Source organism: Eubalaena glacialis, chromosome 10, assembly GCF_028564815.1.
Source record: "Eubalaena glacialis isolate mEubGla1 chromosome 10, mEubGla1.1.hap2.+ XY, whole genome shotgun sequence".
Lineage (NCBI taxonomy): Eukaryota > Metazoa > Chordata > Mammalia > Artiodactyla > Balaenidae > Eubalaena > Eubalaena glacialis.
The window spans coordinates 47,693,660-47,837,838 of NC_083725.1; positions in this window are offsets into that span (position 1 = coordinate 47,693,660).

A 144,179-nucleotide genomic window follows, 5' to 3' on the forward strand; every position below is an offset into this window, starting at 1 on the left:
ACAGTCCTGTTTTTATCTTTTAAAATTTAATTGCATATTAGGGGAAGAAATTTAATAGCAATCTATAATAGAAAAGGAAGAAGAGAGAAAAAGAAGGAAGAAAATTAACAGTTTTAGTTGACCACTGGAATACTATGTGCTAACAATAAGGCACGCTTATGGCTGGTGTACACAAACATATATACACACACTGCACTCATAAATATTAATTATTAATTAATTCAAAAGATATTTTTGAGTACATAATATATGTGATCTACTCTGTTAGATACTGAAGACAAAGATACATGGGAAAATATATGGCTTTGTCCTCAGTTATCACTAAAAATAGAAATAAATGAAAACAAATCATAAGACAATTCAATAAGTATTATATCACAGATAAGCACAAAGTGGTAAGGGAACACTCCAACAGAATGATTAATTCTGCTTGAAAGGAAAAGCTTGGTGAGTAAGTAGATTTTAACAGGCACACAAGAGTTTAAAGAGGATTCCAGGGACTAGAAATAACTTTGTATGTATTATTTACTATGTGTTTGGTGTTGGAGTAAAAAATAATAAAACAGGAATTTCTTGGCTTTGACGATCACATTCTAGTGAGACACCCCTCACCAGCAGAAAGAACTCCCTAATTTCCTCCAAGTGAAAATTTGCTGAAGGATCTTAGTCAGTTATTAACTTGGCAAAAGCACCTCTGTGGATGACTTCTCCCAGTTTCACAGTGGTGAAAAGGAAAACTTCAATTCATGCTATGACAAGTTCTATGGAAATATACTTGGGCATTATTCAGTGAATTAGAGATGAACAAAAAAGATTAGAGTCATATGCATCTACTCATAAAACTCTAATATGAAGTCAGAACAGTCATCAGACTTTTAATTAAAGCTTGGAAAGTAGTTCTACCTCTATAATGTTCTGGATTCCTCTGAACTTCTTATTACACAAGCATTTTTTCATTGAATTGCTATAGCAACTCTGTGCATTGAACAAGATTTATAATATACAGATTGGATGACAGATAATGGTGAAAGCTAAAGATAATAAATAATTATTGGTACCACCTGGACTCTTTGAAAAATGTCCTTTTAAGGAGTGCATTTCAGAATCCTACAAAAATAGAATTCATGCAAAAAAATAAAAATGTTAAATTTAAATTAGATGGGACCAAAGATATTAATTTTAATTCACAAGGGGGATATAGATCTTATTTAGTATCAATTGACACAAAATTATAAAACAGGATGGTTTTTCAGATAAGCATCTACATTGATGAAATAGAATAAGTTCTCTATTAATCTCTTCATGTCAAAGATAGTAAATGCCACCAAATCTGAGTTATGAGGTCACTCTAATAGATTTTCCACTTTTCAACTGAGAAGTCTGATTACTATTGACACTGGAACACATTATACTAAATGTGAAAAAACACAGTGATTGTACATGCATATGGTCTATTTATTCTATTCAGGTCTTTCTGCATTAATGGAAAGTGAGTTAATAATATAAAAATGTTAGTGGATGATTTTGTAAAGACATTAGGTTTGATGATCATTCTAAACCTGTAACAGCATGTTTTTTCTTGATGCCTGGCTCTTCCCTGAGGAGGGAGGGAAGATAGCCCAGAATATTTATACACACTTTTATCAGGGTTTCTCATAGAAGCAACTTATAGGAACAGGACGGAATTCCAAGAAAAAGAGTTTTAAGGGGGGTAGTTGTAGCAAATGCACTTAGATATTTGCCAAGTGCCTACAAAATACAACACACGTTTTACACATAGCACTTTACATGCACCCTATTTTCATTCACAACAAATGTTCTAAAAGATTCACTCCATTTTCCAGATAAGAAAACTGAGTTAAATGTCTTGCCCAAACTGCAATCTCTCTGTACTATTTCCATACTATCACTCAATTGACGGAAACTTAGGGAAAAAGTTAAATTGAGCCACGAAAAAGAGAGGATCTAGAGCAGATTGAAAGCTAGAGAGGTGCAAATAATATCAACATGGACCAGGACATGTTATACTGTGTGGGTAAAGATAAGTATATGTATGTGTGTCTCCAGCCCAAATTATCACCAGAAGTTTAGACAACTGCTTACTGAGTGTTATCTCTATTTATCTAATCTTTATCAATCTCTACCTAATATATCTAAACTATCTATTTCTGTCTAATATTCTCTAAGAAGGACAATCTTCATGTGCTAAAAACTGAATTAATTTTTCCCCATTCTTCCTATCCTATGCCACTCAAACCCTCTACCCACTTAGTGACTGACACTAGGAAGAGTACAAGTGTAAAATTCATCCTTGCCTACACCTCTCCCTGTCTCTAAACTCTGCAACCCTAAACCCCATTCAATTTATGACAGTCCTTTATTCTAATACAAAAATATCTCTTCAGTCTATGTACTTCTCTCTGCCTCCATTACTGCCCCAGCTTGGCCATCACCATCTTTTGGTGGACTTTTGAACAACTTCCTAACAGTTCTTCCCACTCAAGTGACCTTTTTAAATGTTAATATAATTAGATTCTTCTCATGCTTAACTTCCTATAGCTTTCTGATATTGTTAACATAAAATATGTTTGAGTATTATACCTCATTCCTTCACAGATAGCTCACAGATATTCCAGACTTTGGAGCACTTTTCAGTTACTTGACCCAAGTTCTTTCTGGCTCCTAGGCTGTCACCTATTTGGCCATTTTGCTTAATAATCCCATCCCACAATTTTCTGGGCTAACTGCCCCTTTCTGTCTCAACCTACATATCACTTTCCCTAACCTACATACTCTTCTCACCATCATCAGATTTTCTTACATATCCCTAAAAAATCAGCTAGCTCTTCCTTTATCTTAGCAATTATCCAATAACATATTATGATTCTTTGATTGTCTGTCTCTTCCACAGACAATAAACTCCAGAAGGGGAAGGACAATGACTGGATTAATCACTGTTCAATGCCCTGTTTCTAACATAGTATCTAGCACTCAATTAATGTCTAATATTTACTGAATAATTCGATAAATAGGTATTACTTGCAAAGCAAGGCCTAAAGGAATCTGATCACATCAGACCCTTTTTGACATTTGGCTCCCCCTCTAAGTTTAAACTCCTTAGCATTGTAACCAAGCAGGACCCTATGGAGTCTTCCCAGAACGGACTCCCCCTCATGTCCTCCATCTGCCTTCAGATGTGTAGAAAAACTTTAGCCTCCTAGGCCTTCCCCGAGGTCCAAAGAGTACATTTAATCAGAGAAGTGAGCAAATGCAGAAAGAAAGGAAAACAGTCACACAAGACAAAATAATAATGGTCTAGCCATTAAACAAAATCAAGGACCTTTAGTTCCTCCTCAAAGGCTATAGATAATATTCTGAGCCATATCCTTTGAGCTGTTTTCCAGATACTAAGACCCCCACCAGGTAGAAGAAGTTAACTGTATGCTGCCCACAAGCATGTAGACCCCAGACTGGTTAGAACCAGAAGGTAGATGATGTTGACTCCTGATTAGCTCACCACCAATGAATCAGAAGAATGCCCATGAGCTGATCACACACCCCCACAACCCTCTTCACTTACTCTGCCTTTAAAAACCTTTCCTTGAAAGCCTTCAGGAAGTTTGGGCCTTTTGAGCACTAGCTGCCTGGACTCCTTGCTTGGTGCCCTGCAATAAATGCTGCACTTTCCTTCACCACCACCTGGTGTCAGTAGATTGGCTTTATTGTGTATGGGCAAGCAGACCCAAGTTCGGTAGCAGCATGACCTGCAAAACTCTTTCAATTTGATTCAAACTTTTCAGTGTCATCCCCTGTAATTTGCTCCAGTTTTGTAACCACAGTGCTCTGTTTACAGTTCCCTGAACAATATTTCCTCTTGGTTTTATACGTTTGCTCCTGTCATCCTTAGTACTGAGATATCTCTTCTTACCCTCTAAGTTTCTAAATCTACTCAGTTTTCAATGTGCACTTCCACGGTCATTGATTCTCTGGAGATTTTTCTAAATTCCTTAGAGAAAGTTATAATCTTGTCTCTACTCTCAAAATACCTTATACAAACCTCTGAAAAAGCGTATCTAATTCTCTCTTGGGATTATCTATTTGCTTATGCACCTTATTTAGCAGACTCCTGGAGAAGGAATACAATCCTCTCTGAAGTGTCTCTGCCTCCACAGCCCCTAAGAACATGGTGGATACTCAGTTAATTTTGTTAATGAATAAACTCCCCACGTACAATCATTCTCTCTTCTTTTTAAACTTGCCCTGAATCTTCAATTCCAAAAGACAATATTCTTATTATATTTATTCTCCAGAATTGAGGTTATCTAAAGGGTATATTAGGTTTTCATATGTACATTAAGTAATCTTCAGCTCAACACTTGAAGCCTGGTAGAACAATACTCTAAACACCATTAAAATATTCCTTACTCATATCCTGCATACATATAATCTTACACTTAGATTTAGTATTTTTATTACCAGTCTATTGCCTAATACTAGATTTAATAATAGAATCTACTGTTAACTACCTACCTTTCAAAATGCATGGAACTTATCTTTGGCTTTGCTCTTTTATATATTAGCAAGATAGATGTATTTTTTCTTACTGGATTAAAACACCAAGATTCAAAGAAAATTATGTTTTTTATTGTTTTTGCATTAGTACCAATTATTATGATATATGTTGCCAAAAAGTGGTAATTGACGTGGGAAACACACCTTTGAAATGTGTCTGTTCAGCAAACATACCTGCAATTTCCTTCACACTTTTTTTTGTGTGTCTTTACCTGTACATATGTCAGCAAAAATGTTACATAATTTCCTTAACACACACCTTCCCCATGTTAATGAGTTGTTCAAAACTATCTTCTAAACTTCCAATTCCACCATAAGAGAGTAATGGGTACTGCACTTACCTCATGCTTCAAACAGCTCTAAAACAGGACAAAATATATAAGGCAACAGCTTTCAGACATTGGACTGTAGGCAGCTCAAAACTGTGATATTTGAAAGAAGGGAAATGTACATGTATGTCCCTGCCACAGCCACAAACACCATCACTGGGATCCTTTTGCTTGCTGTCACTTGTAGGACTGCTCTGCAAAGCACTGCAGCCTCACTAAGCTGAAGAGGCCAAGCAAGATAAGTGTTTGACTGTTGAAATTATTGTAATTTGTGTCACAGGGCTCTAAAGAGGACCGAGCTTGGAGGAGTGGCAGAATTTCGTGTGAGGCTTCACCACTTGATCCAGAACAAAACTGAACTGTACATAAATGTAACAAGACTCGGTAAGGCCTAATAGAGAAGGACTACTGCAAAAGTGGCAGCTGAATAGAAATTCCAGAAGCCCCACAGCATGTGGATATGTTAGAATTCTAACCAAAGTGAAAAGAGCTCTCTGAGTACCCCAGGCATTGAGTTGCCTCGAGAAAGGCCTTACCTTAGGACTAAGGATCATTGTTTTCAAAGTGTGGTTCACAGACTATTATGGATCACAAGACACTCACAGGGAGTCCGCAAAGTCAAAATTATTTTCATGAAAATACTAAGACGTTATTGCCTTTTTCTCTGTGTTGACATTTGCACTGATGGAGGAGAATAAAAGATGGGTAAAACTTCTCACAACTTAACATCAACCACAGCACCAAAGTCTACTAATAGCATTCATTTTATTCTTCACTGCCACACAGTCATAGTATAAAATTATTATTATTATTATTACTATTATTATTACTGCTACTATTGTATATGTATTTTTTAGTTCTGTGTATGTCATTGATGAAGCATTATAAATTTTAAATTTTATTAAATTTTGATGCTGCATTTTATTAATAGTCCTTGTATGTACATAAAGTGCTTTTGTTGCATACCAGAAAAACAAGAGTTGTTCTAAGAAAAAGCATTCATCCAAATAATTTGCATTGCAAATTGACCTAATTTCTTTTTCATGGAACATCAGTTTTACTTGAAAGAATAATTAACCAAAAAACATGGTCATTTAGATTTGGATATTTTGCAGACATTTTCTCAAAACTTAATAAGATTAGCCTGTCTCTTCAAGAAAACAACAAACAATATAGATGGCTAATGAGAAACTTTCAGCTTTCAAGTAAAAATTATAATTTTGGAAAACTTGTGTTTGCCTTCATGACCATGACAATTTCCAAATATGTAATGACTTAATGACTTTTCTGATAATATTGGTGACTGTGAGCTTCTGATATTTTATAATAAAATGTATCAACATTTAGAAGATCTTCGTAACTCATGAACCAATATTTTCCCAATTATCAATGCATGATATTACAAAATCTTCTATGAAGAAAATAGTCATTCATACTGCAAGACACATCAGTGGATTTTAATGTATCAAAAAATACAAAAGGTCATGGATATGGTTTCAGATTCCACATTACAACTAACTTCTAAGAAGCAAACATTTGTCAAAGAGAAATATCCACAATTATCTGAAAATGCTATTAGAATTCTCATCACTTTTCAAACTACATATCTGTGTGAGGCTAGATTTTCTTTACACACTATAACCAAAACAACAAATTGAATGCAAAATCAGATATGATAATCCAGTTGTTTCTACTAAGCCATATATTAAAGAAGTTTCGAGAAATACCACTCTTCTCACTGACTTTTTCAATAAACAAATATAGTTATTTTCATAAAAATATATTCTTTATGTTAAAATTTAATGCATTTATTACCATATGTTTAACAGATCTGTAAATAAGTACTGCAAAATTTCTCAGTTCTAATTTCTAATAACATACATATTGACAAAGATAACCCACATAAACAAAAGTGTTTTCAGTACTCAATAAATTTTAAAATGATAAAGGAGGTCCCAAGGCTAGAATGTTTGAAGACTGCTGCCCTAAGGTAAGGACCATGTCTTGGAACTAATGATAAAACTGAAATATAGGGACTTCCTTGGTGGTCTAATGGGTAAGATTCTGCACGCCATATGCAGGGGGCCCAGGTTCAATCCCTGGTCAGGGAACTAGATCCCACATGCATGCCACAACTAAGAAGTATGCATGCCACAACTATGAAGCCTGTACACTGCAACTAAAATATCCCGCATGCCGCAACTAAAGATCCTGCATACTGCAACGAAGATCCCACGTGCCACAACAAAGATCCCATGTGCCGCAACTAAGACCCAGTGCAACCAAAATAAATAAATTAATTATTTAATTTTTTTTAAAAACTGAAATATATATTGCTTAATGAATATAAAACCAATATTTTTGGAACTAAGAGTATTTACCAATAATTGTAACTGCCTTCCAGAACAAAACTTATTAACTTTTAAAGGAAGACAACATAATATAGACACACTTACATCTTTTCATCTACAATGTCCAGCATATGATCAAAAATAATAAATATTCTAAGAAGCAGAAAAAAATGACAAATAATTGTTTAAATGGCAGCAATAGAAACAAAACCCAAGATGATTCAGGTGTTAGAATCAGAAGACACGTACCTTAAAAGAGCTGTCTAAACATATTTAAGGATTAAGACAAAATAGACCTAATAGGTGAACACAAGGAAAATATCAGCAGAGTAATGGAAATTATAAAACAAAACAGGTGAAACTCTATAGTGGAAACTGTAATAACTTAAAATGAATAGACTTAATAGTGGAGTGAAAATGACAAAAGAGAGGGTCAATAAACAGGAAGGCAGATGAGTTGAAACCATCCTACCAGAAGAACAGAAAAGTGGCCAGGCTGGTGGGGAGTGGTGTGGAAGGGAGAGGATAGAAACATAAAAGGAATAGAGCTTCAGTGAATTGTAGACAACAGAAAGTAGTTTACTTACCTGCAGTTGGAAGTTCAAAAGAAAAGGAGAGCTAGAATGGAACAGGAAAAATATGTTAATGTTATAATGGCCAAATTTTCCCAAATTTGGTGAAAATTCAACTATCTGTAACTCCTACTAGCAGAAAACTAAATCTATTCAGGTCATACTCAAACTGTTAAAACCAAAGATAAGGAACAGAACAAATCATAAAAGCAACTGAAAAGGGAAAAATGTATGTTACAATGCAATCAGGAAAGCAATGACAGGAATAACATGTAATTTCCCATTGAGGGGGAAAAAAGGAAGCCAGAATAAAATGAATGGATATTTAAATTGTCAGAAGAAAACTAGAAGGAGGAAGAGAAGAAAGTCAGTTTGAACCATAAATTCCTTTTCCAAAAAAAATTCTTAAAAATGAAGAAGCAAAATATAAATAAATAAAAATAAAAGCTTAGAAAATTTTTCATCAGCAGATTTTCTAAAAGAAAGTCTGAGACATCAAATGGAAACTCAGATCCCCAGAAAAGAATAGAGCACGAAAAATTATATAGATGTGGATATTTGAAAAGAAGAATTTTTCTTTTCAAGAAATTTTGTCATTTAAAGTAAAAATAATAACATTGCACTGCAGGGTTCATTTGTATGTAGAAATAAAATACATTACAAAAATATTATATAAAGAATGGAGTTGGGGAGATGGATACTGTTCAATGTTCTTGCATTTTAGATGAAGAGGTACAAAGTAGATTGTGGTAAGAAATGGGTTATATGTTATAATATTTTGAGTACTCACTAAAAATGTAATGCTAAAAAGTGTAGATTATAGATTAAAGTACAATAGAGGAATGGAAATAGAATATTAAAAAGTATTCAGTTAAAATAAAATAAGTCAGGCAAAGCAGAAGAAAAAACAGAAAGTGACATGAATAGAAAACAACTAGAATGGTGACAAATAAAACCGTATTGATAATTACACTAAATGTAACTAAATTAATACATAAATTAAGACATAAATAGGAGGACTGAATAAAATAATCAAGACCAAAAAGAGGAATCAAGATGGTGGTGCAGTAGGAAGATGTGGAGTTCATCTCTCCCCAAAAATGCATCAAGAATACATCTACAGGGACTTCCCTGGTGGCTCAGTGGTTAAGAATCTGCCTGCCAATGCAGGGGACACGGGTTCAATCCCTGGTCCAGGAAGATCCCACATGCTGTGGAGCAACTAAGCCTGTGCACCACAACTACTGAGCCTGCGCTCTAGAGTTCACATGCCACAACTACTGAAGCCCTCACACTTAGAGCCTGTGCTCCACAACAAGAGAAGCCACCACAATGAGAAGCCCACACACTGCAAGGAAGAGTAGCCCCTGCTCACTACAACTAGAGAAAGCCCATGCACAACAATGAAGACCCAATGCAGTCAAAAATTAATTAATTAATTAATTAAAAAAGAATACATCTACAAATGGAACAATTCTCACAGAGCACCTGCTGAACGCTAGCAGAGGTCCTTGGACACCTAAAAGGAAAAGAAAGATCCCCACATAACCAGGTAGGATGAGAGAAAGAAGAGGAAAATGGAAGAAGAAAGGAAGCGGGACAGGACCTGTGACCCTGGAGGGGAACTGAAGAGGAGGGGAGGTTCCCACATCCAGGGAAGCCCCCTCACTGGCGGGGAGATCAGTTGGGACAGAAGGAGAGCTTCAGGGGCTATCAGAAGAGAGCACAGCAACCGGTCTGTGGCAGGCAGGACAGAGTGAGACCTACACAGATGGTCCTTACCACAGCCCTGCTCACCTGATCCTGAGAGGTATGTCTGCTAATGCAGACGGGGGCTGGGTGCTGGAATGTGGGGTTTGGAGAGCAGACCAGGAGAGAGGACTGATGTCAGCTGTGAAGAGATAGCCTGAAAGGATGGGAGTGAGAAAACCCACAACTGGGAATGCTTGTGGAGGAAACCCGGACCACCACAGAAGTGAAGCGCCATTGTTGAATGACACACAAAGGGCAGGGCCATCATTGCATCTTTCCCCACGTACTAGCTGCTGCCTCCCTGGGCACTAGGAAGGGCTCCCATCGGGGTGGATGCTCTTGCGACCCTGGCACTGCTGCTTCGTCCTCTACACCCCATCACAGCTGAGGTGGACATTTTTGCGACCCTGGCAGCAGCCACCTCTTATTCTGCATCCCATCCCCCCTCATTGGGGGCTCTCATGACCCCAGCAGTGGTTGTTACTTCCTCCATGATCCATCCCCGCCATGGCAAATGTTCTCATAACCCTGGTGGCAGCTGCCTCTTTCTCTGTCCCCACTGGGGCTGGCTCTCTTGTGTCCCCAGTGCAGCATCCTCCATGCCCCCTCCTCGCAGGGGCGGACGTGTGTGCTCCGGGGCAGCCTCGGGAGCAGAGCCCTGTGGGTGGCCCATGACCAGAGGTGGGGCTGAAACCACAGCTGAGCTCCAGCGGCCATGCAATGAAGGAAGAAAAGCTGAAATCTCTCCTCGCAGCTGTGCAAAGTGCGACTGACACACCCATGACTGGCTTCATAAACTCAGTGCCTGCTGAACATCTGAAAGGACAATGACTGCTCCCGCAGCCAAGATGGGTGTAGCTTTAACAGCTATAGACTCTGTAGGCACATACATGCAGGGGTAGGCCAGAGTCCGAGCTGCCCTCATAACAGTGGGTCCAGAGCCATGATTACTACAATCCCAGGACCTGACTTCAGTGGATCTATGCTGGTGGCCAGGTGAAAATAATGCCTGAGAGACAGCAGTGCCAATTGCTGGCATACCCATGGCTAAGTTGGGGCCAAGAGCAGTGCCAACAACAGTGTAATCAGAGAGCTCACACAACAGGTGAAAGGTGACACAACAGAGCACACCCACAGGTGAACAGCTGCAGAGGAAGAATACTCGGTGCTTTCCCTCTCAGTAGGAGTGCTCCAGTCCCACCTACCTTGCACTGCAGATCAGAAACATAGCTAAGAAACAGACCTGGGGGTCTCTACTCTGACAGGTAGAGAGCAGATCCCACCCCTGACAGAGCAGTGACACCCATAGAGCAAAGGGGAGGCCCTGCTCAATATCCAGTGCAGGCTCTGGTCACCACAACACCAGTCGCACCCCCCTATCAAGGAGATAATGGCCAGCATACACTGAGGAAAGAGGTGGCAGACATCTATACTAAAAACTGCCCTTGCAACGAAAAATGTTAACCCCACTCAGGCTACACAGGGATGTTCCCATGTAAAAATAGCCCTCCGAGACAGTCTGAGGGTCTGGCATCAGAAGGAAGAATCCCCCAGAGCATTTAGCCTTGAAGACCAGTGGGGCTTGAGTGCAGGAGCTCCACAGGGCTAGGAGAAACAGACTCCACTCTTGGAGGGTGCACACAAGGTCTCATGTGCACTGGGGCCCAGCACAAAGCAGTACCTGCATAGAAACCTGGGTACACCTACCTAGGGGTCTTGGAGGTTCTCCTGGGTAGGCGAAGGTCAACTGTAGCTCACTGTCAGGGCAAGGACACTGGTAGCAGAGGCCCCAGGGAATATTGATTAAAATGAGCTCTCCCAGAGGTCCCCATTTCAACACTAAGACCCAGCACCACCCAACAACTTGCAGGCTCCAGAACTGGAAATACTCTGCCCAAACAACAAACAGGACAGAAACACAACCTCACCCATCAGAAGACAGGCTGCTTAAAGTTGTACTGAGCTCACAGCCACTTCAAAACACACCTCCTGACACAGCCCTGTCCACCAGAGGGCAGGCACTAGTCCCTCCCAATAGGAAACTTATACAAGGCCCAGGACCAACCTCACCCACGAGGGAGCAGACACCAGAAGTAAGAGCAACTATAATCCTGCAGCCTGCAGAAAGGAGACATCAAACACAGAAAGTTAGACAAAATGAGACAACAGAGAAATATGTTGCTGACTAAGAACAAGATAAAAACCTATGAGAACAGCTAAATGATGAGGATGTAGGCAATCTACCTGTAAAAGAATTCAGAGTAATGATAGTAAAGATGATCCAAAATCTCAGAAATAGAATGGAGGCACAGATCAAGAAGATACAAGAAATGATTAACAAGGAGCTAGAAGATTTAGCAAACATAGATGAACAAAACAATAACTGAAATGAAAAATACACTAGAAGGAATCAAGAGCAGAATAACTGAGGTAGAAGAACAAATAAGTGAGCTGGAAGACAGAGTGGTGGAAATCACTGTCACAGAACAGAATAAAGAAAAAAGAATGAAAAGAAGTGAGGACAGTCTCAGAGACCTCTGGGACAACATTAAACACACCAACATTCACATTATAAGGGTCCAAGAAGAAATAGAAAAAGAGAAAGGGCCTGAGAAAATATTGGAAGAGATTATAGCAGAAAACTTCCCTAACATGGGAAAAGAAACAGTCACACAAGTCCAGGAAGCACAGAGAGTCCCATACAAGATAAACCCAAGGAGAAACACACCAAGACACATATTAAGCAAATTGATGAAAATTAAATACAAAGAAAATAATAAAAGCAACAAGGGAAAAGCAACCAATAACATACAAGGGAATCACTGTAAGATTATCAGCTGATTTTGCAGCAGAAACTCTGCAGGCCACAAGGGAGTGGCATGATATATTTAAAGTGATGAAAGAGGAAAACGTACAACCAAGAATATTCCACCCAGCAAGGCTGTCATTCAGATTCAATGGAGAAATCTAAAGCTTAACAGACAAGCAAAAGCTAAGAGAATTCAGCACCACTAGATGAGCTTTACAACAAATGCTAACGGAACTTCTCTAGCCAGGGTAAAACAAAGAGGTCACACTAAAAATAAGAAAATCACAAATAGGAAAGCTCACTGGTAAAGGCAAACATACAGTAAAAGCAGGAAACCATCCATACACAAATATGATATCAAAACCAGCAACCATTGCAGCTCTATTTACAATAGCCAGGACATGGAAGCAACCGAAGTGTCCATCGACAGATGAATAGATAAAGAAGATGTGGCACATATATACAGTGGAATATTGCTCTGCCATAAAAAGAAACGAAATTGAGTTATCTGTAGTGAGGTGGATGGAACTAGAGTCTGTCATACAGAGTGAAGTAAGTCAGAAAGAGAAAAACAAATACCGTATGCTAACACATATATATGGAATCTAAAAAAAAAATGGTTATGAAGAACTTAGGGGAGGACAGGGATAAAGACACAGATGTAGAGAATGTACATGAGGAATGGGAAGGGGGAAGGGTAAGCTGGGACGAAGTGAGAAAGTGGCATGGATTTATATATATTACCAAATGTGAAATAGATAGCTAGTGGGAAGTAGCTGCATAGCACAGGGAGATCAGCTTTGTGTCCACCTAGAGGGGTCCACCTAGAGGGGTGGGAGGGAGAGACAAGAGGGAGGAGATATGGGGATATATGTATATGTATGGCTGATTCACTTTGTTTTAAAGCAGAAATTAACACACCATTGTAGAGCAATTATACTCCAATAAAGATGGTAAAAAAAAATTTTTGTGGCCAAAGGATGTGGTTTAAAAAAAAAAAAAAAAACTACAACGAATTATCACCACACCAGTCACAATGGCCATCATCAAAAAATCTACAAACAATAAATGCTGGAGAGGGTGTGGAGAAAAGGAAACCCTCCTACACTGTTGGTGGGGATGTAAATTGGTACAGACACTATGGAGAACAGCAGTATGGAGGTTCCTTTAAAAACTAAAAATAGAGCTACCATATAATCCAGGAACCCCACTCCTGGGCATATATCCAGAGTAAACCATAATTCAAAAAGATACTTGCACCCCAATATTAGTTGCAGCACTATTTACAATAGCCAGGACATGGAAGCAACCTAAATGTCTATTGACAGAGGAATGGATAAAGAAGATGTGTCACATGTGTACAATGGAATATTACTTAGCAATAAAAAAGAACAAAATAATGCCATTTGCAGCAACATGGATGCACCTAGAAGTTGTCATACTGAGTGAAGTAAGTCAGACAGAGAAAGACAAATATCATGATATCACTTATATGTGGAATCTAAAAAATGGTACATATGAACCTACTTACAAAACAGAAATAGAGTCACAGATGTAAAAAACAAACTTATGGTTACTGGGGGCATTAGGGGGGAGAAGGGTTAAATTGGGAGATTGGAATTGACATATACACACTACTATAGATAAAATAGGTAACTAATAAGGACCTACTGTATAGCAAAAAGATCTCTACTCAATACTCTGTAATGACCTATATGGGAAAAGAAGCTAAAAAAGATTTCATATATGTATATGTATAACTGATTCACTTTGCCATATGGCAGAAACTAACACAACATTTTAAATCAACTCTACTCCAATAAAAATTTACAGAAAAAGACCAAAGTATGTGCTGTCTAAAATATTGCACCTTAAATATAGAGATGTAGAAAGTAAAATGAAGAAAAAAAGATATGCTACACCATCTTTAGAAAGCTCATGAGCATATATTAACATCAAAAAAAGATAAACTTCAGGCAAGGAGATTTTCAGTGATTAAAAAATAAAGGGAACATACAATGATAAAAGAGTCAATTCATCATGAAAACATAATCTTAACTCCATCTGCAAAAACAACAGCTTCAAAATACATAAAACAAATATGAGTTAATGAGATAAATTGTCAAACCCACAGGGCTTATGATTGTAGCTCTTCTTGATCAGTAATTCATAGCAAGTAGAAAGAACAATCAAGATTATGTAGAAGATTCATACATTACCAACCAAACTGATGTAATTGGCATTTATAGAACACTAAAACAACTCCAGAATATGCATTTTTCTTGAGCAAACATGGCACATTCCCAAAGATTATATTCTGACCCATAAAACAAGTAACAATAAATTTTAAAGTATTAAAAATATATAGAAGTTATGTTCTGACCTTAAAGAATTCAATTAGAAATAATAATAAGATATCCATGGGCTTCCCTGGTGGTGCAGTGGTTAAGAATCCGCCTGCTAATGCAGGGGAAATGGGTTTGAGCCCTAGTCCAGGAAGATCCCACATGCCAAGGAGCAACTAAGCACGTGCACCACAACTACTGAGCCTGGGCTCTAGAGCCCGCGAGCCACAACTACTGAGCCCGCATGCTGCACGTACTGAAGTACGCGTGCCTAGAGCCTGTGCTCCACAACAACAGAAGGCACCACAATGAGAAGCCTGCACACTGCAATGAAGGGTAACCCCAGCCCGCCACAACTATCGAAAGCCCACATGCAGCAATGAAGACCCAACACAGACAAAAATAAATAAATAAATAAATAAATAAATAAATGTATTTTAAAACAAAGATATCCAGAAAACTTCAAATATTTGGATATTAAAAAGCACAATACTAAATATTTAACTGGTTGTAGAACAAATAAAGAAAATCGGAAATATATATCTGTAGATCTGGAACATGCAACATATCATAATTCATAACATACACCTAGGGAAGTGCTTAGAGGAAAAAAATTTTTTTTTAATTTTTGAATTTTATTTTATTTTTTATACAGCAGGATCTTATTAGTCATCAATTTTATACTCATCGGTGTATACATGTCAATCCCAGTCACCAATTCATCACACCACCACCACTACCCCACCACAGCTTTCCCCCCTTGGTGTCCATAGGTTTGTTCTCTCCATCTGTGTCTCAACTTCTGCCCTGCAAACCGGTTCATCTGTACCATTTTTCTAGGTTCCACATACATGCGTTAATATACGATATTTATTTTTCTCTTTCTGACTTACTTCACTCTGTATGACAGTCTCTAGATCCATCCACGTCTCAACAAATGACTCAATTTCGTTCCTTTTTATGCCTGAGTAATATTCCATTGTATATATGTACCACATCTTCTTTATCCATTCGTCTGTCGATGGGCATTTAGGTTGCTTCCATGACCTGGCTATTGTATATAGTGCTGCAATGAACATTGTGGTACATGTCTCTTTTAGAATTAAGGTCTTCCCAGGGTATATGCCCAGTAGTGGGATTGCTGGGTCATATGGTAATTCTATTTGTAGTTTTTTAAGGAACCTCCATACTGTTCTCCATACTGGCTGTATGAATTTACATTACCAACAAAAATGCAAGAGGGTTCCCTTTACTCTACACCCCCTGCAGCATTTGTTGTTTGTAGATTTTCAGATGATGCCCATTCTAACTGGTGTGAGGTGATACCTCATTGTAGTTTTGATTTGCATTTCTCTAATAATAAGTGATGTTGAGCAGCTTTTCATGTGCTTCCTGGCCATCTGTATGTCTTCTTTGGAGAAATGTCTATTTAGGTTTTCTGCCCATTTTTGGATTGGGTTATTTGTTTTTTTTAATATTGACCTACATGAGCTGTTTATATATTTTGGAGACTAATCCTTTGTCAATTGATTCATTTGCAAATATTTTCTCCCATCCTGAGGGTTGTCTTTTCGTCTTGTTTATGGTTTCCTTTGCTGTGGAAAAGCTTTGAAGTTTCATTAGGTCCCATTTGTTTATTTTTGTTTTTATTTCCATTACTCTAGGAGGTGGATCAAAAAATATCTTGCTGTGAATTATGTCAAAGAGGGTTCTTCCTATATTTTCCTCTAAGAGTTTAATTGTGCCCTGTCTTGCATTTAGGTCTCTAATCCATTTGGAGTTTATTTTTCTGTATGGTGTTATGGTGTGTTCTAATTCCATTCTTTTACATGTATCTATCCAGTTTTCCCAGAACCACTTATTCAGGAGACTGTCGTTTCTCCATTGTATATCCTTGCCTCCTTTGTCATAGATTAGTTGACATAGGTGCGTGGGTTTATCTCTGGGATTTCTATCTTGTTCCACTGATCTATATTTCTGTTTTTGTGCCAGTACCATATTGTCTTCATTACTGTAGCTTTGTAATATAGTCTGAAGTCAGGGAGTCTGATTCCTCCCACTCCATTTTTTTCCCTCAAGACTGCTTTGGCTATTCAGGGTCTTTTGTGTCTCCATACAAATTTTAAGCTTTTTGGTTCTAGTTCTGTAACAAATGCCACTGGTAATTTGATAGGGATTGCATTGAATCTGTAGGTTGCTTTGGGTAGTATAGTCATTTTCACAATATTGATTCTTCCAATCAAAGAACATGGTATATCTCTCCATCTGTTGGTATCATCTTTAATTTCTTTCATCAGTGTCTTATAGTTTTGTGCATACAGGTCTTTTGTCTCCCTAGGTAGGTTTATTCCTAGGTATTTTATTCTTTTTGCTGCAATGGTAAATGGGAGTGTCTCCTTAATTTCTCTTTCAGATTTTTCATCATTAGTGTATAGGAATACAAGAGATTTCTGTGCATTAATTTTGTATCCTGCAACTTTACCAAATTCATTGATTAGCTCTAGTAGTTTTCTGGTGGCAACTTTAAGATTCTCTATGTATAGTATCATGTCATCTGCAAACAGTGACAGTTTTACTTCTTCTTTTCCAATTTGTATTCCTTTTATTTGATTTTTTTTCTCTGATTGTCGTGGCTAGGATTTCCAAAGCTATGTTGAATAATAGTGGTGAGAGTGGACATCCTTGTCTTGTTCCTGATCTTAGAGGAAATGCTTTCAATTTTTCCCCATTGAGAATGATGTTTGCTGTGGGTTTGTCATATATGGCCTTTATTATGTTGAGATAGGTTCCCTCTATCCCCACTTTCTGGAGACTTTTTATCATAAATAGGTGTTGAATTTTGTCAAAAGCTTTTTCTGCAGCTATTGAGAAGATCATATGCTTTTTCTTGTTCAATTTGTTAACATGGTGTATCACACTGATTGATTTGCATATATTGAAGAATCCTTGCATCCCTGGGAAAAATCCCACTTGATCATGATGTATGATCCTTTTAATGTGTTGTTGGATTCTGTTTGCTAGTATTTTGTTGAGGATTTTTGCTTCTATATTCATCAGTGATATTGGTCTGTAATTTTCTTTTTTTGTAGTATCTTTGTCTGGTTTTGGTATCAGGGTGATGGTGACCTCATGGAAACAGTTTGGGAGTGTTCCTTCCTCTGCAATTTTTTGGAAGAGTTTGAGAAGGATGGGTGTTAGCTCTTCTCTAAATGTTTGATAGAATTCACCTGTGAAGCCATCTGGTCCTGGACTTTTGTGTGTTGGAAGATTTTTAATCACAGTTTCAATTTCATTTCTTGTGATTGGTGTGTTCATATTTTCTATTTCTTCCTGCTTCAGTCTTGGAAGGTTGTGCATTTCTAAGAATTTGTCCATTTCTTCTAGGTTGTCCATTTTATTGGCATAGATTTGCTTGTAGTAGTATCTTAAGATGCTTTGTATTTCTGCAGTGTCTGTTGTAACTTCTCCTTTTTCATTTCTAATTTTATTGATTTGAGTCCTCTCCCTCTTTTTCTTGATGAGTCTGGCTAACGGTTTACCAAATTTATTTATCTTCCCTAGGAACCAGCTTTTAGTTTTATTGATCTTTGCTATTGTTTTCTTTGTTTCTATTTCATTTATTTCTGCTCTGATCTTTATGATTTCTTTCCTTCTGCTAAATTTGGGTTTTGTTTGTTCTTCCTTCTCTAGTTTCTTTAGGTGTAAGGTTAGATTGTTTATTTGAGATTTTTCTTGTTTCTTGAGGTAGGCTTCTATAGCTGTAAACTTCCCTCTTAGAACTGTTTTTGCTGCATCCCATAGGTTTTGGATCATCGTGTTTTCATTGTCATTTGTCTCTAGGTATTTTTTTATTTCCTCTTTGATTTCTTCAGTGATCTCTTGGTTATTTAGTAACATATTGTTTAGCCTCCATGTGTTTGTGTTTTTTACGTTTTTTTCCCTGTAATTCATTTCTAATCTCATAGCGTTGTGATCAGAAAAGATGCTTGATATGATTTCAATTTGCTTAAATTTACTGAGGCTTTATTTGTGACCCAAGATGTGATCTATCCTGGAGAATCTTCCATGCACATTTGAGAAGAAAGTGTAATCTGCTGTTTTTGGATGGAATGTCCTATAAATATCAGTTAAATCTATCTGGTCTATTGTGTCATTTAAAGCTTCTGTTTCCTTATTTATTTTCATTTTGGATGATCTGTCCATTGGTGTAAGTGAGGTGTTAAAGTCCCCCACTATTACTGTGTTGCTGTCGATTTCCTCTTTTAGAGCTATTAGCAGTTGCCTTATGTATTGAGATGCTCCTATGTTGGGTGCATATATATTTATAATTGTTACATCTTCTTCTTGGATTGATCCCTTGATCATTATGTAGTGTCCTTCCTTGTCTCTTGTAATATTCTTTATTTTAAAGTCTATTTTATCTGCTATGAGTATTACTACTCCAGCTTTCTTTTGATTCCCATTTGCATGGAATATCTTTTTCCATCCCCTCCCTTTAGTCTGTATGTGTCCTTATATCTGAAGTGGGTCTCTTGTATACAGTGTATATATGGGTCTTGTTTTTGTATCCATTCAGCAAGCCTGTGCCTTTTGATTGGAGCATTTAATCCATTGACGTTTAAGGTAATTATCGATATGTATGTCCTATTACCATTTTCTTAATCGTTTTGGGTTTGTTTTTGTAGGTCCTTTTCTTCTCTTGTGTTTCCCACTTAGAGAAGTTCCTTTAGCATTTGTTGTGTAGCTGGTTTGGTGGTGCTGAATTCTCTTAGCTTTTGCTTGTCTGTAAAGCTTTTGATTTCTCCATCAAATGTGAATGAGATCCTTGCCGGGTAGAGTAATCTTGGTTGTAGTTTCTTCCCTTTCTTCACTTTAAGTATATTATGCCACTCCCTTCTGGCTTTGAAACTTGTAGAGTTTCTGCTGAGAAATCAGCTGTTAACCTTATGGGAGTTCCCTTGTATGTTATTTGTCATTTTTCCCTTGCTGCTTTCAATAATTTTTCTTTGTCTTTAATTTTTGCCAGTCTGATTACTATGTGTCTCGGAGTGTTTCTCCTTGGGTTTATCCTGTATGGGACTCCCTGTGCTTCCTGGACTTTGGTGGCTATTTCTTTTCCCATGATAGCGAAGTTTTCAACTATACTCTCTTGAAATATTTTCTCAGGTCGTTTCTCTCTCTCTTCTCCTTCTGGGACCCCTATAACACGAATGTTGTGGTGTTTAATGTTGCCCCAGAGGTCTCTTAGGCTGTCTTCATTTCTTTTCATTCTTTTTTCTTTATTCTGTTCCACAGCAGTGAATTCCACCATTCTGTCTTCCAGGTCACTTATCCGTTCTTCTCTCTCAGTTATTCTGCTATTCATTCCTTCTAGTGTATTTTTCATTTGAGTTATTGTATTGTTCATCTCTGTTTGTTTGTTCTTTAATTCTTCTAGATCTTTTTTAAACATTTCTTTCATCTTCTCGATCTGTGCCTCCATTCTTTTTCCGAGGTCCTGGATCATCTTCTCTATCATTATTCTGAATTCTTTTTCTGGAAGGTTGCCTATCTCCGTTTCATTTAGTTATTTTTCTGGGGTTATATTTTGTTCCTTCATCTGGTACATAGCCCTCTGCCTTCTCATCTTGTCTATCTTTCTGTGAATGTGGTTTTCATTCCACAGGCTGCAGGACTGTAGTTTTACTTGCTTCTGCTGTCTGCCCTCTGGTCTGTATGCATTTTAACTCAGTTGTTAAATTATATGGTCACAGGATATGCACTTGCTTAATTTTGGTAGATAATGCTAAACAATTTTCCAAAGTGATGGTAGAAATTTACACTCTCATCAAAGAATGAGAATTTCAGCTGCTTTACATCCTTTCCCCATTGGCTGGTTGGAGGACCACTGGGAATACCAGGAGGGCAGTGGGAAGCCTTTCCACGCACAGGCTTGCCTGCAGGCAGGGTGGAGAGAGGTCTGCTCCAGTGGCTGACTGATTTCTCACAGACCACCTCAGCATGCATCCCAGTCTTATTCCAGCAAATGCTCAGGCCTTGGCTCAGTCCATGTCACAGCACCCGGCACTCTCCCCACTGGTAACCCCTAGTTTGTTCTCTATATCTGTGAGTCTGTTTCTGTTTCGCTGTAAACATTTTTTTTTCTTTTAGAGTCCACAGAAATGTGATATCACACAGTATTTATCTTTCTCTGTCTGACTTACTTCACTAAGTATAATATCCTCTAGGTACATCCACATTGCTGCTAATGGCAATTTGTTCTTTTTTATGACTGAGTAGTATTCAATTGTGTGTATATGTATGTGTGTATATATATGTGTATATATATATATATATACTTATATGTATATATTCCACATGTTCTTTATCCATTCATCTGTTGATGAGCACTTGGGTTGCTTCCATATCTTGGCTATTGTAAATAGCACTGTATATACACTGGGGGGCATGTGTCTTTTTGAGTTAGTGTTTTCATTTTTTCCAGATATATACACATGAGTGGAACTGTTGGATCATATGGTAGTTCTCTTTTCAGTTCTTTGAGGAACCTCCATGTTGTTTTCTATAGTGGCTGTACCAATTTACATTCACACCAACAGTGTACAAGGGATCTCTTTTCTCCACATCCTTGCCAATATTTGTTATTTATAGACTTTTTGATGACAGCCGTTCTGACAGGTATGAGATGATATCTCATTGCCTTGATTTGTAAGTCTATTTTTTTGTAGATAATCACTTTTTTTTCTGTTAAAATGTGACAGATTTTCTATAGAGGTGTATATCACCAAGTAAGCCTAATAACATTTGTAAAACAGCTAAATATCACATACTGATAATAAAATCATCTATATGTGAAATATTCCATACTTCATTAAGAAAATAATATGACTAATACATAATATGTCTTCTTACAGCTATATCCTCCTCAGAAAATGGTGTAACAATAGGATCATTTCTCCAACCTTTATGCCCTACCACAGATAATGTTCTATCAGATTTTATCTTTCTCATTATCATATGTAAATGGAAGGAACCAGGTGATCAGTGTACCTTTGTGCATTTCAGTAACCAGAGTAATTCATAGTGGCCCTAAATGACAATAATAATGTCTTAATATGTTCTTTTTTTTACAAATTTTATTTAAAGCTATATCATGGAAATTAGGCCTATAATAGTCCATGAAAAAAATAATTACTCTCTCTAGGACTCTGAGTCAATTTCCCATTTAATATGGATTTTTATTAATGTTCATTATAATTTCACATAAGCATGAAGAAACTAACATTTTATTGCAATTTTAAAGGGAGAAAAAGTAAGAGCAAGTATCTTACTCAAAACAACCTAAGTGGTACTATGAGGAAGAAGTCATTTTCTGAAACTATGCACTTATTCACCATATTTCAAATTCATGCCCTGAGAAGCACAGGTAATCAATAAATGCTGACTAATTATGATGATGATGCTACATGTCAGAGAAAAGGCATTGAATTAAAGATACACACATAAATGTGTGTTTGGTTGATTGTGTGTGTGTGTGACTTGTGCAAGAATATTTTTCAGATGCATGGTCCAAATAGCCAGGTGAGATCTTATCTAAGAGAAAATGTTTATTTGAGTTATTCATAAACACAGTTCCTTTGAAAAAGTCTCTATCAAAATAAGCTAGCATGATTGAAAATATTTGTAGGAAGAATACAATTTCAGATAAAACCCCCCAAGATTGCAATGGAAACAAACATTTTTCACTACTAGGTTGAAACCAAGTCATGTTTATTTTCTGAAGAAAAATGGCTTATTTAACAAATGCTTGCCAGCAGGGGCCAAATCAGCTGATGAGAGATGGAGTTGGAAATAAAAATTAATTTTTTGAAACTTAGTTCAAAATCAAATGCATTAAATCATACAGCTTTTCCAAAAAGCCTGACTTCTTGGAAAGAGAATGAAATCAGTTTACTTAAATGAAGAAAAAAGCAATTTTTATTTGTTTATAGTTGAATCCATCTTTCCCAGTCCACTCCCAATTTCAGGGGGAAAAAGTCAATGCCAGTTTCAGGTACTTTTATATTTACAGTCATAATAAAAGAAGACACTACTTGTGACTGCCTACTATGTTCCTGGCACTTTATCTCACATTAAAGCCTAGAGCAGAATGACTAATACATTGCTGCTGACAGGGACAATGTCAGCTGTCATATTCTCTTAACTCTTGCTCCACTACCAAGGGGTTGAGTCCTAGTTTACTTGATATCTGACAATGCCACCACGATTACCTCCACACCTAGCCCTGATACTGAGCAGGACCCTGTGGGGCTCCTGGGCACAAAAGCTTTTCTGTGTCCCCCATTTCTTAATTATAGGAAATAGGCTTCATTCAGCCTCCATGACCTCCCCTGAGTTCCAAGGAGCAGGTTCAAACAGTTGCTAATTAAGGAAGGGAGGGGATGTGGAGACAAGGCAGGAACAGTCAAAAGAAACAATAGTGTAGATTTGGGGCAGGGTCCTGGCTCCCCTTCAAGGGATACACATAACAATATCTTTGAGCTGTTTAGCAGACACTGAAACCGCCACCAGGTGGGCGAAGTTATCGGTATGCTGCCCACAAGCACATGGACCCCAGACTTGTTGGAACCAGCAGGTTGATGATGTTGACCCCACTTACCTCACCACCAACCAATCAGAAGAATGTCCACAAGCTGATCACGTGCTCTTTGAACCATATAAACTATAAAACTCCTCAACTACCCCCTCTAGGTTGGGACACACAGTTTTGAGGGCAGTAGCCCGTTGAGGTCCCCTTTGCCTCGCAAAACAATAAGGCTATTCGATTCTACTTCACCCAAAACTCTGTCTCAGAGAATTAATTCAGTGTCAGGGTACAGAGGCCAGATTCAGCTTCAGCCCCATGACCTACCCTGTGGCTTCTCTTAAAAATTCACAGAAAGCAAACTGTGTGATCTCAACCACCTGTCCATGATCATCTAAACAAGAGTATTTTAATTTCACCAAAAGGATACTTGTTATGATAATAATGTTATTCCTATTGGTTAAAGATAAGATGTAGGATGCAAACAATAGGCAGATTTAAATGTGGACACCAATATTTAATTGTCATACAATTTTCATGGGTCACAAAATATTATTTTTTCTTTGAAATTTTTCTCCAACCATAAAAAATGTAGGAGTTAATCTTACTCTCAGAACATACAAAACAGGTAACATGCTGACATTGGCCACTAGGCTTCAGTTTGCCAAGCCCTGTTCCAGATAACAGATTGAAGGTAGCAAGTGATAAATCAGGGAATCCATCTAAAAGACTATTACAGAAATCTATGCAATAGATGATGGTAACTTGAACGAATGTTTTGGTGTAATGATGGAAACAAGTAAATGAAAGTTAGATATATTTCAGACAAAACAGATAAGACCTAGTGATGTATTAACTTTAAAGAGTCCATATTCTATGCTGTTTTGTTCCAGTGAAGATGCTTCACATTTAGAAAGAAGATAAAGTCTCTTAGGATATTAGAGAATTTCATGTGAGTTTCTTGTTTGTTTTGTTTTGTTTGCAAATTACCCATGATACTGCTGATCTTGAAACTAGGGCCATGTTTCTTGTTACAAACCACACAGGACATAACCCTTTAGGGATAAAGGGAGTAGTTGGGATTAGGGAAGATCTCACAGCAGACATAGTATTTGATCTTGCAATTAGAGGAAACAGCCTAAGCAAATATGTAGAGTTATAAAAATATGCTGTATTGGGGAATTTTCAAATAGCCCTGCAAGAGAAAGAGCTATAAAAGAGTGAGATATGAAAGATAATATTGAACTTGAGTATAGAGTAATTTTTTAGACAATGCTAAGGAGTTTGTGTAGTTTTGTTAGTTTAAATCAATTTTAAAATATGGAAAATGCACTAAATATGAATAAGAAAAGAAAAAGTCTTCCTTCCCTAAACATCTGCTCTGGTGAGCTAAAAATTCATAAATCTCATAACCTGCCTGCAGGCAATAATAAAATAGAACAAAAATACCAGTAAGACCTCATTATAGCCACTCTAACAGTTAGAACCTTATTTCATGGAACAAAAATGCAGCATTAAATCCTCACCAGGACAATTTAAAATGCTGCTCTTTTTAATTTTGTGTAATGCTTTTCTGACTATTGCAAAAATTGAACTAGCTGATCAATTCATGATACTGATTGTCATAATTTATAATATCAACACATTGGTTCTGCATAAAACAGCCCGCCACCCAAATCCTCATAAATAAATATTCTATGATTAAAATATATTATATCTTCTAAAACATAAGGAATTCTGTTTTCTTGTTCTGTATACTTTGCCAGGTATCTTCATTTGCTCCAAATATTATAACAGCAACCTAAATCAATGTGTTCAAGATGAATCTTAACATACTTCTGTGCAAATGTGCTCTTTTTTTTCCCCTGGCGCCAACAACAAATTATAAAAGATAGTCCAGGGGCTTCCCTGGTGGCGCAGTGGTTAAGAATCCACCTGCCAATGCAGGGAACACATGTTCAAGCCCTGGTCTGGGAAGATCCCACATGCCGTGGAGCAAATAAGTCCATGTGCTGCAACTACTGAGCCTGCACTCTAGACCCCATGAGCCACAACTACTGAGCCCGCATGCCACGACTACTGAAGCCCATGTGCCTAGAGCCTGTGCTCCGCAACAAGAGAAGCCTCCGCAATGAGAAGCCTGCACACAGCAACAAAGAGTAGCCCCTGCTTGCTGCAACTAGATAGAGCCCAAGAGCAGCAACAAAGACCCAAAGCAGCCTAAAATAAATAAATAAAATAAATAAATTTTTTAAAGTAATAATAAAAAAATAAAATAAAAGACAGTACACTTAGCAGTTATCTTGAGCTTTTTCTCACATATAATGTGTTATTAAGTTCTACTGACTTTATTGCTAAATATGTATGCCTCAAATTTTTCTCTTATGCCTATCCCATTGTCTCTGGTCATTTTCAGATCCTTTTCCAATGAAAAAATGCAAAAGCCTCTCAACTATTTATTTCCCCCTTCATTCCTGCTTCCCTCAAATAACTTCTACAAAAATAATCCTTCTGAAAAACAAATCATAGCATATCATTCCTTTGCTTAAAATCCTTCAATAATTTTGGTTCACTTAAAGAATAAAATTATAAGACAGGACTGAAATAGATGGCTTTAATGAAATTGACTTATCCTCATTCTCAAGAATTGTATACCTTAATAGATGGAAACAGAGGAAAACAAGTAAACAGATAAGAAAATATCCACGGCAATGAATAGTAAGGTGAAAATAAAACTGGGTGATTTTAAGAGAATTACAGGGTGCGGTTGGTGTGGTTCTTTTAGATTGTGTGATAAAAGATTGCTTCCCTGAGGAGGTGACATTTAAAGTCAAGTCTGAATGATAATAAGGAATCAGCCATGCACAATGTGGGAGATGGGAACTCCAAGGAAAACAACAGTGAGTTCAAATTTCCTATGGCAGTAATGGACTTAGCATGCTTAAATAAAAGAGAGAGGGCCCATGTGGCTGGAGCACAAGAAGCAACGTGGAGAGAGTTATAACATGATGGGAGAAGTAGGCAGGTGCCATATCATGTAAAATCTTTCAGAACAGAGAAAGGAATTTGGCTTTTATTCCTACACAATGTGAAGTTGAGGAGTAATATGATATGGCTTATAAATTTTAGAAATTACTTTGGCTAGTAATTGGGGAAGGGATGCATAAGGCAAAAAAAAAGGAATTGTAACTAAGTAGCAAAGAATCATGGTGGCTTAGATAGACATAGTGAAGTGCAGATGAAAAGATATAGATACAGATGTGGGATGTTTTGGAGGTAGTCAGTTGGAATAGTGAGAGAATAGGAGTGGAATAGTGAGAGAATGGGAGTGGAGCATGAGAAAAAGGAAAAGATCAAGAACAAATTCCAGATTTTTGCTTATCTCATGGACAAATTATGACATCATTTACTCAGGAAAAAGACGTTTTTTGATAAGTAGGGAAACAAAAATTTTTTTGAAGTATAGTTTGATTTACAATGTTGGGTTAGTTTCAGGTGTACAGCAAAGTGATTCCTTTATGCATACATATATAGGTATCTATTTTTTTTTCAGATTCTTTTCCCTTATAAGTTATTACAAAATATTGGGTATAGTTCCCTGTGTTATACAGTAGGTCCTTATTGGTTAGCTATTTTGTATATAGTAGTATGTATACATTAATCCCAAACTCCTAATTTATCCCTCTCCCCTTTCCCCTTTGGTAACCATAAGTTTGTTTCAAACATGTTAATTGTAAAATATCTATTAGATTACCAAATACATATTTCAAGTAGGCAGTTGTATACACAGGTTTGGGATTCTACAGAGACATTTAGATGGTGATAAAATATGGGAATAATAAATGTAAAGAAATGTAAATCCATATAGGATAGATACAATTTCCACGACAAGAGGAAAGATCCCAGGATTGAGCACTGGAACATTCCAGTATTTAGAAATTAAGTAAAGGAAAATATAATCTTATCCCCTCTTTGTCCCCAGTACCTACCACAATACCATGTGCCCAGTGATTACTGAGTTCAATTGTTCCTTCTCCATATCACAGTAAGAACAAATTGTAGAATGACCTTGGCTACTATACAAAATTTCTTTAAAAGCTCTCATTCCTGGGAGAAAGACCAAGGTGGTGGAGTAGGCGGACACTGGGCTCACCTCCCCTCAGGAACACATCAAAACCTCAACAATACATGGAGTAACTCTCACTGAAGTCACCCTGGGGACTAACAGGACAGCTCTTCCACAACCAAGTCTGTAGAGAAAGATCCACACAGGGTCTGGTAGGAAGGGAGGAGAAAAACACAAGGTAATACAACCAATATTTTATAATAACTTTAAATGGAGTATAATCTATAAAAATATTGAATCACTATGTTGCACACCTGAAACTAATGTATAACATGGTAAATTAACTCTACTTCAATTAAAAAATAATAATAAAAATTTTTTTTAAACATAATTCCTATTACATTTCTTAATAGATGTATCATTTTAACATATTCTGATCTGGGAGATAAATTATGTTGTTTTGATACATTACATTTTTTCTATACCATCAATGAATCTGGTATACAGAAAGAATAGCAAACTATAATTCAAAAATAATCCATCCCTATTTGTGCCAAATAACAAAACTCCAGCAGAACACAGAGATCATAATAACATGGCATGATTTTTGCTCAAACACAAATGAATACATACAATGCAAACTTGTACAAGAAAGTCACAAGTTTCACCTCAGTTTCTGTTTTGTATGCTTTAATACTGTAGGTAACAATGAATTCTTTGGAAATCAAATAAATGTATAGTTACCTCAGCTACATATTCAAACCTGCCATTTACCCTGAAATTATAGACTGAGGCCTTTTTCAAAATAAATCTTGTAGATACTCTTCAGACCTACAGCTGGCATAGAACAGTCCCTCTATAAGATCAAAGTTTTTCCTTCATTTATTAACTTATTGGAATTCATTCTCTTCACTCTCTCTTCTCTCTTTCCCTCTCTCTCTCTCACACTTTAACCAGACTAATTATATACAGTGTATGCATGTGTGTGCACCCCTCACATATAATTCATAAATATATAAATGTAGATATGACTAGATAATTCTTCCCTTTCTCAGGGGAAAGTATATATGTAAACATATATATAAATGTCTCTAATAATTCCTCAAACTGTTTAATATGAAGTTACCTAGTGATAGAAATTGTACAGTTCTAGTTGGCTCTAAAAATGGAAATTAAACTCAATATAATGTTGGCTCAATAATAATAAAAAAATATGAAATAAAGACCACCTGGCTTACAGAATCTTTGGAAGTTTTAAGGTTTTATTGACTTTGTGATGCACAGTTGTTTCCCAAAAAATGAGCAAAGTGATTTCACAATCTCAATTTCTCTATTTAGATAAGTAAACGTTTAGAATTGCTTAAGTAGCCCAGTTCCTCTCAAATCTGCAACATATTTCCAACATGACCCAGTTCAACACACACACACCTGGACATGCACGCGCACACACACACACACGTATTCACTCCAATACCATCTCAACCAATAGGCTATAATAAGCAACTGTGACATTCCTAACAGTTCACTGGTTCCTCTTGCTCATGAATATTCACACAAATTGCACAGCAAGATTCACACTCAGGAGACATGGAAAATATGAAAGGTGTGAACCAATGCCTTGTATGTAGCTGTGCATGGATTTTACTCACAATGCCTAGATATTGACCAAAAATATCTCATCAGGAATCCTACTATTGTTTTGGCAGTTTCTGTCCAGAATGTTTGAATGTACAGGTTCTGTGCTGCTGCACTTGTACCCCAGAGAGTATACTCATAGCTACACATGCTTTTCCTAAGAGAATAGCATCTAACTATCAAAGACACAGAGATAACTTTGAACTTACAGACTCTTGTGTTGTGGATAAAGAATTCTAACCATGCCATAATTGCTCAAAAAGCTTGTAAATTATTTTCAAAATAATAAAACATTCAATCATGTAGATAAAGGACAACATGGGCCATAAAATTAATCCTAGCAATGAATAAAATCAGCATGATCTAGGAGAGTATCATGTGCCCAAAGTACAGAGATAAATTTAGAACAGTTTATATAATGTTGACCTTTTGAATCAATTTCTAGACAATAAGTTTCATGTCGTCCACTTTAGCTTTCTATGTTTTGTTCTAACTGAGATTAACTGGAAATTTTTTTAACCTAGCAATACCTCTCCTCCACTGAAAAAAATTTGATATTTAGTTGTCTTTTCTTGGGACTAAGAAATTACGAATAGACTTTTATTAGCAAGAAACACAAAAAGTTAGTATGTGTTCAAATCACAAAGAAGTGTTACCAATATTATTGATACTGAAGGGCAACCAAAAAGACCAATTGGAAAATAATCATAGATGATGCAAAAACGATGGGGTAATATGTGGAAGAGAGAAAAAGAGGATGAACACGGCTCTATCACAAGAAATATATAGAGAGGGGAAATTCTAACAATTTGGTTTTTAGAAACAGAAGTGTTTGGGCTGTTAAAAAAAATGACAGGAAATTGTGGATCTGAAGATAAAAAAAAATTTCTAAGATTTGCCTGAGTCATACTTTCACAATATGGTCTCTCAAAATTCTAAGTACAAAAGTCAATCAATATACACGAATTTGTAGTACCCAGTATTACCCTCTGTTATGTATTATTTACCCCACTAATACATATTTCAAGATTCTATGAGAAACTCTCCCAACCTTTTTGAAAGTGTTTTGTCTTTCAAGAGAGCATAGTTGTTGTAAAACAGAGGTTGTTTCACTGAGTAGCAAATAAATTGAGTATCAAATAAATATGCACATATGCCAAAATATGCTCCACAAAACTATAAATTGGGTCTTAATACACTATACGGATTACATATAGGACTTCATAATCCATATTAGAGCTGTGATTCTAACTGATGGAACAGGTGAGGGAGAGGAGTAACATTCTTCAACAAAGAAGCTTTTCCAAACCCCATGTGAACGAGCATACACACACCGAAACACACACTTGCGTGTGAGTGAACACACACATACACACACTCACACATATTAGATTTGGCAACATCCCCTCATTAATAGTCCTTTCAAGTTTCTGACAGGCTGTTGACTGAACACCTACAGGGCAAGGAACTCACTGTGTCTTCAGGTAAATCTTTCTTTTAAAAAAGCCCTAAGAGTTACTAAAGTATATATACATTAAGCTCTTTACAGTGGTCACAAATGTACTATTTCTATACTATGAGTCTCCTTGGAAAAAGATCATTCTTTCTTCCACATGACCTCACTAGAAATTAGGCTTCAGCAACTAAATAGACCTATCAAATTTGCTTTTATAAAGCATCAAAGTTGGAAAAAGAATATCTATGTATGTATAACTCAATTACTTTGCTGTACACCAGAAACTAATACAACATTATAAACTGATGATTCTTCAATTAAAGAAATAAATAAAACAAAACACATTAAAGAATATCAAAAGGGGACCTTCAAGGTGGCGGAGGAGTAAGACGTGGAGATCACCTTCCTCCCCACAAATACATCATAAATACACCTAAATGTGGCACAACACCTACAGAATACCTACTGAACACTGGCAAAAGACCTCAGACTTCCCAAAAGATTTGCTTTTACCATTTGTCCTAGGGTTCTCTCTGTCGGTTTTTGTTTTTGTTTTTTTAGTATAGTTTTTAGTGCTTGTTATAGGTGGTGGATTTGTTTTTTGGTTTGGTTGTTCTCTTCCTTCTTTCTTTCATTTTTATTACATTTTTATTTATGATAATTATTTTTATTTTAATTATTTCATTTCATTTTATTTATTTATTTATTGTTTTTTTCTCCCTTTCCTTCTGAGACGTGTGACTCATGGGGTCTTGGTGCTCCAGATTGGTGTCAGGCCTGAGCCTCTGATGTGCGAGAGCCAAGTTCAACACACTGGCCGACCTGAGACCTCCCTGTCCCACATAATATCAAATGATGAAAACACTCCCAAAGATATCCATCTCAACGCTAAGACGCAGCTCCACTCAATGACCAGCAAGCTACAGTGCTGGACACCCTATGACAAACAACTAGCAAGATAGGAACACAACCCCACCCATTAGGAGAGACTCTGCCAGAATCATAATAAGGCCACAGACACCCCAAAACACACCACCAGATGTGGTCCTGCCCACACAAGATCCAACCTCATCCACCAGAACACAGGCACCAGTTCCCCTCCACCAGGAAGCCTACAAAACCCACTGAACCAACCTTACCCACTGGGGGCCGACACCAAAAACAATGGGAACTATGAACCTGCAACCTGAAAAACGGAGAATCCAAACACAGTAAGTTAAGCAAAATGAGAAGACAGAGAAATACACAGCAGATGAAGGCACAAGGTAAAAACCCACCAGACCAAACAAATAAAGAGGAAATAGTCAGACTACCTAAAAAAGAATTCAGAGTAATGATAGTAAAGATGATACAAAATCTTGGAAATAGAATGGAGAAAATACAAGAAACATTTAACAAGGACCTAGAAGACCTAAAGAAGAAACAAACAATGATGAACAACACAATAAATGAAATTAAAAATTCTCTAGAAGGAATAAATAGCAGAATAACTTAGGCAGAAGAATGGATAAGTGACCTGGAAGATAAAATAGTGGAAATAACTACCTCAGGGCAGAATAAAGAAAAAAGAATGAAAAAAAATGAGGACAGTCTCAGACACCTCTGGGACAACATTAAACACACCAACATTTGAATTATAGGGGTCCCAGAAGAAGAGGAGGAAAAAAAACAAAAGTGACTGAGAAAATATTTGAAGAGATTATACTTGAAAACTTCCCAAATCTGGGAAAGGAAATATTCAGTCAAGTCCAGGAAGCACAGAGAGTCCCATACAGGATAAATCCAAGGAGAAACACACCACGACACATATTAATCAAACTAACAAAGCATAAAAACAAAGAAAAAAATATTAAAAGCAGTGAGGGAAAAGCAACAAACAACACACAAGGGAAGGCCCCTAAGGTAAACAGCTGATCTTTCAGCAGAAACTCTGCAAGCCAGAAGGGAGTGGCAGGACATATTTAAAGTGATGAAAGAGAGAAACCTACAAAGATTACTCTAACCAGCAAGGTTCTCTTTCAGAATTGATGGAGAAATTAAAAACTTTACAGACAAGCAAAAGCTGAGAGAGTTCAGCACCACCAAACCAGCTTTACAACAAATGCTAAAGGAACTTCTCTAGGCAAGAAACACAAGAGAAGCAAAAGACCTAAATAACAAACCCAAAACAATTAAGAAAATGGTAATAGGAACATACATATCGATAATTACCTTAAATGTAAATGGATTAAATGCTCCAACCAAAAGACATAAACTAGCTGAATGGATACAAAAACAAGACCCGTATATATGCTGTATACAAGAGACCCATTTCAGACCTAGGGACACATACAGACTGAAAGTGAGGGGATGGAAAAAGATATTCCATGCAAATGGAAATCAAAAGAAAGCTGGAGTAGCAATTCTCATATCAGACAAAATATACTTTAAAATAAAGACTATTATAAGAGACAAAGAGGGATACTACATAATGGTCAAGGGAACAATGCAAGAAGAAGATATAACAATTGTAAATATTAATGCACCCAACGTAGGAGCACCTCAATACATAAGGCAAATGCTAACAGCCATATAAGGGGAAATCGACAGTAACACAATAATAGTAGGGGATTTTGACACCCCACTTTCACCAATGGACAGATCATCCAAAATGAAAATAAATAAGGAAACACTAGCTTTAAATGATACATTAAACAAGACAGACTTAATAGATATTATAGGACATTCCATCCAAAAACAACAGAATACATACACTTTCTTCTCAACTGCTCATGGAACATTCTCCAGGATAGATCATATCTTGGGTCACAAATCAAGCCTTGGTAAATTTAAGAAAATTGAAATCATATGAAGTATCTTTTCTAACCACAGTGCTATGAGATTAGATATCAATTATAGGGGAAAAATCTTTAAAAAATACAATCACATGGAGGCTAAAACATACACTACTAAATAACCAAGAATCACTGAAGAAATCAAAGAGGAAATCAAAAAATACCTGTAAACAAATGACTGTGAATACATGATGACCCAAAACCTTTGGGATGCAGCAAAAGCAGTTCTAAGAGGGAAGTTTATAGCAATACAATCCTACCTCAAGAAACAAGAAACATCTCAAATAAAAATCCTAAATTTACACCTAGAGCAATTAGAGAAAGAAGAACAAAAAACCCCCAATGTCAGCAAAAGGAAAGATCAGATCAGAAATGAATGAAAAAGAAATGAAGGAAACGACAGCAAAGATCAGTAAAACTAAAAGCTGGTTCTGTGAGAAGATAAACAAAATTGATAAACCATTAGCCAGACTCATCAAGAAAAAAAGGGAGAAGACTCAAATCAACAAAACTAGAAATGAAAAAGGAGAAGTAACAACTGACACTGCAGAAATACAAAGAATCATGAGAGATTACTACAAGCAACTATATGCCAGTAAAATGGACAACCTGGAAGAAATGGACAAATTCTTAGAAAAGCACAACGTTCCGAGACTGAACCAGGAAGAAATAGAAAATATAAATAGACCAATCACAAGCACTGAAATTGAAACTGTGATTAAAAATCTTCCAACAAACAAAAGCCCAGGACCAGAAGGCTTCACAGAAGAGCTAACACCTATCTTTCTCAAACTCTTCCAAAATATAGCAGAGGGAGGAACACTCCCAAACTCATTCTATGGACCACCATCACCCTAAAATCAAAACCAGAAAAAGATGTCACCAAAAAAGAAAACTATGGCCAATATCACTGATGAACATAGATGCAAAAATCCTCAACAAAATACTAGTAAAGAGAATCCAATGGCATATTAAAAGGATCATACACCATGAACAAGTGGGGTTTATCCCAGGAATGCAAGGATTTTTCAATATATGCAAATCAATCAATGTGATACACCATATTATCAAATTGAAGGAGAAAAATTATATGATCATCTCATTAGATGCAGAAAAAGCTTTTGACAAAATTCAACACTGATTTATGATTTTAAAACAACTCTCCAGAAAGTAGGCATTGAGGGAACTTACTTCAATATAATAAGGCCATATATGACAAACCCACAGCCAACATTGTTCTCAATGGTGAAAAACAGAAACAATTTCCACTAAGATCAGGAACAAGACAAGGTTGCCCACTCTGACCACTATTATTGAACATAGTTTTGGAAGTTTTGCCCACAGCTATCAGAGAAGAAAAAGAAATAAAAGGAATCCAAACCAGAAAAGAAGAGGTAAAATTGTCACTGTTTGCAGATGACATGATACTATACATAGAGAATTCTAAAGATGCTACCAGAAAACTACTAGAGCTAATCAATGAATCTGGTAAAGTAGCAGGATACAAAATTAATGCACAGAAATCTGTTGCATTCCTATACACTAATGATGAAAAATCTGAAAGAGAATTTAAGGAAACATTCCCTTTTACTATTGCAACAAAAAGAGTAAAATACCTAGGAATAAACCTACCTAAGGAGACAAAAGACATGTATACAGAAAACTATAAGACAATGATGAAAGTAATTAAAGATGATACAAACAGATAGAGAGAGAGACCATGTTCTTGGATTGGAAGAATCAACATTCTGAAAATGATTATACTACCCAAAGCAAGCTACAGATTCAATGCAATCCCTGTCAAACTACTAATGGCATTTTTCCCAGAACTAGAACAAAAAATTTCACAATTTGTATGGAAACACAAAAGACCCTGAATAGCCAAAGCAATCTTGAGAAAGAAAAAAAAACGGAGCTGGAAGAATCAGGCTCCCTGACTTCAGACTATACTACAAAGCTACAGTAATCAAGACAGTATGGTACTGGCACTAAAACAGAAATATAGATCAATGGAACAGGATAGAGAACCCAGAGATAAACCCACGCACTTATGATCACCTTATCTTTGATAAAGGAGGCAGAATATACAGTGGAGAAAAGACAGCCTCTTCAATAAGTGGTGCTGGGAAAACTGGATAGCTACATGTAAAAGAATGAAATTAGAACAATAACACCATACACAAGAATAAACTCAAAATGGATTAAAGACCTAATGGTAAGGCCAGACACTGTAAAACTCTTAGAGGAAAACATAGGCAGAACACTCTATGACATAAATCACAGCAAGATCCTTTTGACCCACCTCCTAGAGAAATGGAAATAAAAACAAAAGTAAATAAATGGGACCTAATGAAATTTAAAAGCTATGGCACAACAAAGGAACCATAAACAAGACAAAAAGACAACCCTCAGAATGGGAGAAAATATGCAAATGAAGCAATTGACAAAGGATTAATCTCCAAAATATACAAGTAGCTCATGCAGCTCTATATCAAAAAAACAAACAACCCAATCCAAAAATAGGCAGAAGACCTAAATAGAGATTTCTCCAAAGAAGATATACAGATTGCCAACAAACACATGAAAGGATGCTCAACATCACTAATCATTAGAGAAATTCAAATCAAAACTACAGTGAGGTATCCCCTCACTCTAGTCAGAATGGCCACCATCAAAAAATCTACAAATAATAAATGCTGGAGAGGGTGTGAAGAAAGGGGAACCCTTTTGCACTGTTGTTGGGAATGTAAATTGATACAGCCACTATGGAGAACAGTATGGAGCTTCCTTAAAAAACTAAAAATAGAACTACCATATGACCCAGCAATCCCACTACTGGGCATATACCCTGAGAAAACCATAATTCAAAAAGAGTCATGTACCACAATGTTCACTGCAACTCTACTTACAATAGTCAGGACATGGAAGCACCCTAAATGTCCATCGACAGATGAATGGATAAAGAAGATGTGGCACATATATACAATGGAATATTATTCATCCATAAAAAGAAACAAAATTGAGTTATTTGTAGTGAGGTGGATGGACCTAGTGTCTGTCATACAGAGTGAAGTAAGTCAGAAAGAGAAAAACAAATACCGTATGCTAACACATATATATGGAATCTAAAAAAAAAAAAAAACGTTCTGAAAGACCTAGGGGCAGGACAGGAGTAAAGACGCAGATGTAGAGAATGGACTTGAGGACACGGGGAAGGAGAAGGGGAAGCTGGGACGAAGTGAGAGAGTGGCATGGACATGTGTACACCACCAAATGTGAAATAGATAGCTAGTGAGAAGCAGCCACATAGCACAGGGAGATCAGCTCGGTGCTTTGTGTCCACCTAGAGGGGTGTGATAGGGAGGGTGGGAGGGAGACTTAAGATGAAGGCAATATGAGGATATATGTATATGTATAGTTGATTCACTTTGTTATATGGCAGAAACTAACACACCATTGTAAAGCAGTTATACTCCAATAAAGATGTTAAAAAATAAAATAAAACAGATAACCAACAAGGACCTACTGTATAGTACTTGGAATGCTGTTCAATATTCTGTAATAATCTAAAAGGAAAAGAATTTGGAAAAGAATATATACATGTTTATGTATAACCGAATCATTTTGCTGTACACCTGAAACCAACACAACATTGTTAATCAACTATGCTCCAATATAAAATAAAAATTTAAAAAATAGATTATAAGGATCTACTCTATAGCACAGGGAAATGTACTCAATATTCTGTATTAACCTATATGGGAAAAGAATCTGAAAAATAATGGATATATGTATATGTATAACTGATTCACTTTGCTGTAAACCTGAAACTAACACAACACTGTAAATCAACTATATTCCAATAAAAATTTTTAAAAAAAGGATGTCAAATCATTTCTCAAAGAAGTATAGATAATAAATCTGGGGATCTTATCAGTCAGAGTTTAGTCAAAGAAGCAGCAGAACAACACACACACATACACGTACACGTACACACACATATTTATTAGCAGGATTTGACTTTATACAATTATATAATCAGTCTCTGTGCTTCTGAGACAGGTTGGGACCTGGGACCTAGGATGCTTTACTGCAATGCTTGCACCTGGTCAAACATCTCCTCCAGCAACAGATACAAAGAAACTATAAGGGACAAAAAAACTGTGTGCATATGCAGTGAGGCAAATTATGAACAACATGGTACAAAAAGACCAAAAACCCAGCTTCCACTTCTGAGGTATGGCGAGAAAAAGCAGTGTACTGCACATGATTCGTGCACACAGCACCACCAGAGGGTAGGCCCTCCCATGGATCTGCCCCTACCCTCACCCCCTTAAAGGGACCAGCTCATCCCTCCTCAGGGAGCAAGCAAGGGAACTTGTTACTTGTTTTCGCTCCCCCCTGCTGCAGCACAAGTCCCAATAAGGCCTTGCCTGAATTTCTCATCTGGCCTCTTTTCTATTGATTAAAGAATCCAAGAAGCTGGGTCCCTATCAATGCTATTGCGATTGTGTCTAGTGGTGAAGCCTGAGGTTCACAGATAAGGTAGTAGGGAAGAAAAGATGTGAGGTAAGGGAAGCAAGAACAAACTGAACCTGTGGGGATATCCTAAAATCCATAAAGGTGAACTGGAATGACCATAGCTTGAAAGCTCCAATATGGAAGTTGAGTTGATCTTCAGGAGAAGATGGCACTCTGCTTCATGTTGCTAACCATACATCTGGCCCAGGAGTCAGAGGAGCTGTGGTCCAGCTGCTGCCCATGCCAACAGGATGAGCCATCAGATAAACATCAATGTGGCTTACAGATGGTGATTCCCTTCTACCTATCAAACTTCTCTCAAAATGTCTCTAGTGGCCCATGCTAGCTGGCAACTGTGCAGAGGTGGGAGTTATAGGAAATAAAGTTCCAGCTGAGCTAGGGTTATAAAATACAAATCTACTGTAGTATTTATTCATTTGTATTATTAAATAAAAATATATAGTCCTTATAAAAATATATATATCCTTGCCAATTTTTCACACAAGAAATAAAAATTATTTCATGGATCTTGAATGCTATATATTCCAAAAATGGTCCCTGTGTGAAGTATGAGTACCCCCATGTCATAGAACAGCAAGAGGGAGTGGTAGACATGGAGGAGGCCATGTGGATCACATGTTCAATTTTACTATCTCTGTTTTATAGTTAAGGAAACAGACCCAATGAGGTTAGATGTGTTGAATAGAGATGCACAGCTTTCTCAGTCAAGAGTCAGAATTAGAAGCCATATCTCCTTTCTAATAGTCCAGTATTTTCAAATGTATCTCATATATTTTTTGTAATTTATAAACCATATATATAAAAGCAACCTTACTACTACTACTATTATTATTATTATTATTCACACTGCCAGTTTTCTTTCCCCCTCACTTGGGGAAAAGCAGAGTTAAATTTTAAGATTGCCTCTACACAGTCTTTCCAAATCTAAAATGGTTTCTTAACTTCCTCTATAATAATTTATTCCTCAAGTTTCATAACTTTTTGTCTTATGTGTGTTTAACTCCTGCAGCATTTGAATTTATCAATTAAATTGACACCTGTTTCTGTTTTGAAATCCATGTTAAGGTTGAATTAGTGTCAACAAAAACAGAGTGCTTTCTTGTTTGTTTATAGAGTACTTATCTTCTGATTTGGATAGAAGTTCTGCTTTGTATTGCTTTAGGCATAAAATTACATTGGAAAGGGAAGCACACCTTAATTAAATCTGATCTAAAGCCATTCCCCTGTACAAACTCTTTCAGCACTGACCGTGTTTTCTGCTGTATAAACCATCACCATCCTTATTCAATGTAGTCTTGACTTAAGTACTACCTAAACATGGCAGTTAGTGCAGAGAGACATAAATGTGTGAGCAAAAATGATCATATCCAGGAGAGAAAATAAATCCTACTTGCAAAACAAAATATAACCAATATGCTCTTATTATAATAACATAAGAAAATTCTTGTAAATTTTTCCTGTTTTACATTCAAATCCATTCTTATTCTTGTCTACCAATATTTTTAAATTAGTTGATGTGCTGTGACTGCAAAGGTGAAATGAAAAGATTAGGAGTTGCACATCTGTTTACGGTTTTGGTTTATAGCTCTGGGACATTACATTCTGGAGACATTCTGTTCCAGTTCATTTTAACAGTAATTAGAAGTATCCCCATAATGAGGAGCTTGCTGTTGGAAGCAACTTCATTAGTTTGGGTGATTTTATCGGTTTCCTTTAGGGTGAGGAACTAGCACTAATAGTTGTAATTTAATAGGAAAATTACTGAAGCAAGAACGATTCCACTGAATCTTCAATGAGGCATTAGACAGAAGTTTCCTTTCCAAATAATGAAATATAAGAGAACTGTGTTTACCTAAAAAATTCTTATATGAATTCATATGAATTAGCATGGAAGGGCTATTTTTTGGTTAAATGTTTAAATATTGCTTTAATAAAACATAAGTACCCACACTGAAAAACACAGGTAAAATTGACATAAATGTGTCCACTTAAGGCATTTTCCTTCACAGTTTATTTAAATTGACGTAAAGTCAACACAGTTGGCCTTTGGAAAATCAGTCTTCCTTCAGGTAAAGTGGTTAATTCACTTTTCTAAGCCTGTTCTTTTCTCTTGTTTCTATTCTATTATTTCCTTCTCTTTTTTCCCTCACACATCAACTTCCTAAGTAGCAACATTTTCTCTATCACTCAATATTATCCCTTCTGGTACATACATGATTCTGTATCTGCAAAATACTTTATAATCATTTAGGAATCTTTCCTCCCACTTCCAATGCAATACAGCTCAACATTACTTTTAGTATTTTAGAGATGAGAAAATAGATCCAGAAAAGGACTTACCAAGATTTCAAGGCAAAATAGAGGCAAATTAGTAATCTGAGATGCAACCTTCTATCCTTTTTCTTAGACTACTTCATGCCACCACCATCATTTGGAAATGATGCTCTTTTATTATAATAGAGAGAATGTTTTAAAATTTCCAAATGTGTGGAGTTAATAATGTCTGGCCTCTAAAAGACAGAAGCAAAAATAGGAGTAAGTTTATATTTTGGCTTCAAGCTGGTCCTCCTGGTACAAAATGATAACCTTCTATTAAAGGTGTGCTTCAGGAACTATGAGCTGTAAACTCCAGGACTATGTCTGTGATGCTGATTTCTATGATCTAACTATGTAACACAGTGCCTAACTATGGCTAGTTTTCCATAAATATTGGTTGAATAAATATTGGGACAAATAAAACAAAGTGTGATCAACCCTACTGACTTTCAGTAGCTAGAGTTTCTCTCACTTTGTTGAAAAGTTTGGTGTCTGAACATTCTTCCCACTTCATTTCTACATTTTACATTCCAAATCACTCCTCCCTACTCCAGTCCAATTTCCATCTTCTCCAACTTCCCCTTCTCTATCCTGCAGGGCTGAAGAATAGCAGATTCTCTCCCAACCACCTTTTTAAATCTCTATTTGATGATTTCTCACTTTGGAATTTCTCAGGTCTTGGATTAATAGGCATCACTGACATTGAGTGGAAATCCAAAATCGCCACTGTAAATTGAATGATTTAAATGTTAAAAGAAAAGTGTAGGAAAAGTGTAGGTATTTGGAGACACTAAACCCCTCCCTGTGGGCAAGAGTACTGTTTCTTTAGGAAGTGGATGGAGATTTGAAGTCACGTTAAAAACTAAAAAGAGGGAAGAGAAAGAAGGAATTGTTGGGACCACTCAGGAGAAGATACTAACTCCTTAGATCATGTTTTCTATATCTTTAACTGTTTTGATGTCATGTTGTAATTCCCTTTTGAAATTATCACACATCTTCAGTAAAGATTTCAAATACTTTTAAACAGCCTATTACAATAGTCCCAGTATGCTTGAAGAGGGAGGACAGTAAATAGGAAAGGGAAAATTTTCCCTCCCCCATCTTCGTACGACCCCAGTGGAGAGAAAACATTATTCTCAAAGTTGGTCTAAGAAACAAGTGTTAACTAGTGCACTGGAAATGGTAGTTCTCAATATAACTGGAAGAATATCTCTAGTGTGTACAGCTCAAAAGAACTAATATGGCAGAAAGTACTAGTTATCCCTTTTAAAAAGTGTAGTGTTCCTAGACCTATGAAAATGGTAACGCTGTGTAGACCACATGAAAAAAGAAAATTCTAAGGCTGAAGGCAGATGAACAAGGAGAATTCATTTGTAGCTGAGTGTCCATCCTGAATGTTAGCAAAATGGAAGATTATATATGCAATGATAACAGTAATAACAAACTCATCTTAACATGTAATTTAAGGTGGTCTAGAATAAACACAAGAAAATAAGCAATTGTGTATAAGGAGTGGCTCATAGTAAGTTCATGTGGCTATTAAGTAACAAATATAATTCTACTCTTAAAGGTTGAAACTTTAGAGCTAAGGTGGTAAATGTAGTTCATTATTATAACAGAAATTCCAGAGCATGAACTTAAAATAAGTTCCATGAAAATTCAGACACTGTTACATCATATGTCAAGGGGTGATATGGTAGGTCCATGTATTTATTTGCATATGAATCTAAGAAGTTTAATAAGAAGAAAAAAATTATTAAAACTTTTATTCTCTCAACCATTCCCAGATTAGTCCATAACTCCAAATATCCCTCCCAATTCTATAGATTGTATAGAACAGTCAATTATTGTGACAATAATGCTGCATAATGAATTATCTTAAAACATAGTGACATGAAACAACTAAGTATTTATTTTTCACTCATGAGTCTGCAGGTCAGCTGAGGTTTGGCTATTCGAAACTGGTCTTAGAAGGTTTGGCTCCAGTCTGTGGGTTGGATCCAGGTCTGCTTCATATGTCTGGTATTTTCTTTTGACCAGTGGTTACCTGAGCCATATTTTCAAGGTGAAGGTCGGGAGCTCAAGACGGCAAGCCCAACCATGCAAATCCTTTCAAGCCTCCATGCAAGTTGCATCTTTAACATACTTTAACCAAAGCAAGTCACACGACCAAGCCCAATGAAAATTTCACGAAGTGAATATTTCTTGATCAATAATTTAATTTAATTTAATTTAATAATTTAATTTAATGTCACAGTGAGGAAAGAATTCGCCAGTGGAAATATCTATGTTACAATCTCAATAACTGAGGACAGTAGAAACTGCAGGTAAAGAAGAATCTTTGAAAATGTTAAAGAGCAATTTTCCTCAAAATAGGCATATCTATCTCTAGAAAAGTCCAAGGGTATTTAGAGTAAAGGTTATAGTAAACAGTAAATTAAATAAAAGTTGTATTAGTACAATACATATGTAATGAGCAGCCTAGCTTTTGTCAAGCACTTCACCAAACACTTGAGGAAAGAAAATTCAAAAGCACAGGAGCTTCTCTGTGAAGTTGAGAGCACAAGGGAGCAGTGAATTGTGACCTCAGATTTGGGCCTGAAATGTCAAATAAACATGTCGTAAAATATGGATGAGAGCAAGTGGAAACATCGACATCCGTTCTACAAGGGTTCTCGTGGCAAGATCAGTAGTCAAGAATGCATGCCTTTGCAATATGATAGGTGTGAGTCTGTGGAGGGACATGGAAGATGGCATTTGTTACCTCAAAGAATTCCCACACAGAGGTCTTTGAGAATGCTGAAGTTCCAGGAGACGGTTGCTGTATGAGACCCTATTTCAATTCCAGCTTGAAAATAATGAAAATACCTATGTTTATTTTAATTTATATCTAGAAAATATATTATTTCAAATCACTGACTTTAAGGGAAAATGCTGGGGCAGATTTCAGGGCAGCTTTTTTAGGATAAACCTAGAAGAGTATAATTTTGTTCTATCCATAGATAAATGGACAAGGGGAAACATTAACATTAAGCTATTTTCCTGGACATAGCTTGAGTTTCCTGTGAATTAACCCAAGGGCTCTTTTCCTGGATCCTATGTAATAATAGCTTTGTCATTGTCATCTTCATCATCATCATTATGACTGACATTTTTCAGAGTACCAGATACTGTATTAAGTGACTGACATGTATTAACTCATTAAACTCCAAAATAACGATATGAAATATGTATTATTTATTTCCTTTTATGAAGGAGCTGTGTCTCAAAATAACTTGTCTAAGATCATACAGTGAGTAAATGAGAAACTCAAACTTTAATCTCAGGCATAGTCTGATGTTAAAGCATCAGCATTAAAATGACTTATTACACATTTTGCAGACATATATGATACAAGCTCTGCTTGGATTTGAGTTATAACCAGGATATACCATGAGCAAGTAATCAAATCAAGCTTTGACTAAATCTGTGCCACACTTCAGTGAGAGGAGGTGAGAGTTAATGTACCTTCTTAATTTAACATCTGATACTACAGAGATTTTTCAGACTGTTAAATGGAAAATGAAGCTCATGGAATGACAGTTGTCTTTCATTTATCAAATTATTTGTTGTGATGATTTACACAGGTATCATTTTAGTGCACAATAAAAGCCAAATTGATATTATATTGAACAGCTCACCCTAATGGCTGGCTCAATAATATGAATTTCTCAGCCCATTCATTGGTAAGAGATGCTGGAATAAATTGAAAGGGAACAAAACTTTAATATAATACGAAGAAAATTGAGAATTTATGCCCAAGTAGTATGTAATAGGGATTCTACAAGGCAGGATTTTGTTTTCTGAATATCTGCATAGTAAAGCAATAAAGAAAAATGTTTTCAGAAAATGATCTTTGATCCTTGCTCAAAAATAAAGGAAATGAAAAAAATCTGCATGTCTTCACATCTTGTAAGTATACAAATTCAATAATTCATGTCCAATATAAGAAAGAGCTGGTTCCAGTAGTATAACATTAATAATTTTACTACAACAGCAAGTACTTAACATATTTACTCCAAAAATGGAATGAGTAGGTTAAAAGTCAAAATAAGTGCACATATTAAATCAAATTTTCAAAAGTTATAAAAAGATTTCAGGAATAAAATATTTTGATAATTCTGTTGTTGACCATTTGTCTTCTTTTTCTTTAATCTTTATTAGCCAATCTCTTGTTACCATTGGTATAACTGTTACTTGAACTTCCAAGCCAGTTTTTCCTCATTTACATTCAAATCAACATATCTTCTAGTAGCCCTCACGTGCTCTTCCTGGTGTTTCTCTCAAATAAGATTATTCCTTTTAGGACCACTCATCTACAACTTTAATATTCCTATGTCTCTTTACTCCCTGTTTCATCCACAGATTTTCTCAGTGCCATTTTTTCTTGGCAATCTGGATCAATTCCACTATCATTTATATCAGGTATCAAATAAATTTTTCTATATCATTTTTCCAGTTGTCTATGAGTTTTCTTAACCACTTGCAGGTGAATTTTTTTCTTATCACTACAAATCTTCCCACATGCAAGTTATTATAAACAACAAATAATAACAACAGCAAAATGGCTCTGACAATTCCTACACCCTCAGCATTTTGGGTTTATCATTTATAACCTTCTGTAGTAATCAAAAGTTATTCACTGGCAAGTGAAGGATGCTCAACTCAAATTATCTTAATAGAAATGTACTTTAGTATTTAGAGACATCCAAGGGTAGAACTAGCCTCAGGCAAGTTTGGAGATAGAGATTAAAGGATGTCAGAAGGCATCTCTCTCTCTTTTTCCCCTCTACTTCCCTCTGTATGTTGGATTTATTTGTTCTCACTACAGACAGACTTCATTTATGAAGCTAATGAGGGTGGTCACTGGCAATTTCTCATTTTCATTATCCAGCTTCCAACCTCAACAAAAAATACAAAAGAGGGTATTTTTGTTGTTGTAATTATTATTGGTCCAACAACTATATATCAATGACAATACCAAGGAAAGTCTCTGATTAGTCAGCTTAGGTCAGTGCCACATATTGGACTATTCATTATTGCCAAAGTCACAGGATATTATGATTGTCCAATCCTAGGATCCATGACTGGTGAAGAAGAAGCACATACTACCTTAATTGATAATCCTATTATACTTATGGAATGGAGTTATCAGATATCAAAGAGAGGAGATAGAAATGCTGAGGTTACAGAACCAACATTTGCAAACTACATTCCACCTTATGGTTGTCAAGTATCTATGTATATTCTGTCTCATGAATATAATTACAGAATATTTTTGTCTATTAAAATAAACTATTACCATTCTTTAAAAGGCAACCAGAATCAGAAGGTCAAGCAAGATGATGACATAGGAGGCTTCTCAGCTCCCTTCCCCAATGGATGCACCAAATGTACAACTACACATGAGCAATTCCCTCTGAAAGAGATCCAGAAGCTAGCTGATCAACTCCTACACATCAGGCAATAAGGAAAATAACCACATCGAAATGAGTAAGAAACACATCCTTGCCATAAACTTCACCTCAGCACACCTCCACAGGAGGGAATCCCCAACTCCCAGCTTCTCCCTGGGGAGAAAAGGTTTTGGATCCCACATCTAGCATCCCAACTTTTAAGACTCCCACCTGAGGGGCAAGACCCCAAAACACTTAGTTCTGAAAACCAGTAGGGCTTGTGTCCATGAGACTCACAAGACTATAGCAAAGAAGTAGCTTTTGGTGGGCATGTGAGACTCGCCATAGCTGTGCCCCAGTGCCTAGCATAGAGGGGGCAGGCAGAAGCACCCACCTCCCAATCTTCCACTGAAAGAGGTGTTGACTGAAAAAGAATGCACAGTGTGAGAGATGTGAGTTCAGTTTTATTTGGTGGTTTACTGAGGATTATAGCCCAAGAGAGAGCCTCTCAGATAACTCTGAGGAACTGCTCTGAAAAAATAGAAGGGTAGGTCAGTAGATATATGATTTTGGTGAAGGGGGTATATGCAATCAAGCACACATCTCAGTAGAAGATTGTTGCTAGTCATAAGGAGATGTCTGCATTAATTATTTTAGTGGATTGTCTACATGTGAGAAGATACAAGAAATTGGATTCATACAATTTTCTCATGAAAATGTGTATCTGAAGGCCTGTTCTGCAAGTTTTCCCAGATATTCCATGCAAATGGAAATCAAAAGAAAGCTGGAGTAGCAATACTCATAGCATATAAAATAGACTTTAAAATAAAGAATGTTACAAGAGACAAGGAAGGACACTACATAATGATCAAGGGATCAATCCAAGAAGAAGATATAACAATTATAAATATATATGCACCCAGCATAGGAGCACCTCAATACATAAGGCAACTGCTAACAGCTATAAAAGAGGAAATCGACAGTAACACAATAATAGTGGGGGACTTTAACACCTCACTTACACCAATGGACAGATCACCCAAAATGAAAATAAATAAGGAAACAGAAGCTTTAAATGTCACAATAAACCAGAGAGATTTCATTGATATTTATAGGACATTCCATCCAAAAACAGCAGATTACACTTTCTTCTCAAGTGCGCACAGAACATTCTCCAGGATAGATCACATCTTGGATCACTAATCAAGCCTCAGTAAATTTAAGAAAATTGAAACCATATCAAGAATCTTTTCTGACCACAACGTTATGAGATTAGAAATGAATTACAGGTAAAAAAAAAAAACACATGGAGGCTAAACAATACGTTACTAAATAACCAAGAGATCACTGAAGAAATCAAAGAGGAATTCAAAAAATACCTAGAGACAAATGACAATGAAAACACGACAATCCAAAACCTATGGGATGCAGCAAAAACAGTTCTAAGAGGGAAGTTTACAGCTATACACGCCTACTTCAAGAAACAAGAAAAATCAGAAATAAATAATCTAACCTTACACCTAAAGGAACTAGAGAAGGAAGAACAAAAAAAACCCAAATTTAGAAGAAGGAAAGAAATCATAAATATCAGAGCAGAAATAAATGAAATAGAAACAAAGAAAACAATAGCAAAGATCAATAAAACTAAAAGCTGGTTCTTTGAAAAGATAAACAAAATTGATAAACTATTAGCCAGACTCATCAAGAAAAAGAGGGAGAGGACTCAAATCAATAAAATTAGAAATGAAAAAGGAGAAGTTACAACAGACACCACAGAAATACAAGGAATCCTAAAAGACTACTACAAGCAACTCTATGCCAATAAAATGGACAACCCGGAAGAAATGGACAAATTCTTAGAAAGGTATAACCTTCCAAGACTGGAGCAGGAAGAAATAGAAAATATGAACACACCAATCACAAGTAATGAAATTGAAACTGTGATTAAAAATCTTCCAAGAAACAAAAGTCCAGGACCAGATGGCTTCACAGGTGAATTCTATCAAACATTTAGAGAAGAGCTAACACGCATCCTTCTCAAACTCTTCCAAAAAATTACAGAAGAAGGAACACTCCCAAACTCATTCTATGAAAGCCACCATCACCCTGATACCAAAACCAGACAAAGATACTACAAAAACAGAAAATTACAGACCAATATCACTGATGAATATAGATGCAAAAATCCTCAACAAAATACTAGCAAAGAGAATCCAACCACACATTAAAAGGATCATACATCATGACCAAGTGGGATTTATCCCAGGGAGGCAAGGATTCTTCAATATATGCAAATCAATGTGATACACCATATTAACAAATTGAAGAATAAAAACCATATGATCATATCAATAGATGCAGAAAAATCTTTTGACAAAATTCAGCACCTATTTATGATAAAAACTCTCCAGAATGTGGGCATAGAAGGAACCTACCTCAACATAATGAAGGCCATATATGACAAACCCACAGCAAACATCATTCTCAATGGTGAAAAACTGAAAGCATTTCCTGTAAGATAAGGAACAAGACAAGGATGTCCAGTCTCACCATTATTATTCAACATAGTTTTGGAAGTCCTAGCCATGGCAATCAGAGAAGAAAAACAAATAAAAGGAATACAAATTGGAAAAGAAGAAGTAAAACTGTCACTGTTTGCTGATGACATGATACTTTACATAGTGAATCCTAAAAATGCCACCAAAAAACTACTAAAGCTAATCAATGAATTTGGTAAATTTGCAGGATACAAAATCAATGCACAGAAATCTCTTGCATTCCTATACACTAATGATGAAAAATCTGAAAGAGAAATTAAGGAAATTAAGAAATTAAAACACTCCCATTTACCACTGCAACAAAAAGAACAAAATACCAGGAATAAACCTACCTAGGGAGACAAAAGACCTGTATGCAGAAAACTATAAGACACTGATGAAAGAAATTAAAGATGATACCAACAGATAGAGAGATATACCATTTTCTTGGATTGGAAGAATCAATATTGTGAACATGACTATACTACACAAAGTAATCTACAGATTGAATGCAATCCCTATCAAATTACCAATGGCATTTTTTACAGAACTAGAACAAAAAATCTTAAAATTTGTATGGAGACACAAAAGACCCCGAAGAGCCAAAGCAGTCTTGAGGGAAAAAAACGGAGTGGGAGGAATCAGACTCCCTGACTTCAGACTATACTATAAAGCTACAGTAACCAAGACAATATGGCACTGGCACAAAAAAAAAACATAAATCAATGGAACAGGATAGAAAGCCCAGAGATAAACCCACACAGCTATGGTCAACTAATCTATGACAAAGGAGGCAAGGATATACAATGGAGAAAAGACAGTCTCTTCAATAAGTGGTGCTGGGAAAACTGGACAGCTACATGTAAAAGAATGAAATTAGAACACTCCCTAACACCATACACAAAAATAAACTCAGAATGGATTAGAGACCTAAATGTAAGACTGGACACTATAAACTCTTAGAGGAAAACATAGGAAGAACACTCTTTGACATAAATCACAGACAGTTCTTTTTTGATCCACCTCCTAGAGTAATAAAAATAAAAACAAAAATAAACAAATGGGACCTATTGAAACTTAAAATCTTTTGCACAGCAAAGGAAACCATAAACACGACGAAAAGACAACCCTCAGAATGGGAGAAAATAGTTGCAAACGAGGCAAAGGACAAAGGATTAATCTCCAAAATATATAAACAGCTCATGCAGCTCAATATTAAAGAAACAAACAACCCAATCTAAAAATGGGCAGATGACCTAAATAGACATTTCTTCAAAGAAGACATACAGATGGCCAGGAAGCACATGAAAAGCTGCTCAACATCACTAATTATTAGAGAAATGCAAATCAAAACTACAATGAGGTATCACCTTGCACCAGTTAGGATGGGCATCATCAGAATATCTACAGACAACAAATGATGGAGAGGGTGTGGAGAAAAGGTAACCCTCTTGCACTTTTGGTGGGAATGTAAATTGATACAGCCACTATGGAGAACAGTATGGAGGTTCCTTTAAAAACTAAAAACAGAATTACCATATGATCCAGCAATCCCACTACTGGGCATATACCGAGAGAAAACCATAATTCAAAAAGACACATGCACCCCAATGTTCATTGCAGCACTATTTACAATAGCCAGGTCATGGAAGCAACCTAAATGCCCATGGACAGACGAATGGATAAAGATGATATGGTACATATATACAATGGAATATTACTCAGCCATAAAAAGGAATGAAATTGGGTCATTTGTTGAGACATGGATGGATCTACAGACTGTCATACAGAGTGAAGTAAGTCAGAAAGAGAAAAACAAATATTGTATATTAACGCGTGTATGTGGAACCTAGAAAAATGGTACAGATGAACTGGTTTGCAGGGCAGAAGTTGAGACACAGATGTAGAGAACAAACATATGGACACCAAGGAGGGGAAAGCCATGGGGGGGTGGGGATGGTGGTGTGATTAACTGGGCGATTGGGATTGACATATATACACTGATGTGTATAAAATTGATGACTAATAAGAACCTGTTGTATAAAAAAATAAATAAAATAAAATTCAAAAAAAAAAAGACCAAACTATATGCTGCCAAGAGATTTAATTCAGCTTTAAGGACACACATAGATTTAAAGTAAAGAGATAAAAATAGATATTCCATGCAAATCAAAACCAAAATAGGGCAGGATTATTTATTTTTATTTCAGACAAAATAGACTTTAAGCCAAAGATTATAACAATACACAAAGAAGGTCATTATATAATGATAAAGAACTCAATTAATCAACAGAATATAACATTTGTAAGTATCTATGCATCCAACATAGGAGCACCTAAATATATAAAGCAAATATTAATATATCTGAAGGGAGAAACAGACAGCAATACAATAATAAAGGGAGAGACTTAGATACCCCACTTTCAACAATGGATAGATCATCCAGACAGAGAATCAATAAGGAAACATTGAACTTAAATGATATATTAGAGAAGACGGACTTAACAGATATATGTAGAACATTTGATCCAACAGCTGCAGAATGCAAATCAAAACCACAGTGAGATATCACCTCACAGCTGTTAGTTGTCTATTATCAAAAAGATAAGAGATAAGTGCTGGCAAGGATCTGAAGAAAAGGGAACCTTTGTACACTGTTGGTGGGAATGTAAACTGGCACAGCCATTATGGTCAATGGCATAGAGTTCTTCAAAAAATTAAAAATAGAAATACTCTATGATTCAGCCATCCTACTCTGGATATATAGCCAAAGGAACAAAAATAATTATCTCAAAGAGGTTCGCTACCCCCATGTTCATTATAGTATTATTCACAATAGCCAAGGTATGGAAAAAACTAGCTGCCTATTTAGTGGAAGAATGGATTAAGAAAATATATACACTGGAATATCGTTCAGCCTTTACAAAGAAGGGAATCCTGTCATTTGCAACAACATGGATGAAACTGGAGGGCACTATGCAAAGTGAAATAAGCCAAACAGAGGAAGACAAAAACTGCATGGTACATGGTGTCACTTACATGTGCACTCTAAAAAAAAACAAATCAACCTTACAAAAATAAGTAGCTGGGGGTGCGGGAAATTGGGAAAAAAGTACAAACTTTCAGTTATAAGATGAATAAGGTCTGAGACCATAATGTATAACATGGTGACTATAGTTGATAACACTGTATTGTATAACTGAAATTTGCTAAGAGAATAGAACTTATATGTTCTCACACACACAAAAAGGTAAGGATCAGAGGTGATGGATGTGTTAATTAACTCAATGTGGGGAGAATCCTTTCCCAATGTATATGTATATCAAGTCATACATTGTACAGTTTAAATATCTTACCATTTTATTTGTCAATTATACCTCAAAAAGCTCAAAAAAAGAATAATTTGAAAAAAGAAGAAAAACTAAGGGATGACAACACACACTCTCATCCAATAAGTGCATCCAACATAAGTTCCATAATAACTTATACATATACATTTTTTTCTCCTCCTGAGTTTGTCTATTGAGAAATAGACACAGGAGTCATGCAGAGATCAAAAATAAATATTATTATTGATTTAAAAGTAATCATATAATGTGGTTTTAGCTCTGAGTCAAAGACTTGCTCTTACTTTCCCCTGAATTAATCAGAATTGCCCACGGAGGCCTAGGGAGAGCCAAGCAACAGCAGACCTTCCCTAGCAGGCATAAGACCTATATTTCTCAGCTTACCACATGGTCAAGAACAAACCAAAACAGATGTCCTTCAAGATCAAGAAGATCCTATAGAGAGAAGGAAAGAAGATGAGCTATGCATGCCCAGTGTATTCAGCCAATCTCATTTTAATTAGTTGGTTCTTCTGTCCCTGGAGGAGGAATGATTAAGGGGACAATGAGAATCCAGGAGTGTTTTCACCTTATGATAGTTTCTCCACATGGGTATGTGGAAGTGGGAAATAATTTTGCCACTCCCGATAGTGGGTGTTGTTCCTCCAAGAATATCAACCTATGATTAAATGACATCTGGAAAGCAATTGTAAAGTGAAAATATAAAAAAGAAGGTATCATTAAAGGTAGGGTAGTTTATTCTAGGGAACAAATAACCTGATAAATCTCAATGGTTAAAGCGGCCTTCATTTTATTTCTTGATCCCCCTGCATTTCCATCATTGGTCAGCTGGAAGGTTGGCTCTGATTCCTGCCATTGCCATAGCTAGGGGACCCTAGGAATTAGCTTAGGTGTTGAATATCCATAGGCATTTGTTTCCCCAATTTATGATTTCTCTATATAATTGCCATATTAAAAGTATGGCAGTCCATCAGCTTATTCAATTTTTGGCAACAACAAATAACTAAAGCCATAAAACGTAGAAGATCCTGATTTTAGCAAGAAGCCATGAGCTTCTTCCCATAATACTGGACTTCAGGCTAACTACTTCAATCTCGGCCTCCCACAAAAAGTTGTTGTGTTGAGGCATAACCAATCTGCTCCTTTATTCCAAATTGCATCTTAATGGAAGGTGCTTTACCATGAGAGAAATTATAAACTTTTGTCATGCAAAAAGTACACATCAAAAGATACTAGCAAAAGCCTGCACCATCATTTCTTCAACTTCTTTGGCTCTTTGGGGGTCCCATTCTTATTTCCTACTATGATTTTTATTTTCCTCTATTTAATTGCACAAGATTCAGAGTAAGAAAGAGAATTTGAATTTTTCAAATATTAGGTTTGTGATAATCTGGCCCTCAGTTGTCTGAGGTCACTGGCCACAGGTAGAAATACTTTCTCTTTACAAAGTTAAATGCATCTTCTATCTGCTTTCAAATGTTCAATTATACCAATGTTTGTCTATTTCTTACTGGAACTTATCAAAGCCCTCAAGAATTTGCCAACACATGCTAGCAACCTAAGGTTTTTCTAATATGTACTTCAGAACCCCAGGTTCTATAAGCCTAATTTCCAAAGTATGAGAGGTGATTCATTAATATACCGCTTACTTTGTTAGTACAAAAGAAGCTTCCAACCAGCAATAGCATGACCTTCACTGTTCACAACCCTAACTCAATTCAGCCAGCTCTGTATTTCAGTTTCTGTTGCTTGTAACACTTCTAGGTAGCAATTTATAATGTGTTTATAAGAAATAAAAATAACTCCAATGAGATAAATAATGAAGGGTTTTTTGTTTATTTCTTATCCTTAGAAATCCAAGATATGGTTACTTTTAGGCAAGATTGGGTCTAAGTGCTTAAAAACATTGTCAGGATCTATCTGTATCTCTCTCTCTTTTTGTCACTTTTCTTGGTATCGGTTTCATTCTCTATCATTGCAGATGAACTTCCTCTATGAACCTTGAGGAAAGATCCACCAACTGCTCCAAGCTTACAGTGGCCATCTCTGTAAACCCAGCAAGAGGAGCTTCTTAAGGCCAGCAAACATATATCAACTCCTGGGAATGATGTTTGTTACCCTGCTGGGGTAGGCAGAATATCAACCCCCAAACATCCCTAATCCCTAGAATTTGTAAATATGTTCCCTTACATGACAAAAGGGATTTTGCAGATGTGATTAAGGTTAAAGAGTCTATATATGTGGAGATTATCCTGAATTATCCCAGTGGGCCCAATACAAATCACATGAAGTCTTAAAAAGTAAGAGGAAGGTGGGTAAGTAGGTCAGAGAGATTGTAGATGGTAGATGTAAGATTTGATGCCCTTTGTCTGGTTCTGAGATGTAGGGAGCTATGTGCAAAGACTAAGAAGAGGCCTCCAGAGCTACAGGGAGCCCTAAACTGACAACTAGCAAGGGAACTGAGAGTTCAGCCCTACAATTGGATGGAACTGAATTCTGCTAACAACTGAATGAGCATGGATGTGGATTCTCTCCAAGCCTATAGAAGGGAATCCCTTAATTTTAGCTCAGTGAGACCTATACTGGATTTCTAATCTATAAAATCATATAATAATTTCACATTGTTTTAAATTTGCATAATTTGTTACAGCAGCAGTAGATGATGAATACATCCGCTTAGGTCATGAGACCACCTCTTGGACAATTACTCTTTGCCATAGAGACTGGTCAAGCCCAGATTACCTACATATCTCTGTAGCCAGAGAAATGTATAATATTATTATTGACCACTTGATTCAAAGTACAAGAGATACAGGAAGTGGGGAAGAACTGAAGCCCAGGCAAAACAAGGAAATATCCTCCCACTTTACTACACTATGCTGTCATTTAATCTATTACCATATTTTGCTACTACCTTCACAGTGTTTTTTTGAAGCGTGGCTTTTTCCTCTTCATCTTTACAAACAAATGGCTGGTCTGCACTGATTAGCAGTATTTTTAACATGAGCATAGAAGGAATGATCAAAAGAGAGAGAATTGTTACACATTCTCTAATTTTGACCCTATTTTAATATTCAAAACAATCTTCCTTTTGTAAATATTTCATCTATTTTCAGATATTATAAAATTAACTAAAGCAAATCCTCAAATTTAGAATAATCAATCTAAGAGTCTCAGGTCTCTCATATTTACGAGGAAAGCTCAGTCTTCCAATACTAAAGCTCTTGTTATAAATCCACTTTAGCAGTGGTCAAATAAAATACATCCCCTCATACAACATGTGAACCACTCATTTGCTGTGTCTCATCCCTGGTGTACAGTTTCCACAGCAAGGCCGAATACAGTACTACCAATAGAGCAGGAGCTCAGCATATGCAGCAGATAAAGATAATGATGGTAATAATGACAAGAATCAAATAGTCATGTCTGCCATATTGTTCCTTAGCTACAGCTGCATTAGAAATTCTAAACAACATTAAGTCTTGCCTCACTAGAAAAATATACAGCCATGGATTTCCAACCAGAGAACTTCAAAAGAATTATCATCACTACGGCAGAATTTTTTTATGTAGTCATAAAGCTAAGAGAAGTCAATTAGGTCTAGTACTTCAGTAATGGTTCCACAAATCACATTTACAGCCAACCCCACAACGAGTGTGATACGAAGAAATACCATTTAGAAAGACAAGTTTTGACACACTAATATCATGGCATTGCAGAAACTGTGGGGGTAATTAATTTTTACTTGTACGTGATGAATCCAAGCAAAACTCTAAAAACCATTTGGCCAATTACTAACTCTTTAGGGCAATGAAGCCTTTGCAGAAAGCTTGAGTTTATATTACTGGTATGATCAAAGCTTTAATGAAATTGCTGCATGGCAGAAACTACTGGACTATTAAGAGAAAACTACAAAAATAAATGAGTGCCTAGCTCTGAATCTACAAAAAGTAGGAGCCTTCTGGTTTTCTTTGATTGTCTATTAATTTCTCATGAGAGAGCCCCATGTGGCATTGCTCTGACAAATTTCACTGAAGCATGTTTTCTCTTCTGCAAATTAGTAATGCAAAGTCCTGCATGTGATCTTACTAATGGGATTTTGTATCCCACTGTTCTTTATTATTATTTTAAGAGGAGTAGGTGTTTTTCTCATTCTCAAGAGTAATGATTGGACTAGTTGGAGTTCTTTTATGGATATCGCAGTATATAACCCAATAGGTGTCAGGAAGAATTCATGCTGTGTTGCAGCTCCACAAGTATCCATCCACCACTAATACTTGTGTTGTGATGTTGTAGAACTCGCAGTGAAATCTAAATGGTACAGTAAACTAAGAATTTAGTGAGAGACTTAACTTTCTATTCTTCCTGAATAAAACCATTACAGCCTTAGGTATCATATAATTCTTTAAAACAAGCATTCTTAACAGTTCATTCATAGGCCCAGCTCAATCAGTCATTTCCTTTCTTATACTTTTTTTGAGAAATTCAATGGAAGTACTGATTAAAGATGCAAAACATAGTGAAAATAAAATATGAACACATAAACTTAAATTTGATCATGAAAGTTCTAGGTTCCTGTTAGCTCTACTTTCAAAATAGACACAGAATTTCGCCACTTTTCCCTACCTGCCCAGATAGATCCCAAGTGCAAGTCACCATCATCAATTACTTGGATTATTTCAAGAGCTTCTTAACTGATCACATGCTTCTGTCCTTCCCACCTCAAACAATCGATTCTCAATAGAGCAACCAGAGTGATGCTATTAAAACTCAAATCAAATCATGTCTCCCCTTTGTCCAAAAACATATGATGTTTCAGTATTTCACTGGGATAAAAATCTAGAGTCCTTATTATGATTTTCAAGGCTCTATATAATCTGGTCCTCCTTACCCCTCTACTGTTGATTATCATTCTCCTCTTCAGTCCACCCAAGCCAGTCAAACAGGGCCTCTTTGCTATTTCTCAAACAAGCAGACATGTTTCTGCCTTATGGCTCAGCATTTCTTTTTCTCTGTACCTAGGAGTTTTACACATGGCAAATTCTCTCACTTATTCTAGATCTTTTCTCCGATATCATCTTTCTAATAATGAAAGCACTCCTGTGCTCCCCTTTATGAATTTCAACTGCCACTTTTTGCATTTGCTCTCTCTCTCTCTTCTCTCCCTTAGTTTTCTCCATGACACTTATCATCATCAGTCATAATATATATTTTACTTATTTATTTCCTTTATTATCTCTATCTCAGCCACTACCCACTAGAATGTAGATTCCACAAAAGAAGAAATTTTTAAATTTATCTGTTTTATTTACTGTTGTATCCACAGTAAATGAATATAATCAGCGATAAGAAATCTACAGCTATAGCTATGTTTCTTCACTGTGGATATGTCTACATACAAGATAAAAGCAACTCAAATGAAAATTCAACACTCAACCAGTTATCAATGCCAACAACGCACCCAGCAATCTGGGGTTGCAACGATGAGAAGAGTGACCTGTTAGCTGTTTTCATGGAAACATATTCAATGGATTTATACAGTGGTAGGAAAATATATTGAATTATTAATTTTCACTTCTTGTTATTGAGAAAGATAAAAAAAGTAAAAGATATTTTACCCTTCCTATATGCGAAAAAGTCAAGGTTTTCTTTTTTAGAGAGTGTGATTGGCTTTTGTATTGTGCAGCTAGAAACAGACGTTGCCAGTCACCCAGAAAAAGAAGTTTTCTCTATTGTTTGAGAACTAAAGTCCTATTCAGAGGAAGAAGAAAGGACCTGATTCTGAGAGCTGAAAGGAAAAAGGGTGATTTGTAGACATGTGCACATTGCCATGAATAGTGCAGACTTATGTCCTCCTTGCATTTGGTTACCAACATTCGGTAACAGATGATGGGCATGGCTGGCAATTAAGCACCAAAGTCATGAGAATGAATGAAGTTGTACACAGCCCAATTATCAGGCAATGAAGAGGACTACTTTAAGGAGTGTCTTTAAACACACTCAGGCTCTCAGTGTCCAGATGATGACAAAGGACAAGCCCAACAGTGGCATCAAGCAACAGATGAAGCAAAGTAATAACAAACACCACCAAGGAATAAAAAGACGTTTCTAATTTGCTTTTTAAACACTCTGCTAGCTGCCTCCCAATGCCAGATTGTTATGAAAACTAGGTAGTGAGAAAGAAACTCTAAAACTAAAATTGAGATTTAATTTTTCACCATGTTAACAATTGGGGCCTCAGGGCCAAATTTAAATTAATTTAGAGTAAATAAACTAATATTTCCTTCTCTTGCCCTCAAAGGTTATAGAGAATTTTATACTTGCTGCTCATTGAGAACATACTCAACATTACTAAAAATATTCCTACAGATCATAGCTGCACTATGAACTAATCATAACTCCTACAATTTGAGCTTAATGGTTTTTAAACCATAGCAAAGACCATGTTGAAAAAATAATTCAGACAGATGAGAAATGATAATAACCACTTTTAACTTTGAGATTAACAATAATAAGAAGAAACAACAAGTATAAGTGGACCATGATGAGATTCAGTTTAAAGAGAGATTTTTATGAATGTTTACCAACACCCTTAGGTAGATATAAATTGAGAGCAGAATATTCAAAAGGGAGAGGGAGCAAACATATCACTGAAGATGATTTTTTAAGGTGCTATTCTCAGCTTCTGAATTTCTAAGAGAGAACATTTTCCTGAAGAAGGAATTGGCAGATGCCATGGATATGGGAACACTGTAATGTCTCAAGCATGAATGTAAACTCAGTTAAAACCTAATTTTTAAAACAATGTGTTGCAAAAATACCTTCAGCCTCCAATATAAACAATGAATTTCTAGAAATGATGGTATTTTCTGGGGATGGAAAGCCAGTTCCAAAAGAAGAGATATTTGAGTCTTGGAGAGGGCCCATTACTCAGGTGCTATAGCAGCAACTCTTAAACAAGGTCATGTGGCTGCTACCTTCAGAAGCAGATTGCTATAGGGACACAGCTTCTAAGCATTCTATTACAGCTCTAGGTGTGCCTGGCTGAATTCTCTGAGCACTTTAGATCCAGCTTTGGTCATATTGAAAACAAGAGAGCAGTACAGATCAGCTTCCTGAATTACCATCCAAATGAAAATGAAAATGTATCTGCATTTAACTGATACTAAAAACTGATTCAGAGACCACTGGCCACAAAATGCTCAGAATCATTTAGCCAGAGAAAGAAGGGATGTTCAGGAATAACAGCCCTGATTTTGCCAGCTACAGCAGACGGCAACTGAGCAAGGCAGTGAAAAGTCATGGCTGCTCTGAATGTCCTTCTGTAGGTCCCCTAAGAGCTCACTTCACAAGGAAGGCAAATCTGGTACCTTGACAAATAAGATCTGCTATCGATACTGTGCCTGGGAAACACACACACATACAGACACACACACACACACACACACACACACACACACGGCTCTGTGAATCAGAAGAGAAAACCTAAACACAAAGTGAAGGTAAAAAAGAACACTGCTCAGGTGCAAAGGTAAAACATTTCAAAGATAATTACTACCACTACATGTTTAAGAAGCTAAAGTACCTCTTTGGCTTTGTGGACTCATAAAGAGACCACTAAACAAGTATTGTAAAGCTAAAATATACTTAGTGGATATTGATAAACCACAGAGGGATGAGGGGAAAGATTCAAACTGGTCCTGCAAGAGATTAGACTTTCTGGCACATCTTCACTTCTACATATGACTCAGGAACTAGAAAAGGAAGAGGCCGAAAGACCCACCGAATTTTTTAAAATGCCAATTTGAGACAAAGGCTGGTAGTGGCAAAACTTTCCCTTTCCAACCATTAAAGGATTCATGGCAAGACAGCCCATGTCAGATTTCAGGAGGATAAGAAATAAGATCCCCAAATATAAACAGGGGCTGAAGAGCTTGGACAAGGAAGATAAAGAGGGCATAGCTGTAAACTGCATCTAAATTAGTTTTCTGATAGTTTTTAAGTCTAAGACATCTAATACTATAAAGAAGGTCTCTCCAAATGCAATTCAGCTTATCTAACTTTATTCTTGAAGGTAATTTCACATACTCAAATTTTAGAATACTCAGAGAGAATATAAAACATATCTGAGACATTGCTTTACTTATGAGAATAACTGCTTATGGAAAGCAGATGCACAAGTATCTGAGCCATGCTCATAAAAGAGACAACTCAGTGGGGAAACTATTTTTAAAGCACAAAAATTTACTTGGGGAACATTCAGAGGATGATTTATTTAGACAAAAATTGTGTTTTATCCTCCCTGCTATAAAAAGTCAAAAATAAGAGGTATCAGACCTTCCCCATTCTAAATCAGTGACCAGACCATGTGCCCAGAATCTAGCCTCCCTAACCCAAGGACCTTGACAAACATTATGTGAGAGAACCAAATACATGGAGGAAAATATCCCCAGTTCCTGCCATCAGATCTTGTTTGAGAGTTGGTAGCTCATCAGAAGGTACTGGTATAAAAAGTAGTTCAAAGATATGGGGAAAAAAAGGACTCAAATTTGTAGGAAAAGGTTGAGATTCTCTAGCACAATGAGGAAAGAAGGTACCAGATTTCCAGGGAAAAATGAAGAACCATACCCTATCTGCAGAGATGAGAGATCAATGTGGGTTACTGGTGAGGGTTTGCCCCTAAACACAAGGCCTGGACAGTATCCATGGTGTTCTCTGATAGAAATTTATAATCACCAGGGAAGACCATTTGGAAGGAAACCTTTAAGTCCACTCTGAGGAAGGTGGAGGGCCAGGCTGAACAGTGGTATTGTGTAAGATCTATTAAGAGGTACAAACTACTATGTTAAAAATTAATAAGAGGGAGTGGAGTCAAATGGCAGACTAGGAGGACATGGAGTTCACATCTCCGCACAACTAAGGCACCTACCAGGCACTGGTGGTGGATCACGGAGAGCTAAGGGGATGGGAGGAACCCCCGAGTGACTGAGTAGGACATGTGGGGGAGGGAGGGAGAGGAGAAGTGGAGGCAGGATGGGACTGGTGCCCCTGAGGGGCAGCTGGCAGAAAGGAGGGGTTCCCATGCCCAGAGGGGCCCACCCACGGTTACGGGATCAGTGACAAGGGAGACCCTTGGGAGAGTAGAGGATTGGAAGGGAGCATGGCCAGGGTTCCCCCTGCCCACTTGGGCCCTGGGGAGCCCATTGAGGTCCCAGGCCTAATCCTCCACCCTCTGAGGCTCCCTCCAGCTGCACTGAGCCTAAGCACTGCACCCACACACCCAACCAGGGCCTTACTTCTACACGTCGTACTCTGACACCCCATCTGACCACACTGGGCCTAAAGCCCACCCATACATCCCCACCCAGAGCCTTACCTCTGAACTCTGAACTCTGCACTCTGAGGCCCCCCTCCAGCTGTGCCGCTTTTCCCTGCCGTGGGGGTCCTGAGCTTAGGCCCCGCCCCCAAGGCCTTTTCTGGCCACGTGGGTCCTGAGGCTAGGCCTGGCCCCCACCCAAGCTCCACCCCCCACCAAAGCTCCGCCTTCCACAGCCAAGGCCTTTTCCAGCCTTTTTTTTTTCAGTTGCTCTGTTTTACCTTATTGTTTTTGATTCATTAATATTTTTATTTTTTCTAATAGAATTTTTATTTTTCTAATTTTATTTTATTCTTATATTTTGTTATTCTTCTACTCCTTTTGGCTTGTTTCCCTTTTTTTTCTTTTTTCTTTTTTCCATTGTGGTTCTGTTTTATCTTGTTGTAGTTGTTTCACTTATATTTTTACTTTTCCTAATATACTTTTTATTTTTCTAAGTTATTTTATTTTTTACTTTGTTATTATACTGATCCTTTTTTATTTTCTTCTCTTTTCTCATGCCACATGGCATGTGGGATCTTAGTTCCCAGCTCGGGGTCTGGGACTGAGCTCCTGTGGTGGGAGTGCTGAGTCCAAACCACTGGACTAACAGAGAAACTCAGACCCCAGGGAATATTAATTGGAGTGAGGTTTCCTAAAGGTCCTCATGTCAGCACCAAGACCTGGCTGTAACCAACTGCATGCAAACTCCAGTTCAGGATACCTCAGGCCAAACAACCAGTAGACAGGAATAAAGCCTCACCCATCAAAAAAATGAGATGACAAAAAATATGTTGCTGATGAAGGAGCAAGGTAAAAAAACTACAAGACCAAATAAATGAAGAGGAAATAGGCAACTTACCTGAAAAAAATTCAGAGTAATGATAGTAAAGATGATACAAAATCTCGGAAATAGAATGGAAGCATGGATTGAGAAAATACAAGAAATGTTTAACAAAGACCTAGAAGAACTAAAGAACAAACAAACAGTGATAAACAACACAATAACTGAAACGAAAAATACACTAGAAGGAATCAATAGCAGAATAACTGAGGCAGAAGAGCGAATAAGTGAGCTGCAAGATAGAAAGGTGGAAATAACTGCCAAGGAGCAGGATAAAAAAACAAAAGAATAAAAAGAATCAAGGACAGTCTCAAAGACGTCTGGACAACATTAAATGCACCAACATTCGAATAATAGGGGTCCCAGAAGAAGAAGAGAAAGGGAAAGGGTCCAAGAAAATATTTGAAGAGACTATAGTCGAACACTTCCTTAACATAGAAAAGGAAATAGCCACCCAAGACCAGGAAGAACAGAGAGTCTCACACAGGATAAACCCTAGGAGAAACACACCAACACACATATTTATCAAACTACCAAGAATTAAATGCAAAGAAAAAATATTTATAGCAGCAAGGGTAAAGCAACAAGTAACATACAAGGGATTCCCTGTAAGGTTATCAGTTGATTTTTCAGCAGAAACTCTGCAGACAAGAGGGGAGTGGCAGGATATATTTAAAGTGATGAAAGGGAAAAACCTACAACAAAGATCACTTTACCCAATAAGGATCTCCTTCAGACTCAAAGGAGAAATCAAAAGTTACAGACAAGCAAAACCTAAGAGAATTCAGCACCACCAAACCAGCTTTACAACAAATGCTAAAGGAACTTCTCTAGGCAGGAAACACAAAAGAAGAAAAAGACCCACAAAAACAAGCCCAAGTCAATTAAGAAAATGGTAATACGAACATACATATCAATAATAACCTTAAATGTAAATGGATTAAATGCTCCCACCAAAAGACACAGACTGGCTGAATGTATACAAAAACAAGACCCGTATATATGTTGTCTACAAGAGACCCACTTCAGACTAGGGACACATACAAACTAAAAGTGAAGGTATGGAAAAAGATATTCCATGCAAATGGAAATCACAAGAAAGCTGGAGTAGCAATACTCATAACAGAAAAAATAGACTTTAAAATAAAGACTGTTACAAGAGATAAGGAAGGACACTACATAATGATCAAGGGATCAGTCCAAGAAGAAAACATAACAATTGTAAATATTTATGCACCCAACATAGGAGCACCTCAATACATAAGGCAAATGCTAACAGCCATAAAAGGGAAAAGTGCCAGTAACACAACAATAGCGGGGGACTTTAAAACCTCACTTACACCAATGGACAGATCATCCAGACAGAAAATAAATAAGGAAACTCAAGATTTAAATTACACAATAGACTAGAGAGACATAATTCATAGTTATAGGACATTCCCCTTGAAAATGGAAGAATACACTTTCTTCTCAAGTGCATATGGAACATTGTCCAGGATAGATCACATCTTGGGTCACACATCAAGACTTGGAAAATTTAAGGAAATTGAAATCATATCAAGCATCTTATCCCACCACAACACTATGAAATTAGTAATCAATTACAGGAAAAAAAACTGTAAAAAACACAAACACATGGAGGCTAAAGAGTGTGCTGCTAAATAACCAAGAGAACAATGAAGAAATCATAGAAAAAAAATTTTTAAATACCTAGAAAAAACTGACAACAAAAACAGGATGATCCAAAACCTATGGGACACAGCAATTCAAGCTCACTTCAAGAAACAAGAAAAATCTCAAATAAACAATCTAACCTTACACCTAAAGCAACTAGAAAAAGAAGAACAAAGTTAGAAGAAGGAAAGAAATCATAAAGATCAGAGCAGAAGTAAATGAAATAGAAACGAAGCAAACAATAGCAAAGATCAGTAAAATTAAAAGTTGGCTCTTTGAGAAGATAAACAAAATGGATAAACCTTTAACCAGACTCATCAAGAAAAAAAGGGAGAGGACTCAAAGCAATAAAATTAGAAATGAAAAAGGAGAAACTACAACTGGCACCACAGAAATACAAAGGATCATAAGACACTACTACAAGCAACTATATGCCAATAAAATGGACAACCTGGAGGAAATGGACAAATTCTTGGAAAGCTACAACTTTCCACGACTGAGCTAGGGAGAATTAGAAAATATAAACAGACCAATCACAAGTAATGAAATTGCAACTGTAATTAAAAATCTTCCAACAAACAAAAGTCCAGGACCAAATGGCCTCACAGGCGAACTCTATCAAACATTTAGAGAAGAGCTAACACCTATCCTTCTCAAACGCTTCCAAAATATAGCAGAGGGAGGAACACTCCCAAACTCATTCTACGAGGCCACCATCACCCTGATACCACAACCAGAAAAAGATAGCACAAAAAAAGAAAATTACAGACCAGTAACACTGATGAATATAGATGCAAAAATCCTCACCAAACAGAATCCAACAACACATTAAAAGGATCATACACCATGATCAAGTGGGATTTATCCCAGGGATGCAAGGATTCTTCAATATATGCAAATCAATCAATGTGATACACCATATTAACAAATTAAAGAAAAAACCATATGATCATCTCAATAGATGCAGAAAAAGCTTTTGACAAAATTCAACACCGATTTATGATAAAAATTTCCCAGAAAGTGGGCATAGAGGGAACCTATCTCAACATAATAAAGGCCACATACAACAAACCCACAGCAAACATCATTCTCAATGGTGAAAAACTGAAAGCATTTCCGGTAAGATCAGGAACAAGACAAGGATATCCACTCTTGCCATTCTTATTCAACATAGTATTGGAAGTCCTAGCCATGCAATCAGAGAAGAAAATGAAATAAAAGGAATACAAATTGGAAAAGGAAAAGTAAAACTGTCATCATTTGCAGATGACATCATACTGTACATAGAAAATCCTAAAGATACAACCAGAAAGATACTAGAACTAATCAATGAATTTGGCAAGGTTGCAGGATACAAAATTAATGCACAGAAATTCCTTGCATTCCTATACGCTAAAAATGAAAGATCAGAAAGAGGAATTAAGGGAACAATCTGGCTTACCATCACATCAAAAAGCATAAAATACCTAGGAATAAACCAACCTAAAGAAGAAAAAGACCTGTACTCAGACTATAAAACACTGATGAAAGAAATCAAAGATGACACAAACAGATGGAAAGATATACCATGCTCCTGAATTGGAAGAGTCAACATTGTGAAAATGACTATATTACCCAAAGCAATCTACAGATTCAATGTGATCCCTATCAAATTAACAATAGCATTTCTCACAGAATTAGAACAAAAATTTTACAATTTGTATGGAAACACAAAAGACACTGAATAGTCAAAGCAATCTTGAGAAGAAAAACAGATCTCAAGGAATCAGGTTCCCTGACTTCAGACTATACTACAAAGATACAGTCATCAAAACATTTTGGTACTGGCACAAAAACAGAAATATAGATCAATGAAACAGGATAGAAAGCCCAGATATAAACCCATGCACCTATGGTCACCTAATCTATGACAAAGGAGGCAAGAATACACAATGGAAAAACGACATTCTCTTCAATAAATGATGCTGGGAAAACTGGACAGCTACATCTAAAAGAATGAAATTAGAACACTCCCTAACATTATACACAAAAATAAACTTAAGATGGATTAAAGATCTAAATGTAAGGCCGAATACTACAAAACTCTTAGAGGAAAACATAGGCAGAACACTCTATGACATAAATCACAGCAAGATCCTTTTTGACCCACCTCATAGGGAAATGGAAATAAAAACAAAAATAAACACATGGGACCTAGTGAAACTTAAAAGCTTTTGCACAGCAAAGGAAACCATAAACAAAATGGAAAGAAAACACACAGAATGGGAGAAAATATTTGCAAGCAAAGCAACCAACAAGGGATTAGTCTCCAAAATTCACAAACAACACATGCAGCTCAATATCAAAAAACAAACAACCCAATCAAAAAATTGGTGGATGACCTAAATAGACATTTTACCAGAGAAGACATACAGATGGCCAAGAGGCACATGAAAAGATGCTCAACATCACTAATTATTAGAAAAATGCAAATCAAAACTACAATGAGGTGTCACCTCACACTGGTCAGAATGGCCATCATCAAAAAATCTACAAACAATAAATGCTGGAGAGGGTGTGGAGAAAAGGGAACCCTCTTGCACTGATGGTGAGAATGCAAATTGGTACAGCCACTATTTAGAACAGTGTAGAGGTTCTTTAAACACTAAAAATAGAACTACCATATGACCCAGCAATCCCACGACTGGGCATACACCCTGAAAAAACCATAATTCAAAAGGAGTCATGTACCACAATGTTCATTGCAGCACTATTTACAATAGCCAGGACATGGAAATGACCTAAATGTCCATTGATAGATGAATGGATAAAGAAGATGTGGTACATATATACAATGGAATATTACTCAGCCATAAAAAGAAATGTAATTGTGTCATTTGTAGAGATGTGGATGGCCTTAGAGTCTGTCATGTAGAATGAAGTAAGTCAGAAAGAGAAAATCAAATATTGTTTATTAACACATATATGTGAAATCTAGAAAAATGGTACAGATGAACTTATTTGCAGGGCAAGAATAGAATCGCAGATGTAGAGAACAGATGTGTGGACACAGAGGGGAAGGGGAGGGTGCGATGAATTGGGAGATTAGGTTTGACATAAATACACTACCGTGTGTAAAATAGCTAGCTAGTGGGAACCTGCTGTATAGCACAGGGAGCTCAGCTTGGTGCTCTGTGATGACCTAAGTGAGTCGGATGAGATGGGGAGGGAGGTCCAAGAGGGAAGGGATACATGTGTACCTATAGCTGATTCACTTCACTGTACAGCAGAAACTAACACAGCATTGTAAAGCAATTACACTCCAATAAAAAAATAATAAAATTTAAAAATGTATAAATAAATAAATAAGATACAAGGATGTAATGTACAGCACAGGGATATAGCCAATATTTTATAATACCTTTAAACAGAATATGATCTATAAAAATATTGAATCACCATGTTGTATACCTGAAACTAATATAGTACTGTAAATCAACTATACTTTAATTTTTTTAATGAAAAAAAATTATGGTACCTATGTGACCATTGAAGACTAAGATCCAGAGATTTCCCCCACTTTCCAGACAGCTGCATTCTAGCACAGCATCAGAAAAAAGGAGGGAGAATCTTAAGATGAGTGAGATGGAATTTCCTGCTACCCTGGTGTGAGGACTTTAAAACAGATTTAATTTGTTTAAGATCAAAGAAAGTAAGATGACATTTTATCCCTAAATTTTAAGGAACGAATTCCATCCATGACAATATTTATTGGTACTCACTTTTTAAGTAATTGTCAAACTTATTTTATATTTTTGCTTTCCAAATATACAAAAGAGAAATTATTCTACTCATGATTATAGTTATCTGATGGGGCAATAATCTTACTGATCTCATTTTTTTAAAATTTTGTTCAGCAAATGTTTTTGAGGAGGTCCTAAGTGCCAGACACTGTGTTCTGTACCAGAAATAGAAATGTGAACAAAACATTCCTGACATCTGTCCTCATGGCATTTTCAGTCTTAGTAATTTCTCATCACATGCAACTTCTTGGTCCAAATTTCTCAGACCTTTTCATTCATTTATTTCTTCACTTCCATTCCCTAAATTAGGTCAGTTAGTTGGATATTTCCATAGGGAATTTCAGTCCCTAAACTCTCATGATGAATACAAAAGTAATAGCAACTCTTCTTGGCTCCTTCTACATTCGACAAACATTTACAAAGAACTTACTGTGTGCCAAGCACTGATTAGAAACAGGAGATCAATCAGCGAACAATGCAAATCTCCTTTTCTTCATGGAGCTAGTGTTTTAGTGGGAGAGAACAGATAATTTAAAAGTAAATAAGTAAAATAAAATAATGTTAGATGATGGTAACTACTAAAGAGAAGAACAAAGTAGGTGATTGCTATTTTAAAGGGCAGGAAGTGAAGAGGTGGCTCAGGGAAAGCCTCTTCGGAGGTGACATTTGAGCAATGATCTGCTATTGTTAAAAATGTTCTACCCACAATGGTAAATGCTATGCATACTATTAATATATCTCATTTTCTTGTTACCCCACCTCACTATTTTTTAATAAAAATATTCATTTATGAATTTATTTACCAAATAAAGTGTAAGGCAGTGCCTTACACTGCTCTAAGCACCAGGATATACCAGCAAGGAAAAAACAATTTTTGCCTGCCTGGAGCTGACAATCTAGGAAGTTGAAAAAGTTTAAGTACCTTAACCAAAGTTGCACAATAAATAGCAGAGATATATTCAAACATTTCTCACACTATGACTACTCTTTCCTCTGTAGTATTATGCTTCTCTTATTCTTGATGATATGGACCAATAATATGAAAAGTTGAAATGTGGCAAACTCTTGCAAACATCACAATAAAATTTCTCATTTCCTAAAAACAATTTTACTGGTTGAGTAATTAGATGCTTGTTAAGTAGCATATTGAGTTGGTGTTATGGAAAAAAGAAAGCATAAAAAGAGTGATGCCATGATTAAGTAGATTTTCCATTTGAACAAAAATGGCATTGACTATGTCTCTATATCCTGTAAGTCACTACAGAGTCACAGATGGAGGTGTGCTTCATATTTCTTAAAGAATTATGTATCCTAAAGGAATTTGTAGGGACAGATGAGTTTTACTTAAGAGTTCACAGATGTTTTTGCTTCCTCTACATCACTTTGTATGTGATTTTTTTTTTTGTTTTCTATTAAAGGCTTAATTTTAGTCATAGTCTTGACAGATGATATAAAATCATCTAGATAAATATTATTATATTTAATATACTATATAAGTTATTTTGCTGGCTGAGTCAAGGAAGAGACAGTAATGGTAGAACTCTAGTTTTCAAATAAGTATAGAAAACCAAAAATGGAAATTGAATCATATGTTTCAGTTCTGACAATAAATTCAAATTTTGTACAAATCAATCATTCATTCATTCATTCATTCATTTACCAAATGTTAATTGAGTACCTACCACGTGGCAAGAAATTTACTAAGTGCTGGAGATTAAGTCATTAGCCAAATAATACATCTATTTGATTTTTGGAAATTGAACCACTTGGTATCAAGTTATGAGCAAAGTGGACAGGATCTTGTTACCTAGCCAATCTTATCAGTCCTTATCAAATCGCTAAGTCAACCCCTTTATTAAAATATTTAAATTGCTCTTTCTCTTCTTCAATGCCCTGTCATCAATCTCAATAGTCCAATAGTAATAGAAAACAACTTTTTCCTTGTGATGAGAACTCTCAGCATTTACTCTCTTAACCACTTTCACGTACAACATACAGCAGTGTTCATTATATTTATCATGTTAGACATTATATACCTAGTACTTTTTTCTTTTTTTTTTTAACATCTTTATTGGAGTATAATTCCTTTACAATGGTGTGTTAGTTTCTGCTGTATAATAAAGTGAATCAGTTATATGTAATCATATATCCCCATATCCTCTCCTTCTTGTGCCTACCTCCCACCTTCCCTATCCCACCCTTCTAGGTGGAGGTGGTCACAAGGCACCGACCTGATCTCCCTGTGCTATGCGGCTGCTTCCCTCTAGTTATCTATTTTATATTTGGTATGTATATATGTAAATGCTACTCTTTCACTTCGTCCTGCTTACCCTTCCCCCTCCCCGTCCTCAAGTCCACTCTCTACCTCTGCGTCTTTATTCCTGTTCTGTCCCTAGGTTCATCAAAACGATTTTTTTTTTAGATTCCATATATATGTGTTACTCTACAGTATTTGTTTTGCTCTTTGACTTACTTCACTGTATACAACAGACTCTAGGTCCATCCACCTCACTACAAGTAACTCAATTTCATTTCTTTTTATGGCTGAGTAATATTCCATTGTACGTATGTGCCACATCTTCTTTATCCAATCATCTGTCGATGGACACTTAGGTTGCTTCCATGTCCTGGCTATTGTAAATAGTGCTGCAGTGAACATTGTGGTACGTGTCTCTTTTTGAATTATGGTTTTCTCAAGGTATATGCCCAGTTGTGGGATTGCTGAGTCATATAGTAGTTCTATTTTTAGTTTTTTAAGGAACCTCCATACTGTTCTCCATAATGGCTGTATCAATTTACATTCTCACCAAGAGTGCAAGAGGGTTCCCTTTTCTCCACACCCTCTCCAGCATTTACTGTTTGTAGAATTTTTGATGATGGCCATTCTGATCAGTGTGAGGTGATACCTCATTGTGGTATTGATTTGCATTTCCCTAACAATTAGTGACGCTGAGCATCCTTTCATGTGTTTGCTGGCACTCTGTTTATCTTTGGAGAAATGTCGATTTAGGTCTTCTGCCCATTTTGGGATTGGTTTGTGTGCTTTTTGGATATTAAGCTGCATGAGCTGCTTGTATATTTTGGAGATTAATCCTTTGTCAGTTGCTTCATTTGCAAATATTTTCTCCCATTCTGAGGGTTGTCTTTTGGTCTTGTTTATGGTTTCCTTTGCTGTGCAAAAGCTTTTAAGTTTCATTAGGTCCCATTTGTTTATTTGTGTTTTTATTTCCATTTCTCTAGGAGCTGGGTCAAAAATGATCTTGCTGTGATTTATGTCATAGAGTGTTCTGCCTATGTTTTCCTCTAAGAGTTTTATAGTGTCTGGCCTTACATTAAGATCTTTAATCCATTTTGAGATTATTTTTGTGTATGGTGTTAGAGAGTGTTCTAGTTTCATTCTTTTACATGTAGCTATCCAGTTTTCCCAGCACCACTTATTGAAGAGGATGTCTTTTCTCCATTGTATACTCTTGCCTCCTTTATCAAAGATAAGGTGACCATATATGCGTGGGTGTATCTCTGAGCTTTCTATCCTGTTCCATTGATCTATATTTCTGTTTTTGTGCCAGTACCATATTGTCTTGATTACTGCAGCTTTGTAGTATAGTCTTAAGTCTGGGAGCCTGATTCTTCCAGCTCCGTTTTTCCTTCTCAAGATTGCTTTGGCTATTTGGGGTCTTCTGTGTTTCCATAGAAATTGTAAAAATTTCTGTTCCAGTTCTGTGAAAAATGCCACTGGTAGCTTGATAGGGATTGCATTGAATCTGTAGACTGCTTTGGGCAGTATAGTCATTTTCACAATGTTGATTCTTCCAATCCAAGAACATGGTATATCTCTCCATCTGTTTGTATGGTCTTTAATTTCTTTCATCAGTGTCTTATAGCTTTCTTCATACAGGTCTTTTTGTCTCCTTAGGAAGGTTTATTCCTAGGTATTTTATTCTCTTTCTTGCAATGGTACATGGGAATGTTTCCCTAATTTCTCTTTCAGATTTTTCATCATTAGTGTATAAGAATGCAAGAGATTTCTGTGCATTAATTTTGTATCCTGCTACTTTACCAAATTCATTGATTAGCTCTAGTAGTTTTCTGGTGGCAGTTTTAGGATTCTCTATGTATAGTATCTTGTCATCTGCAAACAGTGACAGCTTACTCCTTTTCTGGTTTGATTCCTTTTATTTCTTTTTCTTCTCTGATTGCTGTGGCTAGGACTTCCAAAACTATGTTGAATAAGAGTGGTGAGAGGGACATCCTTTTCTTGTTCCTGATCTTAGTGGAAATCCTTTCAGTTTTTCACCATTGAGTAAGATGCTAGCTGTGGGTTTGTCCTATATGGCCTTTATTATATTGAGGTAGGTTCCCTCTATGCCCATTTTCTGGTGAGTTTTTATCATAAATAGGTGTTGAATTTTTTCAAAAGTTTTTTCTGCATCTATTGAGAAGATCATATGGTTTTTATTCTTCAATTTGTTAATGTGGTGTATCACATTGATTGAGTTGCATATACTGAAGAATCCTTTCATCCCTGGGATAAATCCCATTTGATCATGGTGTATGATCCTTTTAATGTACTGTTGGATTCTGTTTGCTAGTGTTTTGTTCAGGATTTTTGCATCTATGTTCATCAGTGATATTGGTCTATAATTTTCTTTTTTTGTGAAATCTTTTTCTGGTTTTGGTATCAGGGTGATGGTGGCTTCATAGAATGAATTCGGGAGTGTTTCTCCCTCTGCAAATTTTTGGAAGAATTTGAGAAGGACTGGTGTTAGCTCTTCTCTAAATGTTTGTTGGAATTCGCCTGTGAAGCCATCTGGGCCTGGGCTTTTGTTTGTTGGAAATTTTTAAATTACAGTTTCAATTTCATTACTTGTGATAGGTCTGTTAATATTTTCTAATTCTTCCTGATTCATCCTTGGAAAATTGTACCTTTCCAAGAATTTGTCCATTTCTTTGTGGTTGTCCATTTTATTGGCATATAGTTGTTTGTAATAATCTTATAATCCTTTGTGTTTCTGCAGTGTCAGTTGTGATTTCTCCTTTTTCATTTCCAATTTTATAGATTTGCCTCCTCTCCTTTTTTTTATTGATGGGTCTGGCTAAGGGTTTTTCAATTTTGTTTATCTTCTCAAAGAACCAGCTTTTAGATTGATTGATTTTTGCTCTTGTTTTCTTCATTTCTATTTCATTTATTTCTGCTCTGATATTTATGATTTCTTTCCTTCTACTGACTTTGGTTTTTCTTTGTTCTTCTTTCTCTAGTGGTTTTAAGTGTAGGGTTAGATTGTTTATTTGAGATTTTTCTTGTTTCTTGAGGTGAGGTTGAATTGCTATAAACTTCCCTCTTAGAACTGCTTTTGCTGCATCCCATAGGTTTTGGATCATTGTGTTTTCATTGTCATTTGTTTCTATGTATTTTATTCCTTCTTTGATTTCTTCATTGATCTCTTGGTTATTTAGTAGCACACTGTTTAGCTTCCATGTGTTTGTATTTTTTACAGTTTTTTTTCCTGTAATTGATTTCCAATCTCATAGCATTGTGGTCAGAAAAGATTCTTGGTATGATTTCAATTTTCTTAAATATTCCAAAGCTTGATATGTGACCCAAGATGTGATCTATCATGGAGAATGTTCCATGTGCACTTGAGAAGAAAGTATATTTTGCCACTTTCCGGTGGAATGTTCTGTAAATATCAGTTAAATATATCTGGTCTATTGTGTCATTTAAAGCTTGTGTTTCATTATTTTTTTTCTCTCTGGATAGTCTGTCCATTGGTGTAAGTGGCAATTTTTAGTCCCCTACTATTATTTTGTTACTGTTGATTTCTCCTTTCATGGTTGTTAGCATTTGCCTTATGTATTGAGGTGCTCCTATGTTGGGTGCATAAACATTTATAACTGTTATACCTTCTTCTTGCATTGGTCCTTTGGACATTATGTAGTGTCCCTCCTTATCTCTTGTAAGAGTCTTTATTTTAAAGTCTATTTTATCTGTTATGAGTATTGCTACTCCAGCTTTCTTGTGATTTCCATTTGCATGGAATATCTTTTTCCATCCCTTCACTTTCAGTCTGTATGTGTCCGTAGGTCTGAAGTGGGTCTCTTGTAGACAGCATATATATGCGTCTTTTTTTGTATCTGTTCAGCCAGTCTGTGTCTTTTGGTTAAGGCATTTAATCCATTTACATTCTAGGTGATTATTGATATGTATGTTCCTATTACCATTTTCTAAATTGACTTGGGTTTGTTTTTGTGGGTCTTTTTCTTCTCTTGTGTTTGCCACCTAGAGAAGTTTCTTTAGCATTTGTTGTAAAGCTGGTTTGGTGGTGCTGAATTCTCTTAGCTTTTGCTTGTCTGAAAAGCTTTTGACTTCTCCATCGAATCTGAATGAGATCCTTGCTGGGTAGAGTAATCTTAGTTGTAGGTTTTTCTCTTTCATCACTTTAAGTATATCCTGCCATTCCTTTCTGGTCTGCAGAGTTTCCACTGAAAAATCCGCTGATAACCTTATAGGGATTCATTTGCATGTTATTTTTTGTTTTTCCCTTGCTGCTTTTAATATTTTTCTTTGAATTTAATTTTTGTTAGTTTGATTAATATGTGTCTTGGTGTGTTTTTCCTAGGGTTTATCCTGTATGGGACTCTCTGTGCTTCCTGGACTTGGGTGACTATTTCCTTTCCCATGTTAGGGTAGTTTTCAACTATAATCTCTTCAAATGTTTTCTCAGAAACTTTCTTTTTCTCTTCTTCTGGGACCCCTATAATTTGAATGTTGGTGCATTTAGTGTTGTCCCAGAGGTCTCTGAGATTGTCTTCAATTCTTTTCACTCTTTTTTCTTTATTCTGCTTCTAGGCAGTTATTTCCACCTTTTTGTCTTCCAGCTCACTTATTCGTTCTTCTGCCTCAGTTATTCTTTTATTGATTCCTTCTAGTGTATTTTTCATTTCAGTTATTATGTTGTTCATCTCTGTTTGTTTGTTCTTTAGTTCTCCAGTTCTTTGTTAAACATTTCTTGTATTTTCTCAATCCATGCTTCCATTCTGTTTCCGAGATTCTGGATCATCTTCACTATCATTACTCTGAATTCTTTTTCAGGTAGATTGCCTATTTCCTCGTCATTTATTTGATCTTGTAGGTTTTTACCTTGCTCCTTCATCTGTGACATATTCTTTTGCCATCTCATTTTTTTTTTTTATGAGTGGTATTCTGTTCCTGTCTTACTGGTTGTTTGACCTGAGGCTTCCAACACTGGGGTTTGTAGGCTATTGGGTAGAGCTGGGTCTTGGTGCTGAGATGAGGAATTCAGTGAGACCTCACTCAGATAAATATTCCCTGGGGTCTGAGGTTCTCAGTGCAGTGGTTCGACTCAGAGCTCCCAACCCAGGGGCTTCGGCCCAACCCTTGGCTCATGAACCAAGATCCTGCAAGCTGCCTGGGGCAGCAAAAAAAAAAAATACAAAAACAAAAAACAACAATAAAAAGTAAAAAATAAAATTAGACTAGAAAACTAACAGATATGTTAGGAAGAATATAAAAATTAAAATATAGATGATTCAACAACCAAAAGGTTCAACAGTACCACAATAGGAAAAAGAGGAAGAGGGAAAAAAAGGTGGGGGGGGGGGAGGCCTTGACTGTTGAGAGTGTGGCCTAAGCAAGGGTGAGGTTTTGGTGGTCAGCATGGCCAATGCTCAGGACCCACAGGGCTGGAAAAGGCCCTGTGGGCTGTGGTGGGTGGGGCTTAAGCTCAAGGAACAGAAGGGGCCCAGGTGTGTCCCCCACCCCTGGTCTCAGTGACAGGGGACCTCACCTGGGAGCCCAGCAGACTTCGTGGGCTCGAGCAGGTGGGACAAATGCCCTCCTCTCCTCTCCTGCTCATCGAGTCTGGGAGGGCCCCTCCCACCTGCCTCTCCTGATCTCCCCCCACCTCCCTCCTATGCCCCCAGGACCCATGCGGCCTCAATGCAGCTTTGGAGGGGTGGTACCGGTCTGGGAGCTCAGCAGGCTCCCTGGCCTGAGCAGGCCAGTTGATCGCCCTCTGCTCCTCTCCCACTCTTCCCACAGAGTCCCTCCTGCCTGCATCTGCTGATCTCCCTGGCCTCAGGGGCTCCAATCCTGTCTGGCCTCCACTTCTCTTCCACCCCTCAGTCCCCCTACATCCTACTGGTTCACTTTGGGGCTCCTCCCATCTCCTTGGGTGTCAGAGTCCCCCACCAGCAGTTGGCAGGTGCCCTAGTTGGGAGATGCTCAGAAGTTTGTAACTTTTGACTGTCTTCATCCAATTCCACCTGCTCCCTCCCCTGCTTGTTAACCACAAATCTGACCTCTTTTTCTATGAGTTTGTTTGTTTGTTTGTTTTTGAAGTATAATTGACCTACAACACTATGTCAGTTCCTGCTACACATGATTTCATTCTTTTTCATGGCTGAGTAATATTCCATTGTATAAATACACCACATCTTCTTTTTCCACTTATCTATTGATGGACATTTAGGTTGCTTCCATATCTTGGCTGTTGTAAATAACTATGAACATAGAAGTGCATGTATCTTTTCTAATTAGTGCTTTTGTTTTCTTTGGATAAATACCCAGGAGTGGAATTGCTGGGCCGTATGGTAGTTCTATTATTAATTTTTGAGGACTTTCCATACTGTTTTTCATAGTGGCTGTACCAGTTTATCAAAACATTCCAAACAACAGTGCATAAGAGTTCCCTTTTATCCCCATTATCACCAAGACTTGTTACTTGTCTTTTTGATAGTAGCCATTATGACAGATGTAAGGTGATATCTCGTGTTTTTGATTTGCATTTCCCTGATGATTAGTGATGTTGAGCACCTTTTCATATTCCTGTTAGCCATTTCTATGTCTTCTTTGGAAAAATGGCTATTCAGATCCTGTGCCCATTTTTTTTAATTGGGTTGTTTGGTTTTATTATGTTGACTTGTATGAGTTCTTTGTATATTTTGGATATTAATTTCATATTGGATATATAATTTGCAAATATCTTCTCCCATTCAGTAAGTGGCCTTGTCGTTTTGTTGATAGTTTCCTTCACTATGAAAAAGTTTTTTAGTTTGATGTAGTCCCATTTGTTTATTTTTGCTTTTGTTTCCCTTGCCTGAGGAGACATATCCAAAAAAAATTTCTAAGACTGATGTCAAAGAGCCAAGTGTTTATATTTTCTTCTGAAGTTTTATGGTTTCAGGTCTTACATTTCAGTCTTTAATCCATTTTGAATTTATTTGTGTGCATGGTGTAAGAGAGTAGTCCAGTTTGATTCTTTTGCAAGTAGCTGTCCTGTGTTCCCATCACCATTTATTGAAGAGCCTGTCTTTTCCCCCATTCTTACTTCCTTTGTCATAGATTAATTGCCTATATAAGTATAGGTTTATTTCTGGGCTCTTTATACTGTTCCATTTATCTGGTTGTCTGTTTTAGTGCCAGTGCCATACTGTTTTGATTACTGTACATTTGTACTATAGTTTGAAATCAGGGAATGTGATACTTCCAGCTTTGTTCTTCTTTCTCAAGATTGTTTTGGCTATTTGGGGTCTTTTGTGTTTCCATACAAATTGTAGACTTATTTGTTCTAGTTCTGTGAAGAATGCCATTGGTATTTTGATAGAGATTGCATTGAATCTATAGATTGCCTTGGGTAGTATGGTCATTTTAACATTATTAATTCTTCCAATCCATGAACATGGTATATCTTTCCATCTGTTTGTTTCATATTCAATTTCTTTAAACAGTGTCTTACAGTTTTCTGAGTACAGTTTTATCTCCTTAGTTAGATTTATTCCTAGGTATAAATATTTTCATTTCTATGTATTTGGTATGTTGGTTATGTATCCCAACCTTGGAGAAGAGGCGTTTTGTAGGAGACATTCTATGAGTCCCAGCAGTGCACTTCCTTCTGGTCACCAGAGTTTTATGCTCTAGGGGAGCCCCTATGTGGGCCACATGGGACCTTCTGTTGTGATGGGCTAACTACTGTGGGTCGCCTAGTAGGTGTGGGTGGCCCCCAATCTGGTTGGTTGCCAGGCCCTGCCTTGTCCAGATGCTGCCAGCCACTGGTGGACAGGACCAGGTCATGAGGTGGCTGACTGCAGAGCCCAGGGGGATCCCAGGGCTAGTGCTGGTTCACTGTTTGGCAGTCTTTTTCTGAGTTGGGTGGTTGTGGGGACAGAGGTCCCAGATCTAGTGTTGACCTTCTGGTAGGCTGGGCCCCTTCCTGACATGGCTAGATACAGTGTCTAGGGTGTCCCAAAGTTTATGTTTGCCAGCTGGTGGGTGGGGCCAGATTTTTGGATGGCTGGCTGAGGGGTCTAAGGTGTCCCATTGCTCGTGCTGGCCTGTTGGTGGATGGGTTGTGTCCTGACATGACAGGCTGCAGGGCTGTGGTGGTCTTGGGTTTGGTGTCTGCCTGTTTGTGGGTAAGCCCAGAGCTAAGGGAATCCTGGGGCTGGTGCCTGCCCACTGGTGGGTGACGCCAGGTCCTGAGGCTGACACTGGCCCACTCATGGGTAGGGCTAGGTCCCGGTGTCTCTGGCTGCACGTCCCGGGGTGTTCCAAAGCTGGTGTCAGCTTGCTGATGAGCAGGGCCAAGGTCTAGGGGGTGCTAGGGCTAGTGCAGGACCTGGTGGGTGGAGCCAGGTCCCAAGAACTCTGGTTGTAGGGTCCTGGGGTCCTGAGTTGGTGTGTTAGCCCACTGGTGGGTAGGGTTGGGGCCCAGATGGTCCTTGGGCTGGTGCCTGCCAACTGGTGTGTGTGACTGGTTTGGGGGCCAGTATTGGCCCACTGATGGGCAGAGCCAGGTCCCAGAGGGCCCTGAGGAGGTTCCAGGGCTAGTGCCAGAGCACTGGTGGGTCCTGGTTCTGGGCCCTCTGGTGGGCAAGGCTATGTCCCAGGTTGTCTGTGGGCTCAGGAGTTCTTAAGACAGTGGCATCATGGTGGTTGGGGATGTGTCCTCACTTGGCTAGTTGCTTAGCTTAGCCTGAGGTGTCCAAGTACTGGTGCCAAAAGGCTGGTGGGTGGGGCCAGGTCCAGGTGTTAATAAGCTTTTGCCTCTTGCCTCTCCAAGATCAGCAGGTGGGTCTGACCCAGGATCATTTCAAATTACTGCTTCTACCCTGTGTCCTGGAACATGTGAGGTTTTGTGTGGGCCCTTTAAGAGTGGAATCTTTGTTTTCTACAATCCTTTGGCTCTTCCAAAAATAAGTCCTGCTGGTCTTCAAAGGCAAATGTTCTAGGGGCTCATTCTAGTTCAGGATCCCTGGGCTGGGGAGCCCAATGTGGGGGTCAGACTCCTCGCTCCTTGGGAAGTACCTCTGCAACTGTATTTATCTTCCCATTTGTGGGTCACCCACCCAGTATTGGTCTTAATTGTACTGCATCTCCACCCCTCCTACCCACCTTATTGTGGTTCCTTCTTTATATCTTTAGTTGTAGAAGATCTTTTCTACTAGAATCCCAGTCTTTCTCATCAATATTTGCTCTGTAAATAGTTGTACTTTTGATGTGCCCATAGGAGGAGATGAGCTCAGGGTCTTCCTACTCAACCATATTGGCCACATATACTCACTCCCCATACTCTTCGTTTTACTCTGGATTTGAGCACACCCTTGAAAAGGAAGCTAATTGCTTGGGAGAACCTGACTGCTGCATGCAATCATTTTATTTGGACTGACATTGTACCTGGAGCAGCTGGAGTACATACTGCAGTATGAGCCACTCCAGAAGTGAAATTAAATTCGTGTCTTCCATGGCCCATTACAGGGAATAATCATTACAGTGGACAATGTCACAAAATAAATTGACCTTCTTACTCAATAACTTCAAGAGACTCAATGTACAGGACTCCACAACCAACAAGCACTTCAAATGATCTTGGCCACCAGAGGGAGGCTGTGTCCTCTGGTCAGAAGCAATTGCTGTACATTTGTTCCAAAAATTTCTCTGACCTCTACATCACACACAAGAACATTTGAGATCCTAACCAAGAAATTTGTTGCGTTGCCACCACAGTCCTTATATTATCATGGAAGGCCCTTTCCACATCGATTACCTAGGAGCCATTAAAATATTTGCCAACTTGCTGCATGTCTTGATTTCGTTCCTCCCTATAACATCTAATGATCATTTTTCTGCTTCTTTTAATAGGTATCCCCCTAACTAAATACTTTGTCTCCAGAATTTTTTTTTGAATTACAGACAACCGTCGGAGCACAACAGATGGTTCAGCTACTTCTCCAAGAACAGAGCCAGTAAGAAACTGCTGACTATTATGGATTATATCACCAAACATTGACCCAAAATTCAGCAGAAATTACTCTAATCCCTAAGATTATTCTAAGACAAACAGTGTTTGTCCTGAGCAAGAGTTGGGACTGACAAGGATAAACACAGTCTTTTCCTCTTTTGCTTGAACCTGCTGACAAGGCCTGACTCAGACCTTCCAACTACGCATAATTTGTCTTACAATTGATTAGCTGAGATTAGAGCTTGCTAACCACAGAGAAAAAAATTTTCCTTTTCACATAACTAACTAAGGCTCCCCCATCTTGCAAAACAACCCCAAATACAAATCACCCCACCTGCAAATTGTTTATCCCTCCCTATAAAAACCTAAAGCAAAACCACCTGCTGAGATACTCTGATCTTTGGAACTGGAGTATTATCCTTATTGAAGTAACCTAACCTGAACAAATCAATCACCTTAGTTGTCCAGTTTTTATTTTGATAGTAATCATTTAGAAAATCTTATTAATATAATCAATGTGAGTAAACATACCTAATAATAACCACTTTCTTACCTCAACCCAAGTATAGCCACGCAAGACATTCGCTCAGAGAAAGAGCAAACTCACATTATTCCCTAATAAACTCCATGATAATAGGATACAATAAAAGCGAGCTATTAAGGTGGTACTATGTACAGGACCCAGGAATATTGAAATTCTGCCTTGACCATCCCATTCCTCTTTCTCCAAAATCTCCAATGGAGAAATACTCATACAGTAAGCCAAGCAAAGCAGAAAAACATGTTATTATCAGAAGAATGTATGGCCCATACATTACTGTAAAACTCCAGTGGTTTGGCTGACTGTATAGAAAAATTGTTTTCCCTAAGTAAAGTAGCATCAAGCCAGCAGACCCTAAAGTTGCTCTGTTTTGACCTCCAAAGCCTAAACTCTGAAATCTCCATTCCAATGGGACACTCAAGAATAAATCAGTGGAAGAAAGAGAATGATTATTTCACAAGAGCTTATGTATAACTCTAAGAAAAATCTTTTTAAAATTTTGGCATAACAAGTGCCCTAGAAATGAACTAAATCCAGATCAACACTCCTCTTTACAGGTCATGAAGAAAAGGGAAGGAAGGCAAATAGGATCCTCACTTTCTTCATGCCAAAACCAGCAGTGGGCAGGGAATGACTCTTAAAGATTAAATATAAACAACTTCTACCACTGAGCTCTTATTGTCTCTGTCTGCTAAGTGGCTAGAGTTAGCAGGAGACTCAAAAGACCTCAGAAATTAAAGATTCTTATAATGTATTGGAAGATTTCATAGTCTCATTATAAACTGTATTATTTTTGCTTAGAAATTATTATAATTTATCTTACCTTAATTGATTTTGATTAAATGTATGTGTTCCTTATAATACAATCATTAATATGAAAAAAGTTACATTTATGGAATTCGTTTGTTGAACTTCAAAGTAACAGTTATCTTTTTTGTCCTGGAAATCCCAAAGAATCAAATGTTAATATTCCTCCAGTCTTGGAACAGAATTGGAAGAGAAAGAGGAAGATGCTTTAGCCTTTCCTACCCCACTAGGAGCAACATGAAAGTCTGAGCTCACAAAACGTTTGCAGCAACAGGCTCTTAAAGGCTATTTCTAATCCAAACAGCAATAAAACAAGCTTAAAGTCCAGTGCATGATTTTAAGTATGACGTGATGACAGAGAATACAAAAGGATTTAAGCAGAAAAGAAAAAGGCAACTGAGCTCCTGAAGCAGTAAGAATTTTTTCTTCGCAGATGAAAGAAGATGCCTTACAAATAAATCTATCACGTTTCAAGTGGTAGTCATAAAGCAAAGCAAAAATACCCAAAAGGAAAAACAAGAAAATGACCTCCGTGCAGATGGAAAAATGTTTTCTAAAAAGTCTTTATCCCCATTCAATACAAGGTGGAGAAACAGTATTCTCTAACCATCTAGAGTAGACTATTTAGGCTCATACCTTCACTTAAATGAATCAGATACAAAGAAAAAAGCAGCCTGTAACCCTTAAGTGGAAATCTACTATTATATCTCAAAAGTATACTGTAACAGAATATTTTAGGTTCTATCGTTCTATTATGATATCTTGATAGTTTTCAGGTGCTTCTGCCTATACATATCTTTTCCATCTCTTCCATGAGGAAGAGAGACATCATTTATACAGGCAAGTGACTCACTTACCCTCCTTCATTTTCTTAGGAACACTTTAAGCCTGCCTTTTTCCAGCTGACTGCATATAGATAACTCATTTAAAGATTATATATATATCTATATAATATTACAATATTTACACTATAATATTAAAGATTATATAGGTATGATATATAATATCTATGTAATCTTTATAATATCTATAGATACTATATATCTATAATATCTGTATCTATATAGTATATATCTGGATCCCAAGTTCTTGTCAGAAAATATAACCCTGGGTTATCTGTTATTTTACCCTTGTTAAAAGCTCGATTGCCAGACATACTATTTATGGGTGATGTTCTGAAGGATAAGCAGTCTACCTACTCCCTCATCTCTTCTAAATTAGCATTGAACATCAAGACCTGAGAATGTGTACCACATTGTGATGCAGCAGCCTCTTAATAAACTACTGTAACAAGTTGAGCTTTTTCCTTACATCTTTGGACAATTTAAATAAACAGCTCACTCAGAGTTAATCCTGCATATGTCAGAGACAAGAAGAGTGATGCTTTTCTAATAAATTGATTGGCTTTAATTTATGGATATTCTAAATCTTGTAAATGATTTTATTTCCATCTTTGTTTCACCTGGTAAATCTTAGGGCCAAATTTGCATCTCACTTCTAGCAAATGCACAGAAAAATATATTGATCTGTGCTAATCTAACCCAAGGGTTCATTGGCGTTCCTCTTGATTTTTTTCCCTTTGACCCTATCCCTCAATTACGTTTCATTGTAAGATACAACAAAATCTTTAAAAGTAGAGTTGCTATTACTGGTCTATCTTCAATTGAATGACACATGGAATAGTAATTTAAGAAGCTTCCCAAAATATAATTAAGGTTTATGGAAATATTCAAAAATACAATTGATAAATTATCATTACTCATGTCTATTTTCAGCTTTATCCTTTCATTAGGAGAGCACGAGGTTCATTCTGATAATATTACATTGTTTTAATGTCAATGTTCCTGTGCAATTTATATTTCAACACATTGAGAATAAAGGTTTCATCTTGAACAGTGCTAAAAATATTCTTTTCCTGGTGACATAACTAATGAGCCACCAAAAAAAATGTCTGTAACCAGGAAGGATATTAAATAACAACTGAATCATATGATAAATTGCTATATTTTGACATCTAAAGGATTATTTTCAATTATTTTTCTTGGACAATTAAGCTTATTCAAATTCCATAATGGGTTGTGTCAGTCATCATCATACATAAAACACTGTACACTTTAATGGTGTACAGTAAGCTTTTTGCTCTTTGTATAAATATCTTAGGACCTATAATTACACCTCATTAAACCCTGGCACCATAATTTGGAAATCCCATTCATAATCTTTAGTCTAAAATTATACTAAGTAAATAAAGTGTATTATCTCTAAAGCATTCATGAACTTGTCTACAGGGTAATATTTTAAATTACATAAACTAAGTACAAGCATAATACAAGAGGTTGATAAAATAAAATGACAAGAACTTTTGTTTTTTTCTACCATAGAGTAAGTGTACTGGATCAATACACTCTTAATACATTTTTATACACATTTATTCTCAAAGCAAACCTAAAAGATATATTTGTTACCTTACCTATAATGCTTTATCAAAGTTAGTTAACTCAACCAGTGTTTTACTCAGTATAATCATTGAATAGATGAAATTTGGGAAAGTATAAAATGCTACAAACTTGAAATTGCCTGAGATTTTACTTTACTTGCAAACTAACAAGAAGCATTCCACAAGTTCACTGATGCTGGCCTCCTTGGTCAGAAACAATGACTTTATTACTGATAGTATGAGCAGTAGTCAGAGTATCAGCATTTTCTAAATTGCCTGAACCCCAATTTCCATAGGTTGACCTAAAGAGAGATAGGTGTACCTGTAGACACATTAGGTTGCATGACAGGAGAGGAAGCCAAGCTCAGGGAACCTGAACCTTTTATAATGGATGGTAAACCTGCTTGATCTTTACCCCAAAGGGAGACATCTTTACACTGGACAGTAAATAAACCTACCCTTTGCTCCAGTGAGAAATACTATCTCTAGTTTCAAAAGCTGTTCACCATACAAACATCCTTGAGAAGATAGTTCAGAACAAGGACAACCAATGCCTCAGCTCGCAAGACATGCAGAAATGTGAGAGACCAATGTTGAGTTGTCTCCCAATATATGGCATATGAAAAGTCCCAGTAACAGCCTTTGATAGATTGTGTCTCCAAAGTTCATAATAGAATGAGTGTAATTTTTAAAGTTAGAAGCTTTCACCATAACTTTTTTATTTCTCTTCAAAAGGAATATCAAATTTTCCTGTTGGCTTGTTTTAGCTACCATACAAGCTGGATATTTTCCTATTCTAATAAAATTACATTTATGCTCAGTAATTCTCTGAATGCTGACAGCTGGTAAGCTCTTAAAAGTACAGATTCCTGAGCCCTATCCTTGGAGATTCTGGTGCAGCAGGTCTGTAATGAAACATGAGAATCTGTATTTTGAAGTGTTTTCAAGGTCAACACACACATGAAAAGGTGTTCAACTTCATTAATTATCAGAGAACACTAATTAAAACCAAAATGCAATACTACTGTATACCCACCAGATTGTTTGTTTTAAAAAGATAAAAACCAGAACTCACAAGTGCAAACTGGAACAACCACTTCAGAAAACTGGCAGGATCTTCTACTGAACGTGGCAGTTCCCATGACATGGTGACTTTACATTACTACATAAATGTAAACCAATGTTTACTAGAAGGCATATACAAGAATATCAATAGCAAGACTTTATGTAATAGCCAAAAACTAGAAACAACTGAAAGGTCTATCAACAGTAGAACAGAAAGATAAATTTTGGTATCATCATTCAATAAAAATATATATGGCAATGAGAATGACTAAACTACCACTAAGCACGAGAACATAAATGAATCTCACAAACATGATGTTGAGTGAAGTAAGCCAGTCATTAAAAGGCTACCTACTGTATAACTCCATTCACATCATATTCAACAACATTTGCCAAATATTATGACTGAAAGGAGATTACTACTTATAATGCACAAAGATTCCTTACTAATCATTAAGAAAAAAAACTTCAAATACCTTAATATAAATGTGTGGTTATGCAACATACAAAACAAGATATACAAATGGATAATATGCCCATGAAAAGATATTCAACTTCCATAAAAGAAATGTAAATAAACATCTAAGAGATCACGTTTCACTCACCAAACTTGGAAGAATTAAGATATTTAACAAACACTAGAATTGTTTTATGTAAACAGATTCTTTCCTGTAAAGTTGGTAGATACTTACATTAGTATGTTTCTAGAGGGAAATTTAAAAGTGTATGTTACATCATCAAATATGCATACCTATTAATCCACTAAAAGCAGAGATTTTTGTCTAATTGGATTATTGTTAGACTGCAACATCTCAGTGACTGACATGGCTGAGGCTAATAAATGAATGTTGAATGAATGAATGAATAAACTCAACTAAAGATAGGGCAAGATGAAAAATTGTATTTGAGCAAAAATGTTTTCTATAGAATTGTTCATACTAGAAAAGAAATGGAAATAACCTATATGTCTATAATTAAACACATAGAAAACTAATGAGATATTAGAAACAAGAGGCTCCCCTATTTATTGACATAGGAAATAATCAATAATAATGTATAGAGTCAAAAGCAAGTTAAAGCATCAAATGCAACAGAGTATTTCATTTAAAAATATATGTATAAACTTATATGTATATGTGTAAAGAGAGATGTGTTTGGAAGGATAGTTACAAAAATGTTAATAATGGTGTTTTCTGAATTATGTAGTTTAGGGACATTTTTACTTCCTCTTTTATATAATTTGAATTGTTTTATTATGGGCATGTATCACTTTTTAAAGTAGTTATTTTTACAAATTAAAACCAAATTATATTAAAATCATACTTACAAACACCTTCCAAAACATCTCTCATTTCCATTGAGTCTTAACATCGACAAAGATTTACTGGGTGTAGAAATTCTAACAGCCCTAATAAAAGCAATGCCTGGCATTAACATCTATCTATTTTATTTTAGAGCTTAATTTACCATCAGTTACATTCAAACTCTGCATCTCTTTACAATTCATTGTATGTTGTGGTAACTAGAAATCTAAGTATGTATCCAAAATACACCATAAATAAAATGTCCAAATATAAGACATTTACTCAAACTGAATGCAAGCATCCACAGACATCTCCTCAGATTAGAGTCTATTTTTAACTTTAATCTGGAAATATGAAAATTAAGAACGCTCTACTTTAAAATGGGCAAGAAACCATTTTGAATTGCTGAGGAAACACTTTGCACCCAGCCCATGTAAAATGCTCCTAAATATTGCTTCTGTGATATTAAGATGGAGTGATAAAAGAAGTAGATTTTATTGTACACAGAGAAGGTATCAGGTGTAGTTATCAATGATTTCTCCAACAAATATAGGGTACCAAATGTGTCCTAAGCTATGCATTAGATGTTATGAAGGACAAAAAAATCATAAGATAAAATCTTTGTTCTTGAGAAGCTCTCAGTTAAATTGGAGAGATAAAACTCTTGGATACATAAAGAATGGGAACAATTCCAGACAACTGATAATCAGGTGGTAGACAAAGGATGTGTGTGTGTGTCTGTGTATATCTGTGTATGTATGTCTGAGAAAAGTAGATTAATGTTCCCTGGGATTTCAGATATAGAGATGCAATAGCAAAATTAAGAAGATGTAAACAAAGACTAACTAATGGAGTTGACACAGAGTAAAGCAAGTACAACTTAATTGATGAAGTCCCATACCTCAAGCACTGTTAAGTCTGTATTAAACATAAGGTAAGAACACTATCCTTCACCCAGTACTCACAATGTGGATATCCAAGATTTCACTATTAATACACTACAAAAATATACAACCTTTTTAAAAGCTGCGTTAGTTAGAGTTCTCCAGAGAGACAATATTAATAAAGTTAATAACATTAATATATATATATTGAGAAATATATATATTTTTTAAGAAAGTTATTATAAGGAATTGGCTCATGTTATAGAGCCATCTACCATCTGCAACCTGGAAACTCAAGAAAACTGGTGGTATAATTCAGTCCAAGTCTGAAGGCCTGAGAACCAGGGGAGCTGATAGTGTAGATTCTAGGTTGGGTCTAAGGGCCTCTGAACTAGGAGTACTGAGGGAAGATTGATGTCCTAGCTGAAGCAATCAGCCATTTTGTTCTTTTCAGGTCCTCGGTGGATTAGATGATGCTCATTCACATTAGGGAGGGCAAACTGTTTTACTGTGTCCACTTATTGAACCTCGAGGTCAATATGCTAAGAGAAATAAGTCAGACAGAGAAAGACCAATACTGTGTGATATCACTTATATGTGGAATCTAAAAAAGCCAAACTCATAAAAACAGAGAGTAGAAAGGTGGTTACCAAGAGCTGGGAGTTGTGGGAAATGGAGAGATGTTTGTCAAAATATACAGACTTCCAGTTAGAAAATGAATAAGTTCTAGGGATCTAATGTATAGCAAGGTGATTATAGTTAATAATGCAGTATTTCATACTTGAAAGTTAAGAGAGTAGAATTTAAATGTTCTTACCACAAAAAAGAAATGCTAATTATGTGATGGTAGTGTTAGCTAAAGCTATCGTGGTCATCATAAGTCAAATGCTAACTTCATCCAGAAATACCCTCACAGACACACTCAGAAATAATGTTTAGCCAATATCTTGGCACTCTATTATCCAGTCCAACTGACACACAAAATTAGCCATCAGAAGTTCACCCTTGTCAACTTAGCACTATATGCATCTCCTTAAACCATACTTAATCACCAAATAAAAACAACCAAAGTCAGAATTCCACCTAACATGATACAACTCCCCTGTTTACAACTGAAAATATCCTCACCCCCTCCCCAGACAGGGAGGTAAATAGGAGAGCGATGTTTACTTTCCTCCTTGTTGTCTCATATCTTAAATATAGTGATATAAAGTCAATACATTTTCTGAGACATGAGAGGAAATAAGAGAGGAAAGAAAAATTATATAAACACTGTACACACATACAAATGTATTCATAACAAAATATGAAAGAAATATTCATGATAATTACCTTATTTCTGTACTTGGCCATCTGGTTGTAGCTGGTATTTATAATTACCTTTTTCCACTACCCACACTAGATTCACTTTATCTTCAGCAAGCACCTTAGCTGGTCATAGTTCTTTACCTGATAGGGTGACCAAAACCTTTATTCCTGAAGGGTCTGGGCCATTAGTCATCCTGCGTGGGTTGGGTTGTTATAGTTTTCTATTGACCTTAATCTCAGGACATGGTAAAGATTAGAGATTCCCTAAGGTATCTCCTGTATTCCAGGCATACTCTTTTTTAATTTCAGTGTGGAGTAGTAGTCCAATTTCCCCTGGTAGTCAGTATCAATCATCATAGCCAGCACAGTAATTCCCTTCTTTGTCTATTGATTCAGATGCATGAGGAAACCAAAGTGGCCAGGTGGCAGTCAACTTTCAGACCAATGAAATCATTGTTGTGTCTCCTGGTGGATGTGTCCCTCCCTTTGGAACTTAGACCTCAAGGCAAGCAGAGCATAAAATCATGGGAAGAGGAAGCAAAAATTTTGCAAGTGGTATCACTGGGATAAGAAATATAAGGATAGTCAGTACCAGTTTCAGTGGGAGTGAAAAGGAGGGCTACTTACTCCCAACCAGAAGAAACAGGATGAAATAGAAATGAATGTTTGAGTAAGTTGAGTTTTGAAGAATGAATCATAGCTGGCTGGCTATATGAGGAAATTGACAGCCAGAAAGCATAAGCGTCTGGGCTAGTTATTTGCCTGTTGTCTCTCAGCAATATATCAATTCTATATTATACTATGCTCTGAAGTATTAGAGCTTAGAGTCTGCAAATTGCATACGCTAAACACCTTTTCCAGCTGGCTTCCAGTTGGCTTCTGCCAATTGGGATGCACTGGAGGGATATAAGGAAAGAGAGAAGAGGGAAACACCATAAATCCCAATTTTGCCACATGGCAGCACCTCTGTCATGGTCCCAGCTCCTGAAGCTGTGGCCTCTACAACCATGGTTCCAGTTACTGCAGTAACAGCCCTTCCTCTGATAAGCCCACCTCTTCCCTCCCTTTCATTTCTCTAGGTCTAGAGAATTTACTAGTTTCACTTATTAGTTTTATCTTCTCCTTTTTGCTTTTCTAGCCTGCCAATTCCTGTGTAATAAATTCCCTGTATTAAATCCTCTCTTCTGAAACAGGTAGTGTGGTTTCTCTTTCCCTCACTAGTCTCTGATTAACATGTACTTAGTAACAAGCTGAGATTCTTGGATTAGATTGCTTACTTTTTGAGCTTGAATGCAGTGATAGCCTCCTCATCAAAGTGAATTTGGACACTAGTAACCAGTAACATGCAATGACATCATGTTTTTGCTTAGAATGAAGTATCTTCTGAAAGCAAAACTTTGGAAGCCCAGGTGGCTACTGCACTTAATAGGAATGATGGCCACAAGAACTGGAAGGCTGCCTGATTATTTCCAACAGTTCTGGAGAGCTTAGAAAAAATAAATGATAAGTTCAGGAATTTAAAAAATCTCAAACTATGAAAAAAGGCTCATTTATTATAACTACAAGACAAACATGGCTGAACATCAAACCCAATAAAGTTAAGAAATTTGAATATTAAAATTTCTCTGATATTTTAATATTTAATTTAAAATGATATTTACTGTATCCTTGCCAGTATAAGCAGGTCTTCTTCTGTATGAAAAAACTAGTTTTCCAATTCTTGAAGACACTGCAATGACCCCACATGAGATTAATTCGCTTACCAAGAAATTCCTCAAGGACCCACCCATAAACTTTCATTCATTGCTTCCAATCCTATAACTGTAATCAGATATCAACATACCCCAGGAAGATAAATGCAGAGTCTGACCTGAAAAAATACAGCTTATACTCCTAAACTTTGAAAGGCTTTAAAAATATGCCACAACAAATTAGTCTTTTCAACAGGTAGTGCTGGAATGACAATATATTTAGCACTCTGCTCCAATGTCATATTCCATCCCCCTTGGTTTAACAGCCTTAGAATACAATTATACACATGTATTTATAAAATATTTTGTTGAGGCAATTTTTATGCACATATATATGTATATACCCCATATGTATATATTCTCTTTTCCAGGGATTCTGGACTTAACGTACTACTACAAGTAGTTGAGGAGTATCTCTAATAGTTTACTTAATTATTTGATGGAAATATAGACTCAGCAGTGAGCTACTTTCAATGAATTTGAGTCACTGCTCCCTGAGTTAATATAAAAGAAGAAATAAAATGTTTAGGAAGATCACAATGTTGGAGTAGTATTAGTATGCACAACCTGAAAATGCACCTCTCACTATGTCTCCCACAGAAGCACCATAGGACACTCTCTTAACTAGGCATTGGGAAATGCCTTAGTAAAGAAAGTACTGTGTCAGTTAGAAAGCTCTGTGACACCTGTCCTCTGAAAGCTAGAATGATGGTGGGAGGTACTACCATTGTAACCAGATTCCTGATGGGAATGGAAATAGTGGAATGTCAGAATGCAGGAAGCCAATTGTCAGTACTTTACTCCAGTGCTAAGATAGGCAAATTAGCATAATACGAAATAGAACAAGAGCAGCAATCAGAAGGTTTGACCTGTGGTCCTTAGATGTTTGGTAATGGTTAACTGATCACCTCATCTCTGGAAAGAAAACTGGTGAGAATCTTACTAAAGTATTACTTGATCTAGATAACTTAAAAGTCTAGTTCTAGTTGGCACTATAATATAGCCTCACAGCTTCTTGCTCAGTTACCCAACTTAACGGGATCCCCTTAAGGAAGAATCCTACAATGCTGCCCAAGAGTATACCGTAAATATTACTCCAAGCTTGCCTAGGAGTAAAGGGACCTAAAGCTATTATTCAGGGTGACTCCACAGGAAAAGAAATCTTTTTGGGATTAATAAATACTGGCCCGAGTTGATACTAATTTATGAGTACCTAAAACATTAGCAGTCCACCAGCAAAGGGAAGGATTATTGTGGCCAGGTGATAAAAAAGTTTTGGCCCAAGTCTAACAATGAACAAAGTAATTCTACAAAACCATTGTGCATCATTTCTCCAGTTGCTGAATGTATGAATTCAATAGGCATGTTTGGCAACTTGCCAAATGGAATGGCGTAAGAGCTGTTACGGTAGAAAAAGCCAAGTGAAATACCCTGGAACATTCCCTCCATCCAGGAAGCCAGCACTCCCAGAACAAACCACATGGCATATCTTCAATGGTCCTTTAAACATCCCAGCAGCAGCTGCCTGACACCCATTAAGATATCAGATACATCCTCATGGACCCGGTCTCTGAAACTATGGTCTCTCATCCACTGTCTTAGCTCCTGAGATAGTGGCAGCTCCTGAAGTGATGGTATTTCCTTAGGCAGTTGGAGTTTTTGAGGAAGGGACCCCTCCTTGCTTCTAAGTTGTGATTAACAACATCTCCTCCCTGTTGTTTTTTCAGACTTAGATACCGGCAGCTTCCTGCAGTTACTAATCTTTCTCTCTCTCTTTTTTTTAGCTCTTCCAGGTTTTCAACACCTGCATAACCAGTTTCCTGAATTACACCCTCACTTCTTGAAAGACTTTGCATAGTTTCTTTTTTCCTGAGCAGAATTTGACTAAAACAGGGGTGTTTTCCATGGGATGAGATTCAGTGATTTATGCAGTAATCATATATTTCAGTATCTGATGTGTGCTTCTAGGAGTGTGCCTACATCAGTAGAGAATAGCATTGTTAAGGAATTATTACCATGTAATACAATTAAAAGTGCAGCCATGTGCATCAACAGCACGTGCAGTGACAAAACGAAGAACAGGAAGAAGAGATGAGGCATCTCTAAGAGCCTAGAAGTGATGACCTCAATAGCAGAAATAGAGTAGGAGAGACCTCTCAGAGGGAAAACGAAGGAGTCTTAAAAATTCTTATATAGAATAAGAAGGAAGTATTGTGATATTTATTCCATTACCTGACAGAAGTTTAAAGTCAACTTGCTCAGCGAAATATTTCCCTCTCCTTTCTTCATCTGGAGGGCATTTTCCAACTCTATCATCATACATTCCTTTTGTATTTTATTGTCTCCTTTTTAACACCAGCGTATAGATAGTCAAAGCTCAGATTCTTAAGAAGTTTGTAATCCTAGTATTTCCTGGAGGCTGTTTAAGGTATAATGTAGACATAAGCACAGACATAGACAAGGACATAGACATAGATAAAGATATGTTTAATACTCAGAAATGATTGACAGTCCCATCTGACACATGAGAGGCCTAGTGATGGACTACAAATGTATCCAAAATGTATTAGTCAGTTTTTTGAACAATTGATAAACAATTATATAGAAACTTTCACTTTTTTTACATACAAAAAAAATGGTTTACTTGTAGTCCACTAAGCAAGATATTAAAATTTGATACTTTTAAATTAAAGCATTGTGTAGTAGGTTTTACCAAAGAACTGGAGTTAGTATTCTACTAAGAAGCCTGGTTGCAGACTTCCTTTCAGAACATACACAGAGAGGTAATTGGAAAAACTTGTGATTTGGGGAAATACTTTATTAACAGTATATTATCTGTGTTGTCTTAAGCTAGCCGTAGTTTTCTATATTCTTGCTTTTTGTTTTTAATTGCTTTACTTTACCTTCATTAATGCCAATTTTATTTTCAGAGTTAACCAACAAAGCCAGCAAGTAAGGTAACTATGGATCCCGCAAATGGATGATTTTATGTAACTATTATACATAGACCCAACAGATTTATGATTCGGATTAAAGGACAATGAAAAGCAAAGAGAGTGACTGTGTGAAGAGGCAGTTACTTTATCTTGGACGAATTTAAGACGGCTTCATGGATTGAGGAAGGTAAGGAGCCATAACCATGAAAGGACAGCAGTAATCCTACAGAGAGTCATCAGAGTTCCAGGGTTTCAGGTTACTCTCTGTAGCTGTTCAAGCATCTGTTTCTTTTACCATTTAAGGCTAATCTATATATATGTCTATTTATAGACTGCCTATTTGGTAGGTCAATCAGCCAACAAGAAATTATTGAGAGAGGCTAGTGTGCTCTAAAGTGGGTCTGAGTATGTTGTGAGCAGTGTGTTAGGTGATAGAAAACCAAATTCCTGATTTAGAGGCCATGGGCCAGACTGTCACTGTATCTCACACACATAGCACAGGACACCTTCTCAAAGAAGTAGAATAAATTAGCCAAAGTGTATTTCATCATTTGAAAAGTATCAAATGAATGCATTAATAAGTAAAAAATTTCAAGAAATATTCTCTCTTTAATTCATGAATCGTATTAACTATTAATATCAAAAGGATAGAGGAACGATACAGATTCCAACTGCAATGCATTCTGCCAGAATTCACAGTGATGTAGATTCATCCCAGAGCCTATTCCAATTGTACGGCTCCCACCTCCTGGCACTGCAAACCAGTCAGCCATGAGCTATCTCCCTCTCTCTGGCCAGATATAATTGCTGAAAGAGAAAAGACTTTCACTGCCCTAGCAACGCTATCCTCTCCTGCTTCCTTGGCAGCAACAGGGAGGCCAAAAGAAATTATCCAGAGAGCAAGAGCCCAAGCCTTGAGAGTCATAACTTAGGCTTCTAGAGTGGTTAGAATGTAAGGTTTCCTGGTGGACTTGAGTGAGGGGTGACTAAGGAGAAAATAAATGGTAGTACATACACCTTGTCAAGTTCATGGAGAGGATTATATGTCCTTTGAATTACAAAGGAGAGATTTCTGCAAAGAGCTGGAAATTTAGTCCTGCAGTCAGCTGATTTGTTTAATTATAGGAAATCTAAGGTATCCCATTAGTTCGAGCTTTATTGTATTATTAAGGGGAGGTTTTTAGGGATAGAAATGTCTCTGAAATATGAGAAACCTTTCTTGCTGCCGTAGGTGAACTTATCTCCCGGTCATCATCTTCCCAGCTCAGCTTTAACGTCTGGAGTACTGTTACCCCAGACACAACAGTTATTTAATCTCATTTCATTTTTCAATGTCAGGGCACATTAATATTTTATAAATAGAAACAAAGTCCATAAGCTAAATTTTTCTCATAAGAATGTGCAGATGTATTTTTTAAAGTGATGTGATTGATTTTATCATTATAATTTTATGATCTTTTAAAGCATCTAACGGTGGAAATCTGAGAGTCTTCCCCTCATTGCGTCAGATTCTCCAATAACATTTGGCATATGAAAACAACTATCTTCTCAATTAATTAGACAACAGAAAATACCAAATGCAGTGCTGCAAGGATATTTAACTTGAAAGAAACTAAGAAAAAGAATATTTCTATAAATAAAAACAAATTTTAAGAACTATAACAAAATTATTCAGAGTAAATGCATACTGTCACAATGTTTTACTTACTTCTTTATAATTTACCTAAAATGCAGATATTTAAATGGATTTTTGGTAGTCAAACATTAATAAAATAATTTTTAAAGGTGACATCAAATAATAATCACAAAGGACTTAACTTATGTGACCCCACGCCAAATATTTTTCACTTCACGTGGTACACAACTTAGTGTGTTTCAACTAAAAAAACTCTCATGGGGACAAATATATCTCTATTGTTTATTACTTTATAGGCCCCATATCTGAGGGAGTAGAGACTGTATGGATCAATGGCACACACAGCCCAGATTAGATACGGCATGGTTTCGTTTCATTGGACACTCATAATTCAGGGAGTTTTCCCCCACCTGTTATTGGAAATTTTCTATCAGTCAGACTCCTTCATCACTGATTTCTTCCCCAAAGCACACTCACTAACAAGCACTACTACCCACTAACAAACATAACACCCCTCTCTCTAGGTGCTTTTAAACATCTGGTACTGCATCTTCTCATATGTTAGTAAAAAAAAATTTTTTTCTTAGCAATGATCTAAGACAGGTGACTCCAAATTGGTTCTCTAATCCCTAGGTCTCCATGGCAGGCCCTCAGTGTCCCCTGAAATGGGTGAGAACATGTTCCTTGAGTCTGGAATGCTGGGACACTCGACCCTCTACTTTCTCTCTGCTTCAACTAGATTCACTATTCTTTCTCCCCTTTTACTTTGAAGTTCATCATTAATATATCATTTAAGAGGAAAATTAAAAGGTTCTACTATTTTTACACGTTTAAAAATCTTTTATTCTCAGGCTGATTATATCTCATGAGGGAGATTTTTCCTTTCCTTTTTCTCTTAATTGAAGAAAATGTGTATGCTGCATCTGGCAAATGAGGGAACAAAGGTAGATGAGCATTAAGTATGTGTGAATCATATATTGCTTATTAATGTCTTTTCCCAAATAAATTATAAGTTTCAGGAGGGCTGGAAGCTCTTCACATGCTGTTATTCTTTGGAGTGCTAAAACAATGAACAAAGACAGTGATGCTCAATAAAGTCTATTTGGCTTTTATTTTCTTCTTTCATCCCCCATCAATATTAAAATCAACTTAAATTCAGAATGATGTTTATTTTTGGATAAGTATGCTCGAATATCTGTGACCATGAGTCATATCTACTTAGTGGGCAATTTTTTTAATAAGTTTATTTATTTATTCATTTATTTTTTGGCTGCGTTGGGTCTTCATTGCTGCGCAGGGGCTTTCTCTAGTTGCGGGGAGAGCGGGCTACTCTTTGTTGAAGTGCACGGGCTTCTCATTGCATTGGCTTCTCTTGTTGGCGGAGCACGGGCTCTAGGTACACAGGCTTCAGTAGCTGTGGCATGCATGCTTAGTAGTTGTGGCTTGTGGGCTCTAGAGCACAGGCTCAGTAGTTGTGGCACACAGGCTTAGTTGTTCTGCGGCATGTGGAATCTTCCTGGACCAGGGATAGAACCTGTGTCCCCTGCACTGGCAGGCGGATTTTTAACCACTGCGCCATCAGGGAAGTCCTTGGTGGGCAATTTAAAGCACCTTTTCACAGGATCCTGAGACTCAACTGTGTTTCGTGCACTGAGTGAAAATCAATGCTCTATCACCATATGTAACATCTCTGATTGAATCTTTTCAACCTCCTTATCAGACATACAGCACAGGGATAAATTTATCTTTATACACCTTATGTGTGTCACCAAAAATAGCCTCAGGAACACTGTAACCTAATGAACTAAGAATGTCCAATAAATGATTAGGCTGCACTTGACAGGGAAAGCTCACACTCTGTTCTTTAAAACCTAAAGTGCAATATTTCTAGGGAAAACCTAGTTCCCCAGAAGTTCCTCCTAAAATAACACCCATGATATTTTAACACTTGCCAGATGCAAAGTCTTCAGCTTTTAGTACTAATTTTACTGATGTTTTTCTACAAAGAATCCATAAGATCATTTTAATCATAGTCATGGTGGGTGGGGATTTTTTTCCCAAGGAATTAACCGTATTTTGTTATTCTTGCCAAATTTTATAATTGAAAGTATCCAAATTTTCTGATTTTAAAACTATATCTGCTACAAATATAGTACAGAGTATAATTTATCTAAATATTTTGAATCTATAAGTACCTCAAGATCAATTGTTTCCAGAAGAAAACAGTTTTATGGCCCTAGCCTGAGTTTATGGAAGGTAAACGGAATGATCTGTTGAATTATTAAGATAAGAATCAAATAAAAAAGAAGCTTTTTGCAACTCAATGTAACTAATAATGTAAGTGGGGACAATCAAGGAAAATCATTTTACCAAAACACATATAAATCACAAAATTCTTCTGACAGTTCATGGGCTACTGTACATTACTTTAAGTAACTTTTCTAAATCTATGATGATATTGATGTGTGTTGTCACATTATGTTAACCCTGAAAGCTTGTCTACACTTTATTTTCAAATATATGAAATAATACCTGAATTTAGGCATATAATATGCTGCCCTGAAGATGTGAAGGTGAAGTTATTGGCTTGCCAATGCAAGGTTGTAATACGTTACAGCTGTTGTCCCATGAATGGAAATTGACTTGGGATGATCCACACATGCTTTCTCATTTGGTTCTGTTTATAACCAAAGTCATACTTCTGCAGGTCAAGTGGCCAAGGTGCATGGGGCAACCTCTGAATACAGATATAAATGAAGCAAACTGGTCCATACCAAGATGAAACTTATCACTTTAACCTCATCATTGTGATGTTTTAACCAACTTAGCAAACCAGTTTGAATCAAGGATGCAAATCCTTACATAATATAAATGACACACAATCATTTTTATTGTCAAGTCTAAGGTTCTCTGATCATCTGGAAAAAAATCTGAGCATTAGCAGGATATAGAAGACCCATCTTGAATTGATGGCATTTTTATTACTTGCTTTGTCCTCAACCATTTCTGCATTCATTAACAAATATTTATAGAAGGCATATGCTAAGCAAGCACTGTAGTAGATTAAGTGGACACAAAAATAAGCAAGTAATGATTATGACTCTCGAGAAGCATTCAGTTTACTGAGAGAAAAGAACAGGCAATAACTAACAATAACAGTACAAGATAATAAAGTGCTTTCTGTTCATATTACTAAGGGGACTTAATAAAAGGCATCTTAATCAGATTGGGGAAAAGGTTTGATTCTCAAGGAAGAAATTGAGCCTTGATCAATGTGTAGGAATTAGCCAAGTAGGGCAGGTGTTGAAAATGCCAGGAATTCAGCTATCTGTGCAGACCTTCAGCTTCCTCTAATACTTCAATTTCAAATTGTGCCCCCCACACATGTGTGCTTCCTGGACACTTTTCAATTCTCATAATAACATTATAATTGTAATTTACTCTTTATTTCCTTTCACCTATCATTCTATACTATAGCGTCTCTTTATTTCCTTTCAAGTCCCTGTAGTCTGCAACCTACATAAAGGGAAAGATGGCATCTGTCATTTTAACAGGTGTAATAATCCCCAGTATCTTGAATTGTCGTAGCATAAAGCAAGAGCTAAGTAAATCATTGTTTGATTAAAGTTGAGGGAAGGGACAGTTTGTGCAAAAGCACTAATGTGTGAAACAACTTGATAGGAAGTTGGTATTTCTAAAGGAATATACAGTGGGTAACAGGATAGAGATGGTTCTAATTCTAATTCTTGACAAGAACTGTAACCATTTTGCAGCATAGACTAATGGGTTCAATTACAGTTTTGAAGCTAAACTGCTTAGATTGCACTCTAAAGCCACTATTTCTTAACTGTTTTATATTGGGAAAGATATTTAATCTCTCTATCCCTCATTTTCTTCACCTGTAAAGTACATACATCAGGATTTTGTGATGTTAAAGTGAATTAATCTACATGCACTTAGAATAGTATCCTTAAAGTGGTATGCATTCAGTAAATGTTAGCTAACATTTCTAGGCAAAGAAACTTTTTCTAAAAACTATGCAGAGATAAGAATTTTAAGCAGTAGTGAGATATGATCACCTTGGACTCTGTATCAGTCAGGATTCACTGCAGGAAATAGAAAAGAACACTTCCACCCTAGTTGATTGTTAGTTGTCTGAAAAAATTGTCTCCAAGTTGTGTTTCTCAAAGGCATGGACACATCTTATTTATCTTTGATTGTACATCTTCCATACATTCTGGAACATAATATTTCCTCAACAACAGTTAATTAATGAATAAATGCCTTTGGAATGGAGAAGAACATTGTATCCAAACATTTTTATTCTACTAAATTCTTTCTAAAACCATTCCTCTGAGAATGAGTTAGGATCATTGCTGCATCCTCTTGTGCCAAATAGTAAATGCCATGCAAAAAACAACACAGGAGGTTCTGCCCTTGGGACATGGGAGAGGCGGTTTGCGGCAGCTCCACATCAGTTGTTGAAGGAGCAGTGCAACTCTTCTAAAATAAAATCTTACGTGGAATCCCAGCTACATGAAGTGAATTCAGGAATCACACTGCAGTCATGCACGTGTGGTGAGTCTTACTCACAGCAAAGTCACTAGCAGCCCAAGTTGACGACCCTTCTGTTCAACTCAGGGTCTGAGTATAAGCACCTGGCAATGACCTTTGCTGAGGCATCTATTTCAAAGACATCCATTCGAATAAGCACACTGCAGCTGCAGACATACCTACTGGCTACCATCAGCCATGTGGCTGACAGGGTCTTGGTGCTCTGGCCAGGTGTCAGGCCTGAGCCTCTGAGGTGGGAGAGCAGACTTCAGGTCATTGGTCCACCAGAGATGTCCCAGTTCCATGTAATATCAAACGCTGAAAGCTCTCCCAGAGATCTCCATCTCAGCGCTAAGACCCAGTTCCACTCAAAGACCAGCAAGCTCCAGTGATGGACAGCCTATGCCAAACAACTAGCAAGACAGGAGCACAACCACACCCATTAGCAGAGAGCTTGCCTAAAATCATAATAAGGTCACAGATCCACCAAAACACACCACCAGACACAGTCCTGCCCACCAGAATGACAAGATCTAGGCTCATCCACCAGAACACAGGCACCAGTCCCCTCCACCAGGAAACCTCACAACCCACTGAACCAATCATACCCACTAGGGGAGGACACCAAAAACAATGGGAACTACGAACCTGAAGCCTGTGAAAAGGAGACTGCAAGCACAGTAAGTTAAGCAAAATGAGAAGACAGAGAAATACACAGCAGATGAAGGAGCAAGATAAAAATCCACCAGACCAAACAAATGAAGAGGAAATAAGCAGTCTACCTGAAAAAGAATTCAGAGTAATGGGAGTAAAGATGATCCAAAATCTTGGAAATAGAATGGAGAAAATACAAGAAACATTTAACAAGGACCTAGAAGAACTAGAGAGCAAACAAACAATGATGAACAACACAATAAATTAAATTAAACATCCTCTGGAAGGAATCAATAGCAGAATAACTGAGGCAGAAGAACAGAGGAGTAACCTGGAAGATAAAACAGTGGAAATAACTACCACAGGGCAGAATAAAGAAAAAAGAATGAAAAGAATTGAAGACTGTCTTAGAGACCTCTGGGACAACATTAAATGCCCCAATATTCGAATTATAGGGGTCCCAGAAGAAGAAGAGAAAAAGAAAGGGACTGAGAAAATATTGGAAGAGATTAGAGTTGAAAATTTCCCTAATAGGGGAAAGGAACTACTCAGTCAAGTGCAGGAAGTGCAGAGAGTCCCATACAGGATAAATCCAAGGAGAAACACGCCAAGACACATATTACTCAAACTATCAAAAATTAAATACAAAGAAAAAACATTAAAAGCAGCAAGGGAAAAGCAACAAAAAAACTACAAGGGAATCCCCATAAGGTTAACAGTTGATCTTTCAGCAGAAACTCTGCAAGGCAGAAAGGAGTGACAGGACATGTTTAAAGTGATGAAAATGAAAAACCTACAACCAAGATTACTCTACCCAGCAAGGATTTCATTCAGATTTGATGGAGAAATTAAAACTTTTACAGACAAGCAAAAGCTAAGAGAATTCAGCATCACCAATCCAGCTTTACAAAAATGCTAAACGAAATTCCCTAAGCAGGAAACACAAGAGAAAGAAAAGACCTACAATAACAAACCCAAAACAATTAAGAAAATGGTAATAGGAACATACATATCAATAAAAACCTTAAATGTAAATGGATTAAATGCTCCAACCAAAAGACATAGACTAGATGAATGGATACAAAAACAAGACCCATATATATGCTGTCTATAAGAGACCCACTTCAGAGTAGGGACACATACAGACTGAAAGTGAGGGGGTGGAAAAAGATATTCCATGAAAATGGAAATCAAAAGAAAGCTGGAGTAGCAATTCTCATATCACACAAAATAAACTTTAAAATATAGACTATTACAAGACACAAAGAAGGACACTACATAATGATCAAGAGATCAGTCCAAGAAGAAGGTATAACAATTGTAAATATTTATGCACCCAACATAGGAGCACTTCAAAACATAACGTAATGCTAACAGCCATAAAAGGGGAAATTGACAGTAACACAATCATAGTAGGGGACTTTAACACTTCACTTTCACCAATGGACAGATCATCCAAAATGAAAATAAATAAGGAAAGACAAGCTTTAAATAATACATTAAACAAGATGGACTTAATTGATATTTATAGGACATTCCATCCAAAAACACAGGAATACACTTTCTTCTCAAGTGCTTATGGAACATTCTCCAGGATATATCATATCTTGGGTCACAAATCAAGCCTTGTTAAATTTAAGAATATTGAAATCATATCAAATACCTTTTCCGCCCACAACACTATGAGACTAGATATCAATTACAGGGAAATATCAGTAAAAAATACAAGCACATGGAGGCTAAACAGTACACTACTAAATAACCAAGAGATCACTGAAGAAATCAAAGACGAAATCAAAAAACACCTAGAAACTAATGACAATCAAAACACGACGACCCAAAAGCTATGGGATACAGCAAAAGCAGTTCTAAGAGGGAAGTTGATAGCAATACAATCCTACCTCAAGAAACAAGAAACATCTCAAATAAACAATCAAACATTACACCTAAAGTAATTAGAGGAAGAAGAACAAAAAAAACCCAAAGTTAGGTGAAGGAAAGAAATCATAAAGATCATATCAGAAATAAATGAAAAAGAAATGAAGGAAACCATAGCAAAGATCAATAAAACTAAAAGCTGTTTCTTTGAGAAGATAAACAACATTGATAAACCATTAGCCACACTCATCAAGACAAAAAGGGAGAAGACTCAAATCAACAGTATTTGAAATGAAAGAGGAGAAGTAACAACGGACGCTGCAGAAATACAAAAGATCATGAGCGATTACTACAAGCAACACTATGCCAATAAAATGGACAACCTCGAAGAAATGGACAAATCCTTAGAAAAGCACAACCTTCTGAGACTGAACCAGGAAGAAATAGAAAATATAAACAGACCAATCAGAAGCACTGAAATTGAAACTGTGATTAAAAATCTTCCAACAAACAAAAGCCCAGGACCAGATGGCTTCACAGGCGAATTCTACCAAACATTTAGAGAAGAGCTAACACCTATCCTTCTCAAACTCTTCCAAAATATAGCAGAGGGAGGAACACTACCAAACTCATTCTATGAGGCCACCATCACCCTGATACCAAAATCAGAAAAAGATGTCACAAAAAAAGAAAACTACCGGGAATATCACTGATGAACATAGATGCAAAAATCCTCAACAAAATACTAGCAAACAGAATCCAGCAACCCATTAAAAGGATCATACACCATGATCAAGTGGCGTTTATCCCAGGAATGCAAGGATTCTTCAATATACGCAAATCAATCCATGTGATACACCATATTAACAAGCTGAAGGATAAAAACCATATGATCATCTCAATAGGTGCAGAAATAGCTTTTAACAAAATTCAACACCCATCAATGATAAAAACCCTCCAGAAAGTAGGCATAGAAGGAACTTACCTGAACATCATAAAGGCCAAATATGACAAACCCACAGCCAACATCATTCTCAATGGTGAAAAACTGAAACCATTTCCACTAAGATCAGGAACAAGACCAGGTTTTCCACTCTCATCACTATTATTCAACATAGTTATGGAAGTTTTAGCCACAGCAATCAGAGAAGAAAAAGAAATAAAAGGAATCCAAATTGGAAAAGAAGAAGTAAAGCTGTCACTGTTTGCAGATGACATGATACTATACATAGAGAATCCTAAAGATGCTACCAGAAAACTACTAGAGCTAATCAATGAATTTGGTAAAGTAGCACGATACAAAATTAATGCACAAAAATCTCTTCCATTCCTATACATTAATGATGAAAAATCTGGAAGAGAAATTAAGGAAACACTCCCATCTACCACTGCAACAAAAAGAATAAAATACCTAGGAGTAAACCTACCTAAGGAGACAAACGATCTGTATGCAGAAGACTATAAGACACTGATGAAAGAAATTAAAGATGATACAAACAGGTGGAGAGATATACCATGTTCTTGGATTGGAAGAATCAACATTGTGAAAATGACTATACTACCCAAAGCAATCTACAGATTCAATGCAATCCTTATGAAACTACCAATGGCATTTTCTCAGAACTAGAACAAAAAATTTCACATTTTGTATGGAAACACAAAAAACCCCGAACAGGCAAAGCAATCTTTAGAAAGAAAAACAGAGCTGGAGGAATCAGGCTCCCAGACTTTAGACTATACTACAAAGCTACAGTAATCAAGACAGTATGGTACTGGCACAAAAACAGAAATATAGATCAATGGAACAGGATAGAAAGCCCAGAGAAAAAGCCACACACATATGGTCACCTTATGTTTGATAAAGGAGGCAAGACTATACAATGGACAAAAGACAGCCTCTTCAATAAGTGGTGCTGGGAAAACTGGACACCTACATGTAAATGAATGAAATTAGAACAGTTCCTAACACGATACACAGAAATAAACTCAAAATGCATGAAAGACCTAAATGTAAGGCCTGACACAATAAAACTCTGAGAGGAAAGCATAGGCAGAACACTCTATGACATAAATCACAGAAATATCCTTTCTGACCCATCTCCCAGAGTAATGGAAATAATAACAAAAATAAACAAATGGGACCTAATGAAACTTAAAAGCTTTTGCACAGCAAAGGAAACCACAAACAAGATGAAAAGACAACCCTCAGAATGGGAGAAAATATGTGCAAACGAAGCAACTGACAAAGGATTAACCTCCAAAATATATAAGCAACTCATGCAGTTCCACATCAAAAAAAACAAACAACCCATTCCAAAAACGGACAGAAGACCTAAATGACATTTCTCCAAAGAAGGTATACAGACTGCCAACAAACACATGAAAGGATGCTCAACATCACTAATCATTAGAGAAATGTAAATCAAAACTACAATGAGGTATCACCTCACTCCAGTCAGAATGGCCACCATCAAAAAATCTACAAACAATAAATGCTGGAGAGGGTGTGGAGAAAGGGGTACCCTCTTGCACTGTTGGTGGGAATGTAAATTGATTCATCCACTATGGAGAACAGTATGGAGTTTCCTTAAAAAACTAAAATTAGAACTACCAAACGACCCAGCAATCCCACTACTGGACATATACCCTGAAGAACCCATAATTCAAACAGAATCATTTACCACAATGTTCACTGCAGCTCTATTTACAATAGCCAGGACATGGAAGCAACCTAAGTGTCCATCAACAGATGAATGGATAAAGAAGATGTGGCACATTTATGCAATGGAATATTGCTCAGCAATAAAAAGAAATGAAATTGAGTCATTTGTAGTGAGGTTGATGGACATAGAATCTGTCATACAGAGTGAAGTAAGTCAGAAAGAGAAAAACAAATACCATATGCTAACTCGTATATATATATGGAATCTAAAAAAAAAAAAAAAGGTTCTGAAGAACCTTGGGGCAGGACAGGAATAAAGATGCAGACATAGAGAATGGACTTGAGGACACAGGGAGAGGGAAGGGTAAGCTGGTATAAAGTCAGAGAGTGGCATGGACATACATACACTACCAAATGTACAATAGATAGCTAGTGGGAAGCAGCCACATAGCACAGGGAGATCAGCTCGGTGCTTTGTGTCCACCTCGAGGGGTGGGATAGGGAGGGGGAGGGAGATGCAAGTGGAAGGGGATATGGGGATATATGTATACCTATAGCTGATTCACTTTGTTATACAGCAGAAACTAACACACCATTGTAAAGCCGTTATACTCCAAAAAAAGATGTAAAAATAATAATAATACAATTCAAAAAATATTAAATTTGTTGGATTACATTGATTTTCTGAATGTAAATGGCAAGGTAAAATATTCTGGAGAAGATCCTTCTGATTTCCACATGTGAGTGTCATCTTCTCCCAGTGTTTACTCTAGAGCTCTCAGTGTCATTTATTCTTCATTTGCCATGAATATATATTTTTTTACGTATTCATTTGCTTCAGTTTTTTTCCATTATGTTGCAGTAATTATAGTAGCAGAACATATTGCTAAATACATGTGAGTATAGAAACCAAAACTGTGTGTGTACTTGGTTATTAAAGTGTTATTTAAATGATACAGAACAGCACTGTCCAATGGAACTTTCTGCAACAATGGATATGTCCTATATCTGTACTTTCTAATGTGGTAGCCTCTGGCTACAAGTGGCTAACAAGCATTTAAAATATGACTAATGTGACTGAGGAACTGAATTTTAGTTTTATTTAACACATGAATTTACATTTAAATTTAAATAATCCTGATGAGTGGCTACCACAGTGGTTAGTGCCTACCTAGAATATATTGATGTTAATTTTTTTAAATTATCATCAAAATGAAGAATGCAATGTTATAATCTCATAAAGAAGTTTTGGACACATTAGAATACACTGACTGTAATTTGAAAATCAACTGCTGTGGGTGATGATTTGATCATTCTGGGTATCAATGTGCCTAGCTGTGTATATTCTCTCAACCTCATAATTTTTGAACTTACGAGTGTTTGGAAACTTTGATTCAAGTATGAACCTGGTGTATTTAAAAGGAATCACCAGAACAATGGTAATTGGAGTTTTCAAGGAAAAGATATGTAAGCAGAGAAACCTGGAAAAATTGCTGCATCTCTGAATAGCATAGGCAGAACCAGGCAGTGATAAAGCAGTGTGGTCTGTACTATGAGAGTAAAAGCATTAAAAAGTAAAATGTGTGTTATTTGGAAATGACTCAGAACGTTTTTCTCCAGCTTTATTGAGATATATTTGGCACATAACATAGTGTTAGTTTAGGATATACAAAGTTATGATTTGATACATGCATATATTGTGAAATGATTACCACAATAAAGTTAGTTAATACACCCAATCACCATCTCACATAATTACCATTTCTTTTTTGTAATGGTAATATTGAGATTTCAGCAACTTTCAAGTGTACAATACAGTATGTTAACTATATGTACCATGCTGTACATTAGAGCATTATTTAAGTCACTTTTTTTTGGTACTCGGGAATATACAGCTCCTGAAGGAAGTCCATGGCCAACTTCCAGGTCAGGCCACTTTAGTCAGTCTATATGGGGAGAGATGGAGGGAATTCAGATAGAGACTTAACAAGGCTGATTCCTGTCTAGGTGTACTAGGGAACGCTTTATTGAGGGCTTAACATATACAAGATACAGTGGATATTACACAGTAGTACACAAGTAACATCTCAAAAAGATTTATAATTTAGTAGGGAGATAAGTTGTAAACAATCTCTTGTAATTAAAGATTCAAAAAATCATATACCTAGATCCAAGTTTGTGATAAGATGATTGCAGTTCAGAGGAGAGAGAAATTTGTGTAGTCTGGAAATACTAGGTAAGCTTCTTATACTCATGTCTCATACACTTAGAAGACTTATCTTAAATATTATTTAATCCTATATATCAGTGTTCATGTCTTTTTAAATTGTTTTTGAAGTGAATGACACAAGATTAAGCATTTATGCACAGCCAGCAAATTGTGATGAGATGTGAAGGAATAGAACCCAGGGAATTTTTAGTTTAAGAAGTAAAAGAATTAGGAGAAACATCAGGAAATAAAAGTCTGTGATAAAATTGAACACAAAAGAAAGCTGAGAGTTTCTACAAATGTATGCACCATAAGCATGCTTTCAGGTGATGGAGAAATATTTTTTCTTATCTGTTTGTATCAAGGTGGTAATACATGTATAGAAATCGAACATATCTGGAGGGAACAAAGGATAATAATCATAGAGACAATAAAAAAGAAAAAAATGTGCTTTCATTGTAAATTAATGGTCTGTAAATCAATAGTCTGAATGCTCACACTGAGAAAAGAATAATATTTCCTATTGAAATATGATTTTTGATATTGTTAGACCCACAGTGTTTAGTACAAAAGGCCTATAAAATATTCAAGAGAGCAACTCAGAGAAGTTGCCAAAACTATGATACATTCTGGCCATAAGTGTGTGGTGTGCCTTTGACCATGGCCCCACACAATCGCCCGTGGGAAGGTGAGCTACTTGCTCTCTATAGAGTGGTCTTTAGCAGTGCCAGGACCCCTCTGCTTCCCTTGATAGATCTGACATCCTGAATGTACCCAAATAGCTATTGACCAGCTCATGTTTTGGGGTCATAAAATCTCTTGGAAGTAATGAAAAATCTATGATAAGGGACCTTGAAAACAAAGACTAAACATATTCTGCCTATTGAGAAAAATGAAGTGGAGGAGAATTGAGCATCTTCTGGGCTGAATGTTTTGATAATTCAAATCTTCAAAGAATGCAACAGAAGAGAGACTTAAAATATTAGCAGCAATGCTAAAAATGAATAAGTTAATGCATGCATTCCAATGCAAGCCATCTGAGCAGGAACTATGCATAATTCTCTATTTTTAATATCATCACACCTTGACAATTCAAGTCTTATGAGAAGTAGACACCTACAATGAGATTAGACATGCAAGAGATTTATTGGAGGAAATGCCTGTGAAAGATGAGAGAGGAGGTGTCAAAAGTAGACAAAAAGAACCTTCAGACTGAAATAAGTCTGACATGTGAAAAAGGATAGAGAGAAGGAAGGATTGGGTAGGAAGAGACTCAGATTGAAGCTCAATACTGAGAAAGGTCGAGCCAGGTCTATGAGAAGTTTCTGAGCCAGAATTTCATCCTGCATTGGGCACCAATGTCCTGTTCTAGCCCTCACTGTGCTCAGTCATTAGCTGGGAGCAAGCACGAGGAAGCACTGCCTGGTGTGAATGCTGTGATAGACTTACAGGTGTAGTAGTTAGAACCTGTCAATCCACATCACTCCTTGAAGGAGATCTGAGTAGGACCCCTCCATGGATGATGCAGGCACATGGCACTTGGCTCAACACAAAATTTTCTTTTAAATTCTCTGCTCTGAACTAGGAACTGAAATTTTCTTCAGTAGGGGTTTGAGAAGATTGATCTCTACCATGACTGTTTTAACTCCTTCCCACCCCAAACCTGTTCTTCTAATTGCTTCCTACTCACTGCACATTTCTTCTGAACTTTATGTATGAGTACTAGAGACAGACGCTTGAGGCAGATTTTAATATAGATAATCATTTTTTAAACATAAATTGCTTTAATGTGCTTTTAAGATCTTTCTGTAAGCAATATAATAAGGCTTAGTAGTTGAAGGACTCAAGGGATGTCCTTCTGAAATGGTCTAACCTGTAAGTATATACTACAGCAAGGATCCATAAAACCGATGGCGTATAAAGCCAAAGGCAGCTTCCAGGATCTTGACCACAGGGTGGCAAATTCAGGCCTGCCATGTTTCATTGGGTATGAGATATTTATCCATTGCTGCTCTATTTTTTTTTAACATCTTTATTGGAGTATTATTGCTTTACAATGGTGTGTTAGTTTCTGCTTTATAACAAAGTGAATCAGCTATACATATACATATATCAGCATATCTCTTTCCTCTTGCGTCTCCCTCCCTCCTACACTCCCTATTCCAGCCCTCTAGGTGGTCACAAAGCACCGAGCTGATCTCCCTCTGCTATGCGGCTTCTTCTCATTAGCTATTGGTTTTACATTTCAAAGTGTATATAAGTCCATGCCACTCTCTCACTTTGTCCCAGCTTACCCTTACCCCTCTCAGTGTCCTCAAGTCCATTCTCTAGTAGGTCTGTGTCTTTATTCCCGTCCTGCCCCTAGGTTCTTCATGACCATGTTTTTTTTTTTTTTAGATTCCATATATATGTGTTAGCATACTGTATTTGTTTTTCTCTTTCTGACTTACTTCACTCTGTATGACAGTTTCTAGGTCCATCCACCTCACTACAAATAACTCAATTTCGTTTCTTCTTATGGCTGAGTAATAATCCATTGTATATATATATGCCACATCTTCTTTATCCATTCATCTGTCGATGGACACATAAGTTGCTTCCATGTCCTGGCTATTATAAATAGTGTTGAAATGAACATTGTGGTACATGACTCTTTTTGAATTATGGTTTTCTCAGGGTATATGCCCAGTAGTGGGATTGCTGGGTCATATGGTAGTTCTACTTTTAGTTTTTTAAGCAACCTCCATGCTGTTCTCCACAGTGGCTGTATCAATTTACATTCCCACCAAAAGTGCAAGAGGGTTACCTTTTCTCCAGCATTTGTTGTTTGTAGATTTTCTGATGATGCCCATTCTAACTGGTGTGAGGAGATACCTCATTGTAGTTTTGATTTGCATTTCTCTAATAATTAGTGATGATGAGCAGATTTTCATGTGCTTCTTAGCCATCTGTATGTCTTCTTTGGAGAAGTGTCTATATAGGTCTTCTGCCCATTTTTGGATAAGGTTGTTTGTTTTTTTAATATTGAGCTGCATGAGCTGTTTGTATATTTTGGAGAGAAATCCTTTGTCTGTTGATTAGTTTGCAAATATTTTCTCCCATTCTGAGTGTTGTCTTTTCATCTTGTTTAAGGTTTCCTTTGCTGTGCAAAAGCTTTTAAGTTTCATTAGGTCCCATTTGGGGTTTTTTTGTTTGTTTTTATTTCATTATTCTAGGAGGTGGATCAAAAAAGATCTTGCTGTGATTTATGTCAAAGAGTTTTCTTCGTATGCTTTCCTCTAAAAGTTCTATAGGGTCAGGTCTTACATTTAGGTCTCTAAACCATTTTGAGTTTATTTTTGTGTATGGTGTTAGGGAGTGTTCTAATTTCATTTTTTACATGCAGCTGTCCAGTTTTCCCAGCATCACTTATTGAAGAGACTGTCTTTTCTCCATTGTATATCCCTGCCTCTTTTGTCATAGGTTAGTTGACCATAGGTGCATGGGTTTATCTCTGGGCTTTCTATCCTGTTCCATTGATCTATATTTTTGTTTTTGTGCCAGTACCATATTGTCTTGATTACTGTAGCTTTGTAGTATAGTCTGAAGTCAGGGAGTCTGATTCCTCTGGCTCCGTTTTTTTTCCCTCGAGACTGCTATGGCTATTTGGGGTCTTTTGTGTCTCTATAATAATTTTAAGATTTTTTGTTCTAGTTCTATAAAAAATGTCATTGGTAATTTGATAGGGATTGCATTGAATCTGTAGATTGCTTTGGGTAGTATAGTCATTTTCACAATGTTGATTTTCCAGTCAAAGAACAGGGTATATCTCTCTATCTGTTTGTATCATATTTAATTTCTTTCATCAGTGTCTTATAGTTTTCTACATACAGTTCGTTTGTCTCCTTAGGTAGGTTTATCCCTAGTTATTTTATTCTTTTTGTTGCAATGGTAGATGAGGGTGTTTCCTGAAATTCTCTTTCAGATTTTTCATCATTAGTGTATAGGAATGGAAGAGATTTTTGGGCATTAATTTTGTATCCTGCTACTTTACCAAATTCATTGATTAGCTCTAGTAATTTTCTGGTAGCATCTTTAGGATTCTCTACGTATAGTATCATGTCATCTGCAAACAGTGACAGCTTTACTTCTTCTTTTCCAATTTGGATTCCTTTTATTTCTTTTTCTTCTCTTATTGCTGTGTCTAAAACTTCCAAAACTATGTTGAATAATAGTGGTGAGAGTGGACAACCTGGTCTTGTTCCTGATCTTAGTGGAAATGGTTTCAGTTTTTCACCATTGAGAACAATGTTAGCTGTGGGTTTGTCATATATGGCCTTTATTATGTTCAGGTAAGTTCCTTCTATGCCTATTTTCTGGAGAGTTTTTATCATTGATGGGTGTTGAATTTTGTTAAAAGCTATTTCTGCATCTATTGAGATGATCATATGGTTTTTATCCTTCAGCTTGTTAATATGGTGTATCACATGGATTGATTTGCGTATATTGAAGAATCCTTGCATTCCTGGGATAAACACCACTTGATCATGGTGTATGATCCTTTTAATGGGTTGCTGGATTCTGTTTGCTAGTATTTTGTTGAGGATTTTTGCATCTATGTTCATCAGTGATTTTGGCCTGTGGTTTTCTTTTCTTGTGACACCTTTGGTTTTGGTATCAGGGTGATGGTAGCCTTGTAGAATGAGTTTGGGAGTGTTCCTCCCTCTGTTATATTTTGGAAGACTTTGAGAAGTTTAGGTGCTAGCTCTTCTCTAAATGTTTGATAGAATTCGCCTGTGAAACCATCTGGTCCTGGCCTTTTGTTTGTTGGAAGATTTTTAATCACAGTTTCAGTGCTTGTGATTGGTCTGTTTATATTTTCTATTTCTTCCTGGTTCAGTCTCGGAAGGTTGTGCTTTTCTAAGGATTTGTCCATTTCTTCCAGGTTGTCCATTTTATTGGCATAGAGTTGCTTGTAGCAATCTCTCATGATCGTTTGTATTTCTGCAGGGTTAGTTGTTACTTCTCCTTTTTCATTTCTAATTCTATTGATTTGAGTCTTCTCCCTTTTCTGGTGAGTCTGGCCAATGGTTTATGAATGTTGTTTATCTTCTCAAAAAACCATCTTATAGATTTATAGATCTTTGCTATGGTTTCCTTCATTTCTTTTTCATTTATTTCTGATCTGATCTTTATGATTTCTTTCCTTCTGCTAACTTTGGGGGGTTTTTTGTTCTTTCTCTAATTGCTTTAGGTGTAAGGTTAGGTTGTTTATTTGAAATATTTCTTGTTTTTTGAGGTAGGATTGTATTGCTCTCAACTTCTCTCTTAGAATTGCTTTTGCTGCATCCCATAGCTTTCCGGTGGTCATGTTTTCATTGTCATTTGTTTCTAGGTGTTTTTTGATTTCCTCTTCGATTTCTTCAGTGATCTCTTGCTTATTTAGTAGTGTATTGTTTAGCCTCCATGTGTTTGTATTTTTTACAGATATTTCCCTGTAATTGATACCTAGTCTCATAGTGTTGTGGGCGGAAGAGATATTTGATACGCTTTCAGTTTTTTCATAATTACCAAGGCTTGATTTGTGACCCAAGATATGATCTATCCTGGAGAATGTTCCATGAGCACTTGAGAAGAATGTGTATTCTGGGTTTTTTTGGATGGAATGTCCTACAAATATCAATTAAATCCATCTTGTTTAATATATCATTTAAAGCTTGTCTTTCCTTATTTATTTTCACTTTGGATGATCTGTCCATTGGTGAAAGTGGAGTGTTAAAGGCCCCTACTATGGTTGTGTTACTGTCGATTTCCCCTTTTATGGCCGTTAGCATTTGCCTTATGTATTGAGGTGCTCCTATATTGGGTGCATAAATATTTACAATTGTTATATCTTCTTCTTGGATTGATCCCTTGAACATTATGTAGTGTCCTTCTTTGTGTCTTGTAATAGTCTTTATTTTAAAGTCCATATTGCCTGATATGAGAACTGTTACTCCAGCTGTCTTTTGATTTCCATTTGCATGGAATATCTTTTTCCATCACCTCACTTTCAGTCTGTATGTGTCCCTAGGTCTGAAGCGGGTCTCTTGTAGACAGCATATATACGGGTCTTATTTTTGTATCCATTCAGCCAGTCTTTGTCTTTCGGTTGGAGCATTTAATCCATTTACATTTAAGGTAATTATCGATATGTATGTTTCTATTACCATTTTCGTAATTGTTTTGGGTTTGGTATTGTAGGTCTTTTCCTTCTCTTGTGTTTCCTGCCTAGAGAAGTTCCTTTAGCATTTGTTTTAAAGCTGGTTTTGTGGTGCTGAATTTTCTTGACTTTTGCTTGTCTATAAAGGTTTTATTTCTCTGTCAAATCTGAATGAGATCCTTGCTGGGTAGAGTAATCTTTGTGGTATGTTTTTCCCTTTCATCACTTTAAATATGTCCTGCACCTCCCTTCCGGTTTGCAGAGTTTCTACTGAAAGATCAGCTGTTAACCTTATGGGGATTCCCTTGTATGTTCTTTGTTGCTTTTCCCTTGCTGCTCGTAATATTTTTTCTTTGCATTTAACTTTTGACAATTTGATTAATATGTCTTGGCCTGTTTCTCTTTGGATTTATCTTGTATGGGACTCTCTGCACTTCCTGGACTTGACTGACCATTTGTTTTCCCATATTAAGGAAGTTTTCAACTATAATCTCTTCAAATATTTTCTCAGTCCTTTTCTTTTTCTCGTCTTCTTCTGGGCCCCCTATAATTCGAATGTTGGTGCGTTTAATGTTGTCCCAGTGGTCTCTAAGACTGTCCTCAATTCTTTTCATTCTTTTTTCTTTATTCTGCCCTGTGGTAATTATTTCCACTCTTTTACCTTTTTTTTTTTTTTAACATCTTTATTGGAGTATAATTGCTTTACAATGGTGTGTTACTTTCTGCTTTATAATAAAGTGAATCAGTTATACATATACACGTATTCCCATATCTCTTCCCTCTTGCATCTCCCTCCCTCCCACCCTTCCTATCCCACCCCTCTAGGTGGTCACAAAGCACTGAGCTGATCTCCCTGTGCTATGCGGCTGCTTCCCACTAGCTATCTATTTTACATTTGGTAGTGTATATATGTCCATGCCACTCTCTCACCCTGTCACATCTTACCCTTCCTCCTCCCCATATCCTCAAGTCCATTCTCTAGTAAGTCTGTGTCTCTATTCCCGTCTTGCCACTAGGTTCTTCAGGACCTTTTTTTTTTTTTTCCTTAGATTCCATATATATGTGTTAGCATACTGTATTTCTTTTTCTCTTTCTGACTTACTTCACTCTGTATGACAGACTCTAACTCCATCCACCTCACTACAAATACCTCCATTTCGTTTCTTTTTATGGCTGAGTAATATTCCATTGTATATATCTGCCACATCTTCTTTATCCATTCATCCGATGATGGACACTTAGGTTGCTTCTATGTCCTGGCTATTGAAATAGAGCTGCAATGAACATTTTATTACATGACTTTTTTTGAATTATGGTTTTCTCAGGGTATATGCCCAATAGTGGGATTGCTGGGTCGTATGGTAGTTCCATTTTTAGTTTTTTAAGGAACCTCCATTCTGTTTTCCATAGTGGCTGTATCAATTTACATTCCCACCAACAGTGCAAGAGGGTTCCCTTTTCTCCACACCCTCTCCAGCATTTATTGTTTCTAGATTTTTTGATGATGGCCATTCTGACTGGTGTGAGATGATATCTCATTGTAGTTTTGATTTGCATTTCTCTAATGATTAATGATGTTGAGCATCCTTTCATGTGTCTGTTGGCCATCTGTATATCTTCTTTGGAGAAATGTCTATTTAGGTCTTCTGCCCATTTTTGGATTGAGTTGTTTGTTTTTTTGTTATTGAGCTGCATGAGCTGCTTGTAAATCTTGGAGATTAATCCTTTGTCAGTTGCTTCATTTGCAAATATTTTCTCCCATTCTGAGGGTTGTCTTTTGGTCTTGTTTATGGTTTCCTTTGCTGTGCAAAAGCTTTTAAGTTTCATTAGGTCCCATTTGTTTATTTGTGTTTTTATTTCCATTTCTCTAGGAGCTAGGTCAAAAAGAGTCTTGCTGTGATTTATGTCATAGAGTGTTCTGCCTATGTTTTCCTCTAAGAGTTTGATAGTGTCTGGCCTTACATTTAGGTCTTTAATCCATTTTGAGTTTATTTTTGTGTATGGTGTCAGGGAGTGTTCTAATTTCATACTTTTACTTGTACCTGTCCAGTTTTCCCAGCACCACTTATTGAAGAGGCTGTCTTTTCTCCACTGTATATGCTTACCTCCTTTATCAAAGATAAGGTAACCATATGTGCGTGGGTTTATCTCTGGGCTTTCTATCCTGTTCCATTGATCTAAATTTCGTTTTTGTGCCAGTACCAAACTGTCTTGATTACTGTAGCTTTGTAATAGTCTGAAGTCAGGGAGTCTGAAGTCAGGGAGCCTGATTCCTCCAGCTCCATTTTTCGTTCTCAAGATTGCTTTGGCTATTTGGGGTCTTTTGTGTTTCCATGCAAATTGTGAAAATTTTTGTTCTAGTCCTGTGAAAAATGCCAGTGGTAGTTTGATAGGGATTGCATTGAATCTGTAGATTGCTTTGGGTAGCAGAGTCATTTTCACAATGTTGATTCTTCCAATCCAAGAACATAGTATATCTCTCCATCTATTTGTATCATCTTTAATTTCTTTCATCAGTGTCTTATAATTTTCTGCATACAGGTCTTTTGTCTCCTTAGGTAGGTTTATTCCTAGATATTTTATTCTTTTTGTTGCAATGGTAAATGGCAGTATTTTCTTAATTTCACTTTCAGATTTTTCATCATTAGTGTATAGGAATGCAAGAGATTTCTGTGCATTAATTTTGTATCCTGTTACTTTACCAAATTCATTGATTAGCTCTAGTAGTTTTCTGGTAGCATCTTTAGGACTCTCTATGTATAGTATCATGTCATCTGCAAACAGTGACAGCTTTACTTCTTCTTTTCCAATTTGGATTCCTTTTATTTCTTTTTCTTCTCTGATTGCTGTGGCTAACACTTCCAAAACTATGTTGAATAACAGTGGTGAGAGTGGGCAACCTTGTGTTGTTCCTGATCTTAGTGGAAATGGTTTCAGTTTTTCACCATTGAGGACAATGTTTGCTGTGGGTTTGTCATATATGGCCTTTAATATGTTGAGGAAAGTTCCCTCTATGCCTACTTTCTGCAGGACTTTTATCATAAATGGGTGTTGAATTTTGTTGAAAGCTTTCTCTGCATCTATTGAGATGATCATATGGTTTTTCTCCTTCAGTTTGTTAATATGGTGTATCACGTTGATTGATTTGCGTATATTGTAGAATCCTTGCCTTCCTGGAATAAACCCCACTTGATCACGCAGTATGATCCTTTTAACGTGCTGTTGGATTCTGTTTGCTAGTATTTTGTTGAGGATTTTTGCATCTATGTTCATCAGTGATATTGGCCTGTAGTTTTCTTTCTTTGTGACATCTTTGTCTGGTTTTGGTATCAGGGTGATGGTGGCCTCGTAGAATGAGTTTGGGAGTGTTCCTCCCTCTGCAATATTTTGGAAGAGTTTGAGAAGGATAGGTGTTAGCTCTTCTCTAAATGTTCGATAGAATTCGCCTGGGAAGCCATCTGGTCCTGGGCTTTTGTTTGTTGGAAGATTTTTAATCACAGTTTCAATTTCAGTGCTTGTGATTGGTCTGTTCATATTTTCTGTTTCTTCCTGGCTCAGTCTCGGCAGGTTGTGCATTTCTAAGAATTTGTCCATTTCTTCCAGGTTGTCCATTTTATTGGCATACAGTTGCTTGTAGTAATCTCTCATGATCGTTTGTATTTCTGCAGTGTCAGTGGTTACTTCTCCTTTTTCACTTCTAATTCTATTGATTTGAGTCTTCTCCGTTTTTCTCTTGATGAGTCTGGCTAATGGTTTATCAATTTTGTTTATCTTCTCAAAGAACAAGCTTTTAGTTTTATTGATCTTTGCTATTGTTTCTTTCATTTCTTTTTCATTTATTTCTGATCTGATCTTTATGATTTCTTTCCTTCTGCTAGCTTTGGGGTTTTTTTGTTCTTCTTTCTCTAATTGCTTTAGGTGCAAGGTTAGGTTGTTTATTCGAGATGTTTCCTGTTTCTTGATGTAGGCTTGTATTGCTATAAACTTCCCTCTTAGAACTGCTTTTGCTGCATCCCATAGGTTTTGGGTCGTCGTGTCTCCCTTGTCATTTGTTTCTAGGTATTTTTTGATTTCCCCTTTGATTTCTTCAGTGATCACTTCGTTATTAAGTAGTGTATTGTGTAGCCTCCATGGCTTTTTATTTTTTACAGATCTTTTCCTGTAATTGATATCTAGTCTCATAGCGTTGTGGTCGGAAAAGATACTTGATACGATTTCAATTTTCTTAAATTTACCAAGGCTTCATTTGTGACCCAAGATATGATCTATCCTGGAGAATGTTCTATGAGCACTTGAGAAAAATGTGTATTCTGTTGTTTTTGGGTGGAATGTCCTATAAATATCAATTAAGTCCATCTTGTCTAATGTATCATTTAAAGCTTGTCTTTCCTTATTTATTTTCATTTTGGATGATCTGTCCATTGGTGAAAGTGAGGTGTTAAAGTCCCCTACTATGATGTGTTACTGTCGATTTCCCCTTTTATGGCTGTTATTATTTGCCTTATGTATTGAGGTGCTCCTATGTTGGGTGCATAAATATTTACAATTGTTATACCTTCTTCTTGGATCGATCCCTTGATCATTATATAGTGTCCTTCTTTGTCTCTTGTAATAGTCTTTATTTTAAAGTATATTTTGTCTGATATGAGAATTGCTACTCCAGCTTTCTTTTGATTTCCATTTGCATGGAATATCTTTTTCCATCCCCTTACTTTCAGTCTGCATGTGTCCCTAGGTCTGCAGTGGGTCTCTTGTAGACAGCATATATATGGGTCTTGTTTTTGTATCCATTCAGCCAGTCTGTGTCTTTTGGTGGGAGCATTTAATCCAGTTACATTTAAGGTAATTATCAATATGTATGTTCCTATTCCCATTTTCTTAAATGTTTTGGGTTTGTTATTGTAGGTGTTTTCCTTCTCTTGTGTTTCTTGCCTAGAGAAGTTCCTTTAGCATTTGTTGTAAAGCTGGTTTGGTGGTGCTGAACTCTCTCGGCTTTTGCTTGTCTGTAAAGGTTTTAATTTCTCCATCAAATCTGAATGAGATCCTTGCTGGGTAGAGTAACCTTGGTTGTAGGTTTTTCTCCTTCATCACTTTAAGTATATCCTGCCACTCCCTTCTGGCTTGCAGAGTTTCTGCTGAAAGATCAGCTGTTAACCTTATGGGGATTCCCTTGTGTGTTATTTGCTGTTTGTCCCTTTGTTGCTTTTAATATGTTTTCTTTATATTTCATTTTTGATAGTTTGATTAATATGTGTCTTGGCGTGTTTCTCCTTGGATTTATCGTGTATGGGACTCTCCGTGCTTCCAGGACTTGATTAACTATTTCCTTTCCCATATTAGGGAAGTTTTCAACTATAATCTCTTCAAATATTTTCTCAGTCCCTTTCTTTTTCTCTTCTTCTTCTGGGACCCCTATAATTCGAATGTTGGTGCGTTTAATGTTGTCCCAGAGGTCTCTGATACTGTCCTCAGTTCTTTTCATTCTTTTTTCTTTATTCTGCTCTGCAGTAGTTATTTCCACCATTTTATCTTCCAGGTCACTTACCCGTTCTTCTGCCTCAGTTATTCTGCTATTGATCCCTTCTAGAGTATTTTTAATTTCATTTATTGTGTTTTTCATCTTTGCTTGGTTCCTCTTTAGTTCTTCTACGTCTTTGTTAAATGTTTCTTGCATTTTGTCCATTCTATTTCCAAGATTTTGGATCATCTTTACTATCATTTTTCTGAATTCTTTTTCAGGTAGACTACCTATTTCCTCTTCATTTGTTAGGTCTGGTGGGTTTTGACCCTGCTCCTTCATCTGCTGTGTGTTTTTCTGTCTTCTCATTTTGCTTAACTTACTGTGTTTGGGTCTCCTTTTCGCAGGTTGCTGGTTCGTGGTTCCCGTTGATTTTGGTATCTGTCCCCAGTGGCTAAGGTTGGTTCAGTGGTTTGGGTAGGCTTCCTGGTGGCGGGGACTAGTGCCAGTGTTCTGGTAGATGAGGTTGGATCTTGTCTTTCTGGTGGGCACGTCCACGTCTGGTGGTGTGTTTTGGGGTGTCTGTGGCCTTATTATGATTTTAGGCAGCCTCTTTGCTAATGGATAGGGCTGTGTTCCTGTCTTCCTAGTTGTTTGGCATAGGGCGTCCAGCACTGCAGCTTGCTGGTCGTTGAGTGAAGCTGGGTCTTGATGTTGAGATGGAGATCTTGAGAGATTTTCACCATTTGGTATTACGTGGAGCTGGGAGGTCTCTTGTGGACCAGTGTCCTGAAGTTGGCTCTCCCACCTCAGAGGCACAGCCCTGATGCCTGGCTGGAGCACCAAGAGCCTTTCATCCACACGGCTCAGAATAAAAGGGAGAAAAAATAGAAAGAAAGAAAGAAAGAGGATAAAATAAAATAAAATAAAGCTGTTATAATAAAAAATAAGAAAAAAGTTATTAAGAAAAAATTTATTAAGGAAAAAGTTTTTTTTTAATTTTTAAAAATAAATTTATTTATTTTTTATAATAAAAAATAAGAAAAAAATATTAAGTAAAAAATTTGTTGAGAAAATTTTTTTTAATTTTTTAAATTAAAAAATAGGAAAAAACTTATTAAGAAAAAATTTATTAAGAAAAAAATTTTTTAAGTAAAAAAAGAAAAACGGACGGACCGAACCCTAGGGCAAATGGTGAAAGCAAAGGTATACAGACAAAATCTCACCCAGAAGCATACACATATACACTCACAAAAAGAGGAAAAGGGGGAAAATTAATATATCCTGCTCCCAAAGTCCACCTCCTGAATTTGGGATGATTCGTTGTCTATTCAGGTATTCAACAGATGCAGGTACATCAAGTTGTTTGTGGAGCTTTAATCCACTGCTTCTGAGGCTGCTGGGAGAAATTTCCTTTTCTCTTCTTTGTTTGTACAGCTCCCGGGGTTCAGCTTTGGATTTGGACCCACCTCTGCGTGTAGGTCACCTGAGGGTGTCTGTTCTTCACTCACACAGGACGGGGTTAAAGGTGCAGCTGCTTTGGGGGCTCTGGCTCACTCAGGCGGAGCGGGGGGAGGGAAGGGTACGGATGCGGGGCGAGCCTGCAGCGGTAGAGGCTGGCGTGATGTTGCAGCAGCCTGAGGCGCGCCATGCGTTCCCCCAGGGAAATTGTCCCCGGATCACGGGAGCCTGGTCGTGGCGGGCTGCACCAGCTCCCGGGAGGGGCGGTGTGGAGAGTGACCTGTGCTCGCCCACAGGCTTCTTGGTGGTGGCAGCAACAGCCTTAGCGTCTCATGCCCGTCTCTGGGGTCCGCGCTGATAGCCGCGGCTCGCGCCCGTCTCTGGAGCTCGTTTAGGTGGCACTCTGAATCCCCTCTCCTTGCGCACCGCAAAACAGAGGCAAGAAAAAGTCTCTTGCCTCTTCGGCAGCTGCAGACTTTTTCCCGGACTCCCTCCCGGCTAGCTGTGGTGCGCTAACCCCTTCAGGCTGTGTTCACACCAATCTCCCTGCGATCCGACCAAAGCCCGAGCCTCAGCTCCCAGCCCCCGCCCGCCCCGGCGGGTGAGCAGACAAGCCTCTCGGGCTGGTGAGTGCTGCTCGGCGCCGATCCTCTTTGCGGGAATCTTTCCGCTTTGCCCTCCGCACCCCTGTGGCTGCGCTCTCCTCCGTGGCTCCGAAGCTTCCCCCCTCTGCCTCCCGCAGTCTCTGCCCGCGAAGGGGCTTCCTAGTGTGTGGAAACCTTTCCTCCTTCACAGCTCCCTCCCACTGGTGCAGGTCCCGTCCCTATTCTTTTGTCTCTGTTATTTCTTTTTTCTTTTGCCCTACCCAAGTACGTGGGGAGTTTCTTGCCTTTTGGGAGGTCTGACATCTTCTGCCAGCGTTCAGTGGGTGTTCTGTAGGAGCAGTTCCACGTGTAGATGTATTTCTAATGTATCTGTAGGAAGGAAGGTGATCTCCGAGTCTTACTCTTCCGCCATCTTGCCCAGACCCCCCACTCTTTTATCTTGTAGGTCACTTACCCGTTCTTCTGCCTCAGTTATTTTGCTATTGATTCCTTCTAGAGAAGTTTTAATTTCATTTTTTGTGCTGTTCATCATTGTCTGCTTCCTCTTTAGTTCTTCTACGTCTTTGTTAAACGTTTCTTGTTTTTTCTCCTTTCTATTTCCAAGATTTTGGATCATCTTTACTATCATTTCTCTGAATTCTTTTTCAGGTAGACTGCCTATTACCTTTTCATTTGTTTTGTCTGGTAGGTTTTTACCTTGCTCCTTCATATGCTGTGTATTTCTCTGTCTTCTCATTTTGCTTAACTTACTGTGTTTGGGCTCTCCTCTTTGCAGGCTTCAGGCTTGTAGTTCCCACTGTTTTTGGTGTCTGTCCCCAGTGGGTAAGGTTGGTTCCGTTGGTTGTGTAGGTTTCCTGTTGCAGGGGACTGGTGCCTGTGTTCAAGTGGATGAGGCTGACTCTTGTCTTTCTGGTGCGCAAGGCCACATCTGGTGGTGTGTTTTGGGGTGTCTGTGACCTTATTATGATTTTAGGCAACCTCTCTGCTAATGGGTGGGACTGTGTTCCTGCCTTGATAGTTTTTTGGTATGGGGTTTCCAGCACTGGAGCTTGTTGGTCTTTGAGTGGAGCTGGGACTTAGCTTTGAGGTGTAGATCTCTGGGAGAGCTTTCATCACTTGATATTATACGGGACCAGGAGCTCTCCGGTGGACCAATGTCCTGAACTCAGCTCTCCCACCTAAGAGGCTCAGGCCTGACACCCGGCTGGGTGCAACAAGACCCTGGCAGCCACACAGCTCAGAATAAAAGGGAGAAAAAAAGAAAGAATAAAATAAAATTAAAAAGGTAAAATAAAATAATATAAAGAAGTTATTAAAATAAAAATAATTTTTTAATAAAAGAAAGAAGGAAAGAAAGAAGAGTGCAACCAAACAAATAAACAAATCCACCAATGGTAACAAGTGCCAAAAACTATACATATGAAAAAAAAAAAAAACAACAGAGAGAACCCTAGGACATATAGTAAAAGCAAAGCTACACAGACAAAATCACACAAAGAAGCATACACTTACACCCTCACATAAAGAGAAAAAGGAAAAGAAATATATACATATAAAAAAATAGGAAGAGAACAATCAAATCAATAAGGAAATCTACCAATGATAATAAGCTCTAAATAGTAAACTAAGATAAACATAAAACCAGAAACAAATTAGATTCTGAAAGCAAACCCGAAGTCTACAGTTGCTCCCAAAGTCCACTGTCTCAATTTTGGGATGATTCATTGTCTATTCAGGTATTCCACAGATGCAGTGTACATCAAGTTGACTGTGGAGATTTAATCCGCTGTTCCTGAAGCTGCTGGGAGAAATTTCCCTTTGTATTCTTTGTTCAAGCAGCCGAAGCTTTGGCTCCGAAGCTTTCCCCCCATCCAGCCCCCATCTCCGTCAGTGAAAGGGCTTCCTAGTGTGTGGAAACTTTTCCCCCTCCTTCACAGCTCCTTCCCAGATGTGCAGGTCCCGTCCCTATTCTTTTGTCTCTGTTTTTCCTTTTTTCTTTTGCCCTACCCAGGTATGCAGGGAGTTTCTTGCCTTTTGGGAAGTCTGAAGTCTTCTGCCAGCATTCAGTAGGTGTTCTGTAGGAGTTGTTCCACATGTAGATGTATTTTTGATGTATTTGTGGGGAGGAAGATGATTTCCATGTCTTTCTCCTCCGCAATCTTGAAGGTCTCCTCTGAATTTTATTGTTCAGTAGTTGTATTTTATTTAATTTGTTATACTTTTGATTTTCAAAGTTAAATATGAGCCATAGGAATAAGTTTATAGCTAGTTTCTATATATGCATAATTAAATAACACCGAAATAAATATTATTTGTCAACACTGAGGGTACTCTAAAATTTACATTTGTTTAAGGGAGGTCTGTCCATTATATAAGTGTAAGAAACACTGAGCTAACGTGCAAAGGATATTAATAGCTGAGAGCAACATTTGAATTGTGCATGATTAGCACTCTCCAACATCTGTGTGTTACTCTGAATTTTTCTTCAAGGCTTTATGTATTTGCATTCTAAGTTTATTCAATTTAACTTCACTGTGTCTACATCTATACTTGTACTCAAGCTTCTATTTTCAGCATTATAAATGATGAGATCCATAGTCTATTTAGGAAAACAAAGGTCATTTCACACCCTTGTAAATGGTTTTAAAACATATTCTGAACAGCAGAGAGCCTGCAATCTCCTTCTTTTGGAGAGGTTGTAGGAGACAGGTGGAGAAAGCACCAGGATCCTTAATGATCCTTAGTCTCCAGCTCATTCTCCTTGTACCTGATGTAGTTACATGTTCAGTGTTCAGTGTTCAGTCTCAGAGCATTCAACCCCTTTGCTTTATTTTGTGCATCTTCTGGGCCAATATTTGTTAGTTTACTTCATCTTCACTATCAAGCATGTGCAGTGGAAGATAGAATGAGGCATCAAGTCAGGCTTCACAATTTTCCATGGAAATTCAGAGGTTACATTTAAGTTATTTGGACATCTTTGCTCATAAAATAAGTCATACTTTATGGGATTGAGTACTGGGAATATAACTCTGCAATTTTCTAAAAGTCAAGCAAGGAGGCTTAATGCTTTTTTATTATATTCCTCTTTTTGGACTCTAAAGCACAAAATGGAATTCACAGAAGAGCAGAATATGAAATTCCATAAGCCACGTCAAAGAAGTAGGATGTAATCTTCACTGAAAAAGCATTTCTATTTCTGTAGGAATGAATCTGGCCATGAAAATAACATAATGTGTCACACAAATACACACACACACATACACAAACACACACAGACAATTATATGTACATATCTTATATGAGAAAACAGAATAATGCAGACATGTATATATTACATATATGTATTTCTATATATTTAAATCTTCCTTAGTTTTCTGAGCAATCATTAGAGTGTTATATTAATTAGAAGTTGCATAATGAACTTTGCCATTTATTAGCTTTGTTTTTTATCTTGTGTTTAATTAAATAAAATCCTAAATATTTGTAGGTAACTTCACATGGGTTTTAATTATGATTTAAGGTAAAGATCCCAACTCCCCCTGTCTTTCTGCTTTCATGGTAATTAAATCTTGATAAAGGTTTTATTGCAGAGTGAAATTCTTTGACTATGCTATCACTGATCTACAGAGTATTAATAGGATATTTGCTTAAAGATATTTCACAAACTGAACTGTGGAAATAGCTTGTGCCATTGCTATGCCATCTTCTAGATAGGCTATCCATATTGAAAATTCAAGATTAAATTATTCTGATTATGGTGAAATATTCCCAAGTAACAAGAAGCTGTGTATTTTGCATAGTGAGTTTGGAAGACCCATTGCAGACCCTTCCTCCCCATCTCCCTAACATTGACCCCCAATCCCACCACTTTATGGGTTTCTATATTCTGAGCTACTACTGGCTTTCAAGGAAAAAAGTTATGAATATCGTCTCTCATGGTTTCAGTGTTGGTAGCAGGTAAATGTAGATGTTCTCATATAAAATGTTTCTATAGCTAATATTTTTAAAGATAACTACTAATATAAACTGATCTGAAGTAGTACTTGTCAATTTGGAAGTAAGAAGTTTTGCAGTCACCCTGCTAAACAGTCTACAGATCATTTTGGATGAAGTCATTTACAAATTAATGTGGCCCTCAACATTTCCTTCATCCTCCCCTAGTCCACCTATACACTTAATTTTTCCTATAATATTCACCTCCTTTTATTTTCTAAGCTAAAAGAATTTAGCTCTCCCCTTTCATAAACATTAATCTAAATAGACATTTCTCCAAAGAAGACATACAGATGGCAAAAAAACACATAAAAAGATGCTCAACATCTCTAATTATTAGAGAAATGTAAATCAGAACTACAATGAGGTATCACCTCACACCATCAGAATGACCATCATCAAAACAATAAATGCTGGAGAGGGTGTGAAGAAAAGGAAACCCTCCTACATTGTTGGTGGGAATGTAAATTGGTACAACCGTTATGGAGAACAATATGGAGGTTCATTAAAAAACTAAATATAGAACTACCATATGATCCAGCAATCCTGCTCCAGGGCATATATCTGGAGAAAGACATAATTTGAAAAGATACATGCACCACAATGTTCAATGCAGCACTATTTACAATAGCCAAGGCATGGAAACAACCTAAATGTCCATCGACAGAGGAGTGGATAAAGAAGATGTGGTACATGTATACAATGGAATATTATTCAGCCATTAAAAAAAAGAATGAAATAATGCCATTTGCAGCAACATGGATGGACCTACAGATTGTCATACTGTCACCTCTGTCAGACAGAGAAAGACAAATATCATATGATATCTCTTATATGTGGAATCTAAAAAAATGGTACAAATGTATTTTTAAAAATGGTACAAATATATTTACAAAAATGGTACAAATGTATTTACAAAACAGAAATAGAGTCACAGATGTAGAAAACAAACTTATGGTTACTGAGGGGAAGAGTGGGAGGGATAAATTGGGAGATCAGGATTGACATATACACACTACTATACATAAAATAAGTAACTAACAAGGACATACTCTATAGCACAGGTAACTCTACTCAATACTCTATAATGACCTATATGGGGAAAGAATCTGAAAAACAGTAGATATATGTATATGTATAACTGATTCACTTTGCTGTACACCTGAAACCAACACAACATTGTAAATCAACTCTACTCCAATAAAAATTATTTTTAAAATAGTAGAAAAAAATAGATCTATTACACTCCACATACACCCTCAATCTCATTGTTTTGCAGAATGAAGGCTCACCTAAAGAGTGATAGGAAAAAAATATTTTTTTTAGTAAAAACTTCTTCCTGATCTCTGTGGGCAACATCCTGGATGTTAGACTATTTTCATACTGATTCAGAACAAGTACATGAGGCCATATGTATTTACCTGTAATACTGGGGAGTCTGTTTTGGCAACAAAACACAAGAACCCAGAAGTGTCTAAATCTAATGTCAATTCTGGGAGAAACTAATCTCAAATTCCCACATTTTTCACATTTAAGACTTGAAGTGGGGTGACTGGGAGGCAGCCCATAAAAACCATAGTAAGTAATTCTGTAAGTATAATAGGAAAGCAACAAGAATGCAAAACAACCCCAAACTTATTTGATTTCATACTCCCAAAAATTTTTAAGATTTTCTTGTTATAGCTTTCTCTTGAATTCTCAGATTTTTTTCTTTTAGAGAAAATTTAAGGTTAATGTGTTAAATAACACATGAAGAGTGATAAGAAGAATAGGTGCCCAAGGTGCAAACTGCACATGACACAAATCACCTCATTTGGCATTTAAAGATCATTAAACAGCATCACCTCAGAGCCACATCACACATTAAAGGTAAAAAGACATCCTAGGCTCTCTGAAATAAACCCATACATGTATACAGAAGGGTTGGCAGCAGAATAAGGGAGGAAATGTTAGAAATGAAGGAGCACCTACATTTGCTGAGAGCCTTTCACAGGCTAGGTGCTCCATAATCCTCACCACAGCAGCCTGTATTCACACCAGTCTTAGCACTGCCCACAGGAGCGGTGGTTGTTTACTTATCTGTCTTCGCCACTAGATTGTAAATTCACTGAGGATAAGATAATATATTATTTAATATCTACTTGTGACAAAACATTACCTACAGTGACCAGCACAAAACAGGCAATCAATACAGATTTGTTGACTGAATGAATAAGGCCATGGTCTAACAATTAATATTCCCAGGAGATGAAGAAGGAGACAAAGGCTGAGAGCAATTAAGTAATTTACCCAGGTCACAGAGATCAGACAACTTAGTAAGTAGCTGAAAAGGATACAAATCCAAGCCTGTTTGACTTCAGAGAATCAAGCTTTCTATGGCACCATGCTGCTTCACAGAAACCAAAGTAGGACCAAGCCTCAGAGAAAGGTCTCAGATTTTTGATGGAAAGATGGCAGTAGGAGAAAAAAATTACACATCCCTGCCTGAAACTGAAAAACCTCAGAGAAGTAAAAGTGGATAATTTTTTCTGGGTATAGTCCACACTAGGATAAAATCAGAGCATCAGGGTGGGGAGAGTCTTGTATTTGTGTCCTGGTACCCTCTTCAGTAATATCTTTTCCTCTCCAATAGCTCATGTTTGTTTCCTTTTCTTTGTTTCTCTTCTCTCTCTCTCATCACAGCTTCTTTCCTTGCATGGTTCAAAATTCCAGGGAGACAACTCTATACAAGGGTCAGAAGAAGCAGCCAAGAGGTCATGGATGATAGCACAGACTATGGAGTCCAGCTGCCAAAGTTCCATCCCAACTCAGCCTCATTCTAACCAGGTGACATTGGGCAAATTATTTAAACTCTCACTGTCTCAGTTGCTTCATCTGGGAAATGAGGCTCTTAATAATACAACCTAGCTATTGTTATAGGAACTAAAAGAGTTAATACATATCAGTTGCTTAGCACAGTATCTGGCACAAGGTAGGAACTTAATTAAGGGTAGCTATTACCATGCTCTTAGCCCTTAATTCAGGAGCAGAGCCAGCTGCATGCATACTACAGCCCGTTAATCCCCAAATATATCTGTCATATTCCAGATTAGGCTTGATACATAGGATCCAACAGGAGCTCTTCTCTCAAAGGCAGCAGTGAAGTGTCTCTGGAAGTAAATGAAATAAATCTGAATCATTTCTTCTATCTTCTGATTTAAATGGCCAATGGTTTGGGACATTGGCAGGTGTAGTTGGGGGTCTTTCCCTCCATACAAATCACTGCATGCAAAAGCCTCTCCTGTGTCTGGATAGAGAAACAAAAAGAACAGTCTTTCTTTGTTGTTCTCTGAGCATGTGCCTTTCTAATAGTATCACAAGTTCATTTCAATCCAAGAATGAATCCCCCCACCCCTCAATCTGGAGAGCTGAGGACTAGAGGTAAGAGAGAGTGCCTATAGACAGGAAACCAGCCAAATTTATTTGGAGCCATTTTCTTAGCTATGAGTCATCATCAGCAAGAGCAATGATTAGGGCAGGAGAGGGGCTAGACTAACTAAACAGAAGCTTATTTTTCTAATGTAACAACATCCAGAGGTATGCAGTCCAGGCTTTGTGCAACTGCAATGCCAATTATGGGGTTAAAGACCACAGAAGAATAAGTGAGGGAAAATGGCAGAGGACAGAAGGTTGAGAAAACAAGCAAGCACAACATATCTCCTAAAAGGGAACCCTCCTGCACTGTTGGTGGGAATGTAAATTGATACAGCCACTATGGAGAACAGTATGGAGGTTCCTTAGAAAACTAAAAAAAGAACTACCATATGACCCAGCAATCTCACTACTGGGCATATACCCTGAGAAAACCATAATTCAAAAAGAGTCATGTACCACAATGTTCATTGAACCACTATTTACAATAGCCAGGACATGGAATCAACCTAAAGGTCCATCGACAGGTGAATGGATAAAGAAGATGTGACACATATATACAATGGAATATTACTCAGCCATAAAAAGGAATGAAATTGAGTTGTTAGTAATGAGGTGGATGGACCTAGAGACTGTCATACAGAGTGAAGTAAGTCAGAAAGAGAAAAACAAATACATATGCTAACACATATACATGGAATCTAAAATAGTGGTATTGATGAACCTAGTGGCAAGGCAGGAATAAAGATGCAGACGTAGAGAATGGACTTGAGAACACAGAGTGGGAAGGGGAAGCTGGGACGAAGTGAGATAGTAACATTGACATATATACACTACCAAATGTAAAATGGATGGCTAATGGGAATCTGCTGCATAGCACAGGGAGATCAGCTCAATGCTTTGTGATGACCTAGGGGAGTGGGATAGGTAGGGTGGGAAGGAGGCTCAAGAAGGAGGGTATATGGGGATATATGTATACATATAGCTAATTCACTTTATTGTACAGCAGAAACTAACACAACATTGTAAAGCAATTATATTCTAATACAGATATAAAAAAATATTAGGTTTGGTCACATAATTATTGTTCATAATCAATTATGCTTACATACAAAATAAATATAGCATATGATTCAACCTAATGTGGCATATGGCAACCACTAGCTGCAAGAGAGGCTGGGAGAGAGGGCGTTTATCTGGACCTATTGCCCCTCTGAACAGAATCAAAGTTCTGTTAATGAGTGAATGGCTAAACAAATACTGAGTAAGTAACTAGCAGTGTCTCCCATGTTCACCAAAGAGAAAGTCTGTATATTGAATGTATTTCCTAATCAGAATTTTTGTAAAATAGCTGAGACACTATGACTTAGGAGAACAATGATGTATTCCCTCAATGGAATAGAATAATCCTCCACTTTAGCAGAACATGTGCCCAGAGGCAGGGTAAAAATAAATGAATTAATAAACACAAATATAAGCCTGCAAAAGCAGAGTTCTATTACAGCAATGACTTGTGCTGCCAGCTTCCTATCCTCTTCATCTCCACTTGCCAAAGATGACCAAATGGCTAATATAAACTTACCTTACTATTTGGGCTCCAAAGAAAAGATTCAAAAGATTCCCAAGGAAAGAGTGATGGTACTCAAAGAGAATCAACCTGCAATTATTTTTCAGCAACAACAACATAAAAGAAAATGCAGATTCCATTAAGAGTGAAAGAGAGAGAGAGAGGGAGGGAGAGAGACATGATGAGATTACATACAAGAGTTTGAGGGAAAGGCAAATGGGCAACACAGCAAAGATAAGCTGAAAGAGACAAAGAAAGGAATCTGAAAAATCACTGTAGAAAGGTAATAAGTAAGATGGATAATGGGATTTAGCAACTCACACAAAAGGATCATGGAAAAGTGAAGAAAGGCAATCAAACACAAATGATAGACATGAAAGGTATTTCATGAGATGAAACATAGAAATAATTGCTATGTATGAAAAAAATGTTACAAAAACAAAAATTAACTCTTTAAGAAATATTTCTACTTGGGGTAATATTGAGAACTATATTTCCTAAAAAAAAATCTCAGTACTAAAAACTTATAAATTCAGAATAAAATATGATTTTTTAAAAACTTATAAATATAGAGCTGAAGTAGCAAAACCATAAAGGAAATTCACAAACACCAAAATAAATAGATGATACAGAGAGGGAGAGAGAGAGATGTCTAAGCAATAAAAATGAAATAGAATGAGGGGTTTAAACTAGAATAAAGTTTCAGTTTTCCTGAAGTCATTGACAGGTATCTAGGATAGCAGAGTCTGAGCTTTAATGATCCAGAGGACAAATATAAGGTATTAGATATGAGAAAAGTGAAGTCCTTTTAACTCCTGAATTAATTGGGAAAAAAGGAAATAAATAATAAAAGAGAAAATAGGACAATAGAAAACATAAATGAAACTATAGGAATAAATTTTAAAATATATCCATAATTTGCAAATGAACTGGTTTCATTTTTAGAGTCTACTTTATAAGAGATAAACCTAAAATACACAGAAAAAATTTAAAGTAATAGAAAAATATTATAGCAAAATATCTTTAAAAATAAATCTATATTAATCCGAAAAAAATGGACTGTAAAACAGAAAACATTCTTTAGGACAAGGAAGACTTGGCATAATGATAATAAGTGCAATTAATAAGAATGCATTTAATAACATAGGTTCAAAATATATAAAGCTCTGTTAACACAAAAACATGAAAATATTGATAAGTCCACCATCAAAGTGGGAAATTTCCACATATTTTCTCAGTAGTTGATACAATAAGCTGACAAAAAAATAAGCAACACAATTAGTAAACTGGATCCACAGATAATATGCCGAACTCTGTTCCCAAGAGAGATGAATCATTTTCTCTCAAGCACTGGAATATTTCAGAAAATGAAACAGGTTGAGCCATCAAACTCATCTCAATATATATCAGAGAATTAGTATACATAGTCCATGTTCTCTGATAGATGCAATTAAGTTGGAAATTAATTTTAAAAAGAAATCACTTTTAAAATATATATATTTAGAGAAATTAATGCATTCCTTAAAAACTCAGGGGTTAAAGATGAAATCACAATACAATTAGAAAACACTTATAATTAAATGGTACCAAATATGATACATATCCTATATAGTGGTATATAGCCAAAGCAGTACTTAGAGTAAAAATTATAACCTTAATTACATCTATTAGAAAATGGAAATGAAAAATTAGACAACAAAACACTAACCTTAAGTTATAAAAAACACAGAAAAACTTAAGGAAATAGGAGAGATAAAAGTAAAAATTAATGTTTTAAAGAAATATTGTTTGAAACATGGGAGACCAATGTTAATATTGAATATTTGAAGACACATAAAATACTCAATCTGGCAAAATTGATCACAAAAAATAGGACAGAAAGTAAAATTAAATAATATTAGAAAGGGAAAAGGGACATATTATAGATAGAGTAGGTATTCAAACAAATAAGAATACTATGCACAATTTTATGCTATCCAAATTGAACACGCAACTGAAATTCACCACCTCCTAGAAAAATGGTACTTATAAAACTGAATGTAAGAAGAAATAAAAAACTTTAAAAGATCTCTAATCATTTTAAAATATAAAATGATAGTTCAAAATCTACACACACACACACACACACACACACACACACACACACAAAGCCCAGACAGTTTCACAGATGAAGTCTACCAAACATTAAAGAACAAATAATTCCCATCATAAAGAAACTCTTAAAGACAATAAAAAATGAAAATAACATTCTTTTTATGAAGTTAAAATTTTATGACATTAACATAATCATAGTTCCAAAATCTAACTGGAAATCAAATTAAAATCCAGTATGATTATCATAGAAACACTAAAAGCTTACTTGAAATTAATGGACATGAAGTTAAAGTGAAATCACCCCTCATGATTTTGTGTTTCCCCAGCTACATTCAGTTTCACGAATGCAGGTGCAAAGCATGTCGAGAGTTAAATATAACCAGGCTGGTGGTTTTGCCAAACACACTGGAAGGAACAAAAGGAGGAAAGGAGTTGAGAGCATATGAAAGGGAGTCATTATAATGACAGGTCACAGAATTTTTCTGAATAAGGAAGGAAGAACGTCAACATATGAGGGATGGTTAAAAAGGCCTAGGAGCAATGAACTGTAGTCCCTGATGGAAATTAAAAATTAACTTTATCCATAATCCTCACAAGTGGAAAAGGCAATATAATAATCACATTCATGCATGATGAACCTGAGACTCAGGTATGTTAATGGACTTTTCTAAAGTAAGTATATATACTGAGTAATTAACAGAGTTTTCACTCCAACCTGAATACTCTGACTCAAAGTCCCTTTCCTGGTCCTACTCCGTTATTCTGCAGCCCTATCCTACACTGGCTTGCAGATCTTCCTGATCTTCCTAGTTATTGCTATTTCTCAGGAGTTAATTCTCCCCTAGGGTCAACTCAGCATTCCCACATCATCAGATATTGTTAAGGCTCAGATTTTATTGTTATTTTACCAGTGTTTCAAATTCTAATTTTACAAAATAAATATTTATTTTCAGAAGAGAGGAAACATCTTTTTAAAAAAATAAAATTAGTTCTATTGCCATAAAATGTTAACTTCATAATGGATAAGAATGGAAATTGCAAGCCAACATTCTCAAAATCCGTTCATATTCTATTACAATTTAATTTTCCTTCAATCTTTCTCCTCCATTCACAAGGTCCTTTTGCTCCTTTTTGGAATGTTAAATTTTGAACACACTATTTACTACTGACAGTTTTGTTGTTTCTTGGTTCTGTATAACTGTTTGACTAAAAGTGCCAAGAATTTTCTTCCCTAGGTGCCTATAAATCTCCTCATAATGTCTATTTGTTTTGGCAACCTTCCTCTGCCTTGCTAATCTTACCAAGAATTCCTTCAAGGTCATCAAACTTGAAATATGTATTTGTAATCACTATGTAAAAAGATCATCAGAAAGGGGGGACTTGTTTGGACATTTATTTTGTACAAACTGACATTTATTCTTCTGCCAGTATCAATAAATAAGAACAGGTATAATTTATGTGTGTGTCGTCATTCAGAAAAGTGACAAAAATGACTAGAGAGTTGTCTCTTAAGTAAACCAGTAATCATTTCGTATCTGGGTCAGAAAATGTATAGTGGTTACGTTGATTTATTTTCTACTGTTGTGTGCCAGCTTCTTTGTATCATCTGTTTCCTAAGTGTAACCTATCAACTTTGAGAGACATACTTTCAGGCTCAACAACAACAGCAATGCGTTAACATCTTTCAGGACGTTCATCACATAGGTAAAAATCGAGAGTAAGTTCTTTCTAAAATTATGTTTCTAAAATATTATTGTAAAGGAACAAAAAGTGCTCTAGAGAAATAAAAGTAAAATATATTTTATAATTGGAAAGCAGAATTCTGACTGTCCTCATTGTCCAAATGGAGGTCCTAAGAAGAATCTGTGTTTATAAAACACAGTTGTAATCTTGATATTTTCTCCTTTTTTATCACTCCTAAAAGGCCTTACTTGCTTCTTATTTTCATTTCTCCTCCCTATTCCACCATATAATTTTTTCTTACACTTACTTACTTTTGATTTCTCAGTAGTTTACTCTACTTGATTTTCTATACAATACTAAATCCCTATCAGTTCTGTAAAACTCATTTCATATTGCTTTAACGTGTGATTTTTCTCAAACCCCAGATGCAGTAAATGTGAAACACTGTGCCACGTGGAAATTCCAGTCTCTACATTTGTTTGCTTAAGACAACTTAATTGCTTGCAGAGGCAGCTCCACTTTCATCTAGGAAAACAAGTTCAATGATCATTGTAAGGTGAGAACAAAAAAGAAATAATCCATCAACTGTCTGCCAGTGGCTCCTCATAGTACATCTCAACACCAAGGAGTCAATGCTGGAGGGAGGGGTTGTCAAAGAGAGTGAGAATGGAGAATTGACAACTAATGTTCCTATGAAATTATTGCTGAAACAGAGGTAGAAAAATACTATCAAGCAAATGTTTCAAATAGGAGACAGCTGCACACAAGAGACAGCTCTGAGAGCTTTTGTCACAATAAAATGTATTTAAAAAGAGGAGAGTGTTTCTTAGAATTCTGAGCTTCTAGAGGGATCAAATCAAAGAGATCTGAAAAGCTGTGACTAAAGCAGAAAAAGCAATTTGACATTGCCCAAGGTTTACCCAAAAAAATTTTAACATATACATTGTTCTGAAAATTCATTACCCTTCTTCTCTAACTCAGAAATGTATATGGAGTATTTAGGAGAAGACGAAGGTTACAGGGTGAGAAGCAGCTTAGTGTAATCCCAACCAAACCACATGGCAGTTCCACAGTTTTGAGGAAGCATGAAATGGATGTTGGTGAGAGAATCCCAATGTCCACTACAACCCTATATCTACAGATCATCTGCAGTTGTATAGGAGTTTGGGGAAGTAAAGGGAACTACAAGAGAAATCTTAGAGAAACAGGATGCCTACTTTGGGGAAATAATATGTTTTGATGTCCCCTAAAGATTTACTTCCACTGAAGGGCAGGCTCAAAAGAGATCATAGTGCTTAGATGGGTAATACTGGCAAGAATTCTGCTGCCCAGGCCAGGTAGCATATGCCTTTGAGCTTAATACTGACAGTCCCTAAGGATACTGTTTTATTTCTACCATTTGATGGGACCTGTGAAGGCCTGGAATATTAGAGTTCCCTTTTGAGGGTGAAGTACATGAAAAATTAATCAAGGAGAATGCAGAAATTCTCTATCTAAATTGAGCTGATAATAGATAGCAGTTTGTAGAGCTGTTCAGTGGATGCTGGACAAACATCCTTGAAAATATCAAAATAAAGGGCATCCAGTGACTAACTTTGCAAACGAGTAGAAGCACAAAATATCATGGAGAATTGTCTCCCAAGACTGCCTTTCACTAATGGATGTCCAGGAGATTAATTCTTTTCCAAAAATATTCATAGACCAAAGCAAGAACCCCCCCCACCACACTTTCTACTCTCAGAAAGAGGTTGTCTAAAAACATATTCAAATGCACTTTTCAGAACCTGATGCAATTTTTATCTACTCATGCTCTTATCTACCATTTTACAATAACTGAGTAACTCTATTTCATAGTAAAATGCTCCATACTATTTACTGGGTCTTTTTATATGCCAGGCATCTTGCCAAGCATGCTACATACCTTACATCATTTAAAGTTTGCAATGAACTTATAAGTGAAATATTATTATCCCTATCTTATACATAAAGAAACAAGACTTCCAGTCAAGATTGCATGGTAAATTCTCTGTGAGCTACATACACTCACACACACACGCACACCTACACACATGCACATAGGCACACATTCATGCACATACACATGCAGCAAATATACACATATTCAGCTACCTGTCACTGATATTCCAAAAAGAGCTGATAAAATTTAAAAAGAAACATTATAAAGATGTAACCTTTCTAAAATACAAAATTAATACCTTTACATACCTGGAAAGTAACAAAAATGAAAAGCAGTAGGTAGAGGTAAAGACAACTTCCTGGGTTCCACATCTGAAAGTAGGCAATGGAATTAAACTCCTGAAGGGGATTGGAACTAAAATTACTCCCAAACATGGTGGGGCTCCACAGCCAAATTCATTACTTAAAATAAGGGTCCATTCTTTGAGAAGATAAACAAATTTAATAAACCATTAGCAAGACTAATCAAGAAAAAAAGGGAGAAGACTCAAATAAACAGAATTAGAAATGAAAGAGGAGAAGTAAGAACTTACACCACAGAAATACAAAGGATCATGAGAGACTGCTACAAGGAATTATATGCCAATAAAATGGACAACATGGAAGAAATGCACAAATTCTTAGATAAGGACAACCTCCCAAGACTGAATGAGGAAGAAATAGAAAACATGAACAGACCAAACACAAGCACTGAAATTGACACTGTGATTAAAAATCTTCCAACAAACAAAAGTCCAAGACCAGATGGTGTCACAGGTGAATTCTATCAAACATTTAGAGAAGAGTTAACACCCATCCTTCTCAAACTCTTCCAAAATATAGCAGAGGGAGGAAAACTCCCAAACTCATTCTATGAGGCCACCACCACCCTGACACCAAAACGAGACAAAGATGTCACAAAAAAAGAAAATTACAGGCTAATATCCCTGATGAATATAGATGTAAAAATCCTCAACAAAATACTAACAAACAGAATTCAACAACACATTAAAAGGGTCATACACTATGATCAAGTGGGATTTATCCCAGGAATGCAAGGATTCATCAAACTATGCAAATTAATCAATGTGATACACCATATTAACAAACTGAAGGACAAAATCCATATGATCATCTCAATAGATGAAGAAAAAGCTTTTGACAAAATTCAGCACCCATTTATGATAAAAACTCTCCAGAAGTGGGCATAGAGGGAACCTACCTCAACATAATAAAAGTCATATATGACAAACCCACAGCCAACATCATTCTCAATGGTGCAAAAGAGAAAGCGTTTGCTCTAGGATTGGGAACAAGAAAAGGGTGCCCACTCTCACCAATATTATTCAACATAGTTTTGAAAATTTTAGTCTCAGCAATCAGAGAAGAAAAAAAAAATAAAAAGAATACAAACTGGAAAAGAAGAAGTAAAACTGCCACTGCCTGCACATGACATGATACTACACATAGAAAATCCTAAAGATGCCATCAGAAAACTGCTAGAGCTAATCAATGAATTTGGAAAAGTAGCAGGATACAAAATTAATGCACAGAAATTTCTTGCATTCCTATACACTAACAATGAAAAATCAGAAAGAGAAATTAAAGAAACACTCCAATTTACCATTGCAACAAAAAGAATAAGATACCTAGGAATAAACCTACCTAAGGAGACAAAAGACCTGTATGCAGAAAACTATAAGACACTGATGAAAGAAACCAAAGATGAAACAAACAGATGGAAAGATATACCATGCTCTTGGATAGAAGAGTCAACGTTGTGAAAAAGACTATACTAGTCAAAGCAACTACAGATTCAATGCAATCCCTATCAAATTACCAATGGCATTTTTCACAGAACTAGAACAAAAAAATTTACAATTTGTTTGGAAACACCAAAGGCCCCAAATAGCCAAAGCAATCTTGAGAAAGAAAAACGGAGCTGGAGGAATCAGGCTCCCTGACTTCAGACTACACTACAAAGCTACAGTAATCAAGACAGTATGGTACTGGCACAAAAACAGAAATATAGATCAAAAGAACAGGATAGAAAGCCCAGAGATAAAGCCACACACATATGGTCACCTTATCTTGGACAAAGGAGGCAAGAATATACAATGGAGAAAAGACACCTCTTCAATAAGTGCTGCTGGGAAAACTGGACAGCTACATGTAAAAGAATGAAATTAGAACACTTCCTAACACCATACACAAAAATAAACTCAAAATGGATTAAAGACCTAAATGTAAGGTTAGACACTATAAAACTCTTACAGGAAAACATAGGCAGAACACTCTTTGACATAAATCACAGCAAGATCTTTTTTGACCTACCTCCTAGAGTAATGGAAATAAATTCAAAAATAAACAAATGGGACCTAATGAAACTTAAAAGCTTTTGCACAGCAAAGGAAACCATAAACAAGATGAAAAGACAACACTCAGAATGGGAGAAAATATTTGCAAATGTAGCAACTGACAAAGGATTAATCTCCAAAATCCACAAGTAGCTCATGCAGCTCAATATCCAAAAAACAAACAATCCTATCCAAAAATGAGCAGAAGACCTAAATAGAGATTTCTCCAAAGAAGACATACAGATTGCCAACAAACACATGAAAGAATGTTCAACATCACTAATCATTAGAGAAATGCAAATCAAAACTACAATGAAATATCATCTCACACCAGTCAGAATGGCCATCATCAAAAAATCTACAAACAATAAATGCTGGAGACGGTGTGGATAAAAGGGAACCCTCCTGCACTGTTGGTGGGAATGTAAATTGATACAGCCACTATGGAGAACAGTATGGAGGTTCCTTAAAAATCTAAAAATAGAACTATCATACGACCCAGCAATCCCACTACTGGACATACACCCTGAAAAAACCATAATTCAAAAAGATACATGTACCACAATGTTCATTGAAGCACTATTTACAATAGTCAGGACATAGAAGCAACCTAAATGCCCATTCACAGATGAATAGGTAAAGAAGATGTGACACATATACATAATAATGGAATATTACTCTGCCATAAAAAAGAATGACATTTAGTTATTTGTAATGAGGTGGATGGACATAGAGTCTGTCATACAGAGTGTAGTAAGTCAGAAAGAGAAATACCATATGCTAATGCCCATATATGGAATCTAAAAATCGGTACTGATGAACCTAGTGGCAGGGCAGGAATAAAGATGCAGATGGAGAACGGACTTGAGGACACAGATGGGGAAGGGGAAGCTGGGACAAAGTGAGAGAGTGGCATTGACATATATACACTACCAAATCTAAAATAGACAGCTAGTGGGAAGCTGCTGCATAGCACAGGGAGACCAGCTTGGTGCTTTGTGACCACCTAGAGGGGTGGGATAGGGAGGGTGGGAGGGAGACTCAAGAGGAAGGGGATATGGGGATGTATGTATACATAGAGCTGATTCACTTTGTTTGTTGTACAGCAGAAACTAACAACATTGTAAAGCAATTATACTCCAATAAAGATATTTTTTAAAAAATAAGGGTCCAGTATAAAGCTACCCAACTGGTAAAAGAGGACCATAAAAACTGACCATTGTCACAGAACAAAATGTAGATACAAGTTACATTTTGATAGAAATATAAGAGGAAAAATGCCTACCAAGAACCTGGGCTTAGTTGCCCAGTGGTTCAGTGACTGTTCTGTGATATGCATAATAACAACAGGGGCCAAGAGCTTGGAACATATAAAACATAGTTCTAAAACTGGAAGTCTCAGAGGGATGACTGGTGAAAATAAATAAAAACCTGAATATGAGGGGGGGAAAAGAATAACAAGTAGGAAACTAAAACAGAGTGATGGACTTAAACCCAGACAGATCCATAAGTATACTAAATTTTAATACAGTAAACACTTCAATAAGAAGGCACAGATTTTCAGAATGGATTTTTTAAAAACCCAACTACATACTGTTTACAAGAAACATATCTTAAGTATAAAGACACAGATGGGTTAAAAGAAAAAATGGAAATACATATACTATTAAAACATTATTCAAAAGAAAACTGGTATGATTCAATTAATACAGGCAGAGGAGACTTTAAAACAAAAAATATATTTTTTTCAAGATGGCAGAGTAGATGGACGTGCTCTCACTCCCTCTTGTGAGAACATCGGAATCACAACTAACTGCTGAACAGTCATCAACAGGAAGACACTGGAACTCACCAAAACAGATACCCCACATCCAAAGACAAAGGAGAAGCCACATGAGATGGTAGGAGGGGTGCAATCACAATAAAATCAAATCCCATAACTGCTGAGTGGGTGACTCACAAACTGGAGAACAGTTATACCACAGATGTCTGCTCACTGGAGTAATGTCCTTAGCCCCATGTCAGGCTTCTGAACCTGGGAGTCTGGCAACAGGTGGAGGAATTCCTAGAGAATCAGACTTTGAAGGCTAGCAGGATTTGGTTGCAGGACTTTGACAGGACTGGGGGAAACAGAGACTCCACTCTTGGAGGGCACACACAAAGTAGTGTGTGCATCGGGACCCAGGAGAAGGAGCAGTGATCCCAAGAGAGACTGAACCAGACCGACCTGCTGGTGTTGGAAGGTCTCCTGCAGAGGCGAGGGGTGACTCTGTCTCACCGTGAGGACAAGAACACTGGCAGCAGAAGTTCTGGGAAGTACTCCTTGGTGTGAGCCCTCCCAGAATCCACCATTAGCCCCACCAAAGAACCCAGGTAGGCTCCAGTGTTGGGTCGCCTCAGGCCAAACAACCAACAGGGAAGGAACCCAGCCCCACCCATCAGCAGTCAAGTGGATTAAAGTTTTACTGAGCTCTGTCCACCAGAGCAACAGCCAGCTCTACCCACCACCAGGCCCTCCCAGCAGCAAACTTGCACAAGCCTCTTAGATAGCTTCATCCACCAGAGAGCAGACAGCAGAAGCAAGAAGAACTACAATTCTGCAGACTGTGGAACAAAAACCACACTTACAGAAAGACAGACAAGATGAAAAGGCAGAGGGCTATGTACCAGATGAAGGAACAGGATAAAACCCCAGAAAAACAACTAAATGAAGTGGAGATAGGCAACCTGCCAGAAAAAGAATTCAGAATAATGATAGTGAAGATGATCCAAGACCTCGGAAAAAGAATGGAGGCAAAGATCGAGAAGATGCAAGAAATGTTTAACAAAGATCGAGAAGAATTAAAGAACAAACAAACAGAGATGAACAATACAATAACTGAAATGAAAAATACACTAGAAGGAATCAATAGCAGAATAACTGAGGCAGAAGAACGGATAAGTGACCTGGAAGACAGAATGGTGGAATTCACTGCTGCAGAACAGAATAAAGAAAAAAGAATAAAAAGAAATGAAGACGGCCTAAAGACCTCTGGGACAACATTAAACGCAACAATATTCGCATTATAGGGGTCCCAGAAGGAGAAGAGAGAGAGAAAGGACCCGAGAAAATATTTGAAGAGATTATAGTTGAAAAATTCCCTAACATGGGAAAGGAAATAGCCACCCAGGTCCAGGAAGCACAGAGAGTCCCATACAGGGTAAACCCAAGGAGAAACACGCCAAGACACATAGTAATCAAATTGCCAAAAATTAAAGACAAAGAAAAATTATTGAAAGCAGCAAGGGAAAAATGACAAATAACATACAAGGGAACTCCCATAAGGTTAACAGCTGATTTCTCAGCAGAAACCCTACAAGCCAGAAAAGAGTGGCATGATATGCTTAAAGTGATGAAAGGAAAGAACGTACAACCAAGATTACTCTACTCTGCAAGGATCTAATTCAGATTCAATGGAGAAATCAAAAGTTTTACAGACAAGCAAAAGCTAAGAGAATTCAGCACCACCAAACCAGCTCTACAACAAATGCTAAAGAAACTTCTCTAAGTGGGAAACACAAGAGAAGAAAATGACCACAAAAACAAAACCAAAACAATTAAGAAAATGGAAATAGGAACATACATATCGATAATTACCTTAAACGTGAATGGATTAAATGCTCCAACCAAATGACGCAGGCTTGCTGAATGGTTACAAAAACAAGACCCATATATATGCTGTTTACAAGAGACCCACTTCAGACCTAGGGACACACACAGACTGAAAGTGAGCGGTTGGAAAAAGATATTCCATGCAAATGGAACTCAAAAGAAAGCTGGAGTAGCAATACTCATATCAGGTAAAATATACTTTAAAATAAAGAATGTTACAAGAGACAAGGAAGGACACTACATAATAATCAAGGGATCAATCCAAGAAGAAGATATAACAATTATAAATATATATGCACCCAACATAGGAGCACCTCAATACATAAGGCAACTGCTAACAGCTATAAAAGAGGAAATCGACAGTAACACAATAATAGTGAGGGACTTTAACAGCTCACTTACACCAATGGACAGATCATCCAAAATGAAAATAAATAAGGAAACAGAAGCTTTATATGACACAATAGACCAGATAGATTTAACTGATATTTATAGGACATTCCATCCAAAAACAGCAGATTACACTTTCTTCTCAAGTGCCCACGGAACATTCTCCAGGATAGATCACATCTTGGGTGGCAAATCAAGCCTCAGTAAATTTAAGAAAATTGAAATCATATCAAGCATGTTTTCTGACCACAAAGTTATGAGATTAGAAGTCAACTACAGGGGGAAAAAAACGTAAAATACACAAACACATGGAGGCTAAACAACACGTTACTAAATAACCAAGAGATCTTGAAGAAATAAAAGAGGAAATAAAAAAATACCTAGAGACAAATGACAATGAAAACACAATGATCCAAAACCTGTGGGATGCAGCAAAAGCAGTTCTAAGAGGGAAATTTATAGCTATACAAGCCTACCTCAAGAAAGAAGAAAAATCTCAAATAAACGATCTAACCTTACACCTAAAGCAACTAGAGAAAGAAGAACAAACAAAACCCAAAGTTAGCAGAAGGAAAGAAATCATAAAGATCAGAGCAGAAATAAATGAAATAGAAACAAAGAAAACAATAGCAAAGATCAATAAAACTAAAAGCTGTTTCTTAGAGAAGATAAACAAAATTGATAAACCATTAGCCAGACTCATCAAGAAAAGGAGGGAGAGGCTCAAATCAATAAAATTAGAAATGAAAAAGGAGAAGTTACAACAGACACCACAGAAATACAAAGCATCCTAAGAGACTACTACAAGCAACTCTACACCAATAAAATGGACAACCTGGAAGAAATGGACAAATTCTTAGAAAGGTATAACCTTCCAAGACTGAACCAGGAAGAAATAGAAAATATTAACAGACTAATCACAAGTAAAGAAATTGAAACTGTGATTAAAAATCTTCCAGCAAACAAAAGTCCAGGACCAGATGGTGTCACAGATGAATTCTACCAAACATTTAGAGAAGAGCTAACACCCATCCTTCTCAAATTCTTCCAAAGACTTGCAGAGGAAGGAACACTCCCAAACTCATTCTATGAGGCCACTATCACCCTGATACCAAAACCAGACAAAGATACTACAAAAAAAGAAAATTAGAGACCAATATCACTGATGAATATAGATTCAAAAATCCTCAACAAAATACTAGCAAACAGAAAACCACAACACACTAAAAGGATCATAAACCATGGTCAAGTGGGGTTATCCCAGGAATGCAAGGATTCTTCAATATATACAAATCAATAAATGTTTTACACCATATTAACAAACTGAAGAAGAAAAACCACATGATCATCTCAATAGATGCAGAAAAAGGTTTTGACAAAATTCAACACCCATTTATGATAAAAACTCTCCAGAAATTGGGCATAGAAGGAACTTACCTGAACATAATAGAGGCCATATATGACAAACCCACAGCTAACATCGTTCTCAATGGTGAAAAACTGAAACCATTTCCTCTAAATCAGGAAGAAGACAAGGATGTCCACTCTCACCACTATTATTCAACATAGTTTTGGAAGTCCTAGCCAAGGCAATCAGAGAAGAAAAAGAAATAAAAGGAATACAAATTGGAAAAGAAGAAGTAAAACTGTCACTGTTTGCAGATGACATGATACTATACATAGAGAATCATGAAGATGCCACCAGAAAACTACTAAAGTTAATCAATGAATTTGGTAAAGTTGCCGGATACAAAATTAATGCACAGAAATCTCTTGCATTCCTATACACTAATGATGAAAAATCTGAAAGAGAAATTAAGGAAACACTCCCATTTACCATTGCAACAAAAAGAATAAAATATCTAGGAATAAACCTACCTAGGGAGACAAAAGACCTGTATGCCGAAAACTATAAGACACTGATGAAAGAAATTAAAGATGATAGCAACAGATGGAGAGACATACGATGTTCTTGGATTGGAAGAATCAATATTGTGAAAATGACTATACTACCCAAAGCAATCACAGATTGAATGCAATCCCTATCAAATTACCAATGGTATTTTTTACAGAGCTAGAACAAAAAACCTTAAAATTTGTATGGAGACACAAAAGACCCTGAATAGCCAAAGCAATCTTGAGGGGAAAAAGCGGAGCTGGAGGAATCAGACTACCTGACTTCAGACTATTCTACAAAGCTACAGTAACCAAGACAATATGGTACTGGCACAAAAACAGAAATATAGATCAATGGAACAAGATAGAAAGCCCAGAGATAAACCCACGCACCTATGGTCAACTAATGTATGACAAAGGAGGCAAGGATATACAATGGAGAAAAGACAGTCTCTTCAATAAGTGGTGCTGGAAAAACTGGACAGCTACATGTAAAAGAATGAAATTAGAACACGCCTTAACACCATACACAAAAATAAACTCAAAATGGATTAGAGACCTAAATGTAAGACCAGACACTATAAAACTCTTAGAGGAAAACATAGGAAGAACACTCTTTGACATAATTCACAGCAAGATCTTTTTTGATCCACCTCCTAGAGTAATGGAAATAAAAACAAAAATAAACAAATGGGACCTAATTAAACTTAAAATCTTTTGCACAGCAAAGGAAACCATACACTCTACGAAAGGACAACCCTCAGAATGGGAGATATATTTGCAAATGAATCAAAGGACAAAGGATTTCTCTCCAGATTATATAAACAGCTCATGCAGCTCAATATTAAAAAAACAAACAACCCAATCCAAAAATGGGCAGAAGACCTAAATAGACATTTCTCCAAAGAAGACATACAGATGGCCAAGAAGCACATGAAAAGCTGCTCAGCATCACTAATTATTAGAGAAATGCAAATCAAAACTACAATGAGGTATCACCTCACACCAGTTAGAATGGGCATCATCAGAAAATCTACAAACAACAAATGCTGGAGAGGGTGTGTGGAAAAGGGAACCCTCTTGCACTGTTGGTGGGAATGTAAATTGATACAGCCACTATGGAGAACAGTATGGAGGTTCCTTAGAAAACTAAAAATAGAATTACTATATGACCCAGCAATCCCACTACTAGGCATATACCCTGAGAAAACCATAATTCAAAAAGACACATGCACCCCAATATTCATTGCAGCACTATTTACAATAGACAGGTCATGGAAGTAACCTAAATGCCCATCAACAGACAAATGGATAAAGAAGATGTGGTACATATATACAATGGAATATTACTCAGCCATAAATAGGAACGAAATTGGGTCACTTGTAGAGACGTGGATGGATCTAGAGACTGTCATACAGAGTGAAGTAAGTCAGAAAGAAAAAAACAAATA